Raw genomic sequence first — 138,523 nt, 5'->3', positions numbered from 1 at the left:
ATGCCAGAGCAGCAGGTGGCCACGTTCAGGGCATCAGGCTCCGATGGGCTCAGGTCTCCCGGCCTGGAAGAATCTGATGTCGCTGCTACCCACGTGGCCAGCAGAGAGGCGGCGGGGAAGAGGAGTGTCCCCGAAGCCTGCTCCTCTGGGGTCAGAACGAGACAAAGGCAGATCCTACACACACACAGGCAGACCAGGACCTCGTACCTTCACGTGGGAGCCTCTGGATCCATCATTTAACAGTGGATGGACCTCCCGTGACTTGGGGGAGCGGAAGCCCCCTCCTGCGTTCAGGCAAGTCGCCACAAGCGAAGGGGTGGTGAGGGGCTGCCCCTGTCTCCCACCGTCTATGCTGACAGGTCCAGATGCCGCCTCTCACCCCCGCTGCACGGGACCCAGCTCTGGCCACCCAGACACTCCTATGCCCGGCTTGGACGCAGAGCAGAAGTTGTGCTCATAGCCGCCGTGGGCAGGAAAGGGTTAACTCAGAAGGTCCCGCTTGTCCACACTCTGCAAGCTCCCAAGGTCCTTAGGACTGGCCCTCGCCAGCTTCAGGGAGGTGACCTCTGAGCCCTGGGGAGGTCCTGCCTGATAAGAGTGTCTGTTTACCTGGGGCCTCGAGCCACACCAGACTGTCTCTGCTGCCATGTGATTTACGGTCTGGCCTTTGTCCACACAGCGTCAGCTCGACTTCCAGAGGGGTGGGAGGCTAAGAGCAACCACACGGGCAGGCAGCCATGTCTATGTGACCAAACCCAGTGAGAACCCTGGACCCCAAGTCCCAGTGACCCTCCCTGGTCGGCGGCACTGCGTGTGTTGTCACTCATCACAGCTGGGAGACTCCAGCGTTGCCCACGCGACTCCCCGGAGAGGGCAGGACCGGGACCCCACGCCTGGTTTCTCTGGGACTTGGGCCTGTGTGTTCCTTCCCTTTGCACATTCTAACCTGTACCATTTGCTGTAATAAACTGTAGCCCTGAGCATTGCAGCTTTTCTGAGCCCTGTGAGACTTAGCAAATCATTGAAACTGAGGGTGGTCTTAGGGACCACCAGACTTGCAGTGGGTGTCAGAAGTGACGTTGTCTTGAGGACCCCACACAAGCAGGAAATGTGCAGGTGTTTCCAGGCGTGCAGAGCGCCCAGAGCCAGCAGGGGAACAGCCGAGGGCTCTGCCTTCAAAGGCAGCCTCAGTCACCCCTCACCAGCCTGAGCCCCGGCACAGGGAGCCTGTCATGCTCTGGCCTCTGACCTCCCTGTGTGTCTTCTGCACCTGTGTTAAACTCGCTTCCTGCGTGGATCACCGAGTCGATTTCTCCAGATCCAGAATGCTGACTCATCCAAAGGATGCGGTCTCGCCGGGACCTGAGACGGGACCACTGAGAAAGGTTGTCATGCCAACGGCCATTCCACCTGGAGACCAGGAAGGAGCAGGTGTGCAGCCCTGAGTGGGAACAGGTGCGCCACGTCAGCAATCAGCCGCAGGTGAGACGGCTGGGCATGCTCCTTGAGGCAGAAGGAGGGACAGACATGAAATCCAGAATGGGGTTTCTCACTGAGACACCGGGAGCCTTCCAGGCCCACGACGGAGTCAGGGACATGCTGGGATGAGGGACACGCTGGGGTGAGGGACACGCTGGGGTGAGGGACGTGCTGGGATGAGGGACACGCTGGGGTGAGGGACACGCTGGGATGAGGGACACGCTGGGGTGAGGGACGCTCTGGGGTGAGGGACACGCTGGGATGAGGGACACGCTGGGGTGAGGGACACGCTGGGATGAGGGACACGCTGGGGTGAGGGACGCACTGGGGTGAGGGACACGCTGGGATGAGGGACACGCTGGGGTGAGGGACACGCTGGGATGAGGGACACGCTGGGATGAGGGACGCGCTGGGGTGAGGGACACGCTGGGGTGAGGGACACGCTGGGATGAGGGACACGCTGGGGTGAGGGACACGCTGGGGTGAGGGACGCGCTGGGGTGAGGGACGCGCTGGGGTGAGGGACACGCTGGGGTGAGGGACACGCTGGGATGAGGTGGGGTGAGGGACATGCTGGGATGAGGGACACGCTGGGGTGAGGGACACGCTGGGATGAGGGACGCGCTGGGGTGAGGGACGCGCTGGGGTGAGGGACGCGCTGGGGTGAGGGACGCGCTGGGATGAGGGACGCGCTGGGGTGAGGGACACGCTGGGATGAGGGACACGCTGGGGTGAGGGACGCACTGGGGTGAGGGACACGCTGGGATGAGGGACGCGCTGGGGTGAGGGACACGCTGGGATGAGGGACGCGCTGGGGTGAGGGACGCACTGGGGTGAGGGACGCGCTGGGGTGAGGGACACGCTGGGATGAGGGACACGCTGGGGTGAGGGACACGCTGGGGTGAGGGACACGCTGGGGTGAGGGACGCACTGGGGTGAGGGACACGCTGGGGTGAGGGACGCACTGGGATGAGGGACGCGCTGGGGTGAGGGACACGCTGGGGTGAGGGACGTGCTGGGGTGAGGGACACGCTGGGATGAGGGACACGCTGGGGTGAGGGACACGCTGGGGTGAGGGACACGCTGGGATGAGGGACGCGCTGGGGTGAGGGCTCAGGTGCAGCTTCATTCAAGGGCGGCTCAGCTATTGTATCGAATGCCTTCCTTGTCACCTGCAGTTTGCGGGTCCCCGAGGCCACCCTCGCCCTAGTCCCGCTTCTCTCCAGCAGTCATGCATAATGTGCATTTGTTTACTTATGGTCCATCTCCTGCACAGGGGCAGCCACTGAGGGTGGAGGTGTCCCTGGTTTACGCACTGCTGGGTCCTGAGTGCCTGGCGAGGACTCGGGGAAGGCGGGGTGGGATCGCCGAGTTCCCGGGGCTCAAGACCACCCCCGCTCCAGCCTGGTAGGGAGGACTCACCAGGGGTGACAGGCCCAGGCCACGGCCAGAGAAAAGGCCTGGAAGGTGCCCTCCATCACCGGGAACTCGCTGAAGGCCCTCCTGAGCGGCAGGTGTGGGGCAGGACTGGGTCTGCTTTGCCAACACATGGTCATCGGCAAATGCTCCCGCCCAGCATCCCCACGCCCGGGAGGAGGATGCCCCAGGTTCCGCCGTCGGCCGTGTTGTCTGAGTGGGGCACCTCGGGCACTAACCCAGGCCTAAGGTGTTGGCTCATGGCTCTCCTTGGCCGCGTGACCAGTTCTGGGATGGGCACTGTCGGAGCCAGTGTGCCGAGTGAACCACAGGACCTGGGAGGCTGCTGGGACGAGGGCTTCCTCTTTCAGGACCCTCCACGCTGGCAGGGCCAAGGCCCTCTGCCCCTCCCCCATGCAGCTGCCAGTCACCAGGGCACCTCTCCCTCCCCACTGCTGCCCTTGGCCCTGCCAGCCCTCTGCTGGCTGCCCCCGCATCCCACTCCTCTGTTTGCACCCCGCAGAGGCTCCTGACTGACAGATTGCAGCCACAGCTCCCACGAGGGGTCCCGATGCCTGCCCTGAGTCCAAGGTCACAGCACCTCCCTCTCTGTGCTGTTGGCACCCTTCCACCCACCCCCAGGGCCACTCGCTCGGGTCCTGGGAACACAGCCCATAAGTGCTCTGCAGAGGATCGCTCAGTCCTAAGCCCCCGGGAGAAGTGCTACCCCACCAGCTCTGCGAAGAGAATCCAGTGTTAACCCACTGGCCGCTGCTCAGAGCACCTGCCGGAAGCCGTGGCCCCCATCTGCCAGGCGAGCGTTCCAGCTGCATCCCGGCGCCCGCTGCTCACGCCGTAGCCCCGGGGCCGCGGGGGACTGAGAGGCCAGAGGAACCTCAGGCGGAGGCCACAGGTGCTGAGTGCGGCCGAGCTGGGCCAGGGGTCCTGTGCAGAGTCAACCTCCCAGTAAATTCTCCAAAGTTCAAGTGTAACATGCTTCCACTCAGCTTGGACTGGCGACCAGAGATCTCCAGGAGGTGACAAGTGACTCCCTCTGAGCTCACCACCCAGGAACTGGATCTCCCAGCAGGGCCCTTGAACGGGAGGCTTGTCCCGGGGACCCCTGGGCTGACATAAGGGGTGTAGATATCTGGGTCTTGGGGGTCAGACTCCCCCCGCCCCGCCTCTCCTGTCGGGGAGGGCGCTCAAGGCAGGCACGGCAAGTACAATCACAGACACCCGAGCGGCCCCCATGGGAGGGCCCCCAGGAGCCCCCAGGAGCCAAGGGCCAGGCCTGATTGCCCCTGGGAGACGCCCCCGGCCTGTGAGAAGAAGCCACGCAGAACCCAGCAGAGAGGAGGCCAGGCCTGCTGGGCAGTCCTCGCCCAATGGAATAAAGGGTCCCCAGGAGGCCAGGCAGGGCTGAGCAGTCCCCGCTCAAGAGGCCAAAGGGAGGAGGGTGAGCCCAACCAGCTCGGGAAGGCAGCAGGCAGTGAGGGCCACCCGGCACCGCCCAGGAGTCTCCAGGGCCCGCCTGCACCGCCCCCATGCCAGGATCACATCCTCTCTGGTGCCTCCTGCCACGGGTCAGAAGTGTCTGAATAAGGAGTTCCCAGGGCTCACTCTCTGGGGCATTCGCTGAGGATTTCACTGGTTTTCCTTCTGCAGCGTCAGGACGAGCTGAACGCTCTCTTAAACAGGAGAGACTGGGCAGGGGAGGCGGGGAGGGGCGCTTGGGGGGCACACCCATCCCTCCTTCCACCGGATGTGCAGCGGCCCAGCGGACAGCCAGGCAGGCTCGTGTCGCGGCTCTGAGGACACAGGCCCCCCAAGGGCAGGCTCAGAGGCCAGGCCAGGGTCCCCACAGGCTGAAGTGCACGGAGGCCGGATGGATGACGGCCCCAGAGGTCAGGCCCACGAGTCACAGGGCAGGACGTCCACCGCTGGCGAGGGGCGGCCAGGCCTGGAAGAGGGGATTGCAGCACCCACAGAGGGGCTGTGCTCTCCTGCCGGCCCCTCCTTGCAGCCCTCAGGTCCCTGGGAAGGACATCCAGGGCTGCAGGGCCGTCAGGGGCAGGTGTGGAGGGGGGTGGGGGGCAGGGCCAGGCCCAGCCTCACCCCAAGCAGCTCCCACCACGGGGGGCACATGCAGGTGTATGAGGGGTTGTGTGAGGGTGTGACGGGCCCCATCCCCGGCCGCCTTCCCCCAGGCTGACCCCAGAGCCCCGGTCAGGTTGCTGTCAGGGCAGCTTAGCTCCTACGCCCTCTCTGTCAGGGCTGCCGGCTCCCCCTTCTCAGCCCAGAGCCCATGTAGGTTCTCCCTTTTCCAGAAAGTTCTAGAATATGGACACATATACCCACAAGGAAGTAGTTATGGCTATTTCATGAAGATAATTTCTGAAAGTGAAACCACTAGGTCAGAAGGGTCTGAACCACTATGAAATTGCTCTCGAGAAGGGCCGGGTCCATGTAATTTGCCTGCTGACCTCCATACTGAGCCCCTGTACTAAGAGACAGAAACCCAAAGTGACCGCCCGTCAGAGTACCCATATCTCTCCCAATCAGGGAGCCCTATTGTCCCTCCACGGCCGCACCCGGTACTTGCTTGTGTATTTTTTTTTAATAACTTTACTTATTTATTAACTTATTTTTGGCTGCGTTGGGTCTTCGTTGCTGCGTGTGGGCTTTCTCTAGTTGCCGCGAGTGGGGACTTCTCTTTGTTGCGGAGCGTGGGCTCTAGGATGAGTGGGCTTCAGTAATTATGGCACACGGGCTCAGTAGTTGTGGCACATGGGCTCAGTAGTTGTGGCTCATGGGCTCTAGAGCACAGGCTCAGCAGTTGTGGTGCACGGGCTTAGCTGCTCCGCAGCCTGTGGGATCTTCCCGGACCAGGGCTCGAACCCGTGTCCCCCGCATTGGCAGGCGGATTCTTAACCACTGCGCCATCAGGGAAGCCCTATTCGTATGTCTATATGCATGTTTATTCACACTTCTGCCTCTTCCAGCGTCCCGCGGCTCCTGCAATCTCTGCTCCATCTTCAGGGGTCCTTCTCCTCTCTGTGTCTCCGTCTCTGTCTCTCCTCTTATAAAGACCCAGTCTTTGGATTCAGGGCCCACCCTAATCCCATATAACCTCACCTTAACTTAGTTGCATCTGCAAAGACCCCATTTCCAAATAAGGCCACATTCTGAGGCCCTGGTGGACATGAATTTGGGGGACACTCTCCCACGCAGCACACTATGAAACCACAGTCCATATAAACGGCTTTGGAGGCATGCTCCCTCAGCCACCGGCTCCCTACGCTGTGCTCCGGCCACGCGTCCCCGCAGGGTGTGGCCAGCATTCCGGCTTCGTGTCCGAGGGCCTTTGCATGGGCCGCTCCCTCTGCCCCCACATTCCCGGGGCTCGTTCCTCACTGAATTCTATTATCACCTTCCTGGTCATCCAAAGCAAACCAGCCGTCCTGGGCATACTGAGCCCCACTGTGAGGCACTGGCCTCCGTGCGGCACACAATGTGGCTTCGTGAGGCCACATGTGCCTCTAGCCGGATGACGCCCCCAGGGCAGGGCTCTGTCTCTGCTCACAGCGGCACCCCACCGCCTGAGCAGCGCCGGGCGCGTGGCCTGTGTGGAGGGGCTGAGGGTCCCAGGCAGAGCCGGCAGCTGGCAGGGCCCCAGAGCAGGCGTCTCAGCACGCCCAGCAGCAGGAGGATGGCTGATTTAATTGAAGCCCAGAGTCCCTGCAATAAGCTAGGAAATGTATACCTGCAATTTGTGGGCCGAGCTGAGCAGGCAGACGCCTCAGGCCTGGTTACGCCTCCCACGGGAGGATTTACTGGGGCCAAAGGCGCTGCAGTCTGGATTGGCTCCAGCCCGCCAGCTCGCTCTGGGTGGCTGGGCGGCAGGTTTAGGGGCGCCCGCCCAGCCCTGCCCAGCAGGCCTTGGGGGTCAGGACGAGCTCCCAGCCAGTCTGGGCGTTCTCTCCGGTCTGCTCCCCGGCCTGCGTGAGAAGGGGTTAAGGGAACATCTGTCCAGCTACTCAGTTGTGCCAGTGTCATCCAAGGGATCAAGCAGGGGACACACCTGCAGCTGACAGGGCAGGGCCGGACAAGGGCTCAGTCCGCAGAGTAACCGGCGTCCCCAGATGGACACGTCGGAGCCCCATGTGAGGCCACAAGGCAGCTGCGAGGCCAGCGCCCAGCGTTCGGAAGGCTCTGTCCCCGTTCCTAGGCCCGGGGGGACCAGATACTCAGCCTTCTGCCACCCAGGGAAGAGTGCCAGCAGAGAGAGCTGTCAGCACAGAAGCCTGAGGAGGCCACCTGGCCAGGGCACAGGAAGATGGGGGGCGAGGAGGCCGAGAGAGCAGGGTCCCCTAGGCCATTTATAAAGACTGGCTTTTATTCAAGTGGGGGGACTGCTCAGAGAAGAAGGAGGGCGCTGAGCAGTGCAGGGTCTCGCCGGTCCAGGGCAGAGGGCAGGGATGTGCCTGGGGGTCAGCCAGGGGGCGCCAGGAGGAACCTGAAGGGCTTGCTGCCCCCGGCCCTGCACCGGCGCTCCGACAGGCGACGCGGGGGAGGGGAGCCATTAATTTGGAATAAATAGGGGTGTGTGTGGTTTTACGGGTTACGGCTTGATAAATAAGACTCTGGGTCGTATGTGAGCATGTGCGAACGTGTGTGCATGTGTGCGGGAGTGTGTGGGCATGTGTGTGAGTGAGTGTGTGAGCGTTGAATGGTCGGTGTAGCATGTGAATGTGCTGCCTGACTGGGGTGCCTAAGGTGGCGTGCGTGTGTGACACACCCTTCCTGAAGTTCAGAACAAGAACAATCGAACGCCCCACCGGGCTGTGGGGCGAGGCCGCCTGTGTGCCGGCAGCCGGTGACGAAGACGGCCAGGGCGCCGCGGACCCCTGCACCCACGCCCCGTGACTTGTGACAGCCTTCCCATCGAGGTGGTGGGGGGAGGTATACTCCCCCTCCCCCGGAATCAGGGCTGGCCTGTGTCCCACCCAGATGGTCAGACCAGGGAGTGTCATCGCTCGAGCCCCGGACCCAGGCCTCAGGAGGCCCCCGCTTCCGGAGAGCCCCAGGGGAGGCTTCCGGGGAAGACAGAAGACCCGGGCCAGCCAGCCGAGGCGAGAGGCCACTGCTCCACACCCCCCACGCCCCAGCAGAGCCCCGACAGACCTGGAGCAGCACGTGGAAAGGGCTTCCTTCCCAGCACAGCCGAGCAGCTGAGGCCGGGCCCTCTGCAGGCCGAGGGGGTGTGCGGGAAGCCCCGTGAGGATAAGAAGGCCGCCCCCAAGCCTCCCGCTGCACGACCTTGCGGCCAGCGTAGCACAGCACTGGCGGGCGTCAGCACTCATCTAAGGCCTTGTTACGGGTCGAGAGGTTGAATGGCCTTCCAAGAGTGTGTGCCCAGCACCTGTGAGTGCGACCTCATTTGGAAAAAATCTTTCCAATGTGATCAAGTTAAAATGAGGTCTTACTGCTGCACTGAATCCCTGGAAGCAGACACGGCAGGGGATGAAGGTTGCTAATCTGCTGACCTCAGAATAAGATGATACTGGTGATCAGGCGGGCCCAGCGCCACCACCGCGCCCGTAAGTGGGAAGGGAGGAAGGGAGGGGCTGTACGTAGAGTGGGTGTCACTCCTGCCTCGGTGCGTAAGTCGGAAATGTCTCTAGACATGCCCCGGGGGCAACGTCACCCCAGTGAGATCCCTGCCCCGCCTGACATGCCGGCTGGGGTCCCCACGACCCACACACCCTGAGCCACGTGGGGCTCAGCTGCGGGAGGTGAGGGCCAGGCGCCCTGCGCCCACGCCTGCGCCCCATGCACTTACTGAGCACCTTCCCACCGAGCCCAGTGCTTCACGCGGGCCCTCAGTTCTCTGTCGCCACCTGACAAGTCGCCCAGACTCCGTGGCTCAACCCAACTGCACTCAGTTCTTTTGCTCATGCACCTGCCAGGTGGGCAGGGCTCAGTGACCATACTTGCCTCTGCTCCACACCTGGGCAGCTCAGCTGGGTGGGAGGACCCACTAGGCTGGGGGCCAAGGGCCTTGGTTCCTCCCCACGTGGCCCCCTCCCCACGTGGCCCCCCCACGTGGCCCTCCCCCACGTGGCCCCTCCCCACGTGGCCCCTCCCCCACGTGAGCTGCTGGGGTTTTCCCCACAGCATGGCGGCTGGTTCCAAGTGCAAACATCAGTGTCACACAGCCCAGCACATGGCCCGACGTTCACTGTGCTGTGTCAGTCAAGGTAATCACGAAGGCCAGCCCGGTTCCAGGGCAGGGAGCAGCCCCACCAGGACCAGCGGAGGGCACGCAAGTGGGAGATGCTATGCCGGCATCTTTAGAGACTCGCCTGCTACACGTGAATCAAATCACTGTAATCCTCACACCCCCATCTGAGGCAGACGTGTGTTCCTGGTGAGCAACCGGGGGAGCAGCGCAGTCAGTAAGTTGCCCAAGGCCACGCGCAAAGACAGCGGAGCTGGGATTGACACCCAGACCTCCATCCCCAGGGGGTGGGCATTCCCTTGTCGCAGCTGAGTGGAATCTTTTGGACAATCCGTGGATTCCAGCCACGAGGTTGAGGAGTGTCCCCTAAGGGTCCTCACCCACCTCCAGGACCGGCGAAGGGGCGGCCCGGCCGGCACAGCCCGTCCGTCAGCAGGCGGCGACCCGCGGCCCAGCGGTCACTGTCTCCTTCAGCATCCAGCCTTGTTTGCTGTTCGCCACAGAACAGGTTGGAAGTCTGGCCAAATGCTAAGATTCACACACGTTTCCCCAGCCGCCTTATTCCTTGCTGGTCTAGTACAGGGGTGGGGGGAAGAGTCCCAGCCCCCAGAGACGCCAGGTCTCAATCGTGGGACCTGTGAATAGTTACCTTATGAGGCCAAAGGGCCTTGGTCCTCAAATGGGGAGATTGTCCTGGGTGATGGGGGTGGGCCCAGTGTCGTCACAAGGGTCCTTATAAGGGGAGGTGGGGGGTCAGTCAGAGAAGGGGACGTGACGGCAGAAGGAGAGGTTGGGAGGATTGGCTCTGAAGTTGCAGAGGGGTGGGAGGCAAGGATGAGGACAGCTTCTAGAAACTGGAAAAGCAAGGAAAGGGCTCTCGCCGGAACCTCCGAAAGGAACCACCTGCCCAGACCTGACCCCCCAGACGGGGATTCGTGGGGAGAAGAGGGCCGGGTGGCTTTGAGCCGTGAGCTCCTGTGATTGTCAGGCAGCAGGGGAGCCTGCCACCCGGTGACTGTTCCCTCTCCCAGGGCCTCCAGTGTCCTCTCGAGGTCTGCCCCGGAATTGTGCCCAAGGCCACATCCATCTCAGAGGTCCGAGGGCTTGGCCCCCATCCTCTCCACCCTTTTGGAAACTGAAATCTCACTTTGTTTGGTCCCCAGCCTCCTCTCCTGGCTGCGAGGTCTCTCCCTGAGCTGCTGACTGGGGCGCAGTCAACACCGCCAGCCCAGAGGTGCCCCCGGGGAGGGCTTCGTGGAGGGGTCGGGTGTCTCTGGCCATCAAACCGCGTCAGTCCGATGTTTGCTGAGAGGGCTGGAGGGCCGGGCTTGCATCCCATGGTCTGATGGTCACAGGAATCAGGAGGCAGAGGCAGGGAGGCAGCCCTCCTCGGGGCCCCAATGCGGCAAGCCTGGGACCCCCATAAAAAGGACTTCCTCTCCCGTGCCGCCAGCTCTCCCAGGCCAGCAGCCTCCGGCACCTGCAGCCAGGCCACCTGGCGGCACCCACCCGCCGGCCCCCAGCCCAGGACTGGCTTTGGGGGACATCGAGGTGCTGGTGTTTGCATCTGTCTCTCCTATTTGTATGTCACACTTCGAAGTTAAATTTTAATCTGCATTTAATTGCCGTCATTGTCTAGGTATTATATGCTCAGAAATGAAGTCTAAGATGGAGCAAGATGAAAGTCGGGGTCACCCTCCGCCACCCCCATCTCTCATCCCGTCCCCGAGAGGCCCTAACAGAGCTGGCTCTAGACTTACAGTTAAGGCAGCCTCCGCCTGGCGCCGCCCGTGTCACGCCTGCATCTACGAATTCGTTTATTCCTGGGCTCCTGTTCTCCTGAGTTCCAGCTCTCTCACTTACCATTCGGTGGCCCCCAGAGACCATCAGATGAGAAAGGGAGGGCACACAGAGAGCTGGAGGTGACGTGATGACGCAGGCAGAGACGGGGCGACGCAGCCACCAGCCCAGGACAAGGATGCTGGCAACTCCAGGAGCCGGAGGAGGCCCGGCCAGATTCGCCTTGGAACCCGCAGGAGGGAGGGCCCAGCCCTGCAACCCCTGATCCCAGAGCTCTGGTCTCCCGGCTGTGACAGGATAAAGTCTGTTGGATGCGGCCCCCAGTTTGTGGTTACTTGTTGCAGCTGCCCAAGGCGACCGGCCAGCTGGATGGCAGGTGAGAGCTGCGTGGAGAGCAGGCACAGCAAATGGTGCAGCCGCGGCTGGACGATGGGCTGTGGGTCTGCACTGGAACGTTCTTTCGGCTTCCCCGTGTGTTTGAAAATTTTTCATGACAAGTGTTGGGGAAGAAATGAAATGTTAGCAAAATAGAAACCTGTCTCTCCCCACCACCGCTTAACAAAATCTGAACAGATGTTTAAAGACCAGCAGTGTGAAGGGCAGCTGAACTCTGGCCAGCGGGTCCAGGCCACCCGGATGTCCCCGTGCTACCTGCACAGAGGCCTTCCCCTCCCCGCTCCACCTCAGCCTGGCCTCCCACTCCTGCACCCCAGCCTGCCTGACCTCCATCGGGTCACCCGTCCCGGTGAGGCCTTAGCAGGAGGACCCTATTTCTCGCCAACGTGTGAGGCTGGACATTCTAGGGACGGAGGGCAGGGCCACGTCCTGCTCTGCCCATGGCGGCCACCCCGAGAGCCCTGGAGCAGGACAACCCCATGGGAGCAGAGCCTCTCTGTGCCTGGCTCTGCCTGCCGCCAGTGCCCAGAACAGGGCCCGACCCACAGGCCACAGTCAGCACTCGCCCATTCAAGTGACGAGTGAACGAGAGCATTAGCCAGCATCCCGCAGTTGCCTCTGTCCTGGGGACGCCGTGGTGGACACGAGGGCGCTCACAGCCGTTTAGGTGAGTCCCTGTCTCGGGCAGAGGAAATAGCTCTTAGCTCTTTTCATGTCATAGCCGTTGTTATTCAAGCAGAATAAATATGACCAGCCACCAGGGGGAGGCTGGCCTCCTGCCTGCCGCCCCAAGGAGCCGGTGGGCCTCCCCCAAGAGCGGCTCTGGTCCTGTCCCCTCCCCTTTGCGATCCGGCCTAGAAGCAGGACACAAGCCTCTGTTTGGACCTCAGCACCACAACCTCTTGCTGAGAATCTCAGGCAAGTCGCTTTGCCTCTCCGGCCCCCATGTTCGTCGTGAAATGGGTACAGCGCCAGCAGCCTCGGAGGCGGCCTGAGAGCCAGGGCCGCAGTGCAGGTGAAGCACCGTAGACAGCCTGCAGCTGAGCAGTGTTGCTGTTGCAGGTGCTTGGATGGCCACCTGGCGTTAGACGTTTTCTCCTGGAACAAAGTCCATGTTGGGGTGAAGGAGGGGAAATCCCTGTCGAGAGACAGGCCACGCCCACACAGACAGATCCAGGTCCTATTCCCGGGCCCTGGGTAAGTAAGCAAGATGCCTGGGAGGGGCCTGCATCCCGGAGAGGAAAAGGGCGGGAGGAGGGTTGGGCAGAGGAAGTCCAGCTGGGTGCAGGTCAGAGACGGGAGTGATGCGGCCACAAGCCCAGGGACACCTGGGGCCCCCAGAAGCTGGAAGAGGCAGGAAGACCCTCCCCTGAGCCTCTGGAAGGAGCGTGGCCCTGCACACACCTCGACTTCAGGCTTCGGGCTTCCAGAACGGTAAGAGAACGCATTCCTGTTGTTTCTGGCTTGTGGTGCTTCGTTGCAGCAGCCCCAGGAAGCAAGCACGACACCCCAAGCCTGCCCCTCACACAGCGTCCCCCCGTTGAGAGACGACTGCTCCTTCCTGGTTTCCTAGGTCGATAGGAGGACCTTGGCGCCTTCCCAATTCCTGTCCTCCCGGCCACGTCCAGCGCGTTGGCGCGTGCTGGCGCGTCACCGGCAGCTGGGTGCCGGCACGCACAGTGGGCCAGGGACATGGGCTCGGAGCAAGTGCATCCGACCAGGACGAGAAGGACTCGTATCCAGACGCACGTCCCCAGCCCCGCCTCTGCTGCCTAGGTTTGCAGTGGCTTTAGCCGGCCTCCTGCTTGTATCCATTCATTCATTCATTCTAGGAACGGGCTCACGTGATTATGGAGGCTGGGAAGTCCCACAACCTGCCGCCTGCAAGCCGGCGGCTCAGGACAGCCGGTGGGGTAGATCGGCCCGCGTTCTAAGGCCTGAGAACCAGAGGAGCCGACGGGGTGAAGCCCGGTCCGAGGGCAGGAGGAGGTGAGACGAGGTGTCCCTGATCGCCAGGGAGGCGGGAAGAAGGGGGGCGTCCTCCTGCCTGCACCTTGGGCGCTACTCAGGCCCTTCCGGACTGGAGAGGCCCGACACCGGCGAGGCCTCTGCGGCAGGGGCCCGCGGCCAGGTGAGCTGACACACGAGGCGCTGTCTCCGCCTCTCCTACCTCCCGGGTCTCACGCCCTCCCCGGCGCCCGTTTGGCTCAGAGGCCGCGTCACAGCAGCGATAGGTGACGGGCCTGCGCACACGCCCCACTGCTCCCCGCCGGGCAGCCTGCTCGCCCCCGCTGACCTTCCCCGGGCATCACGTGGCTCACTCCCTCACCTCCTCCAGATAAGGCACCTGCTCAGCCGGCCTTGCTCTGCCCTTTGAGTACCCTCGTTCCCTACCGTCTTCCTAATGCATTTTTCCGTGTGACACTGGACAGGACACACAGCAGCCCGGCTGCGTCCCAAGCCCGGAACACCAGCACACAGTGGGCACCCAAGCCGTGCCACCCGAGGGAGTGGCAGCTGGAGCCCGAGGCACAGTGCTGGGGCAGCGCGGAAGCCCCACACCGTGTGGCCACTCAGTGTGCCCCCTGCCCCCGCCCTGGCCCAGGGCACAGTGACGGGACCCAGATGGCACTGTTGGCAGTTGTAGCCGTGAGGCTCTGCCTCATGGAAGGACCTTGTGTGGCAGGTAGCACGTTCTGACCCTGCCTCGGGGATTCTCAGTCTGCTGCAGCCAGAGACACTTTGCAGCGGGTGTAGAGCTAACCCGCCCCCCCCAAGTTGAGGGCTGGCCTTTGTCCGGCTCCAGGAGGGACCCGAGGCCCCGGGCGTCCTGATGGGAGCGCCGTCTGCGGGGCCGCGGCCCGTCAGAGTCCCCGATGGGGGTCACGGCGGGGCTTTGGGCTGAGTGGCATCCGCTCCCCCTCCGGAGGGGCTGGACACTGGGGGCAGCCACGTGGGTCCCACAGCCCCGGTAAAATCGGAACGCCGAGGCGGGGAGCCCCCGGCTGGCAGCACCCTGTGCGTGTGCTGTCACACGTCAGGGCCCACGGGGAAGACACCGGACGCTCGTGGTCGGGGATCTCCGGGGTCTGTCCTGCGCCCTTCCCTTGGCCGGGGTACTTCACGCCCCCTCGCTGCAGTGAACCAGGACCGTGAGCACAGAGCCCTGAGGGGGCTCGGGTAGTCCTCCCAGGGGGTTGTCCAACCCGAGGGGATCTCAGGGGCCTTGGACTCGTAGTCGGTGTCAGAAGCAGGGCTCTTGTGTGCACTAGGCTCCCCCTAACTTTGAGGGTGGCTAACGCTCACACGATGGCCAGCAGAACTGCTTCCAAAACTCACACGGGGCACCTTCTGTGCTCTGTCTCGCTGCGTCCCAGTAACGAGAAGAGAGCCTGACACAGAGCGGGAGCTTAATCAATACCGGCTGGAATCAGTCAATTGCCCGGTTGGATGTGAGGGTCGGGGAGAAGCAGGGGTGCCTTCCAGATTCCAGGAGCGCTGTCTGGGCCTGAGGACCCAGGCACTGGGTCACCGTGACAGAGAGAAAGGCCAGGGGGCGGGTTGACCCCTCTGCTAGCACCTGACCCCTTGCTGCTTCCCAGGGAAAGCGTTGGCCCCGTGAGAGTCGGAGATGACCTTCCGTCGCATCTATGTGGACGGCGGGTCCTCCCAGGCTGCAGGGGCTTCCTGCTCCGAGGGCTCCGTCCCGGCCCTGGGAGCGCCAGGTGGCCTCTGGTGAGCCGAGGGTCCCTCAGTGCACGGTCTGACCTTGACCCAGGCCGCAGTTCACTCCCAGGTCACATAGGCTGAGGTCACTGGGAGCTGGGCCGTCGTCCACTCGTACTCACAGCCTCTGCCCCTCACCCAGTGGTGGCCGCGTGTTCACGCGCTCTCCCCACTGCCACAGCAGGGTCCGCTCTCAGGCCTTCACCCAGGCCTCTATTTGACGCCCCCCCCCCCGCCCCGGCCTCCTTTTTAACTGTGACCTAAGCCCCCTGGGCCCTGTCTTTGCCAGCCTTCACCACCCATCTGACTCACTTATTGTGTCTCACTGGGGTGAGGATTGGGGCCTGACTGCAAGCAGCGCTCAAGAGCAGGGCCAGCCGGCTGCCTGGGGTGCCTGCCGACTCCTCGACCCCTTGGCCCCCATGAGACCCGCATCGGGCTCCTGGCCTCCAGACCGAGGGATTGCCTCTGGCGTGGCCCTCCCTCCGGCAGCCGGGAAACCGCACGCCCGGTGACAGTTGTGAGAGCACATTCATCCCACGGGCTTTGCCAAAATCAATCTGTTTGAACAACAACCCTCTGACAGAGCCCTGGGGTGGGGGGACAGACGGAAGCAGCTGTCACCAACAGCTGGTGGGTGCCAGGAGCCTCCCGCAGGGCCTCCCTGCAGGCCCAGAATGGCCCTGGGCTGTCCCCACCCTCTGGCTACATCCCTGCTTCTACTCGCTGCTTGTGGTCGCCTGGAGGCTGTGGGGTGGAGAAGGATTGCATGTGTTAGATGAGTAACGTGGCTGATTAAATTTGCTGGGCAGGCTCATGGCACACCACGCCGTCTCTCCCTGGGGGGCAGAGCATCTGTTTGAGGTCGTTGAAAAGACGGTGACTGAGACATCCTGAGGACTAGATCCCGCCATGAGCACACAGCCCCCAAGGACAAAATCCTGGCCCCATCACTCAGGCTCCAGACCCCCGAGGGGGGCGGGGAAATAAAGCCCAGGCCCAAGGACAAAATCCTGGCCCCTTCACTCAGGCTCCAGACCCCCCGAGGGGGGCGGGGAAGTAAAGCCCAGGAACACAAACAGGCGTCTAGCAGCTCCCGGGTACTGAGAACGGGGGCGGGTCACCATCTGTGCCTTTCCTGGAATTTCCCTGCCCCACACTTCCCCATCCTGCTGTGGACCCGGACAGGGCAAGTCAGGGGCTCCCTGCCCTCTGGCCACCACTGAGTCCAGCCCAGGGAGCGTCCACAGGAGAGCAGGGCCAGGGGCAAGAGAGGGAGGCCCCCTGGATGCCGCCCTTGACCTATCTGGACCACAGCCCCTGCGGGCACCCTGCCCACGTAGGGTCCCCTCCTCTCTCCCTCCCCGTGTGTCTGTCTCACTCCCTCGGTTCCCATGTCTGTCCCCTCCCCTCCGCCCTTCAGCCCCAGGTGGGACAGCTCCTCCTGTGCCAGCCCCACCTGTGGATGCCCACGCCCCAAACACACCTGTGTCCCTTTGCAACACGGCAACTGTACTTCCTGTGAAAAAAAAAAAATGTTTGGTAGTTGCCCTAGAGTCTGCGATGTACATTCACAACCAATCCAAGTCCACTTGCAATAACACTGCCGGGCTCCACAGGCATGTCCACACCTTCCTGGAACACTGCTCTGTTCACATCCCCATAAGCTATAACCCCCCGATACATTGTGCTGGGATCATTCTGAAGAAACTGTTACGTGTTAGGACAACTAGAATAAGAAAAAGCGAAGATTTTATTGTGCCTTCATTTATTCCTTCTCCAGCTCTCTTCTCTTCTGCAGACCTGAGCTCTGGCCTAAATCATTCTCCGTCTGCCTGAAGGCCGTCGTCCACCATTTCTTTCGAGGCAGGTTCCTGGCGCCTGTTTCTTTTCTATACCTTCCTCAGAGGGCCCAGGTGGAGGGTGCCTGACTCATTCCATTTCATTTAAACCTACGATTTTCAACAACCCTACGACATGGGCATGATTTTGCGTGTCCTACAGGTGAGGAAACTGAGGTCTAGATTGCTGTGTGCACAGCGTTGGAGGTCATTCACCCACGCAATGACTTCAGAGCCAGGCTCCGAACCACTGCACCTGCACCCAGGAGACTCTGCGGGATGGGTGAGAGATGAGCTTCAGTTGGCCCAGCCCTGCCTGGCCCTCCTGGGAGCCCCCGGCCTCCTTCCACCTCCTGCCAGCCGTGTCGCTAACGCCGCTGTGGGCCACACCCTCAAGCCTGGCTTCTTCCCTCATCAGGACGCAGGACGCGGCCTCACGTCCTCTGAGAGGCTCGTGAAGCGCCTGCCCAGCTGCCAGCTGGCCCAGTTGTTGCCATGGAAAAGCCCAGAGCGTGTGGGCCGCCTGGCAGCCCGACACCCGCTCCCCTGGGACCCCCCGGCCAGGCTGCTGGCCCAGTGCCCAGAGCACACATGTGGCTGGGGACCTGCTCCCAGCGGGCCTCACTGAGGACAGCCAGAGGCCTTCCCTGGGAGGGACAGGCGATGCTGGGCCCCTCTGCATCCGTCAGGGCCAGGGGAGCCCCACTGCGGGCGACAGGGCTCTCTCTGCCTGCCCACCTCCCTCCCCCTTTTTGCTAATGGCACCCCAGCCTGCTTTGAGGAGCAGCCTCCTCCTGTGAGTACAGACTCAGGGGCCCCACCCTCACCTTGGTCAAACCCAGGTCTGGCCAGTCAGCAGGTGTCACTCCCCTACCTCTGTCTGTGTCACACAGGTTGGTCCAGGTCTGGGCAGGTAACCTTAGTCAAACCAGTGATACTCCTGGATACGTGCAAACGCCTAGCAAAGGCAAATGGCTGAGCACAGAGCCAGGGAGACTCAGATGTGTCGGCCTGGGTTGACCTCTGGTTCAAGCCATACCTGAAACCAGCATCCCTGGCATCTCCCATTGCCTGAGGTAACACAGCTCCATTTTTATTCATGCCTGATTGGGTTGGGTTTTTGTCTCTTTGGGGAGAGCCCTCACTAACACTCTTTGGGTCCTAAGAAGATCCCTCCAGGTAGGCTGTGTCCTGTGTGCCTTTAAACTAACCACCCCCGGGAGCTTTGGTCTCTGTGTCGTGGGGACTGGGTGCTACAATGGCCTCTCACTGTGAGAGCATCCTGCACTGTGTCATCAGGAGGACGTCAAAAGAATCTCCTTGTGACGTCAGCCTTTCCCATCTTCAGAAAAATGTCAGGGCGCCCAGGGAAGCAAGAAGGGCCGAGCGTTGTCTCTTTAACAGAGGTTTGAGCTGCCTGCCTCACTGCAGCAAGAAGAGACTTGTCTGTGCACAGCCAGCCAGGAGGTTCTTTCTTGTTTCCACCCTTGTGTTCCAACTTGTGCCCAGCTCTTTGCCCTGGGACTCATTCCTTGCCCATTCCTGACCCGGCAGGTGGAGCCTCCCAGGCTGGATTCTGCCTGGGCTCAGCCAGAAGGAGCCTTCGGTGGGAGACTGTGTGTCCATCACCCTGGATAGGAGCCCGTGGCCCTCAGTACTTCCTGCAAGACCTGGTGTGGGTGTTCCAAGTGGGGCTTGAGGGACTGGGAAGGAGTCACTCCACATCCAACTCTGCCTTCTTGGAGGAAAATTCCACAACTTACCCCAGCTGTGAGCAAGTCCCCATGTCTCCCCAGCACATCACATCTATGAGTAGTGACACTGCAAAGAGTGAGACTGAAGCCAATATATTGGTCCTTCAGCAAAGCCGTGATATTTCCAACGTGCCCCCCTGACTCTCCCCATGCAGGCAAAGCACTGTTGCCTGACATCTGGGCTGGAGACCCCAGTGCCAGAGAAGTCTTCCCTGCGTCCCTCACCACTACCACCACCTCCGCCTCCACTTTCACTCTCAGGATGTTGATGATGGGGGTGGAGACAATGAGGAGGAGGAAGATGGTGAAACAGTTGATGAAGAAAGTGATGGTCGTAATGATGGAGGTGAGGGTGGTGATGATGGAGGTGAGGGTAGTGATGAAGAAGGTGATGGTGGTGATGATGGAGGTGATGGTGGTGATGATGGAGGTGAGGGTGGTGATGATGGAGGTGATGGTGGTGAAGATGGAGGTGAGGGTGGTGATGATGGAGGTGATGGTGGTGATGATGGAGGTGAGGGTGGTGATGATGGAGGTGAGGGTGGTGATGATGGAGGTGATGGTGGTGATGATGGAGGTGAGGGTGGTGATGATGGAGGTGAGGGTGGTGATGATGGAGGTGAGGGTGGTGATGATGGAGGTGAGGGTGGTGATGATGGAGGTGATGGTGGTGAAGATGGAGGTGAGGGTGGTGATGATGGAGGTGATGGTGGTGATGATGGAGGTGAGGGTGGTGATGATGGAGGTGAGGGTGGTGATGATGGAGGTGAGGGTGGTGATGATGGAGGTGAGGGTGGTGATGATGGAGGTGATGGTGGTGATGATGGAGGTGAGGGTGGTGATGATGGAGGTGAGGGTGGTGATGATGGAGGTGAGGGTGGTGATGATGGAGGTGATGGTGGTGAAGATGGAGGTGAGGGTGGTGATGATGGAGGTGATGGTGGTGATGATGGAGGTGAGGGTGGTGATGATGGAGGTGAGGGTGGTGATGATGGAGGTGATGGTGGTGATGATGGAGGTGAGGGTGGTGATGATGGAGGTGAGGGTGGTGATGATGGAGGTGAGGGTGGTGATGATGGAGGTGAGGGTGGTGATGATGGAGGTGATGGTGGTGAAGATGGAGGTGAGGGTGGTGATGATGGAGGTGAGGGTGGTGATGATGGAGGTGAGGGTGGTGATGATGGAGGTGATGGTGGTGAAGATGGAGGTGAGGGTGGTGATGATGGAGGTGATGGTGGTGATGATGGAGGTGAGGGTGGTGATGATGGAGGTGAGGGTGGTGATGATGGAGGTGATGGTGGTGATGATGGAGGTGAGGGTGGTGATGATGGAGGTGAGGGTGGTGATGATGGAGGTGAGGGTGGTGAAGATGGAGGTGAGGGTGGTGATGATGGAGGTGAGGGTGGTAATTTGGGACCCATCACCCCCGGATCATGACTAAAAGCTATGTGACTTCTAGGTCAAGTTGTTCAACCTCTGTGTGCTTCAGTGTCCTCAGTGATAAGATGAGGATAACAAGGAATTGATCTCATTGGGTTGCTATGACAATTAAACGTCTAGGTAACTAGATGGCACTCTGGTCATTGATGACACTCAATAACTGCTAACTATTAGTGTCACTGTCATCATCCCCCTAGTCACAGTGTTTGATCAAGGATCCCCACGAGAGTCCAATCAGAGTGAACCCCGGGATTTCACTAGGACCATCTCACTGGGGTCACTGCCCTGGCAGAGTGCGATCGGGCAGCTGCAGTTCCGGGCCATTTTGCCCCAACCTGCACTCAGGGTGTGAGCCTGGCCAAGAACAGGGCCGACACAGGGGACACCGGAGCTGGTGGAGGGAGGCAGGGTCTTGGCAGGTTATCTGAAACCCTAGGTCAAGCTGGGTCTGCCCTTTTCAGCAACATGAATAAAGTCCTTTCATTCTACGTCCGCCAGTTGTGTTGGGTTTAGGTTCTTCACGATGGAAGGGGCCCCAGTGGGTCCATGTGAGGCTCTGCTGAGCCCTGAGGGCAGGTGATAAGTGGAGGATGAGCCATGCAGGGTCTGAAGGGTGAGGGAAGGAGGGAGAAGAGGCTGTGGCCATGGGCAGCAGCTTGAGCTTCCTCACACCATGGTGGCCAGGTTCCAGAACTGGCCCGTCTCTCATTCCCTTCCAGTCAAGGGTCGCCGTGTACACCCACACGGGTTGTGCACTGCACAACTCCAGGAGATGCCAACCTTCAGCACTTAGGCCTTCCAGCCTGTATTTGGAGTGACAATTTTCAGCCCAAATCTCTAAAGGTCAGCTCAGGTCAGGTTAATCATCAATTCTCTGGAACCACCTGAAACAAGGCTTAAAGAGTAACCTGGACAAGCAGATAAGGAAATCCAGGGGCAACAGATATCTGCGGAGACAGGCAGGAACCAGATGAGCAAAGCACATGGTGGCAGGGAATAGGGAGTGGTGAGGGTGGTGGCAGGGAAGCACGGGCTCTGCCTAAAGGTGTTCAAATGCCTTGACCTTCCACCTGCCAAAAAAGTGAGCCCACAGCAGAATTCAGGTCAAGTTCAGAATCTTTGAAATAGAGACACTGTGCCTTAAGCAAGGATGGAGTCTTATGTGTCCCACAGAGAGCCCAGCAGAGCAGGTGCTCGGTAATAACACTGACCTGGGTTAACCTGAGACTCGAGACCTCATGTAATCTCTGAAGGACTAGAAAATAGGGCTTCTGCGTACGAGTCCAGATAGTTACAAGCGCAACGGCTGGTGTGTATCGAGTCCTGTCCACACTCCAGGACGCGTAAGCGCTGTTGGAGAGACACCTACTGCTTACAAATACCTGCGAGCTCCTCTCACTTCCCAGCCCTCTCCTGTTTTGGGGACCCATGTGGCTGCTCTGCCCTGTGTCACTTCAGGGCCACCGCAGGACGGGTTGGGGCCTTCCCTCCCAGCTCCCTCTTACACGGCTCGGGCAACTGATACCGTTCCAGACAGTAGACCCTCCACCGGCCTGGGTTCCTGAATGACCACGTGGACAGGAATGGAATGAGCCTGTGAGAAGCGCTGCGCTTCCAGCTCCACTCGCACCGTGAGCTCGCCTGTCGTGGCTAAGGCCTGGGTGCTCACACACAGTTCAAGGCAGTGGAGAGGGAAACAGCTCCAAGAGCAGCCGCCGCCCCTCGGAGCCCGCGTGGACGTGCACCTGAACCCCATTCCGGTGGCTCCTGAGCGCCCCCACCCCGCCCTCCAGAGCTCATTTGCTCAACCTCCCTCCCGTGCGCTCGATAGGCTCCTCTGGCCCGAGTCAGCGGAACCTGAACTTGGGTGTCTGCCGTTTGCAAGAACAGCCAAAGAAAACCTGACAGATCCAACGTTGTCCTGCTCTCCTCTGGGTTCTCCATAACCGAAGGGAAGTTCCGGGGTTCCAAGGAGCTCAGGAAGTGTTTGCTGGATAAACAAAGAAACCAAGCGTGGCACGGGTGCCTGAGAGCTGCCGGGGCCGGACGCCTCAGGGGCCACTCCCTGCCTGAGGAGGTGGTGGGTGGCATCAGCCCTGACTGAGGGGCAGCCAGGACCCTGGGAGGGAGTATCAGGCTTCAAGGCACAGGGAACCAGAGAACCCGGGCCCCATCCCCTTTGCTGTGGCTTTCGTGGGCTTTTGACAGGTAACGGGGTCGTTTCAGATGCACTCTTTCAGTAAGATGTGCTTGTGGCGGAAGACGCAAACTGGATTAAGCAAAAAGGGAATACATTGAATCACGTGTATGTGAAGTCCATGCATAGAACTGGCTTCAGGTACAGCTGGATCCGAAGTTAAAAATGTCGTTAGATCTCAGTCCCCTCAGTCTCCTTGCTCAGTTGTCCTCCATGTGGGATCCAGTCTCTGGCAGGCACTCCCCTTGTGATGGCAAGACCCCAACTGACACCTGCCTGCCCCCACGACCTGAGAAAAGAGGGAACCTCCCTTCCATGGTCACCACCAAGGCCCTGGGTCATGTGCCCACCCCTGGACCAATCACTGCGCACATAAACGGGATGTTGCAACTGGCATGGCTTGAGTGACACACTCACACCTGGAGCCAGAGATGAAGTTAACACCTCTTTAACTTCATGGACTGAGTACAGGAGAGGAGGGATTCCCCAGAGGAAAATCAGGATGCCAGCAGCAAAGACGTGCTGCACGATGGACGATGGACGATGGACGATGCCCGCTGTCCACCAAATAGCCGTCCATGCCCCCCTTCCTGGCTCACAGAGCCCCATTTTGTTCCTTCAGAGGCAGAAACCCCAGGACCACAGGAAAGTCTGACCCCCAACCCCAGCCTTATGACAAATCATATTTGGTGGAAGACAGTCATTAGTAAGCCCACCCCCCCTTTGCCAGTTTTTCACTTTCCCAGCTTCCTTTACAACAATTAATGGCCATGAGACACACTATTCTGGTGATGAGAACTCCTGGGATTTGGCATCACTGTTGCTTTCCTCTCCTCATGGGGTGCTGGAGTGAGGCCATGATGGCTGGAACTGCAGCAATCATGTCGTATCAATAAAACATCGAGTAAGATAAATAAAAGCCAATGCTGTAAGTAACGTTCTATTTCTTGATTGTTACATGGGTAACACGGAACACGTAACATTTTATGAGAATGCGTTGAGCCTTGCACTTTTCTAGCTGGAGACAATTAAGAATTGCAACTGGGCTTCCCTGGTGGCACAGTGGTTGGGAGTCCACCTGCCGATGCAGGGGACGCGGGTTCGTGCCCCGGTCCGGGAAGATCCCACATGCCATGGAGCGGCTGGGCCCGTGAGCCATGGCTGCTGAGCCTGCGCATCCGGAGCCTGTGCTCCGCAACGGGAGAGGCCACACCAGTGAGAGGCCCGCGTACCGCAAAACAAAACAAAACAAAACAAACAAAAAAAAGGACGGTAACCTGTAATAAGAACACCTACAAAGAGTCTTGTGTTAGCTCAACTAAGAGATTAAATGAGTTAATGCAGGAAGAGGATTTGGAACCACATCTGACAGATAAACTCTCAAAAAGCAATGGCTGTTAGTGCCCTTGTCACCATCACCACTGCTGCGCCACCACATGGTGCCCCCTCCGTGGCAAGCTTCTCCCGGCCCTACCTTTCTCTCCAGGTACCGTCCCACACCATGTTCCCCTTCACTGTCACACTCATTGAAAGAGGTGCCTGTGCTTCCTAACGTCACACCCACAGCCAACCAGCCGTGGCAGAACCTGGTAACTTCGAGTGTAATGACTTGCTAACTACCCACCTCCAGTACTGACTGCAGGCCCCCGAGGGCCAAGTCTGTGCCCCTCGAGGTCACCACTGCCTCTGCTGCACACACAGATGTCCTGAAAGTCACTGCAGAACCAACAACTGGTTCCCACAGGCTGGCAGAGCAGAAACGTTTCAGTCCCTGACCGCTGGGCTTATCACAGTCCATGCCTGAGGCACCCAGCTGTAGCTGAGGAGCTCTGTGAGGTCTTCTCTGAGCCTGGCTGCACGTCCCCTCTACCCTCCTCATCCCCATCTGCATCAGTCAGCTAGTCCACAACATGCTGAGTAACAAACAGCCCCAAGATCCCAGCTTCTTTGGACAATAAGTGTTTATGGTTCATGTGTTTGGACATTGGCTGGACTGCTCATTTCAGCTGGACTCACTCTAGGATGGGCGTGCCCAGCACTGTAGCCAGGGCACTCAGTCCTCGGTGTGTCTCACCCTCCCTATCCTCCTGGGTCCAGTGGGCTAGCCTGGGCACGGCCTTCTCACGGCCCTGGCAGAGGCATGAGAGAGCAAGTGGAAACACACAGGGTCTCCTGAGTCTAGGCTCAGAATGGGCACATGGCCACTTCCATCCCTTCCATGGACCAAGGCGAGGTTGTAGGGGCCTCTAGGAGGGGGTGCTGGTAGGGGAAGCAACGCACCCCCCTCAGGGTAGCAGCCTGTAGTCATTTCTTGTGGCCACAAAATGGGCAGCTTAAAGCAACAGAAACTCACTCTCTCCGAGTTCTGGGGGCCAGAGGTCTTAGATCAAGGTGCCAGCAGGCCTGTGCTCCCTCTGAAGGCTCTGAAAAGACTGCCTCTTTACTGCTGACCTGAACTTAGCAGGATGAGACTGCTGCAACCCTCACCTCCCAGGTGAAGCCAGTCTGAGTCCAGCCCGACCTGAGGCCCAGGTGCACATCTGAAGCTCCACAGCAGAGGAAGCCAGGCTGGGTTTGGGTTTCTGTCCACTTCAAGTGGAAAAGCCCCAGGGGTCCCTGCGGCCCTGTCCTCCCTCCCACAGGCTGCCACCCCCAACCTGCTGTGCATACTGCTCAGGGCCATGTTGGGGACACAGGGACAGGTCAGACAGGATCTCCCTGCCTTGCAAACACCCCTTTCTTTCTTTTTTTATAAATTTATTTATTTATTTATTTTTAGCTGTGTTGGGTCTTCGTTGCTGCATGCGGGCTTTCTCTAGCTGTGGCGAGCAGGGGCTACTCTTCGTTGCGGTGCGCGGGCTTCTCATTGCAGTAGCTTGTCTTGTTGTGGAGCAGGGGCTCTAGGCGCGTGGGCTCAGTAGTTGTGGCTCGTGGGCTCCAGAGTGCAGGCTCAGTAGCTGTGGCGCACGGGCTTAGTTGCTCTGCAGCATGTGGGATCTTCCCGGATCAGGGCTTGAACCTGTGTCCCCTGCATTGGCGGGCGGATTCTTAACCACTGCGCCACCAGGGAAGTCCCCAAACACCCCTTTCTTGCATGAGCCTTCCACTCCTCCAAGGCTGGACCTGCTGGAAGACACCCTCCAAGGAGAATCAGGAAGCCGGGACTCCTGGGGCGCCCCAGACAAAGGATACTCAGGGCCCCCAGTGTGTGCGGCACGGAGTCAGGCCCACAGCTGCTCTTCTGGAGCTGACGCACTCACGAAGGAGAGGGTACCAAGATGGCAGGAGGGAGCCTGTGCCTGGAGAGGCCTTGGGCCCAGGGAGGTGCACTGCCTGTGGGACTGGGCCCCAAAGCCTGGCCTTCTGCGATGGGCGGATAGGGGTGGCGGGACAGCACTACGGGGTGTTGCCTGTGTGTCTCTAGCATGGCCAGGAGGCCGGGCAGCAGCTGTTAAGATAGAGCCTGGACAAACCCACGCTCCAGAGGGACCTCTCACAGCCGTCCCGGCGAGCCAAGCCCTTCCTCGGGGCTCCAGGAGGGGCAGGAGATGGAGGAAGCCCCCGGGGCTGCAGCCCAGAGCTGCCTGAGCCTCTCGGGGACGGGGGCTGGTGGGTCCTGACCCCGTGGGTGACGCTGGCAAGCCGGGCGCCTTGCAGGGCCCCCGGAGGTGAACTGACGGCTCTCGCTCTCACTTCCGCCTGCCAGAGCGCACGGACTTCTCACGTGGGCATCCCTGACCGGCCACTCGGCGAGGGGAATTCTGAGAAATGTTCCCACTCAGCTGGGTGAACCCAGCACGAAGCGCCCAACTGCACTTCGGGGAGGAGTGACATCTGAGTTAGGGCTGATGAAGAGGGAGGTTGTGGACAGGGTGGGGCAGTAGGGGGTCAGGACAGCTGGGCAGCCCCCGAGCAGCAGTGGCTCAGAGCCCAAGCACAGAGCAGGTCCTGAGCAGCAGGAATGAGTTGGGGGGGCACACTTGGGATGAGCACACCCAAATTCCAATCCCCTGGATACCCTGCTCAAAACAGATTCTAGGGAATCCCCTGGCGGTCCAGTGGTTAGGACTCTGCGCTTCCACTGCAAGGGGCGCAGGTTCCATCGCTGGTGGGGTAACTAGGATCCCACAAGCCTTGCAGCGTGGCCAAAAAAAAGGACAGAGTCTAATTTCAGTCAGAGGCCATTGGATTGGCGTAGCCTGGGCCCCTGTTGTGACAAATGGGAATATGGTCCCCAAATCTCTACTTCCTTCCTGTAGCAGGGACACACACACACACACACACACACACACACACACGCACACACGAGAATACAGCACCACCCTCCCCTCCCCACACTGGAGCGGTGGCCTCAACTTCCTGCCCCATGGGTGGCAGTCTTGGCTGAAAGACTTGCTTTGGACAGGACGTGAGCAGACATGATGAGGCTTAAACATAGACTTTCAAAGTGCCTGTGCAGTGTGGCTTGGCCCCATGAGTTTTGCAAAGAAAATGCCTCAGGTAGCTCACGTCTTGCAGCCTGGGTCCCAGAGAGAGACCCTTGAAACAGACCTGAACTTGACCCACAGTCTGAAGCTGAGCCCCTCCAGGAACCTGCAGCCCCACCGGCAAGAAAGAAAGAGTTATGTTCCAAGTCGCAGAGATTCCAGGGGCTGTTTGTCACACAGCATTAATATGGCAGGAACTAGGACACCTGCCCATTCCTGGGCCAGGAGAGGGGGGAGCGTGCAGTGGGCTGTCCACCCCTCCCAGACTGCACCCATGGAAGGAGGCTATGGAGGCACGCTTGCCAGAAGGAGGTGGGATGGATACTGGGAAGGTGGAAACCAACATCATCTCTCACCGTGCTGGAGCAAACAGCTGTTCACAGACGGGGCAGCAGGGGCTGGCCTGTTAGCAGGAACTCATTTTCTGGCTGTCACCCTACAAGCGAAAAGTATGTTTGAACCCCAAAGGAGCAGCTGACTCTGATGATTTATAGGGCCTGAAGCGGCCCTGTGAGGGCAAACTGAATTCTGAATACAATTCCACACCAATTACCTCTGCTCAGAGCCTGACAGAACAGCAGCGACTCTAAGACAAACCCAAACAGCGGAGACTGATGGGGCTGACAGGCCACCTGGAAGCAAATAACTTTCAGCGGTGCCTCTCAGAGCTCTGCTGGGGAGGGCGCTCTGCTGTGTGTGGTGACCGGGCGAGGGCCTGGCTCTGGGGATGGGCCCAGGGGAAGGCTGGGCTTCTGGCCTCACGGCAATGGGCTAGCAGGCTGGGGGTGGGATGGGGGGCTTCTCTCTGGCAGCGTCCTGCCCTTGGGGAGGGTCCCCTTTCCCCTGTTGGACTGGGAGGGATGAGTCCTCAGGGATTGGATGAGGCAGGAGAGACCTGGCCTGGCTGCAGACCAGAAAGCTGAGCCCCAGGGGCGTGGAGGGAGCTTGTGGGAAGGCAGAGAAGAGGGAGGAAATCAAGGTCATCAAGAGCCAGGTCCCGAGGGGCGCATCTCTCGGGGGAGGCGGAGCAAGAGGCAAAGAAGCCCTTTCTCATGTGAGCAAGAGGGGCGCACAACCTGTGGTCCCCAGCCCCGCAGCCCCGCTTGCTGGAAAGGCAGATCTCCAGGACCAGCTGAGTCCCTGGTACAGTAACAAGCCTCCTGCCTGTGTCACTCCAGGTGGAGTTCAGACCACCCACCACAGGGAGCGTCGTCATCACGCCCCACCCAGGGTTTACGGAAGGGACAGCTGATGCAGAGAAGTGAGACCATCTGCCCACAGTCCGATGACAGAAGCTGAGGTTGGAGCCCAGGTCCTAGATCTGCCCTGCCCAGCAGAGTAGCCACCAGCCGCAAGGGGCTGTTTCATTTCAGATTAAAGGTAATAAATAAAATGTACAGTTCAGTTCTTCAGCTGCATGAGCCACATCTCAAGGGCTCAAGAGCCTTGTATGGCTGGTGGCTACTGGACTGGACAGCATAGATCTAGAAAGTTCCCATCACTAGCATGGTGTAGAAGCTACCCCTTAGCCACTGTTGGTGTCCGCACTCCAAAGCCACCCCCCCATGTCTCTCCAGCAAGAAGAGAGCAAACGGGTGTGCAAGCAAACAGGTCAAAACGAGAGACACAGGGGCCCCGCCACCCCTTACACCAGCAGGGAGCGGAGGCTCCTGCAAACCCTGCGGAGCAGGTTCAGAGCCCTGGGAAGCGTACCCAGTCATTCTGTCACCATGTGCACAGCTGGGGGGAAAATGAGCACAAGGCAGGCAAGTAGGCTTCGGCCTCAGATCGCCCCACCCTGCCCCTCTCCAGAGGGGAGGTTCCCTGGGCCCAGAATCCTGAGGAGATGGCGGCAGCTGGTCCCTAAGGCGCTGGCCAGCCACCTGGAAATGAATCGAGGGAGGGAAACACCTGGGGGGGAGGGGGTGCTCCCCAGGAGAGCTAAGAAACTCAGAGAGGAGTTCCCACGGGGCATCTACAGAGACCCCATCCTTCACCCTGAACACACATCCAAGCGTCTTCAAGAACAGATGAGCAGACACAGTCATTTCTACACTTGAAAATTTCAACACTAGAAGCTGGACCTTCCCAAGCGTTGCTCTAGGAGGGTGGGGAAGGGGTGACAAGGAAGGGCCCATAGGAAGCCCCTACAGTCCCCAAGGTCAGTTCAGCAGCCCAGGCTGCAGGTCTCTGAGGCCTCCGGAGCAGGTATGGGGCCTGGAGACCCCTCTGGGGATGGGCAGGCAGGCCCAAGGGCCTAGATCCAAATGAAACCCGAAAGATTTCCCCTGGGACCACCCCCCAACACAGATTTTCTGGCCTTCTGTCCTCAGAGGGGAATTAGGGGAGGACGAATGCAGAGAAAGTTCTCTGCGTTCCTAACAAGGCTCTGAAAAATCAAAAGGGATATGCTGCTGGGGGAAGTCAGAGAGGCTAGGAGAGGCTGGGGGGAGGGCCCAGAGCAGAGGGAGCCTGGCAGGATGGGCCTGGGAGGACTGGAGGTTGGTCTGGAGGTCTGAGCTCCCCACCACCCCCGTATCCAGAAGTTTGCAGAGCAGCCTTCCCAGCCACCCCCAGGGACAACCCTGCCAACAGCCTGTGACAACCCAGACCACACAGCTCCCTGCCCTGCGCACGCTGGGGCCCTGGGCTGGCTGCTGGCTGGCCCCCTCTCATCTGGTGGGTCTCAGCTCGAACTGCCACTCCTCAGAGGCCTTCCGGGACCACCCCATGCGCACTTCCTGTGACACTTCCCTGTCAGTTTTCTTCAAGTTGCCCTTCCATATTACGTTATTTGGCTGCGTTCATGCTCTCTCACTTCTAAAAGGGCCATCTGTCTCATCGACTACTGCATCACAAACAGCGCTGGGATGGAGGGCATTTGGTAAATGTGTGCTAAATGAATTGATGACCTTAAGATTTGAGGAAGACAGCTGGCCCCTCCCGACCTGCAGTCAGTCCTCACCAGTCTCCATGCGTGAAAGAGGAAGGTCCTCCTGGACCTAGCTTTCAACTCTCAGGCTGCCCTTTCTCATCCGTTCCTGCCCTGGTGCAGCCCTGGATGGGGAGCAGCCCCTGCACCCCAAATTGCTGTCTCTGTGCCAACCAGGCACGCCCGGGGCCTCCCACCCAGAGGGGTGAGGTGGGGAACTTGACCCAGGAGAAGGGAGAGGGGCTGCACTTCGTGTAGAACTCCCCCTTCCCAGACTAGAACCCAGAGGTTGGGGTGCCTGGGCAGGGGCCGGTGGAGAGCACGGGGAAGCCGTGGAGGGGCAAGACCAGCCTGCAGGAAGCTCCCGGGGGAACAGGGGCAGGAGACACGTGAAGAAGTCCTGGACTGGGGCGCAGGGTAGTGAGGGGCCGAGAAACTGTCACCCGACTTTCACACGCCCCCACTCGGGGCGGAGGTGGTCTGTGCCCCTCCACAAGCAGAGTAAGACCCTTACCCTCCACTGTATCAGGAGTGGCGGCGAGGACGCCCCACCCTCGGCCCTCGCATCAGGGCTGGGACGAGGACGCCTCATCCATGCTCACCCTGCGGGGGCGGGGGCGGAAGGGGGTGACGGTGAGCGTGGAGAGGCCCCCACTTTTCTGCTCATGCGCTCCCATTTAAAGATTCTTCGGAACGAGGCTGCGCCTGGGGAGGCGCAAAGACGCCCCCCCCACCCCGCAACTGAAACAGCGGGCAGCGATCCAACTCCCCACACCTCTCACTTTCAGGGACGCCTGCCCAGGTGCGAGCGGAGGGGCGGGAAGCGGGTCGGCCTCCCAACTGCCTTCCCCGAGGGGCGGGATGACGGCGGGGCGGAGCGCGGCTCGGGCGGGGCGGGGCCGGAGGCGGGGCGGTGGGGCAAGGCCGAGGGGCAGAACGCGGCCTGGGCGGGGCCAGGAGGGGCGGGGCCAGGACGGGGCCAGGGCGGGGCGGGGCTCGTGTCGGCCCTGCTGAAGCGCCCACTTCCTCTGGCGCCGGCTGCCTGGCGGAAGTACGTCAGTTGTTATCCGCTCGGGGCGCCGCTGCCACCGCCGCCTCACGAGCCCAGGCGCCTCAGCCCCGGTCCGCGCCCCGCCCGCCCACCGGGCCTCCGCCCAGCCTTCGCCCGCCGCCAGCCGCCCGCCGCCAGTCGCGCATGGGGCGTGCCCCCGGGTCCGCGGCCGACGGCCGCTGAGCGCCGGCCGCCCCGCCGATGCGCGCGGCCTCCCGCGCCGAGGCGCCCAGGCCGCGCCGGGCCCGGGGCTGAGGCCACCCGCGCGGCATGTCTGGCCCGGCCCGCTGCCCGCCGCCGCCCACGGCCGGAGTCGGCGCGGTCCGCACCGAGCCCGGCGGTGCCGCGTAGCGCAGCGGCAGCGGAGCGGGAGCCCGACGGCGCGGCCGCAAGGTCACCGCGCGCCATGGAGGCCAAGGTCCGCCAGAGCCGGCGCTCGCGCGCGCAACGGGACCGCGGCCGGCGCCGGGAGGCGGCCCGCGACGCCCGCGACCAGAGCGCGTCGTCGGGGGACGAACCCGAGCCCGGGCCCGGCAAGGAGAACACGGGCCTGCCCCGCGCGCCCCCGCCCCGCGCCGCCGCCGCGCGCCCCCCGCGCCGCCGCCGCCGCGAGTCCAGCTCGCAGGAGGAAGAGGTCATCGATGGCTTCGCCATCGCCAGCTTCAGCACGCTGGAGGCCTTGGAGGTAGGTGGTCCCCCCGCGAGCATGCTGCCGCGGGGTCGCGAGCGGGAAGCCCCTGGGGCATGGGCACACCCACCCCTTAGGGCTCCCCGGGCTGCGTGGGCCCCGCGCGCCCGGCAGGTTGCTCCTGGAGGACCCGGCAACGTGCATTGGGTGCAGGTGTGTTTGTGTCTTGAGGTGCTGGGGGGAAAAATCTCTAAATTACACTGTCCGAACTGGGGGCTGTCTGGCTACTCAGCCGGTCTTTTTAAAATTGTGTTTCTGTTGCCAAAATGTCACTTGATTCGGTTCAGGATGTGCTAGGGAGGTGGACACTGCTGGACTTGGTGGAGGCCGTGATGAAATGGATACATGGGGAATTCCTCCTGTTCCTCTCCTCCTCCTTGAGGTTTCTGTTTAGACGGGGAGAGGGAGGGTCATGTTTTATCCCCCTCTCTGCGACCGCTGTTTGCTGCGTGGTTAATAGGATGGCAAAAAAAAAGTTGTTTGTCTGGTTGAGGTATCATGGACAGTATTTGTTGAGCAAATGCTTCCCTTCTCGCCTGGAACCAAGAGAGTGGAGAAGGAAATGGATGCTGTCAGAGTTGGCAAGTGGACCGATTGGGCCTGGGTAGGAATGCCGCCTGGCTGCGGAGTCCCGTGAGCCCCAGCCAGCCCGCCCCTGCACCCTCCAGGGGCCCCAGGAAGCACTTATTTTGGGGGACCAGCACCCGCTGGGTTTGGGGCCCCAGGGACCGCTCAGTTAACAGCTCCCCTTTTCCTGGGGGTTGGGGGCCAGTGGCCTAGGACTCACCAGTCACAGAGGCTGAGCTTTGGGGGAAGGGAAGTCCCCACAGTGCAGGTCTCTGCAGTGAGCCCCCTCCCAGGGGTGCCCCGGGTCCGTAGAGAGCCTCAGGGTCAGGTGCTGGCAGCCAGGGAGAGGTGGCCCAGGGACAGGTTTGCCCCTTCTTGTCTGGGCACATGGATGCACAGAGGTGGGGCACCTGTGTCAGGATCGTCTGTTGTGCACATCTGGGAGGCCTGAGATGCCTCCTGGGCCTAGGGGTCCTCAGCGAACGCGCTTTGGTGGGGTGTGGTGGCACGTGCCTTGGCTCCGTACTGGGCAGGGGAGGTCCCAGGGCTGAGTTTTCTGCCTTTGTACAAGCCAGGTCCTGCCCTGCGGCCTCTGAGGGGATACACCACCCACCTTCCAGAAGTGTACCCGCTCTGCCCCGTGGGGAAAAGACAAAACCCCTGCTGCGGCCTCCGAAGCCCTGCGTCCCATCAGCTGGCCTCTGCCACCTGCCATCCTCTCACACCGGCATATCAGCCCCTTTCGGGTTTTGCCTCAGGGCCTCCGTACTTGCAGTTCCCTCTGCCTGGGTTGTTTGGCGCCTTCTTGTCTCAGACGCAAATGTCACTCTGAGAGGCCCTCTCCGGGCATGGCCTGAAGCAGCGTGCCTTTCCCCCCAGCTGTCCATCTCCCCGTCTTATTTCACAAACTTTCTCTGCTGTCAGTTAGCACTCTTTCCGAAGCTGTCTGCTCTGTTGTGATGCTCTCCCCGCCAGAACTTGTAGCTGAAAGAGAGCAGGCCCCATGTCTGTGTGTGTGTGTATGTGTGTGTGTGTGTGTCCCCTGCGGGGTCCTAGTGCCCCATACGTGTTTGTGGAATGAACCAGTGAGAGGAGAAGCTGAGGTTCAGGAAAGCTGCGCCCAGGGTCACTCGGCGCACCTGTCGGGTCCACACGCCGCCCGCAGTGGCTCTGGCTGCGCCCCTTCTGCATCAGGGGCCGGAAGGTGCAGCCTCGGCTTTAGGGGACTTCTGCAGGCTCAGACCAGCCCGGCCGGGTCATAGTGAGACTGAGCTTGCGTTCTGCTTGGCGTTCACACAGCCGCACCACCCCAGGGCCACTCCGTGCCCCTTTCTCTGCCCTTCTGAGCCAGGGAGGAGCCTGCCTGCCTTGGAAAGTACGGGGCTTCTGGACGAGTCATAACTTCTCGACCAGCCCCGCTTGTTTGGCCTCATTTCTTGCTAAAGTGTAGTGGTTTTCCCCCAGAGTTCAGATAGTTGATAATGAGGCTGATAGTGACAGCTAGCACTCAGCAGATGAGTGTGCTCTACCAGGTGCTGTTCTGAGGCCTGCATGTCCCCACGGCACAGATGGGGACATTGAGGCCGGCACCGTGAGCGTTGAGGCCTCAGCCTGCCTGGCCTCAGAGCTCTGCCAAGCCCTTGGGGGTCCGTCTTGGCCTCCATGCGGACACAGGCTGCCACCCCTGGAGCATAACCTAATGTTGGATGTGGCCCTGCTCAGGAGGTGGGACCTGTGCGCGGTGCCAGTGTCCCTCAAGTTCTCCTTGCCTTTGTCCTGAGGATGCAGGCCCCAGTCTGGGCAGGGGGTCTCACACCTGAGCCCTGGTCCCCATCGGCTTTCTGAGTCTGCATCTATCTGTGTGGGGGCAGTGAGCAGGTAGCAGTGGGACAGCGGTCTTGTGGTTTGGGCAGGACTGGGGCTCTTTCTTCTGTTCTCACTGACCAGGGACATTTGGGACAGACTGATGGACAGCCCTTGCTGTCCCTCTGATTCCTGTGATGTCTCCACCTCCCAGTGTGTTGACCAGAGGTGATGGGAAGGCCCTTGGGGGCAGGCCAGAGCTGCACTGTGGTTCTCTCCCCAGGTCCTCTCAACCTTTCTTCCTTATGGCAGATCTGCCCTCCGACCGCAGGGCAGGTTGTGCGGGCCCCGAGGTCTCCCGGGAGTCGCCTCGCAGGCAGTCAGGACGTGCCCAGCAGACCTACTGTGCGCCTCCTGGGGCTTTCCCTCAGGGCCGCCAGCCCTTGCCCTCAGCTCCGTCTCTGCAGGTCTGGAGAGAAAGCATTTGCCGCTAGAACCACTCTTCTGGTTGGGCATCCATGTGATTCTTTGTTAACTTGCTTTTCGAACAGCAAAACACTTTTACGTGCTTCAAAAGTCAAGGTTTATGACAAGGTGTATTTTGAAAAAAGTCAGGTCCAAACTCAGCCTCCTTCAGTGACCACTCTCGCCAGCCCGAGGCCTTTCCAGAGCATGTTGTGCAGCTGTAACCACGCTTTCAGTCTTGTGTCTCCTTTTGTGCAGCAGGAAAAGGTTATTTACCACATCTGTACACATGTCTGGGAGGTGTGTACCCGGGAATAGAGATGGAAAGGAAAAGACCCCACATTTTAGCTGTGGTCGCAGGTGACTGCCTTCCTCTAATTCTGTTTCCTACGCGCTGACCAACACGTGTTACTCTTATGAGCACAGAGCACACCCCGAGGCTGCACGTGAGCTGCTGCACGCGGAGTCGTGCCTGGGGAGCCCTGCCCCTGCCGCACTCCACGCGGGGGGCTGCCCAGGGGCTTGCTGTGCATTTCCCCTAAAAATAATGGCGCTCTTCCAGCTTGCGAGGCAAGCCTCACGCCCGCTGAGCGGTGGGATCAGGTCTGGACCTGGCCCTGTGGGGGGGGTCGGGCAGTCGGTGAGGGGTGCCGAGACGCCCCCTACCCCCGGCTACATCAGGAGGCTCAATGGTGGTGGTCTGTCTGCGCGCCGGGTTCAGCGGCCCACAGGGGCGGAGAGCACGTGGTCTGTGCTGGCTCTGGGTGCTCAGGGAGCTGGGGTGTAGTCCCCACGGCCCATGGATGGAAGCCCATGCTGTTGGTTTGCCTGCGGGGCCACGTGTCCAGCCCAGCCCTCTGACGGGGAAGCAGGGCTGAGACCACGCAGATGATTGGGCTCTGTGAGGAGAGCCAGCAGCCGGAGAAGCCTTCAGCTTGCAGAGCGTCTGAGCCTCCAGGCCAGAGCACCTCCTCCAGGCTGCCTTCTAGTCTTCAGATGGGGAAACTGAGGCTGGGCGGGGGGACAAGTCCTCGCCCAGGATCTGCCCACCACAGTCCCAGTCCGCAGATGGGAAGAGACAGAGGGTGGTCCTGCGTGACATCGAAGGGGCAGCCTTTTCCTGCACTGCAGGAGCAACGTTGTGGCCCGGGCCGGCTGTCCCACCTCTAGGGAAGGGCTGTCCCTTCTGAGCACCGCGGGGATCGACGCCAGACTGCAGAGCCCGAGGCTGCACCAGGCTGGGAGGGCTCAGCTGCGTCCCCCGCGTCACCACGTATCCATCGCGGGCAGTAGGATCACAGAGCGAACACTCAGAGGTGACACCCAGCGTGGAGGCAGCCACAGTCCTGACGGACGTTCAGCTCGTTACCCTCGCCTGCCCCTGAGCACAGGTGAGGGTCTTGAGCCCCATGCAGGGGGCCAGGGCCATCTCCTGCGCTCCGGCACGCTGGCCCACTCCCCTGCTCCCATGGCTGGGGCTTGCACACACAGCACTTGTGGCCCCTGGGCCTTGGTTTCCCTGTGTGTCCCACCCACGCTGTGAAGGCCGGCGGGGGGCTGACGACAGGAAAGGTGGTGGACGTCCGTCTCCCCACCGCCACCCTCTCCTGGGCCTTGGTTTCCCTGTGTGTCCCACCCACGCTGTGAAGGCTGGCGGGGGACTGACGACAGGAAAGGTGGTGGACGTCCGTCTCCCCACTGCCACCCTCTCCTGGGCGCCTGGAGGCTGTGCTGCGCCTGGGGCAGAGCGTCGTGGGCCCCCGCGGCCTGCAGCCTCCCCTTCCCACAAGCTGAGTTTGCCCCGGTGGTGCGGCCCGGGGGCAGCTGCACCCCGCTTTCCCTTTGCCCCACCCTGGCTTCTGGGCAGTGTGCGCATGTCTGCGCTGCGGAGGGCTGGGGGCCCGGGTATGCGTGTCAGGCGGGCAGAGTCGGCCTTCTGTAGGAGGGATGCTGGCGCTTGGAAACCACCCCTACCGTGGGCGTGGGGTCACTGTTAGCTGGGGGCCGCCAGAGTGACAGCAGTGGCACGCAGTGAGACACCCGCTGGGGGACACCACCGTCCTGGCCTTGACCCGTCTGGTTCACGTGCTCTGCGCAGAGCCCTGGGAGCGGGGAGCCATGGTCACGGGGGCCCTGTGCAGATGGGGAGAGTGAAGCATTGGCCTGGCCTCTGCCACTCACCTGGGGCAGGGCCCAGGTGCCTGCTGTGGTCTTGCTGCCCAGGCCGTGCTGCCCGCCTGCCTGCCGGCCCGCACTCCTCTGCCGAGAGCCCCTTTCTGCCTCCTTGGTGACTGGCGTACCTGCTGGCCCTGGTGCCCCTCCCCAGGTGCAGCCTCGTGAGGCCCCTGGGCAGCCGGCCCGCCTCCCAGTCAGAGGCTTTCAGCACCGTGGGTTGCGTAGCTGAGCCGTGGCCCCCCTCATCCAGCCCTGGCAGCCTCCCTCTCCTGGACGGCTGCTCGGGACGGTCTCTCGTCGCTCTCGCTCCTTGCGACCCAGGCAGCGGTGGCCCCAAGGTAGGCGAAGGCAGGCCCGCATGAGGCTGCCGGGCCTCTGGCAGCAACCGCTGGCCACCAGGGAGGGCTCTGACCCGTCCTTCTCTCCTGACTCACTAAGCATCGATAAGCAGTGGCCGTGCCCGTGCTGGCTGCGGGCTTGGCTCCAGGCAGATAGGTGATTAGACTCGCCGGAGGCTGGGGGGAGGTCACGGGCTGTCATGACAGCGTCCGCCGTGCAGGCCAGGCGGCTGCTGGGCAGGAGCCGGCACGGGTGGGGCTCTCAGGTGGAGACGCCTGGGGAAGGTGGGTGAGGCGCTAGTCGGCTGGGGTGAGGGTGGGGATGTGGGTGGTCACTGGGGTCACCTGAGGCGCTTTCTCCCTCGGGAGCCGGAATCTGAAACCCGCATGGAGTCAAGTGCTTTGGGGACTTGGGGCAGACGTATTTGGCTCCAGTTGGGTGTGGAGAACCTTCCAGTGCCCTGGTTTCCCACAGTAGTCCTGGAAGGAAAACGCACTGCGCTACTCCCTTCATTCAGCTCACCAGGACTCTGTGTGAGTGTGGCGGGCGAGCTGATGGGATCCTGGTGCGCGCGGAATGTATGTGAGGGCAGGGACTGCCGGGTCACAGCCTGGCCTGGGGAAGCGTCTCAGTGGCCCCGGCTCTGCTCCTTCCTTGGAGCAGCCACCTGGGGCGGTCGCTGCCCTCTGGACGCCGCACGGAGCAGCACACGCTGACCGGCCGCAGGTGCCTGCAGGTCCCAGACAAGGGAGGGTTCTCTGGTGAGAGCTTAGCGTCAGCCGGTGACTGTGGTGAGCAGAGCCGCCATCTGCGCGAGGCACACGTGTGGCCCTGGCAGGGGGCCGCCACTCACACACCACTGCCAGGAAGGAGTGGGAGGCCCGAGTCCGGCCCGTCTGTGGTGATGCCGAGAGCCACGGAAACAGGAGCGACGGCCTCCGGGGCCTCGGCTCACTTCATCCTCCTAGCAGCCCTTGCAGTGGGTGCTTGCTGTTCCATTGTGTAGACGAGAAAACTGAGGCATGGGGGTTAAGTCACTTTTTGAGTCTACAGGGCTGGCAAGTGGCAGCGCGGGATGGGAGCCAGGCACAGGGCGTGGGTCTGTGCTGCTCCTTGGGGGCTGGGGGTGGAGGCCATGTGACCAGAGAGCGGCAGGGCTCCCACCTGTCCAGCCTGGGCTTCACCTTTCTGGCCTAGGGCTGCGTGTCTGGCCACCCTGCCTTTCCCGTCCTTGGGAGGGAGGGGCCTCGCAGTTTCACGCTGAGTCAAGAGTTGACCCTGTGAGGATCAGGTTCCTGGTGGGTCCTCCAGACCAGCTTCCATGGGAGCTCCAGCCCTGCGTGGCCATCAGCCACGTCCTGAATCCTCTCCCCTGGCCCTGTCCCACTGGTCGCCCCCAGTCTGACATATTGTGCCACCTCGGGTGCCTGGCAGCTGCCACCGTCCCTGCAAATACTCTGCAGCCTTGGGTGGGGTGTTCTTGTGGCCCCAGGGCTCCCGTCTCTGTACGAGCCAATCCCCACAGGGACCGTGGGTCTGCCATGACCCCATCACTCAGCTGACCTCACACACCACAGCTGTCCCTTCTGCCCCCCAGCCCTGGACCCACATGCTGGTCCTCAGACCCTGGCAGGCCCCTAGCCGATGCTTTTCCCACGTGCTGCCTGGCCTGCCCTCAGCCCTGGCTCCGCCTGCGGCCCAGTGAGGATTTGTCAGACAGGAATGCTCATAGACTCGTCTGGATACAGCCAGGGGCCCCTGGCTCCAGAGATCACATCTCTGCCTGGCCCAGATCCCCTAGGGGTCCCTGTCTGTCATCTGCGGAATGAACCCACGTTCCCCTCGAGGCCTGGCCCTACCCATCTCCTCACCTCGGTCCCTGCACCCAGGAACGTCTGCCTTGGGGCCTTTGCCCAGCTCTCGCCGTCACCCAGGAGCAAGTTGAGGATGCTTCTTCCGAGGCCCTCCCAGCCAGCTGAGGTGGCCAGTGAAGCTAGTGAGTGTCTCCCTCTCCTCACGTGTGGCCCCTGCCAGCCCTGTGCCTGCTCCGGGTCTCAGTTTCCTCGTCTAGGGAGTGACAAGGTGGAAGTACCTGCCGCGTGGTCCTGCGCCCTCCCCGTCTCCTCTTCGAGGCCCTTCTCTGAGCTTGTTTTTCTCTTTGTGCCCCACCCGAACGGAAGGCAGGCACGAGATGCTTCAGCAGCAGCGGCCCCGGCCCCCACAGCTTCCCCTGCCGGGCCAAGACAGTGTGGGATGCGCTGTCTTGGCGTGGAGGAGCTGGCGGTCATGCCGAGAGGGGCCTGGACAGACTGACCTCGCAATGTCACTGTCAGGACAGTGGCTGTGACCGTAAATCCCAGTCGAGTGCGGGGCAGAGGGTGGCCCAGGCCGTCGGCCAGGGTCGCGGTGGGGGACCCACACGTGGACGTGGTCTTGGGTGGCGGTTCAAGCGGACCCACAGGGCGCAGACCTGGGCAGGCGGCCGCCTTCTTCCGCCAGGCATCGTCTGGCTTGTCTTCAGCAATGGGGTGGGTCTGTGTTTTGTTTCCAGGTGACTTCTCTGTCCTGGCACACTGCGGGGGCTCACTGGATATGTGAAGGGGTGGGTACAGGGCCTGGGAGGGGCCTCCCTCCCGGAGGGGCTCCCCACTCACGTGCAGGGGGCTGGCGCTCGGAAAGCACTCCAGATGCCGTGGTCGTCCTGCTGGAGGCCCGGCTCCCTGACCACCTGCCATCCAGCCATGCCGGCCTCACCAGGTGTTCAGCGGGCCAGCGGGAAACGGACCCAGAGGGACCAGGATGCAACGAGGCAGGTTCTGGAAGCTTCCGGAGCAGCTGAGATGTCAGTGAGGCCTTCAGGAAATGGTCCTCAAGGGCCAGGTGACTCAGGCAACATGACTTGCCTGGAGGGTTGGCACACTGGGCGTGGGGTTGAGGAGAAGACGGGCAGCGGTGCCTGTGTGGTGTGAATGTGACTTAGGCGGTGGACGGGTCAGGGAGGACAGTTCTGTCCCAGCAGCATAGCTGGAGGTGGTGACTGGACCTGGTCCCCACACCAGGGTTGGGACAGCCGGGACAGCTCCCAGTTCAGCATTCAAGCCCTGAGAGAGGTCAGCGGCAGGTGCTGGAGGTGTCCCCGGCCTTCCTGCACCTGGAGCAGGGCCCGGGGTGGGGGTCAGGCCAGGCAAAGGGACCTTCTCACCCCTCCATCCTGGCCCCGAGCCCACTGTGTGGGCAGGGAGGGGCTCTGGTGAAGGCTGTCTAAATGAAGGAAGATGCTGTCGTCATGGTTCACGGGGCCTCCTCAGTGTCTCTAGGACTTCCCTGATTTTGGCACTGGAGTCCCACGTCGTCACCAGAGCCTCCTTAGTCCCAGGCAGGCGTGGAGAGTTGGTCACTTGGGGGTGTCAGGCACCAGTTGCTGGTGGGTGGTGCAGAAGCTGCCTCCTATCTGGCCAGGGGGAAGGGGAGGGGGTTCCCGCTTGGGGAGAGACCCTGCGCTAAGCCACCTGCTCCCCCGACCACAGGAAAGGAGCACCTGCAGTTGAGTCTCTGAGGAGTGGGGAAGGCGGGGCGGGGCCTGGGGGCTGCGGTTTTACCCTGTGTTGGGTAGGGGGAGTTGGAGGCAAAACTTGCGGGTGAGAGGGAGTGAGCCACGTGGGTGCCAGGGCAGAGGGAGCAGCTGCGCCAAGGCCCTGGGGCAGACGCGCTCTGAAGGGCATCCAGGTCGGGGGATGACAGCCTGCCCGGTGAGCCATGGCTGAGGCTCTGAAGGTAGAGTGGGTGGGGCCGCACTCAGACTGGACGTGGGTGGGATGTGGCGTGAGCTCCTGGAACCATGGAGAGCAGGTGCCTGAACCACGAGTCGGGAGGGCTGCTGGGGCCCTCAGGTCCAGAGGTTCTGGGAGAAGGCAACCTCCGCCACCCGCAGCCTCCTGGCCCCTTACGGGGATGGGTCTCCAGGCCTGGCCCTGTCCTAGGGTGACATGGACATCCCACAAAGCCTTCCTCTGGGAAGTGGAGGGACAGGTGGGGTGGGGGGCAGTGGTGAGGGCCCAGGTGGGCCATCTGCCTTCTCACCCCCGGCGGCGAGAGTTGCCCAAGTTTGGTGACGAGGGGTGAGTTCTATGGGCTGGGGCCCAGGTACTGGGGAGCAGACCCCAGCGTGGTTCACAGAGTAGAGGGGCCCCCGCCTGGCCAGAGGGGTGTGGCCGCGCCTTTGCCTGCAGGGTCTGGGGGCCTGAAAGGGCCTGATCCAGGTGGGAGCAGGCAGCCTCAGCCCCCCGGTGAGGGGAATCATTCCAAGTCTGTGTTTACTAGTTGTAATTGCTTTTATCTCTCCGCGGTCGGTTTACAGAAGCGAGTTAGAAATTGTATCGGTGCTGCATAGTCATCCTGTTTAGGGGGGTTAACAGGTGGTCACGTAAAATCGCTGCAGGAAGATCTAGTCTGATTTCACAGCAACGTGCCCACCCCCGCCCCCGTGGTCCGGGAGGGTCAGAGGGCCTGGCTACTGCGGGGGGCTTCGCTGCAGGGCCACTGCCTCAAGTCAGTGGGGGCCCGCAGTGTGGCTCAGAAGCGTGGCTGTGTGTGAAACCCCCGCACGCCTCAGCCTCGCTCCTCCCTGCAGGCCTGGGCACAGCTGCCGCGCCAGACTACAGATGAGGAAACTGAGGCCAGTGAGGGCAGAACTCTGGCACTGCGTGTGCCCAAGCATGGCTGAGCCTTCAAAACGGGCCCAGATACACCCCCGTGGGGCTGGTGTCACAGGCCCTCGAGGGCAGCCCCAGCCTCGGGCACCAAGCTCAGGCCTGGCTCGCGCTCACTAGCAGTGCGGTACAGAACAGAAGCCCAGGGAGCTCTGCGGTCGTTCTCATGGCAGTGGCTTGGGGTAGGGGCAGCTGCATCTGGACGCTGGTAAGCCCTGCTCCAGAGAAATCCTGCTGAGGTGGCGATTTTCCTTCCAGGAGAGGAAACTGGCAGGGCCCTTGGCTTAGAGTTCATGCTCTCGAACCTTCAAGCGGGAAACACTATGGGCCTCGCTTGGAGCCGGGACGTGTGCAGCACGAGGCCTCCTGCCTGCGGCAGCCAGGAGAGAGCCGGTGGTCCTGCCGTCCCCTCCGTCTGCACAAGGCCCACGCCTGGTGCACCTCAGCCCGGCCAAGGCAGGTGGCTTTCCTGCTCCCCCCATTCTTCCAGATGCAGGAGGTCCCGCCCTGGTCCCCACCTGCCACTGTGGGCTGTGGCCAGGATGGAGCTGGACTGAGTCCAGGCCAGGGGAGAGGCACTGGTGTTTCAAAGATTCTGACAATCTAGTTGTTTTTAATGAAAAACAACAGAATGCCAAAAACAGGTTTACAGAAGATGTGACGAGTTAGAACAGTCTGTGGTTGACAGACGCATCCTTTTTACCACATGAACGATGCGGTGGCCAGATGTGTCTGGAGAGATGACCTAGAATTTTCCTGAGGCCCTTCCAGAACCTGTGGAGGGGCCGAGGTGGGTCCCGGAGCGCGGCAGGGGCGGGTCTGTCTGAGGTGCTCACCACGTGAGTCAGCACCACGCTTGCTTCGCTGCACGTCTGCCCTTCCCTGTCCTTCTTTGTTCACAAATGCTTGTTAGAAAGACAGGTCCCAGGTGTCCCCCTGGGGCAGGCTGCCCCTGTAGATTCATGGGTAGTAGTGGACTCGTTCTCTGTGTTTGCTCGGACGCGCCACAGGCAGCCCTGTTCTGTTGCAGGGCTCAGACATGAGAGCTCAGAGGTCATCCCCCGGGCTAGAAGCAGTCTTTGTGACTTCAGCCAAGTAGGTCAGAAGTGTCCTCGAGTGGCCCTAGAAAGACCCTGAGGCGGGTCCTTGCTCCCTTCCTGCCCTGTAAAGGCGAGGCTCACCCCGCAGTGATGCGGGACGTGCGCATCCCAGGACCAGGTCGCACGGGGACAGGATGGTTAGTTACTCTTTCCGGAAGGAGGTGGCCCATGGGGAGGTCGGGGGAGATAACTTGCCACTTTCTGTGGCGATGAGAAGGTCAAGGTGGCCCACGGTGGGGGGGCTCCGAGGTGTGGGAGTCGAGAGGCCCGTTGTCAGGGCAGGCTTGGGCCCGGGGCCTGACCAGAACGGCTGCAGCCCAGAGACTCGCGTCCTGCCCGGGGCCCCAGGGTCTCCAGGGTCCCGGGTGTGCAGGGCGGGGTTGCCTCAAAGCCCCACCTCCCCACGCCCGCGGGGCCCCTCAGGTGGCGCCTGCCCGTGCCAGCCTGGCCCCAGACGGGAGGCTGTGTGGATGGGGCTGCATTTCCACCGCAGACTGAGTGCGGCAGGCGTCCCCTGCATGCGGGCGGGCCTCGTCCTGTCTGCTGAAGGCCTGTGTGGAACCAGGAGGCCCGCCCTGCTCCGAGGAAGAGGGGGCTCCTCCTGTCTGACGGGGGCCTTTCCTCCACCTTCAGACTGGAACTACTCCCGCGGCCCCCTGGGGTCACGAGGCCGCCCGCAGCGGGTCGCCTGCACGGTCGTGCCGCCGCCTCCTTCTAATCGAGCTTCGCCTGCGCACGCACGCTGTGGGTCTGTTTCTCTGGAGGGCCCTGACTCATGCACCCCTTACAGCGTGGTGCCTGGGGACTTGCCCTGTGTCTCCCTGGGGCCTCTGACCGCAGCCTGCTGGGCCCACCCTCTGCACCACGATGGGGCTGGGTGGAGGTGGGCACCCACGGGTGGGCAGTGAGGCTCTAAGGTAACGGCCCTGCAGACTGGCGCCCCGTGGTCAGGAGGTGACATCCAGGGTGGACAGGTAGGGACTCTGGGGGCCTCGCTGCTCTCCGGGGCCTGTGTGGGAGCAGCCTGTTAGCAGTGAGACCCTTGTGGGCTGGGTGACCAGGAATATCTCTGGACCTCTCTGGGCCTTGGCCTCTGTCTATAAGGGGGCTGACATTCATGCGTCACGGGCACACCAGGAGTCAATACGTATTAAGTACTTTGCGTGTGGAAAGCGAGCCACCTTCACCAGTGCTTCCTCGTCACCGGAGGGACAGCCTCAGCGTTCTTCGCCAGGGAAGCCTGTGGCCATATCCTGGGCCAGCTGCTGACCAGTAGAACCTCCCTCCTGGCATCACCGTCCTGAGGAGACGGGCACCAGAGGGGGAGCATGGAACTCCTCATCACTTCAGGGACTTTGCCCTGGCTGCTCCCTGAGGGAGGCTCCCTGGGCTCTGACCAGGGGTCGTCCCCAAGCATCCTGAAGTGGCTCCTTCCTTTCCGCTTCCCTGCCTGTGTTACCCTCCTGCCTTTTTGGGTGTCGTGACAACTCGCCTGTTGGGCCAGCTCCCTCCTGATCTGGTCCCAGGTGCCTGGAGCCAAACTAGCCTAGAGTCGGCGCTCACTGCCAGTTTAATGAGTTGGCCTATGAGCAGGGCCGGTGCTGGGAAGTCCTGGGGTCAGCAGGGGCTCTGTCGGCAGGGCATGAGGGAGAGTGACCCCCTCGGGCTAAGATGAGCTGGTGCCCTTGGGGTTCTGGCAGTGGCCACGGAAGTGCAGATGACCTGTGGGTGTCCCTGGGGTCTGATAGCCCAGAGTGTGAGCATGGGGAAGGGTCAATCCTGCATCCAGGACGTTGGGGTCCCACCTGCTGCTCAGGCAGAAGCCTGTGGAACTTTGGGCAGATCCATGTGTGGTGGGAGTGCTTCTGCGTGGAAGGGTGTCTGACCTCACAGATGCACCAGGACGAGCGTCCTGCCTGCGGCCTCACGGTTCAGCTGACCTTTAGGAGCCCCCAACCCCACTGGCACGCCATCCCTCTCTCTCTTCCTGGTTGACGCTGAGTCAGCCCCTGAGTTGACACTGGGGACAGGGCAGGGATGCAGGGCGTGCAGGAAGGTGAGTACGCCAGCCCTTGGTGTGGGGTCAGAGGTCAAGGGGTGCCACATGCCCCCTCTTGAGAGGCTGTGGATGGCCCTTCCCTCCCCAGATCCTGCTTGAGCCGCAGGTCTGTGTGCCCATGCATTTGGGCCTGGGAGAGGAGGGGGATCTGCTGCCGCCGCCTTGTGCAGACACGACTGTGTGCAGCCGCCGAGGGGGGTGGTCAGTCAGCCTGCGATTGGACATGACTGCTCCCAGGCCAGGCCACGGTCCACACCAGGCGGGGCAGCTGGGGGGCTTCCGTGCCTGGAGGGACAGCTCCAGTCTGGCTGACCTCCTCTCGAATTCTGGGAATTGTGGCCCCCCTTCACTGGACGGGAGGAGGGACGTGGGGAGTCGTCTTGAGGTAGCTGCTGGCTCCAGGTCAGAGGAGCCCACGTGGCAAGCACAGCACATCCCTTTCCCTGCCGCCAGTCCAGGGGACCACAGCAGGCTGGGACATTGGTCCTTCCTGCCACCTGCTTAAGTGGCTTAGGGACGTTTCCTGGGGGGCCGTGAGGGTGTCACCTGGGATAAGTCACCATTGCCCTCATTCAGGCTTTCCTCTTCCCCTCCTTCGTGGGCAGATACTTTCGGAACCTTCTGGGTCCCTTGTTGGCATTTCCTTAGCTCTCTCTTTAGCAGCCCAGTGGCGCTGGCGCTGCCCCTGGTTCCCCCATGGACCCAAGCAAGAGGCCGGTGGGTGCACCTTCCCTCTTCACCACCAGTGAATGCCAGGCATCTCTGGGCACATTGGCAGAGCTGCGGGTGGTGGTGGGTCCAGGCCCCCTTTGCACAGTAGGAGCTGTGCAGGCAGTGCAGAGGCCCAGCCGCCCGTGGGGATGGGAGACCATGCTGCCGTTGTCGGCATCGTTTTAGCACGTGCTTATTAGACACCCACTGTGTGTCAGGCCCGGCTCCAGGCACTGGGCACAGCTGTGAACAAGGCAGGCCCAGCTCCCTGCTCCAGGGGTGACGTCTGGGGTCGCTGCAGCTCTGCACACCTGGCTGACGTGGAGACTGCTTTCCCAAGACGGGCTCCCATTGGGTCAGGATGCCAGTTGGGCATCCTCGAGTTGGGCTGATAAACCCACGGGTGGCTCAGGACCAGGGGACGGGGCAGCTGGAGTTGCAGCATCTCTGCCTGCAGCCAGCTACTGCGGTGATGGCCCTCAGCCCAGGGCTCGCCCCGGTCTCAGACCAGGAATCCAGAGGGTGCCAGGATGGGCCATGCCTCCTGAAGGCCAGCCCAGCCACCAGTCTCAGCAGCTGCTTCCTGCTGAGCTTGGGTGAGGCCTCACACTGGGCCAAGGATCAGGGCCCCACGTTACTGGCTGGGCTCCTCGGGAAACTCACCCCAGTCACCCTCCCCAAACCCCCAGTCCTGACAGGCCCACCCACGCTCATCAGACCCGTCTGCCGCCTACCCATTCACCCATCTCCCTTCATTCCCCTTCATGTGGCCCTCCCAGGATGGGAGGCTCCTTCCCGAGGTGTGGCAGCCTGACAGCCCACTGCAGGGGGGTGGCGGGGAGTGGCACCTCCAGGTAGGTGCTGTCACATGCCCAGGGCCCCACCTTCGGCACAACGTGGTCTCTCATGGTGTCACTGGTGGGATAACAGTTGGAATCGTGTCACTGCCGATTAACTGGCTTTGTCCTTCCTCACCCCACAGAAGGACATGGCCCTGAAGCCACACGAGCGGAAGGAGAAGTGGGAACGTCGCCTTGTCAAGAAGCCCCGTGAATCAGAAAACTGCCCGACTGCAGAGCCTGGTGAGAACGGGCGGCCCCTGGAGGCAGGCAGCTCCGAGCAGGACCTGGAGCCCACCTGCGACCGAGGGGAAAAGAAGGCCCCGCTGCAGCCCACCAAGCAGGTGAGCGCTGGGCCCTCCCACTCCGAATCAAGGGCTCCCGGGCGGCCGGGGGGCCACGGCAGCACCTGGACACCACCCGTCGGCATCTGGGCCTGCCTGGCAACGCGCTCCATTGTTGTCGGAGGTGGGGTTAGGGGCATACGTGGATTGGGGCCGGGGGCAGCCGCCTGCCGGAAGTCTGAGGGTGCTGAGTGGAGGCAGGGGACACCCCGGGTGGGGGGTGGGGGTCACAGCCAGAGAAAGGCAAACCAGGCCAGGAACCCAGGAACTGGGGGCAGGGGGTGCTTGGCTCAGGCGGAACTGTAGGGTGCACCCGCTGATAGGCTGGCCCCGTTTCCCCATTGCGTCTGTCAGGCTCCGCCGACTATGGGGTGTCCAGCGTGTCTGTAACGCGTGGGGACCAGGCTCATTGCTGGGTGCTCTCCATGTGCTAAACTTACGCGAAACGCAGTGGGTCTGCGAGACAGGGAGGGAGTCACATCAGTTGTGGTTGGTGGACCAGGTGCAAGGAGCAGCCCTGCTGGGAGGGGCCATCCTTGCTGTCACCCAGAGCCCAGCTGGCATGGGGCAGGGAGACTGGGGCCAGGGGCTTTCTCCCAGGGTACAGGGTTCTGTCCTAGGTGTCGGCTCAGCACTACAGCTGTTTTCCTCTCCAGGGACTCACTGGTTTGCGCCTTCTTTTCAGAGAGGGGTTCTTCTTGGTGTTTCACACTCCACTTTCAACTCCCTTGGGGATTGGAATGCTGGTGAGGGGGCAGCATGTCTCAGGGGCCTGGGCTGGATGGGGGGTCTACAGGCACACCTGCCCAGGTGGACACGTGCTCTTTCTTCCATGCAGGTGTGCTCCCCAGAAGGGGGGCCGCTCCCAGCCAACCACTGGGACCAGAACGGCCCGGCCCAGCGCCAGCAGCAGCTCCAGCCCAGCCAGCCCCAGGGGTCACTCCCAGCCCCGTGTCAGCGCTGCCAGCCCCGTCGGGCTCTCCCGGACCCTGGGCAGCCCTTCCAGCCCCAGCGGCCACTCCCGGGTCAGCGCAGCTGGCCCCAGCGGTCACTTCTGGGCCCAAGACAGCCCAGCCAGCCCCGGCGGTCACTTCTGGGTCCAGGTCAGCCCTGCCGGCCCCAGCAGCTGCTTCCAGCCCCAGATCAGCCCTGCCGGCCCCAGCGGTCACTCCCGGCTCAGCCCCGCCAGCCGCGTTGGGCACTCCTAGCCCCCAGGCAGCGCTGCCGGCGCCTGCGCTCCCTCCTGGCCCCGTGGCAGCGCTGCCGGCCCCTGCGGTCCCTCCTGGCCCCGTGTCACCTCTGTCGACCCCTGCGGTCCATCCTGGCCCCGTGGCACCGCTGCCGGCCCCTGCGGTCTGTCCTGGCCCCGTGCCACCTCTGTCGGTCCCTGCTGGCCCTCTGGCACCGCTGCTGGCCCACACGGTCGTGGATGGGCCCGTGTCTCCGTGGCCAGCCCAGCAGGGCATCCTCAGGACAGCGGTGCCGGCCCCCACAGTCACTCCTCGTGCTGCGCCCACGTCGCCGGCCCGCCAGCTCACTCTCGGGCCAGTGCTGCTGCCCCCGGCGGCTGTCCCTAGCCCCATGCCAGCCCCGAAGGTCCCTCCTGGGCCAGCCCAGCCGCCCCCGGCGGTCCCTCCTGGGCCTCAGTCAGCCCCAGCAATTAGTCGAAACCCCAGAGCAGCCTGGCCCCCCCAAGCCTTCACTGCTGGGCCCTGGACAGCCATGCCAACAAAAGCGGCCACTCATGGACCCAGAACAGCCTCACCCGCCCAAGCGGCCACTCTTGGGCCCAGAACAGCCGTGCCGACGAAAGCGGCCACTTCTGGGCCCGAAACAGCCCTGCCAGCCCCTGCGGTCACTTCTGGGTCCGAGCCAGCCCTGCCAGCCCCAGCCGTTACTCCCTATACCTGAGCGCCCGTCACTCCTGGGCCGGCCAACCCCGCCCCGCCGGCCTCTCCTGGGGCCCCCGAGCCAGCCACGGCAGTCCCTGCTGGACCTGGTCCGGGCCCATCAGCCCCAGCTCTCCCTCCTGGCCCCAGGCCAACCCTGCCGGCCCCTGAGGTCACGACGGACTCGATCCTGCACCCCTGCAGTGGCCCGCCAGGCCCCATCTGTGAGCCCTGGAGCCTGACGCCCGTTTTCCCAGACCACCCCAGGTGTGGCTGTGCTGGGCCGGGCCAAGGCCCCCTCAGCCTGTGGCCCGAGATGTGTTGTCAGACTGGCCGGAGGCCTTCTCCGGACAGGCCGGGCCGTTTGCGGCTGGAGGCTGAGGCTCAACAGAGACGGGAGCCCCTGCAGGGCCACCGAGCCGAGGCCCCCCACGCCGGGAAGAGAGGAGAGGACCACAGCGCCTTCCCACCTCCCGCCAGGCTGGCCCCCGCCGTGCCCGCTGCTCTGTGACGTGCACGCGCCCGGGAGAGGGCACACAGCCACCCCCAAGGCTCAGGCTTGTGGGCTGGGGGGTCCTTTAGCCTCTCTCTGTGCCTCTAAAGTGCCCACCTGTCCTTGGATGTTGGACTTCCACGCCCGGGTGTGCTGCCCAGCCAGTGTGTGAGTTTGTGTGCGCATATACACGGCGTGTGCTCTGCAAGTGTCTGCCTGTGCGTGGAGCGTGTGCGTGTGTGATTTTGGGGGGCGTGCCAGCTGTAGGCCTTGCCCTCCTTGGGCCCCACCCCATCTGGCCAGTGTGCATTCCCGTCCCCCACCAGGCAGAATGTGGGCACAACCAGAGCCAGGCCTGAGGTCCTGCTGCTTCCCTCTGCAAAGGGTGATGTTTGCCCAGCTCTAGAGTCCTGTGACTGTGGAGAGGGGACGCGAGGGATGCTCAGGGCTGTCTGTGGTTGAGTAGCAGTTACTGGTGAGACAAGAGGCTCCCCCTCAGGACTCTTCTTCCACCCCAGTGACTGAGCACTGAAGCCGGGGGCAGTCTCCTGTCCACCCCCCCAGCTTTGGACCAAGAAAGCCTGCAGGGCCTGAGGCCATTCCCAGAATGTCCCCTCCCAGCATCCCACTCGTCCCCTACAGCTTTCCGGCTCCGGGCCCCCTAGGACGTCCCCGGTCAGGACAGACCTCACACTACAAACCTTTCTCTGCTTCCCCCCACTCCCACCCGACCCGCACCTGCGCTCAAGGGCCACCACCCCTTGCCCTTGACCTCTGGCTCAGGGCAGCCCCGCACTAGTGCTCCTGGAGTCCTGGGCACAAGGTGGGAGAGCAGCGTCGGCCACCAGGGGTGCCCTGGCCAGGCTCCCACGCAGTGCTCTGTGCGCCCAGTCTCACCCGGCTGTGACAGCCACCTCTAATACCGACCCGGTTCATGGAGGCCACGGAGGTGCCCCCCGGTTTCCAGACCCGAGCCTTCCTCCCTGCTTGGTCATGAGGACCCTGGCCCTCGGGGGGTCCTGACACCCAGAGCAGAGCCTACAGATACCTGGTCTCCCTCCCAGAAACATGGGGCTTATTTTTCTGATTAAAGAAAATAAAAAGTGCTGTGCCATTATTTTTATAACAGCATCAGTGTTTGTAATTTAACAGAGTATGTGTCGTACTGGAAGTGCTTTACTCTGACAAGTGGTTTTCTGCACATCTGGACTTGCCTGTCGTTCATTCCGTTCCGGCTGAGCTGCAGGAGAGCAGCCAGGGGAGGGGGTGCCTGGCCTGGACCTGGCTCACTGCGTCACATGGTGTGGGCTTGGGGGGACTCAGCTCGCCATAATCACCCTCCAGGCCTCCCTGGCAGCCTCCTTGATGGATCAGCTCCACCTGTCCTGTTTCGGAGCCCCGGCTCTGGAAGGGGTCTTTTTCTAGATGCCACTGAAGGCGCTTCTGAGGTCTTGTTGTTGACCCTTCACGTTCATTCCCACTGTTCCCTGTCGTCATGCAGTGAGGGTGGCAAGGCTTCAGGCCACCCCCTCCCTCCCAGTGCCCTGAACTCCCAACCCAAGGGGCAGCGTGAGCATCTCTGCACCGCCCACGCCCCCGGCCCCGTGCTCTTGTCTGGGCGTGGCACAGGCAGGCCAGGACTGGACGGGTGCAGCTGCTGCCTTTATAGGCCTTTCTGCTCTGGGCATGTTGGCTGCAGTGCTTGGGTGCCACTTAGTGGGGGAGTCAGGACTGTCGGGGCACCATCTCTGATGGCAGAAGGGGGGTGGGGAAGAGGGCTGAGCCCACAGGGACACCACGGCTGGGGCCGCCCTCCTTCTTCCCCTCCGGAAGGGCCCCGACTGTGGGGGAGCTCCGAGGTGACTGGGGTGGGGCTGTTCCCTGTGTGATCGCTGCTGAGGAAGGGGCTTGGCTTCTGCCTGAACCTGCAGGGGCCCTCTAACCCCTACGGGGCTCCGCATGGCTGCAGCTGGCCTCAGGTTCAAAGTGCTGGGACCTTGAGGGACGTGCACTTTGGCGAGGCACCCGCTGGCCACGGAGGGGACTGGGCTGCGTGTGTCGTGTCCCGGGGGACCCGTGTTGCCATGAGAAAATATAGGTCCAGTGTGGCCAGATCTTTGTTTCCGCGAACAACTGGAAACCTGGGTTTTTCTGTGGATTCAGTGAGTTTTGAAACTTTGGTGGCTAATTCTAATTTGATGACTCACCTTGTTGGCCAAAGGACACAGCTGTGTGGGCTCTGCGTGGCCTGGTGGCAGAGGTTGGGGCCCTGGCAACTGACCTGGCCCCGAGGCCAGGGGTGTGGGGTGTGGCCCACCCCGTCATAGGGAGAGTAGGGCAGCCCAGCCTGGTGGGTGGGGCTGGAGTGAGTCTTTGGGGGTGTCGTGGGGCTTTGGGGGAGGCCCCATGCTGCCCCAGGGAGCCCTCGGACGGAGACCAGAGCCTGGGCACAGTGCTCTACTGGGACCTCTCCTCCGGCCCTGCAGCCCACCTCCCCTTCTGCAGACTGGGCCGTGGGGAGGGGACAGGCACCTTCTGGGCAGGAGCCCCTGACTTGGGGCCTGGTCCCTGTTAAACCTGTGATGGGCAAGGGCAGTGGTGGTTGTGATTTGCTGCCAGGTTGAAGAGGGAGGGGTGACCAGGTGGTCCGTCCAAAAGCGGCCAGAGATGGAGCGTACTGTGCAGGTGCTTACTAAGGAGACCCCTTGGGATCCAGCCAGTGGGTGGCAGGGCAGCCCCGGGAGGTGAGCGTGGGCGACCCCTGATGAGTCCCTGGCCCTCAAAGAGGACCACACGCCACTTCCAGCGTCCACCTGGGACGCCCGGTCCCGGCTGGCAGTTTCCTGGGGAGGATTGCTTGTCTGCTGCCGTGCGCAGGCCTTCCCCATGTGCGTGTGCACGCACCTCTTCTGAGCACAGAGGTGCTCCACACGTGAACGCCTGGTCACTCCCAACAAGATCTACTCCATCACGTGGGAGACACTCTGGGGAGGACAGGCCCCTGGACCGGCCGCTCCCCGCACGAGGACGTCGTCAGCACCTAAGGCGCCGACACTGAGGATGCGTCCCGACTGAAGCAGATCACCTGCGCCCCGTGAAGCCTCTGTCCCTGCAGACACGGAATGTGACTCAGTCCCCCAGTATGTTAGGAGAGGCAAGCGTGTGTCTGGTGTGCACAGACGTCTGGCTGGCCCGCCTCCCCCCAGCCAGGGGCTGCATTGACCGCAAGACACCCCTAGCAACTTGTCAGAGCGGGGGTGGTGGTGTCTAAGGAAGATGGTGTCCATGTCCAGCCACCTGCCCTTGCCTGGGGGGCTTGGCAAGAAACCTATCCCAGGGGTGGGACTGGGGAGGTTGAGACTGAGGGGTGCACCGCCCAAACCCCTGGGGGGGTCCCAGGGGCCTTGTCAAAGGCAGGTCCTGACCCTGCAGGTGACGCTTGGAACAGCACACTCTTTGATAGGACTGTAATAGGAGCCACATTACAAGTATGAAGAGAAGAGACAGAATTAATCCTAATATATTTGAGATCCATGTCCCGTCGGCTCTGTGTATCCGCGGACGCAGGGGGCTGACTGGGCTACATCATTTCATATGAGGGACCTGGGCAACCGTGGATTTTGGTATCTGCAGGGGGCTCCTGGAACCAGTCCCCCACGGGCACCGAGGGACGGCTGTATTCTAAGCAGTATCGTTTCAGCATGCAGTCACTATGAAAACCATCAATGGGATATTCCAGTATTTTTGTACCCAGTCTTGGAAAGGCAGCGTGTATCTTACTCTGCCCTTATGCAGCCCTTCCCAGTAGAGACTGGCCTCAGACTGGTCCAGTGTGTCTCAGAACCGGCAGGGTGGGGAGGTGAGCTTCCCAAGTTCACTTTCTCCCCACACTTGCTCCTCTTGTTGGTTTCCTCATTCTCTCGCTCAGCCAGCCTTGGTTTGACCCCTCACCACTGGACCGCAAAGCCGGGCGCGTGTCAGCCTAGAACCTCCCCTTGAGCACCAGGCCTGTGTATCCAGGGCCAAGACCCTCCACTCAGATGCCACAGCCCCGCACTGAGTGAGAACAAGCCAGAACACAGCTCTTCTAAAGCTTCCCCGCACTTCAGTGGGGAGCCTTGCGTCTGCCCCAGTGATTGGGCCAGAAACGGGGAGCCACCTTCCACTGCTCACTCCCCTACCCAGGCCAGTCCTTTGCTTCTGCCTCCTACCTGTCCTTATGAGCAGGGTTTCAATAGAAAATTCAAATGGAAACAAAAATTCACCATATAGAATGTGTGGGGTGCAGCTAAAGCAGTGTTCGGGGTGAGACCTCCAGCTTCAGTGCTCGTGTTACAAAAGAAGACGGGTTCAAGATCAGTGACCTGAAGAAGCTAGAAAGAGAAGAGGAAGGAATCCTAAAGAAGAAAGAGGCGAATGCAAATGAGCGTAATTAGTGAACTAGGAAGCAAACGATAGAGTAAATAAAGCCAAAACTTGTTTCTTGGAGAACATCAGCAAAATTGAGAACTCCCTAGTTAAGACTGATCAAGCAAAAAAGAACGCAGATTACCAGTGTTAGGAACGGAAAAGGTAGTAGCACTGCAGGTGCTACAGACATGGAAGGGATGGCGCAGAAACGATTTTATTCCAGTAATTGAACAACCTAGGTGAAATGAACAAATGTTTTGAAAAATACAACTTGCCAAAACCGACATAAGATGAAATAGGTGATCTGAATAGTCCTGCACCTGTTAAAGAAACTGACTTTGTCACCGGGTGCCGTGCCGACCCGTCACGGCCAGCCCACCACCATCTCACCAGCAAAGAGAAGCTGACCTCACAGTCGGCCCAGGGACTGTTCAGCGACCACGCCTGTGAGGCAGCGTGTTGCTAGTGCCATTTTCAGACGAGGGCACTGAAGCAAAAAACAAGCAGCAACAGCAATAACAACACGAGGAAGCATCTCTGTAACTTGCCCAAGACAAGCAGGAAAAGTGGCTGAGCCAGAATTCAAACCAGGTGGCTCGGCTCCAGAGTCTCTGCCCTTGACCCTGACCTTTCCGTGGAAGACAACAGCAGCAGCTGGCCGGCCCCCGTCTCCCTGCCTGTCTGCGGGCAGCGAGGTTCCTCTCAGGAGCTCATTTGAGCATGCCCTTCCCTTGCTGAAAGCGTTCTGGAAGGTCCCCTCCACCCTCGGGAAGTCCTGGCTCCTGGATATGGCCTGAGCTCCCCCTGCTCCCCCCCGCTCAGCCTGCCTCCCAGTTCACTCACCCTGTGGCTCAGCTCCCGCGCCGCCCACCCCTCCGCATACGCCCTCCCTCCCCTGTGCCCGTGCCCCTCACCCCCGCTTTTTTTTTTTTTTTTTTTTTAATTTTTATTTTGACTGTGCTGGGCCTTCGTTGCAGCACGTGGGCTTCTCTAGTTGCAGCGCGCGGGCTTAGTTGCCCCGCGGCATGTGGTGTCTTAGTTCCCCGAATGGGGACCCAGGCTGCGTCCCCCGCATTGGAAGGCGGATTCTTAACCGCTGGACCACCAGGGAAGTCCCCCGTGCCCCTCTCTTTCAGCTCACCCTTCTGCGGTGTGGTGATGACCCGTTTCTCATCTGCACCCCTCCACCAGGCCTGGTAACCCCGAGGCTGGCAGAGGGCTGGGCCCCTGAAGCCTCGGTAAACGCCGAGAGTGAGACAGAGAGTTGCAGAGTCCTGGGCGCACCCCACGTTGGCCCGTCCGTCCTCCTCACCATCACACCTGTCGGCCGGGCCCACATTTGTTTGCCAGTTTGTTTAGGGGTGTTTCTGATCACTTACAAGACAGTTTCCAGACTGGGCCAGGTAGAGTCCTTCCAGAAGATTCACACCTGGCCTCTGGCAGATGAGCATTGTGGTGGGGAATAAGCTCTGACACCTACTAGCGGTGTGGCCTTGGGCAGGTGACTACCCCTTGGTGCCTCAGTTTTCTCATCTGTACAGTGGGGTAATGACACCCCTCCCTAAGGGTTTTCGGTGAGTCAATTTAAAGTCAGAACCATTCTGGGTCCTGGCTAGCTGCTGTAAGTGCCTGGCTCCTTTAATGTGCGTGGTTTCTCCCACCTCCACCTGTTCTGAGGCCCGGGCTGCAGCTTGTGGGGACGGGCAGCCGCGGGGGGCTTTCCTGGGTCGTTCTTCATCCTCTCCCCCTCCCCCCCCATCATGCCGTCATCGTCATCGTGGGCTCTGCGCCAGCCTGGCTGGGACCACACACGCGGAGGTGCAGTTCCAGGGTTAGGCGCCCGGGCTCTGCAGTGGCCCCAGGCAGGGCTCCTCCTTTCAGATGGCCTGTTTCCTCGTGTGTAAAGTGGGGCTGTCAATACTGCATGTGCCTCAGGTTGCTGAGATGAAAAGCTGAGTTGGCGTGCACGGTCCGTGCTAGACCCGCTCGTTTGCTGCGCTTACCGTGGTTGCTGCTTTATCGTTATTCCCTGTAGAAGGGTTCCTCCTGCCTCCTGGGTGAGGCCTGGCCGGGCGAGGCTCAGCTTTGGCCTCCTTGGCAGGCTCACCTGGCCCCATCCTGCAGGGGGAATCCGGCGGCCTGGCAGGGCCTAAGGGCAGAGTGCTTGGCCTTTCCGCGGCTTTGGCGCCTGTGCCCAGGGCCTGCAACATGGGCCCCCACCGCAGACAGGACCCTCACGCGGATGGAGCATGGGGGACTTGCTGAGGGGCGCTGTTGAGAGGAGGGCGGAAGGGAGTGGACGCCTGGGCGCGGCCGGCACCCACCCCACGCCCCCGGCCCGCCGTGCTGTCACAGCCCGTTCGTCGCGTACTTCTTTGGGCTCTGTTGTCAGTCCCTGTCTGGGCCCGGGAATGCCTCGGTGACTACGACACCCGTTGGAGTTCCAGACAGGCATGACAGGAGTGGGGAGATTTGGGGGTGACAACAGGCCTGCCTGGAAACGGAAGGGGGCTGCTTTAGACCAGGGGATCGGGGTGGCCTCACCCAGGAGGTGACCCGAGCTGAGGCCCGAGTGACAGAGCCAGCTGGCCAGTACCCTGGGATGGGGGTGGCGCAGGGCCTGGGCAAGTGTGAATGCCACTTGCCCACAGAGGGGCCACTTGGGGGTTTTATGCTGCGCAGTGACGTGAGCTGAGTTATGTTTTTCAAAATTCACACTGGAGGAGGGCTGGGCGGCTGCGGGGAGGTGCTTGCAGCCTGACTTAGCAGACAGATGGGGCCAGCAGTGGAGCAGGCTGAGTGGAGGTGAGATGGAGCCCAGAGGACCCTGCTCTGGTGGCACACACACCCAGAGTCCACTGGCACGACTGGGGGCAGGACACGGCACACCACCCCTGTCCCCCAGCAAGAGGGACCACACTCAGGGCGTCGCGGACACTCACATGCACTTGCTTACACAGAGCTCCCAGAGCCTGCTGGCTCCTCGGGGTGTAGCCTCAACTCAGCCAGCATCCCGTACACAGTCTGTTGCACGTCTCCATCCCCCATCTGTCCATCCATCCATCAGTCACCCATCTGTCCATCTGTCCACCCAGCCGAGTCCTGGGGAAGGACGTGGAGCAGCGGGAGGGGTGGCCAGCCTCCGAGGGCAGCAGCTCGCTCGCTGACCCTGTGCTGGCCGTGGGACCCTCCCCACTGTGCCGGGCCCCATGCCAGGTAGTGGGGACTTAGGACAGCCCCTGCCTATTGGGCACTCGCGGTCCAGCGACCCTGCTTCGCTCTCAGAGGGACACCTGGTGACGCAGGAGTAGAGGGAGCGTCGGGAAGGATCCTGGGAGAAGCAGGGCCCACGCCCAGAGCCGGGGCTCCTTAGGGCTGACTCCACGGTTCTGGAGCCTCCACCCCTTCGCAGCCCGGAGAACCGGCCCCCTCCCTCCCGCTTCCCCGGGTCACCCGGCGGCTGCAATACCACACTTCACCAGCAGGCGCTGCTGTCAGTCGCGGACGCCAGCCTGCAATGCTGCACTTGGGGTGACCGTCCTCCACGCGGAGCTGGGGGCGGGGGTGCTGTGCGCATGCGGAGGAGAGGCCGTGCAGGCCGCCTTGTCGGGTGGGGCGGGGGCCCTGACCTTCCTCGCCCACCCCAGCGTCGGACTCGCCCACCAGCCCCCTCGTGGGTGTGTTTGCACGGTCTGTGAGAAGGGCCCCTCCCCGGGCCAGCCTTGCCCTATGGCCCTGCCCAAAGCCCAGGCTTCCCAGAGTGGGAGGTAGAGCACAGACGTGGAGCTCGGAGGGCGGGGGCGGGGGCTGAACAGAGTAAAGTATGTGATGTCCTCACTGCTGTCACGTGCCAGGCCGGAGGGGGTGCAGGTTCAGTGGGGTCAGGTGGCCCCCTGAGCGACAGGGAACGGGGTACAGAGCAAGTAGTCTGGGCGGCAAGGGGCTTCCTGGGCAGAACTTGGGGTTTACAGCCCTGGGGCACTGATGTAGCGGGGGTGACAGAGGGGCTGGGGGCGGGGCACCATGGGGAGGGGGGCTGCATCCCCGGCACAGCCTGGGCCTTGGACCCGGCTGCAGTCCAGGCTTCAGGTGGACCGGACAGGCTGTCACCCCCCACTTAGCTGTGCCGGGCACCTGCTCCGAGGGATCATGGAAGGCTTCGGAGCCCACAGAGCGCACTGGACACTGGGGATCGGCTGGAACGAGCAGGGGCCGCGAGTAGGGGCGAGAAGGCAGATGGGTTCTCACGGATGAGCGCAGCTCGGCCTCCCAGTCCAGCCCGCGGGGGCCAGTCAGGGCCATGGGCTTGACCTATGGCTGCCCAGACGTCCTTGAGGTGCCCAGGGGAGTCACCTGGGGGGCCCAGGAGCGCTTAGTTTGCACAGGGGTTGGTCCCTGAGAGGAAATCGGGGTGCTGGGAGGAGTGGGGAGTGAAGGAGGAGGGGCCTCCGCTGCAGGCCTGGGTTGCCATGTGGCCCCGGCACGGAGAGGCCGGGAGTGTGCACGTGCGTGTTTGTGCGTGTTCGCTGAGTGGACACGGGATGGGGTGCCTGGGCTGTCGTGAGCCTGTTTCTGCAGGGGTGTAGTGGAGTTGGCCATGGCGGCACTGTTCCTGACTCCCTTCTCGCTGGGATGTGCCTGACCCTTGCCCCACCCCCCCAGAGCCTGTCCCCCGACTGGTTTGAAGGAGACTGGGTGGCCTCAGCCGCAGCCCCCTTCTCAGGGTTCCCCAGGGTCTGCACTAGGCCATCCTCCACCCCTTCCCCTCCCAGGCCCGCAGGTGTGGAGGCCAAGTGGGTCTCTCCTTATCCTGGAGGCCAGTGCAGACCAGCCGTGGGTCAGAGGGCACCTCCCACCCCTGGGGGGCAGGGGGGAGAGGCATGGGGCAGAGCCCAGAGCCCCTGAGAATGTGTGTGTGCTCGTGTGCACTCCTGCGAGCTCCACGGGCTGGCGCTCGTCTGCGGGCAGAACCGTCTGGTGGGGCGTGAGCTCCTGCAGGGGCTGTCGCGTGTGGCTGTCCGGGTTGTGCACTGCACAGCTCCAGGGCCGCCACCCCACTGTCGCCAGAGGTGGCGCGTGCATCTGCGTGCGCACGGCAGTCGGGTGTGCGGAGGGAGGGCGCCTCTGCTCCGTCTGCGCGGCAGGGCTCCATGGGTCGCAGGGGCCCTGTGTGCGCCCTGCTTCAGCCGAGGGTCTTGGCAGGGTGGTGTGCGTGCGGGGCGCCGGGCAGGTGTCAGGAGCAGGTGGGCGATGGTCGGGATGTGGGCAGGAGAGGCCGGGGTGGGTTCACGCGGGGCCGTCCAGGGGCTCTCAGTCGCCCTCGTATCTGTGTGCTCTGGTGGGCGCTGGTCTGTGAAGGGTCTGGAGTCCTCGTGAGCCTGCTCACTGCTGGAGAGAGGGGTGCCGGGTGCCCCCAGCCAGCCCCAGGGCATCCCAGGCCCAGGGCGTTTCCTCCCCCCACCAGGGGGGAAGCCACCTGGTGTGCAGCTTGAGGGGCAGCCTGGGGACACCGCTGGGTCCCACCTCTTGAGCCCCTTCTCAGCCGCACCCCCTGGACTGGCCGCCCACTCCCCACACTCTGGGGGTCTGATCACCAAGTGGAACCACATGCTGCCTCCCTGTGGCCAAGTGCGCTTGGCGGCCGGCCCGGGAGACAGACGCTTCCTCCTGGGATGTGCCACAGACCCCAGGGCGGGTCTCCCCAGGGGAGCCCTGCTGGCCGGAAAGCCCAGGACCCCAGGTGCTCCTGGGGTGCCTCAGTCTGAGGGTGGTGTCCTCTCCCCACCCTTCTGAGGGCTGTGACCTGACCCTGCCAGCTGGAGAGCAATGCCCTGCTTCCACATATCCACCCGTCTAAAGGGGAGTGCTGGCCCCGCCAGCCTGAGGACACGTTCTGGTGGTGTGCCACCTTGCACGAGCCGATTGTTGTGTGTTCAGGAATTTTGCACACCTCGAGGAAAGCCTCGTTGCTCCCAGCAGTGCCGTCCCCTACCCTTCCCGATAGCCTCGTGACCCACCTCCTCACCTTTCAGAGTGTCACCTTCTCAGTGAGGCCCTCCCTGGCGACCCTTCTTTGCTCTTCTTTGCCGTAGTCCTTTCAAAGCACCTGTGGCCATTGCCTACCGTGTGCTGGCCTCTTTGTGGGCTTCAGGGGGGCGGGGCTTGTGTCTGTTTGTGTTCATTGCCCAGAACAGAGCCAGCTCATAGGCACTTGGTAAGCCTTGGGTGGGTGGATGGATGGATGGGTGGACGACGGGTGGGTGAATGGATAGATGGATAGATAGGTGAATGGATGGTGGATGGATGGGTGGGCAGATGGATGAATGAGTGGACAGGTAGATGGGTGGATAGATGGATGGATGGATGCGTGGGTGAGTAGATGGGTGGATAGGTAGAAGGGTGAATGGATGGATGGATGGATGAGTGGGTAGCTAGATGGGTGGATAGGTGGAAGGGAGGATGGATGAATAAAGGATGGATGGATGGGCAGATGGATAGACCACAAGGCCCAGGGGTGGGCACAGGCACAGGGCCTCCCAGCTGCCCTCCCAGGACAATCAGTGCCCAGGGAATCTGATGTTATCTCTCCAGCTCCAGCTAGAAATGGAGGCATGGCATCCCTGGCCTTCTGGCGTAGCTGGCTAGCAGCATTTCTGAGCCGCTAGGAAGCAGACAGGGCTACAGGACAGCCAGACCCGAGCTTGGGCTGTTCGGGGTCCTAGCCTAGGAAGAGAAGGTGACCAGCCGTCCCAGTCCACGGTTGGGGTGGTTCCCAGGGCACAGGACTCAGTCTTACAGGATTTTCTGGGAAATGGGGCTTTCAGAGCTAAAACCAACTGCCTGAGGAAGGATGACAGACCCCAGCCTGCCCCCCTCTGCAGGGCACCACCGAGGAGTCAGGATAAGGCATCCTCTCTGAGGCCCAGCTTAGAGAGGAGACCACTTGTGTGAATGTAGGATGTGGAATGTGGCCTCCTCCCTCCTCACATTTCAGCGGTGTGGGGGTTGTTCTTCAGCCTCTGCTTCCCCTCCCGCTTCGTTGGGTGTCCTTGTGCAGTGAGCAACCTGCACAACTGTGCACAGCGGCCCTGTGCCAGGCCTTTCCCGTCCTTGCAGTGTCCCTGGGTCCAGCCTTCTTCTTCTTGGGCAGGGACCCTGCTCCGAGCCCAACCCAAAATACTGTCCCCCAGCAGTGAATGTGGGGCTCATGGGGGTGATTACTAATGATCAGAGCTGTGAGTCCCAACTGGAGCCGCAGCAGAATCCCCCCGAGGCCTGATGGCGCAGCGGGTCTGCGGTGGGGCCTGAAAGTGCGCACTTGCACTAACGAGCTCCTGGGTCCCGCCGCTGCAGGTCCAGGGACCCCACTTTGAAAACCACTGGACTAGGGCGTTTGTTTTCTTGCAGAGGTTCCCCACCAGCAAGGCAGTGAGGAAGGTCCCCCAGGCTCCCATATTCCCTCCTTTTGGTGAGACCTGTCACGGGGTCCACAGGCAAGAAAGGCCCATCCCTGCGGGGCAGTTAGAGCCCACTGGGGGCAGCAGGGACACCTGGTGGCTTCTCGGTGCTGGAGAAGGGTTCCGGCTCACAAGCAGAGCCTCTTACCCCCATAGTGCCTGTGCAGCTCTGTCGGCACCCCCATTTCACAGATGAGGAGACAAGCTCAAGCACAGTCAGAAGAGGCAGCGCTGGCCCAGGGGCTGCGCGTTCACCGCTTGGCTGGGCACGATGGAGCTAGTGAGGCGGGGGTGCTCCTGCCTGGGCGAGGACTGGAACCCCACCCTGGGCCTGCCGTGGGGAGCGAGGGTGGTGTTGAGGCGTGGGCTCCCCCGGCTGTGGCTGTTCCAGCTCCCCAAGAGGGGCTGCCCTCCCCTGGGTCCTTGCACCCAGGGCCCGGGCTGTGGGTGGTCACTGGTTCTGTGTTTGTCATTACACTCTGCTGGCCGCACAACGTAGGGGCCTGTGGCTTTGGGGAGTTGTGCCCCATCTCAGGGCTTCGGTCGGCCCTGGGGAGCAGGGGCTCTGAGGGGCTGCCTCGAGAGAAGCTTCTGGCTGAGCCCACCCTGGGCTCTGCAGGAAGAAGGGCGCAGGCCATAAGGGGTTTCCTGGGGACTCGAGAATATTCCAGAGCATAGCTGGTGCACCCTGCTGACCCGTCCTGACCTTCCGCCCTGCCTGGGGTCTCCGGGGCTGAAGGATGCTTATGACAAAACGGCTGGGTGTGGAGGACTGGGCCTGCCTGACCCCATCGTGGTGCAGGTTCTGAGCACTCCTGAGCTCCGCGAGCTTGTGCACTGGGCTGGGAGGCCTGGGGGTGGATAGGAGGGCAGGACGTTCGCACGCCCTGCACGGCCCCCAAGCTGCCCCACAGGGACAGGGGCCGCCCCTGGAGCAGGGGTCATCGGGCGCTAGGCAGCGTGCAGGCCGAAAACCACGGCCTCGGTGTGCTGCTAGGAGACGTCAGACACGCAGACGAAGGTTTGGGCTGTCGGTGTGTGTCCAGACGAAGCTGTGGGAATGTTCCAACACAGGGAGGCTGGAGAGACCGGGAGGTGGTGGGATGGCCGAGCTCAGTGGGTCCTGCCAGGAGGGCACCAGGAGCTGGCAAGACATGGGTGGAGGCTGGCCTGGTTCAGGGGTGGTGACTTCCTGGGCCAGGGAGGGTGGAGGTCTGGGGCTGTGATGTGCATCCCTGCCCCACAGTTTTGTGAGGTTTGAAACTACTTCCGAGTAAAAAGAAAGATGCAAGCAGGATTCTGGGTCCACTTTCCACACTGTCACTTAACCTCTCTAGGCCTTGGTTTCCTCGTCTGTAAAGTGGGCACAGAGCATCTAATAGGGCTTTTGTGTGAGGAGCAAAGAGCTGAGGGCCCGCCAGGTCTACGGAAATTCTGGCAGTTATATGACATGGCAGCACCTGTCCTAGTGAGTACTGCTTGCTTCGTTCTGCAGATGACAGAACTGAGGCACAGAGAGGTTGAGTAATGGCCCTAGGACACAGAGCGGGGAGTGGCTGTGCAGACCTTGCAGCCCTGACTGCCCACCTTGGGTTGTGGTGAGGACTGAAGAGGCCCGGGAGTGACGTGCATGCCGGGAGCGGGGGTGAATTGCCGCCGGCCTGTCTTGACGCCCCATGACCGGCCCTGGTGGAGTGGAAAAGGGCAGGGCAGCCCATTGGCCCGCTCGCCATCCGGGACTCTTTACAGCCGTCCACTGGGCCAGCGGGAGGAAAGGACAGACAGAGCTGGTAGCAGTTTATGCTGCTGAGTGCCCGCCCTTTGCTCTCTGAGGCATCTCTTTCCCACTCTGGGTAGGAATGGGCGGTAGTGGGTTGTAAATGTTTGGCTGTACCCCTGGCGCCCCCGCCCCAGGCTTCAGCCCAGAGGGACCGGGTCGCGGAGCGGGGAGGAGGCCGAGCCTGGCTGTGCCCCGGCCCCACCCTGCAGGGTGTTTGCTGAGCCCGTCTCTCCCGTTCCCCAGATGAAGGTCACAGTGTCCAGAGGGGGCGACCACAACAGTGACGGCGACAGCGTCCGAGAAGCCACCAGCTCCCGGAGGAGCAGTTCTCGGGACCAGCTCAGTGACGTGAGTAGCCCAGCCGCTCACCGGAGCATTTCTGGGTCCCTGGGGCGACTGCCAGACCAGCCCCCAACCTTCAGACGCTGCAAGCCGTTTGCTTAGGGGCCCAGAGTCTCAGCTGAGGGTTTTGTGCTCACAGTTAGCATCTGCCTTCATTAAAACATGATTTTTCACTAATTAGGGCTTCCCCGTTAGGAGGGATTTAAATGAGGAGCAACCATGAGGCACTGGCAGGGGCCCACGGAGGCGACCGTGCTGGGGTGCAGGTCCTGCATCCCGCTGTGGGCAGGCTCGGGGTTGGTGCCAGGCTGGCAGCCGGCAGGGATGTGGATGGGGAATGACTCCCACAGATGTGTTTATTAAGAAGGGCAGGGGGAGTGTCCCTGGCCCGGTGAGTCGGTCTGGAACTGCAGGGAACAAGCTGGAAGCACTCCCACCTGCCCAGGCGGACCAGCCTGTCAGCTCGGGCTGGCAGTGGCGTGGGTGTCCAGCAGACCAGCTCTCTGCTGAGGCAGCCACTGGGGGCCACGCGGAGGGGAGGGTGCGCCGCCGAGGCACAAGCTGGCCCGGGTCTGGGGACACCCTTCGGTGTCCTGCCTAAAAGACGGCTCCCTGAGCTCAGGTCCCGGGGTGGGTGTTCTTGGGGCCCAGTGTGCAGATGACCCGGGCAGGCAACACACAGGAGCTCCCGCTGGGATTTGGCCCACCACAGTGGGGGTGCTGGGTAGCCCTCCAGGGCCCCCAGGTCTCCCTGGACCATGGAGAAGGGGATGGGCAGGTGATGTAAGGGCTAGGGGTGGGGACAGAGGGGCCCCAGGGGGAGGGAGGACTCAGGCAGAAGGGGCCCCAGGAGGAGGCGCTGCTCCGGGAAGCGGCCTTTGTCTTCTTGACCCCCAGCTGCAGAAGTGGCGGCAGAGCAGAGCTGGGTTTTCTGCAGGGCTAAATGGAACGAGCCGTCTCTCATTATCATTTAAATGGGGGCTGGGGGAGGGCGGGCACGGGAGGCCGGGAGGAGGGCCTAATTGCCGGGCTCCGATCTTGTTGCCACAAGATGGGAAAATAGGCTGGTAATTGTCTGGGGCCGCGGGGGCTGCCCTAGTTCGAACTCCTCTAATTGCCAGCCGGGGTAAATGAACGGAGACCGATTCTGAGCACAGCGCCGGCGGCGTGAGGGCGCAAGCTTGGGGGCAATTGTGGCACCCTCCCCACCCCCATCCGCAGGGTCTGGGACTGGGCCAGCCCTGGTGGTGAGGGACCCCCACTGCGGTGAGCTCGGCCTGGCAGACCCCAGGGGCTGGCCCGGGCCGCCAGGGTCTGCCTGGGGAGGGGAGGGGTGGCCTGGCCTCAGCTGAGCAGAGCAGAGCGGTCCAGGCTGCAGTGGTCACCCCTCCCAGAAGAATCTTGGCATCTGGACCTCAGTGCGGGCTGGACCCTGGTCTGTGGGTCCCACAAACCTCAGACAAGCCCACCCTCGCTGACTGCGCCAATGTCCCCCGCACACACACCTGCCCGGTCACCATGTCCTGTCCTCCTGGACCTCAGGGCTCAGCCCTGGTGACCACCGCCAGCCCTGGGGAGCTGGTGAAATGCACTTGACTGGTCTCTCCCGTCAGATCCGAAATGCCCTTTTGAACCAGAGGGAGCGCCATCAAGCATCGCTGGGGTCGCCCTCACAGGACCTCTGGGGTGGCTGCCAGCCTCCAGGCCACAGCTAACCCCCACATCTTGACATCTGAGGCCCCAGCTCCTCCCCCAGGAAGGCTTCCCGCTGGACCCTGTGACCTGGGAGGCTCGTGGGTGGTGAGGGAAAGGTCGACCTGAGCACAGAGAGGGGGTCGACCCCTGGCCCAGAACCCCGTGTGGAAAGGTGGGGTTGGTCCTCTGGGAGGGGCTGAGATCTGGCCAAGGGCTGAGCCCATCCCCGAGGCACGTGGGGAGACCCCGCTGGGCTGGACCACATCTCCAGGTCTGAGGGTGGAAGGCTCCTGGTGTGGGTCTTCAAGCCAGGCCCCAGGCTGATCTGGGCTCCATGGTGCTCGGCGTGGCCCCAGGCCAGAGTTCCAGCAAAGACCCCGGAGGGGGCTGCCGGTCTCTGCCCGCTCAGGTCCTCGGAGGAGAGGGTGGCCATCAGGGGCTGCCCCCGGTTCCTGACTGTCCTTCTTCCTTCCCTGCAGAGCTCGGCGCAGGCGGTCTCAGGCAGAGGTTACTCCGTAAGTCTCCCGCCCTGCTTCTGCTGTCTGCTCCCCGCACCCCGGCCCTCAGGAGTCCCGACTGTGCCAGGCGCTGCCCCCAGGCTGGAGGGGGTTGGTGCAGGTTGGGGGTGGGGCCAGAGTGGGCAGAGGCGGCAAGGGAGCATCCCGCCTGGGGTCCTGGCCTGCGAGGAGTGTGGGTGGGCCGGACACTCTGCCTCTGGGTCCTGTGGGGCAGCGCTTGGTGTCAGGGGTCCCACCCGTGGAGCAGCTGCCCCCCAGCGCCCTGACACCATCTCCCGGACCATACTCGGCCGGGCCGGAGAGTCTGGACCGGGGCATGAGGCCCCAGCCCCTTGGCTGTCGTCTGGGGCCCAAGGGCAGGAGGGGGACGGCCTGCTGCCGCCTGATACTCCAGCCAAGGGGGGTCCCGTCCCTGTCCCCCAGCCCCCTCCTCACGACTTCATTTCATTTCCTCTTAAGTATCAGGAGGACTGTTAATGACACCATAAACCCAGAGCTCCGTAAAAGCCATTTCGGCGGATTTACAGCCGTTTTGGCTCGTTGGAGGGCAGGGGCCTGGGCTCCGCCCGCCTCATCCCCGCAGCCCCTGATTTACTGCGAGTTCCAGAGTTCCAGGGTTTGACAGGCAGCCTCTCTAAATCACGGGGGCTTTTTATAGGGTGTGTAATTAACCCATTAATTCCCCGGGTGGCAGGGACAGCCATGGATCCCTGGCCGTCCTCTCCCCCAGCTCCCCGACCCCCAGGGTCCGCTGGCCCAGGCAGCTCTGCCTTCTGCCTCTAAGCCCGGGCCAGGCCATAGCGTCTGCGAGCCTTTGACCTGGGGGGGCTGGACACTTCTGGGTGGTGGTCCCGGGTACCACCAAGGGGTGTCTCCCTGGGGAGGCCTCTGCCCTCCTTGGGCAGCCTTGGTGCTCTCATCTGTGGTCACAGTCATGGTTGGTGGCCCGTGCTGTCCCTTCCTCCCGTGGGCCTGGGCGGACCTGACACACCAGCATCCCCTGGAGCTGACTGTGTTGGCAGTGACATTCCAGCCAGGAGCTGGGCCAGGACCAGGGCTGTGGGAGATGGTGGGCAGTGTGGCGCAGGTCGGCATGGGGGCGAGCTGGCACGGTAATGGGAGCCAGAACACCCACCGGCCTGCATCGGCCCGAGGGTCCAGGAGTCCCGAGAGGCTGGGCCCAGGGACGCCTTGTGTGGAGCCTCCCGCTGGCTCTGAGATGCCCGGGGCAGCTGGGGTCTCCCTGCCCCAAGTCTCCTTGCCAGAGCTGCTGGGCGGCCCTTCTGCTTCCAAATCACCATGTGTCATTCGTGGTTTCTCCCCAGAACGCTGCTTTGAATGTTTCCTGGAGAAGAACCTGTAATTAACATGCCAGCTGCTTGCAGCTTAGCTCCGTACCGCCGCTGCACAGGAGTGACAGATGGTGGCGGGCAGGGGCCCAGCCTGCTGCTCAGCCGTGGGGTTCCTGAGCCATGTCTGCGGCAGCCTGCGTGTGCGCACCAGGCCCTGGCGTGAGCAGATGTGTCCGCAGGTCCCTGACGTGTGCCGGCCAGCACTGCAGGGCATGCGTGGTCAACCCGGCCCTGGTGGCACTCTTGCCCAGTTGGCGTGGTCGCAGGTGGGGCTGCCCCTGCAGCTGGAGGAATGGAAATGGGCCCGGAGGACCCTTGCCCAGCAGGCAGCGGCTCGGGGCTGGGGGCAGGCAGGCGGCTCTGCCAGGAGCCAGGGGGCTGGGGTTTGGAGGCCAGCTGGGCTGAGCTCAGGGCGGCTGCAGTCCTGCCTCTAGACCCAGATTTCACTGTGGAGGCCTCAGACACACCTGAGGGTGCCACTCAGGTTGGGGGCCGTGTCTGTGTGTGGCTCTCAGTGAAAGGGGAGTGTGTGTTGTGTACCCCTGTGTGTTGACATATGTCTGTCACATGCACGTGCCTTGAGGCGGTGTCTCTGTGTGGCCATGCGGCTGCACGCCTACGCGTAGAAGCGTTACGTGTTTCTCTCTGGCCGTCTGTATGTGTGTCTGGGTCTTGTCCTCTCGCATGTCTGTCTGGAGGTGCCCGGATGTGTCTGTGTTTGTAGCAGGTGGGTGTGTGCCACACGTGTGTGTCTGCATGTAAGTGTCCATCTGGGAGCCTGTGACTGGACGTGGCACGGGTGCATCTGTACATGTACAACTGTGATTCTGCAGGACGTGTGTGTGTGTGTGTCTGGCCACGTGGCATTGCGTGTAGGTGTGTACCTTGGCCTGTGTGTCCCTTGCCGTCTGTGCGTGTCTGCAGTTGGGGCCTCAGGCCCAGCAGAGGTCACGCTTGTCCTTGCCTCTCCCCGACAGCGTCCCCCCACCCCCATACTAGGTGACAGGGCAGCGGGGGGGGGGGGGCGTCTGTCACCTGACCTGGTTTATAGACCATACTTAAAAAAGTTTAATTTGCCGAGATTTATCCCCAGCAAATCCCCAATTATCGTTCATCCTCAACAGCGTCTGTCCTGAGAGCTCCGTGCAACCTCCCCTGCCCGCCATCAGAGGTTCATTAGTGCCGTAAAATTACTTAGAAAGTGATTTTCCTAATTTGACTGCTTGCAACCAAGGACACGAGGATTCGTCTCCCGCCGAAGCAGGGGACTTGGGGCTTTCCTGTATTAAAGAGAAATGAGTATCTAGACTCCCGCCGGGGCGGGAGGCCGGCCCTGCCCCCACCCCGAGTGTGCTGCCCGGGGACGGGAGTGGAGGACGCCAAGCGGCAGTGACGCCGTGCTGACCCGGGCAGGTGTCCCATGCCACCCTCGGGGTGAACGTTGTTATCCTGGCGATGGCTGCCCACCCTGTAGATGAGGGCGCTGAGGCACGGGGGCAGAGAACCCGCTGCAGCGCCCACTGTCAGGACGGGTCTCTGCTAAGGGACCCCTGGCCTTGGCCACACCTCGGCGTCCCTGCCGTCCCCTCCCGCCCAGCCCCGCCCGCCCCCGGCCCCTGCTTGTCACCGACGGGAGGAAGCCTGCCCGCCACCTCGCCCGCCTGAGCCCACGGCACAGCACCCAGCCGGTTGCCTTTGGCACCTCTCCCGCCCTCACTGGCCAGTCTCAGCCGAGCCGCCATCCTCCCGCCTCCCCTGGGCTTGGGTGCATTTGTTCCTTCCCTCCTCCCCTCAAGACACCTGGGTTGAGGTCTGCTCTGCACCAGTCACCGCCCTTCACGGCAGGCTGGGAGGGAATCAAACAGCCAACGCCCCTGCCCCGGGGATAAGTAGCGTCCCTGTGGAGGCGGTGAGCGCTGCGGAGGAGTTTGCTTGGCGTGGCGGGAAGGCCTCCCCACCTCACCCTGACACCGGAGCGGCCCTGACACACACGCACACACAAGGAGCGGCCCTTGCCGCGGGGCCCACGTGGGTCGTGTGTCGGGAACAGTGCGGGGGCGGTCAGTGAGCCTCTAACTCTGGTTCCCAGTAGAGTGGTGGAGGGCTGGGAGGAGGGGGCACCTGCCTGCACCCTGGCCTCCAGGATGCCCAGGCTTGCCTGGGTCGGGCGGGACCCCACCTGCCAAACCTGCCAGGGTGGCCCCCGTACACACACACACACACACACACACACACACACACACACACACGCACGCACGCACGAGGCACGGTTAGCTGATGGGCGTGACTGCCTCAAGGGGGTTTCTGGAAATGAACTCTGAGCTGTTGGCTGGGCTGCAGAGAGCCTGCCAGTCTCACATCACCTGCACTGCAGCGCCAGCCCCGGGTCTCAGGGACCTCCACACCTCGCGTTCCTGGCGCAAGTGAGTGAATAAGACATGTCAAGGCCCAGCTGGCGCCCTGCCCCAGGGCCACGGGGGGGGGGGGGCTGCTGCGGCCTGTGGCGCGCCCCTGGCTGGTCCCTTCCCCTCGGAGCCTGGGCAGTGGGGCAGAGTTAAAACTAGCAGCTGGCGTGGCCCAGACAGAGCCGACACGAGGGCTGGCAGGGCCCAGGCTGGCGCTGTGCCCAGCCAGCTGTTGCCGAGGACGTCTGTCTGGAGGGGCGGGGAGGGGGGCCGCCGGGGCTCATCGTCGAGGAAACACCTCGACATCTGGGGTCACGGGAGGCTCCTTTCCTCCCCGTTCTGGGGCTGGGTGCCAGCTCATGGCTGGTGGCCTCAGCTCCTCTGACGTGGGCCTCCCCGGCGGGCTGGTTGGGCTTCCTCCAGCGTGGTGGCTGGTTACCAGGGTCCCGAGAGCTTGGAGGAAGCAGTAGCGGTGGCGTGGCCTCAGCTCCGGGTGGCACGGCGTGGCTTCCTGAGGCTGTGTTGTCGTAAGCACCCCTTAGGCTCGTGGGGAGAGGCTGTGGGTGCCTCCCCTCTCTGGTCAGAGTGTCAGCACCTCATGAGAGGGGTGCAGGCACCTGGGCAGCCTGGGGAAGCGCAGGAGCCCCTCCCCACTCTGACGAGGCCTCTCACACTCGGGGGCGCAGCGGCTTCCGCTGGGGAAGTCAGCCGTGCACGCGCATGTGACACTGGCATCAGCCCACGCGCAACCCTGTGAGGTGCGGCGGTGGCCGAGGCCAGCTGCGCTCTAGCCACGACGGCAGGGCCGTGTCCCGTGCCCCATGTGTGCACGCGCCCACCACCCTGTGGCTCCTGCCGGCCCTCCTCCCGGACGTGCTCGTCGGGGCTCCCGGCTCCACACTCAGCTTTCTGCCCTGCCACCCTCTCTGGCAGGAGCGAGCGGCACAGCCCTGCCTTCTGGGAGCCCCGGTCTGGGGCTCAGGAGGGCAGAGCAGGTGGCCCCCGGGGACGGGGTACCTGGTTGGCCGCCTGCAGGTCACTTGCTAGCTTTGCCCGTAAGCCAGGGGCGATCGTGGCTGAGATGAGGTGCAGCACGTGGCGGGGGACTCGGCTCTCGTGAGCCTTCAGGGGCGGGACGGCTGGTGGACGCGAGCGGCAGAGTCCTGCTGGCTGGCAGAGGCACCCGGCGTGCCCCTGGGCCGTCCTGAAGCCTATCTGCCCCCGTGCCCACCGCGGGAGCGGCTCAGCGCCCTCAGCCCCTGCAGCGCCCACTGCACACTCTGGCGGCCCGGGCCTCCGCTAACCCGCCCCGCTGCCCCCTCGCAGCCCGCGGCAGGCTCCGTCTTTATGAGGCGGGTTTACAACATCCGTTACCCTGCTTCTCGGGCCACTTCCGAGCAGCCGTAATTTGTACAAAAGCAATAAAAGCCTGTCAGGCTTTCCCTGGAGCCGGGAACTGCATCCTCGTCCCACCTCCGAGCACAGGACAGTCCTCAGCCGCCCGCTGGGAAGGGGTCGCCAGGGACGGCGGGTGTGCGGTGGGCAGTGTCCTCACCTGTGATGCAACCCCAGCCCGTGCCCAGCCAGCCTTCTGTCAGGAGGCACCGTCTGCCCATACATCCATCCGTCTGTTCGTCCATTCTTCCATCGTCTGTCCTTCACTTGGCCCACCTCTCAGGGTCCTGGGGTGCAGCTGTGCCCCACATTCGACCAGGCAGAGGACACGGAAGTCCTTCCCTGTGGGTTGATGGAGAGCCTGTGTCCCGCTGCCCCTGTCATCCGGCACCTCTCCTGGCCTGGCTTGGGGCAGGGGGGTCAGCACCGCCTCCTCGGCCAGTTGTGAGGGGTTCTGAACGAGGCATGTGGGTACATCCGTGGTTGTTATTCCCAGGGAAGCAGACCGTGATGTGTTCGCCTTGGGAGCCAGGGCCAGGAGGGGAGAGCGCCCAGGACAGCCGGACCGTTCTTTGTCGCTGACCTGGGTCGGTGGGTGTGGCACCAGGAAGGGAATGGCCCTCAGGGCCTCTGCTCAGCTTCCTGGGAGCGGGCACTGGGTGGGGGGCCTCTCTAGGCCGGGGGCAGCAGGTTCTTCCTAAGAGCGGTCTAGGCCCCAGATAGAGCAGGGACAGAGTGATAAATAAGAGAAGCAGGTGACCTGCGCGGTGCTGTAGGCGTAGGTGGTGCAGGCACAGGGGTGCTGGAATGGGGGGTGGGTGCTAGCTTTACAGGGGGTGCTGGTGTAGACGGAGGAGCGGTCAAGGGCTCGGGATTTTCCCGGCACGAGCGGCCCCGAGTGGAGCCGTGCGCATCTGACAGGTCTGCCTGCCGGGGCTTCCCGTGGGCGCACTCTGGGCCCCTCTGTCTGTGGCCATCCTCTGCAGGCAGCCGGGTCCTTGGCCCCTGACTCTGCTGCCCCGCACAGAGGTCAGCCTGCCAGGGCGCGGGGTGTGCAGCAGGCAGGCCAGGGCAGCATGCCCTCCCCCTGAGGGCTCCAGCGTCTGGGCCCCTCCGGGGTCCTGGGGACCCGGCCTCCCGGCCAGGAAACCTCCTGCGGCCACCCTCTGTCCGGCCAGACGCTGGGGTGGGAGAAGGAGGCGTCCCGTGTTCCCCGGGGGTCCCTGGCCCAACCTCTTGGCCCTGAGCCCGCGTCGCTCCCTCCGCCCCACCGCTGTGTGCTGCTCGTCCTCTCAAGGAGCAGCGCCCCAGCGTGTGCTGCGGGGAGGCCGTCTGCGAGCCCCCACGGGTCACAGTCCGGTTGGGGTGGCACAGACCTGGGCGGCCACCTGCCTCTGGGAGCCCTTGGCCTCGGGGCGCGTGACCCGGCAGGACGGCTTGGCCCTCCGGTTGAATATTCTGGCTCCTGGCTCTGCTCTGTCAGGAACACGCTGGAGCCACCTCCGGGAAGGCCAAGTGTGGCCCCCAGGTGTCGATCAGGGATGGCAGAGCCAGAGGCCGCTAGCCCCTGCCCGCCTGGAGGCTGCACTGCCAGTCCGAGGTCCTGCGAAGCCTTAGGGGTTGAGCGGCCCGCTGGGCAGGGCCTAGCAGGGTCTCAGGTCGGGAGAGGAGGTGAAGCCGCCGGGCTGGGTGCCACCCGGTGCCCCAGTCTTCTCATCTGTAAGACAGTGAAGCCCCGGGACCCGCCCCACAGGGCTGCGGGGAGAACCCGCGAGCCTGCCAGGCGCCTGCTGTTACTCTCTGAGTGCGGCGGGTCGCTGTCACACTCCACGTGTCTGCCGAGGGCACCACTGAGCCTGTGGCCTCTGCGCCGCCCGCCCTGGGGGCACAGGATAGCGAGTCTTGGGGTCCCTTCCCTGGTGGGGAGATGGTGGGAGAAAGCAGGTACATCAGCGGCAGGTGCTTCCAGAGAGTGCTGGCTGCTGCGGAGGGCATCTGGGGGCAACTGTGCCAGCGGTTAGGGGCAGCGTCCCAGGAAGAGCCAGCAGGGAAGTCGGGCCAAGGGCACCCAAGCTGGGGTGCAGGTGCGCCAGGGGCCCGAAAGGAGGAAGGGAGGGGCCCGCCAGCCCATGGCTTCAGCAAGGCTCGTCCCAGCTGCCCAAACACATCAGGCGTTGGCACTCCTCTGGGTGGGTGGCTCCATGGGAGCTCTGGGGAGTGGTCAGCAAGCCGGACTGGAGGCTGGGAGGCCCTCTGCTCGCTGGGGGCCTGAAGCTTCAGGCTGGGTAGTCCGGGCCTCGGGTTTGACACGGGTGTGTCACCCTTGTGTATCTTGTGCTGTTATCTGAGCAAGGGTCGGATTTAGTGGCAAGAGAGCATTCATTCGTGAGAAAACCTCAAGTCTCCGTGGCATTTTGCAACCATCTTTAAAAGGCTCCCCCCCACCCCCCATTATTTTATTTCAAACCGCAGCAGACCCACGAAGAGGCATCAGCCCGCTGCAGAGGCAGGAGCTGAGACGCACGCACCAGCCCGCCCAGCGTTATGGAGCCGCTGACGGGAGAACACCCGCAGCTGGCCTTGCGGGGTCAGGCCTTCAGGGGGCCTTGGATCTGGGCCCCCCTTGGGCACTTAGCAGGCACTGCCAGGAGAAGCTACCCCGGACACCGTACCAGCCCCTGCCCTGCAGGCACCTCCATCCCGATGCCGAGCCCCTGGCCTCCGTACGGGGTCCCTCCCCTCCCCTGCTCTCCATGTGGAAGGCTCTGGGACATTCTAGAAACCACTGGCCCCCAGAGCTGTCTCGTCGTATCCCACTGCTTTGTGCACTCAGCTCTGGGCGTTCTGCCCCCATAGCTGGGCGGCAGGCTGCAGGTGGCCTCACCCACACTCCTGGCTCCTGGGTGGGCGCAGACCCACCCTCTCCATGGCAGCTCGAGGCCCTCCACGGGGCTCTCCCTGTGGGATAGTGGGGCGGCTCGGGGCTCTCAGGGGGCCAAGGCAGCCCTGGGGCTGGCCTGGTGGCACGTGTGCCACTTTCCGTTGGTCGGCTCAGCCACGCCAGCCCAGGTCCGAGGGGAGGGGATGGGCCTCTGCCCTCGATGGGAGGGCGACCGAGAACATGGCCTGCTGCGGTGTGGCCCTGCCGCCTCAGGACGCCCCTCGCCAGGCCAGCGAGCTGCTTCTCACTCGTGTGTTTGTCATAGTTGCTAAGTAACCAGTTGCCCTGACTTAGTTGCTTAGGGCAGCAGCGCTCACCATGAGCGTTTCTGAGGGCGGGCATTCAGGGGCGCTTGGCTGCGGACCTCTCCAGAGCACAGCCTTCGGTGGGGGGGCGGGGGGGCGGTGAGGCCCAGCTCTGGGCAGCGTGGTCACTCTGCAGTGGGCTCTGGGAGGGCTCGTGGGGGCCACCACAGCCCCCTCCCCAGGTTCCTCCCCCGCCCCTCTGGACAGGCGGCAGCTTCTACCCCCGGCCCCACCCGTCCCGCCCCCTCGGCCTGCGGGGCGGCTGCAGAGGCGAGATGCGGCGGGCGCCCGCCCCTCCTGGCCCAGCCTGGGGTGCCAGCAGACCCTGAGCAATTCAGGCCCCTGGAGGCCCCGCCCCCCTCGCACGAGCCAAGGACTCTCGTCCAGTCTGGTCCTGTCCCTAGAGCCTGGACGCCGATGCTCTAGGGAACCCCTCAAGGCCACGGCCACATGTGCCAGGAACCACGGCTGGAGGGACGGTCATTCTGGGGAGTGGGTGGGTGACAGGCAGGCCGCTGGGAGTGAAATTCAATTATGTGGAAGAGGCGGGGCTGCCAGGACCCAGAAGGTTAGGAATTAATGTTAACACCGTTCTGGTTAAGACTTTTTGTGTTGATAAATAATTCATAAGGCAGTTAGCGCTTTGCGTCTGACAACAGGAGAATATATTAATACAGTCGACTCCAAAAAGGTCAGCGGCGGGCGGCAGGGGCCATCTTTTATTCATTCCTGACATGGGATCGTTCATTATTCCAGCCCAGTGAGGGCTGCGGGGAGAGCCGCTGATGAGAAAGGGAGAGCACGTTTGGTGTGACCCAGCGTCCTAGGCGTGGAGGAAGGATGGACCCAGCAGGCCCCAGCGAGGCCCCTGAGGCGAGCCGAAGGCTGCAGCGAGGCCCCGCCTGCTCCCCCGCAGCTCGGGCGGGAAGTGGGTCCTAAAGCGGTGACTGCTGGCCGTCCCCAAGTATTTGTGGCGCCCTCGCTGTGGGCCAGGTACCACTCCAGGCCCCAAGGTCAGAGGATTGAAGAGAACCCAGAAATCCCCGCTCTCGTGGAGGCCATGGAGGGGGGGGCAGATGGGAAAGAGGGGAAGCAAGTCAGAGGAGTGTCGTGTCAGCAGAATTGCACGGAGCGGATGAAGCAGGAAGGGGAGAGGATGTGGAGGGTGCCCTGAGGCTCGGGGTGCAAGGGTGCCATCCGAGGAGAGGCTCGGAGGAGGGGCCCGGCCTCTCCGGGTACCTGTGGCATTGGCGCTCCTAAGGGGAACGGAGTGCGTGGGACCCTAGCCATCACGTGAGCATTTGTGTGTCAGTGTGTGTGTGCTTGGGCATGTGTGCAAGTACGTGTACAGGTGTGTGCGTGTACACAACAACGTGAGTACACGTGTGTACGTGCAGGTATAATTGCAGTCGCAGTGTGGCCGGCCAGTGGCGGGGGGATGTCAGGGGAGCTGGTGGCCCGGGAGGCCTGTGGAGGTTTGGGGACGTCACGTTTGCCCCGGGAATGAGGCGGATGTCACTCTTGGCTCTCAGCGGTGATGCGGCTGCTGCTGTGTTGCCAGGAGCTGCTGGTGGGGACAGATGAGGCATAGAGCGGAGGATGGGGGCTGCAGGGATAGACACGTCTGGCCCGTCTGGGGACAGCAGATTCGCTAATCGGCTGGCGGAGCCTGCGCGGAGGGCTCAGGGAGGGCTCCCCGGAAGGACGGGGCTGCCCTCCGCGCCCCCTGTCCCCGCATCCTGCGTCGCCCCTCACGGTGGGACCACATAACCCCAGCACAGGATTAGAAAGCAGAGAGTTCGGCCCTTGGTGAAACTGATGGGAAGAGAAGTTGCTGGGGGAAAATGACTCGTTCGTGATGTGAGTGCCAGGCCTGAGCCCTGGCGCGGATGCGCAGAGCAGAGGCCATGGGGCGCTTGCAGTGCGTCCTCATCGCTCTTGGAAAAGTTACCCACAAGGAGATGCCCCAGTTCTCCTTGGTATCTGTGGGAGCTGCACCGGGAGAAAATGAAAAGTAACTTTGTGTTTTTCGTAACAGGGTCAAGGCTCTGGTGATACTGAGCAGGCTGTCAGCTTTGTGAACATTCCAGAATTATGTGAGGTGCTAGGCAATGCTGTGGGTACGGCCCCCAGCACAGGCAGAGCCCCACTCTGTGTGACACCCAAAGCGCCCTCTGGATACCGACCCTCGAGACCCGTGAGGGGAGGAGGAGGGTGGGAGCGGCCTGTTGTCAGGGCCTAAGTCATCCAAATGCTCATTCGTTCATTCCCTGCCCGTGCTGTCTGGGGTCTGTGTGTACCCCCCGAGTCATTCATTGGTTCACTCCCTGCCCGTGCTGTCTGGGGTCTGTGTGTACCCCCCGAGTCATTCATTCGTTCGTTCCCTGCCCGTGCTGTCTGGGGTCTGTGTGTACCCCCCGAGTCATTCATTCATTCCCTCCCTACCCCCTGCTGTCCGGGGTCTGTGTGTACCCCACGAGTCATTCATTGGTTCACTCCCTGCCCTTGCTGTCTGGGGTCTGTGTGTACCCCACAAGTCATTCATTCATTCACTCCCTACCCCCTGCTGTCCGGGGTCTGTGTGTACCCCACGAGTCATTCATTCATTCGTTCCCTGCCCCCTGCTGTCCGGGGTCTGTGTGTACCCCACGAGTCATTCATTCATTCGTTCCCTGCCCCTGCTGTCCGGGGTCTGTGTGTACCCCCCGAGTCATTCAGTCAGTCACTCATTCCCTGCCCGCGCTAGACTGCAGGAATGAGATCTTTGTACTTTTTTTTTTTTTTTGGCCTTGCCGCGTGGCATGTGAGATCTTATTTCCCGACCAGGGATTGAACCCGTACCCCCTGCATTGGGAGCGGGGTGTCTTAACTACTGGACCACCAAGGAAGTCCCAGAATGAGATCTTTGTTCTCAGGGAACTTGGGTTTCACTGGAAGGAGGCTGATGATAAACAAATGAGCAACTAACTGAAGATGGCTGCAGGGCGAGGTCAGGACTGCACAGGCAGCTGTGGAGAACTGCACCCAAGCCCAGCTCAGGAAAGGGTGGGGAAGGCCAGCCTGGCAGGGGAATGGGGGGCGGGGCAGCAGGCCAGTTGCACAGGCCAGGCGTGGGAAGGCCTGGAATTCTGTTCCAGGTCCTCCTGAGGTTGGCGGGTTGGGAGGGGCGGCTTTTGCTGTGCCCGCCTCCCCTCTCACTGGGCACCGGCTCCACCCCAGACTCTCCCCACTGAAGACAGACCACACGCTGGCCGCTCGGAAGCCGCGGCGTCCACAGCGACAGCTCAGACTTGGGGCCTGGGATGAAGCCGGGCTGCCAGCAAGACCCGCACCGTGTCCCCGGAGGCTTCCCTCAGAGGCAGCCCTCAGCCGCGTCTGAAAGTGCAGGAGGGGCCCCAGCCCCCCACCCCGCTGGCTCTCAGGCCCCGCGAAGCCCTCGGCCAGGCTGCAGGGCCATCTCTTCTCAGCCAGGCTTGGCGGCGCTGTGGCCCCCAGAGCTCCACCCACTGCCACCTCTGGCTCCGGCTCCCGGCCGGCGAGGCACAGGCGCTCAGGCAGAAGCGGGGAAAGGGGAACGGGCTGCGGGGCTCAGTCCTCCTGGCCCGGAGGGGCCTGGGGCAGGCAGGTGGGCCGTGTGGGCTGAGCACCTGGCCCAGGCGGACTCGGGCCCCTCTGTCCCCTCTGCACCCCATGACGGATGGCGTCCCCACAGCGCATCCCTGCTCGGTGGTCTCCCCACCTTCTCTCTGCTCACAGAGGCAGTCCAGGCTCAGGCTGTTAGGATGCAGTAACTTAATTGCTCGTTAATTGAGTAATTAGTGCTTTGTTTTGCTTTAAAGCCTAAACACTCAGAAAAAGTGACTTAGCTGAGTAAACAAGAATGGAATTTTCAGGATCCACCATCCAGGCATCATGCCTAGTTAATCAGGGCCGACTGTGACTTCCTGGGCCGAGGGGGCCAGGGGCTCTTTGAGGGACCTCAGTCCAGTCTTGGCCACCACGAGGGAGTCGCTGGCGTGGGGCCCTGACGATATGGGCCAGGTTAAGACTGTGGGTTCCGGAGCCCTGCTCACCCACCCTCCAGCCATGCCCTAGGAGGACTCCCAACCGCTCTGCCTCAGTTTCCCCGTCCATAAGCAGGTAGATCTGTGGCGGGGCCTAGTGAAGTGTGTGGAAGCAAGCCCAGTGAGCAAACACAGCATCAGCCCCGTGCCCTGTGGTTTTCTGGGCCTCTGCCTCTCTTCTGCCCCCACTCCTGCCAGCCCTGCGGTCCCAGGGCTTGCCTGGGGTTCTAGGGCAGGTGGACAATGGCACAGGGCCATTTGGGGCCCGGACCCAGCTCACAGCCCCTGCTCAGTGGCCATGTGGCCGCAAATAAATCCCTTTAACCTTTGAGCCTCTGCTTTCTCATCTGTGAAGTGGGCTTATGCCACGGTGAGCACTGGTGGCTGCGGCCGCCCTTGAAAGGAGGGTGGTACCAGCCTTCCCCAGCCATGAGCCCAACTCCCGGCACCGCAGAGCCGGCCACCCGACAACCCCATGGGCACCCCATTCCGCAGATGAGACAGCAGAGGCCCCAGCACTGCCCTCCTGGCACCCCCGCCCCCGAGGGCCCCCAGGGTCTACTTCTGACAGAGAGGGGGTGCCTGGCTGAAACCCTCAGCCGCAGTGCTCCTTTACATGTTGGAGGTGCGCATACAAGGATGAGAAGTGGCCTTCCCACTGCAGAGCGTAACCGAACAGCGCCGCCTCTTCCCAGGCTGCCCGCGGCCCAGCGGGGCTCACAGCGCCTCGCCTGGCTCTGTATTTTCGCTGAGTCGCTCAACTGGCATGTGTTCTACATCCCCATAGGGCGTTTGCAGCAGAAGCGAAGGTGACGCTTCCGCCCGGGCTGGGGTCCCTCTGCTCCCCAGACAGTGACGCCCCTCTCTTCTCCCCCAGTTCTTCCAAAGCGGCTCCAAAAAGCAGAGTGTTTAATAAGCTGGAGCTGATGTGGGGCCAAGGGCGGGCGCCCCGAGCGCAGGCACGGACCGTCCACACAGCCACCGCTCCCGGGCCCGCGTGGCCCCACGGCAGGTCGCCTGACTGTTCAGGTGCCACACCCTAGTGGGACATCTGGCGGGACACGCTAGGGTAGAGCAGCCCTGGACAGGGTGCCAGGTGCTCACGTGTGAGATGCCTTAGAGCACGACTCCCGTGTCCTGGCGCTCAGGCGTGCAAAAGGCACACATGAGCCACGAGAACATGCCCAGCGAGCGCTGCCCACGCCGAGGACTGTGCCACCGGGGCTTCCCCGGGCGTCCCCTGGCACACCTCCGGCCACGTGGCTACGACCCAGGGCAGGGCTCAGCACCGGCTGCCCAGCAGCTCAGACCTTCCTCGCTGCCACGCTCAGGTGGCCTGAACAGAACGTCCTGTCACCTTCCACTCACGCACAGACCGCGGATCCTGCGTACTTTTTCAGTTTGCAGCTGCTCTGGCCTTTGCAGGTGACGGTGCCCACTGGGAGCCCGGCCCAGGCCAGGGGGAGGGGCCGGCCCTCCTTGGCCCCCAGCAGCTCTGCAGTCAGGGCCTGCTGCTGGGCAGGGGCCGGCCCACCCCCACCTCCAAGCGCCAGGCCACACTGACCCTGAGCCTGCTGGACCCCTGGATGGAGGGGGGGCCGCCTGAGTGAGAAGAAGGGCTGGGGCGGTTTCACACCCTCCTTCCAGCAGCCCCCCGGCCGCCCCTCGACCTGTGTCTCCGTTGCACAGTGGAGACTCCGCAGCGATCAGGAGGGACACCCCCGCCCCCATGGGTGACTGGCCCAGCCCTGGGTGCTGGAACGTCTGCTGGGGGCACAGGCTCAGCAGCAGGGCTCCCTGCCCAGGAATTTTTCATGCCTTTGTTTGGGGAGTGGGAGAGGCAGCCTTCCTCAGCGCTGCTGTGACGCAGCGGTAATTAACGTTCGCTCTGAGAGCAGAACAAGGCCCGTCTCTGCGGCTGCTGAACAGCCGTGTCAATTTGTGGAGGCCCGTGAGCCGCCCTCGCCCCAAGCCAGTAGCTGCCCAGGTTTCTGGAAGGGTCTCGGTCACGGAGGCCAAGCTCTCCAGACCTGCTGTGCAGGTGCCCCCAGGGAAGCAGGCACTGTCCGGCGACAGTGTCTGTGCCCAGGCCCGTGGATGGCTCAGGTGCCTCCAAGGGCTGGTCGGGTGACATGGAGGAAGGGGCCGGGGCACATCACGGTGACGGCAAAGGTGACAGTGCTGATGATGAAGATGACGGTGACGATGGGGGTGACACTGAGGAAGGTGGAGATGACGACGACAGCGGCTCACACTTATGAAGCCCAGACTGCCAACCAGCTGCTGCTCTGAGCTCTCCACCCACACTGACTAATTTAACCCCAAGCCACCGCAGCACGGAGGCCCCCCGTCTCGGCAGACGAAGAACTGAGGCTCAGAGAGGTGAAACGAGCAGCCACCATCACCGAGAGTGAAGGCAGGGGAGCCCCGGGCTCCAGGACCCACCGGGGGGCTCTGTCCCCAGCATGCGATGAGGGCCAGCACTCAGGCCCTGGACGCCAGGAGAGGCGGGGCGGGGGCCCAGCGGAGCCCTGCCTGGCACTGGGCGGGGCTGTGTGTGGGCACGTGGCTCCGCATTCCCAGTAAGACGCAGGGTCTCATGAGAAATCTCCAGATTTTTAAATATTGGCAGCGAATTTTTTTTTCTTTTTTTTTTTTTTTTGGGGGGTACGCGGGCCTCTCACTGTTGTGGCCTCTCCCGTTGTGGAGCACAGGCTCCGGACGCGTAGGCTCAGCGGCCATGGCTCACGGGCCCAGCCGCTCCGCGGCATGTGGAATCTTCCCGGACCGGGGCACGAACCCGCGTCCCCTGCATCGGCAGGCGGACTCTCAACCACTGCGCCAACTGGGAAGCCGGCAGCGAATTTTTTTTTGAAAATTAGGCCAGTTAGGCCAAACAAAGCCTCATCCAGCTCATGGCTTCTCACGCTGTGTCTCAAGGCCATGTCCACCCATGGATGGGTCCCTCGTCACATCACGTCCGTGAACGTGGGCGACACGCAGTTAAGCCTTGGGCATCCCCACGTCACATCTATTAGCGTGAGTGACACGGTGGCCTGGGACGTGGAAGAGCTGAGCTTTGGGGCTTTGGGATGCGGGACCCTGAGCTCACATCTGCCTCTGACCTACACGGGGTGGTCTTGAGCTCCCAGCGGGGTGCCTCTCCCCAGCCACTCATTAGAGTCACCTGGCCCAGGCTTCAGGCTGACGGGGTCTGAGGTCCCTTGGGTGAGCTGAGGCGCACTCAGGACTGTAACCCTCTGGGCTGACTGAAGGAGGGGCAGAGGGGCTGGTCCTGGATGAGTAGTCCTACTGGTTCATTGTTTGCTGGCTCGACCAGGCTGGGAGGAACTGGTAGGCAAGTAGAGGGGCGTGCTGCCTCCGGAGCGGGATTGGAGCTGGGGGCGAGCAGGGAAGGGTACAGTTGATACTGGGCTCGCATCTGGGCCAAGCAGTGCTGCCTTTCTGGTCAGCAGCCGTCAGGGTCAGGCAAGAGCTGGTACTTCCAGGGCCCAGAGACGCCTCCCTGAAACGCTCAGGTTTGGGCCTTCAGCCATTCCAAAGGGGAAACGCTCATTCTTGGCCTAGTTGGAAGACAATAATAATATTGAGTGATGGTGGTGGTGATGGTGGTGGTGACAGTGATGATGGTGGTGGTAGTGGCGGTGGTGGTGAAAATACAACCACACGGTGTATCATGATGAGTACACACCCAGCACTGTCCCAGTGCTTTGCATGTATTCACTCATAAGCTGTACAACAATCCTGTAGGTGGGCTGTTGGCTCTGTTTTACAGAAGCGTAACTGAGGCACAGAGAGGTCATGGTACTTGCCCAGGGCTGCACAGCGTAGGTGGCAGCACAGCGTCAGAGCAGGCGTCTGCTCCAGAGCCCATGTCTTGGGCTCCCACCATACCCAGCACATCCCTTGGGGCCTAGGGGCTGTCCCCTGCTCTGTGGACTCCCCGCCTGGACCCGCACCCACACCAGGATGACGCCCTCCAGGACCCGCCCAGCCCAGCGCAGCCCCGTGAAGGTCGCCCCACTCAGGCAGCTCCCACAAGACAGATGGGGCTCTTTTTCTCTCTTTGTCCTGATTAATTGCCTCATTCAATTCCGACTGTATTGCAGTTAAACGTTAATTCAGTGGGACTTAATAACGTGAATTCATTTGCAGTGCAGCCTGTGCTGCCTGAAAACGGTGAGCTCTTTGGTTAATTATAGGCTCCGACTCGCTGGAAAGCACCCTCACCCCCTCCTCGATGTCAGATCATTTAGCTGTCACCAGTGGCACCGTCCGAAAGCGCAGACAGGATGGAACCGGGCCTGGGGTGGAGCAGGGCCAGGCCTAGGGGTGCTTGCAGGCTGCCCAAGGGACAGGTGTGCTGCGCCCGAGGCCCGGCCCCCTGACGGTTTGATGGGATTGCAGTTTCCACCTCAAGGGCTAGTTAGGCATAAAGAGGCCTGGTTGGGGGTGTCTGGCAGCTCAGCTAATTCTGCTGCATCAGAGGGGTTCCTGCCCCCCACAGCCCCCCTCCAGGCCGCGCTCCCACAGGCCACGAGCCCCCAGTCCCCCCACCCCTCCCTGCTGGCACAGAGAGCGTCCGGAAGTGCCGGTCATGTGGCCGCACGACAAAGCTCAGTCCAAGCTCGCTGCGCAGTGAAGCTTTGCACGTTCTGGCCACTCGCCTTTCCAGCCTCATCTCCCACCTCCCCTTCTCGCCTTCCTGCTCTGTCTCTGGGTTTCAGCCACCCTGCTAGAGCCAGCCAGCCATGAGGGGTGGACCTGGCCTCTCACCGTGGTTGTACGGCCAGGAGACTGGGCCCGTGGTCCCTTCTGCCATTTGTGAAGGGACACCCGCCCTGGAGGTCTTGGGCCAGGCCCTGCAGGGTGCAGTGCGAGGTTGGGGGCCAGAGGGTCCATGGGGCTGCTGTCAGCCTCAGGAGGATCCCCCTGTCCCCAGGGTCACTCTCCACCTGCTAAAGCAGAGGCAGGCCGCCACAACTCGGCGAACTCTGTCATTGGACCCACCCGGCCCTCGCCCCAGGGCGCGGAGGGCGTGTGCAGGGCCCCGTCGCAGAACGGGTCTGGTGGAGGGCCCCACGGAAACAGCACGTGTCTGTGGAGCACGTCCTCATGTCTGCCTGGGGCCCATCACCCTCCTGTGCGGCCCGGGGAGATTTATTTTCAGCAGCGTAATTCACTTGACATAAACGTGTCACAATTACAGTTGCTGGGAAGAGATTCTTTATGGTTTATATTCTTTTAGGGGGAAAATTGCTGTGGTTTCTTTTTAAAGCTCTGCTCACTGAAAATGGAAAACAAGGATTTGTTTGCACGATTTTCACAATCTTCCCTTAACCAGCTGCGCTACAACGTGGAGCGGATTCTGCTGGGGCACCTGCAGGGAGGGCAGGGGGAGCAGGTGGCCCCCACCCCGCCAGGCAGCACCTGCAGCACAGGCTGTCCTGACTGCTCGTCTTCCACGGGTCCCAGCCCTCACTGCCCCCCGCCCGCCCTGCGGCCCCTTCAGGCCACCCGAGGCTGGGCCTCTCTGTCTCCCTGCCCAGGCGGTGCCCAGAGTCCCTCCCCTGAGCCCTGGTCCTTCGGCCTCGTAAGCAGCCAGGGGCCCCTCGCATCTCACCGCGGCACCCCCGCTGCCTGGAGAGCTCAGGACCTGGGAGGGAGCCTGAGGGGGCGGGGGGCTGCTCCACGTGTTTCCTGGGGTTACCGGGTAGCTCGGGCCTGCTGCGGCGTGCCGGTGCTGGCCTGCATCTGCCCGGTCACATGCACTCCTTGTCTCACCTCTGCCTCGCCTACCCCACAACCAGCCCCCTGCCCAGGTCCTCGATGGAGCCCCCACCCAGGGCTTGCCTAGGCCCCCAGATCCCTCCCGGCTCCTGGTGCCTGGGCCCCTGGTCCTGCTGGCTGGGGACACCCCCATCCCAGACCTGAGGCCCCGAGTCGGGGCGTGGGGCGGCCAGAGCAGCCTCCTCTGGCCCTCCCCCCCAGCCCAGGCCCCTCCCACACTCTCACCTTCTCAGCCCCTAGCACCTGACCCGCCTGTGGGGCGCTGACTCACCTCTCTCTCTCTCTTCCCCCCACTGCAGTGCGACAGCGAGAGCGACGGGGATGACAAGGTAAGCTTTCCACCCCCTCACCTGCCCCTCCTGCTGACCTGGACCCCAGCAGGCAGGGCCCTGGACACCAGGCAGAAAGGTCGTGGTTCTCCTGTGGGGTGTGCGGGTGACTGTCGCCTCCCTGACCTAGCTGAGGACCAGATGCGGTAGACATCCACGCTGGGACCTGGGACGCTGCCCGGGCCCCTTGGGACTGCAGGACCGGGCCTCAGCTCCTGGCCTGTCAGCAGCTGTCTCAGTCCAGGGTTCCCTGGGATGGGGGAGCCATGGGCAGAGCGGGGGCCACACTCTGTTGCGTTTCCATGCTGGGGGCCGTAAATATCACCCCAAAACAGAGACTTCCGCTAATAGCAACAGCGCCTGGCCCCTCGCAATTCCCTCCTACCCCTCGCTTTTCAGGAACAATGAAGTTTCTACTAACTCGGGATTTATGCAGTGAGAGAGTTAGCACAGGGACAGCCGAGGGGCCTCCCGGAGGTGCCGGCATCCTTCTGCGTTCCTTTCCGCAGCTCCTGCCTTGGCCCTTGGGGTGCAGGAGACCTTGGTCCTGGCCATCTGCAGGGCCCTGTGTGTCCTGGGGGAAGGGGAGGAGCTCTTGGCTCAGCAGTTACTTGCAGAGCACCTACTGTGTGCTGAGCTCTGTGTGGGCAGGGATGCAGCTGGGGGCGCCTCTCGGGACTGGCTCTCAGGGGCAGCGCCCAGCAGCAGCAGGCACAGGCGTGAGACCCAGCGGGTGCAGGCGCCTGGCACTCACCGCCCCAAAGCCCTGTGGGGCAGGGACTGTCGCCATCTGATGTAGAAGTGGAGACCGAGGCACAGAGAGGGTAAGGAACCTGCCTGAGGTCACACAGCTGGAACCCGGGCAGGCTGGGCACGCCGTCCTTGGTGAACGAGCTAGCAGCCCACCTGAAGGGCCTTCGGTGGTGAGACGGCAGAAGGTGGCCGCGCCGCCGTGGTGGAGCCCCTCGTCCTCGGGGTGGGGCCCCCCGCGGGTGGCGCTGGGCACCAAGGAGGACAAGTGTCCAGGCAGCGGGGCCAGTGTGCATGAGGGCTCTTCGTGTGAGGCGGATGGAAGGGCAGCTGAATACCGACTGGCGTCTAGGCAAGTTTCTGTGAACTGGAACGTGGTCCCGTCGGGGGGTCTGTGCGGTGTGAGAGCCTCAGTTGCTGCCTCTGTGGTGTGTCCTGACCTGCGTGGGCAGGAGCTGTGGACGGACAGACGGCCAGCCCCCCCCGTACAGGCTTCACGCTCAAGCACAGAGCAGCCTATGAGCACGTGAGCAAGTGTGGAAAGAACCCAGGCCGGCTAGCAGGGTGCTCAGGGTCAGGGCAGGCCTGCAGCGGATGCCTGGGGTCCGGATGCCCAGCCTCAGGAGGTAGGGCACGGGTCTGGGCTGGGCGAGCGTTCATCCCACGGGCCGGGAGGGGGCAGGAGTCGCGCGGCGAATGGAGGAGGAACAGGTGTGGGCGGCTGAGGCCGGGGGTGCGCCGCCCAAGGCGAGGGGCCCAGAAGCTCTGTGTGGAGTCCTTGCTGCGGTCTAGACCATCCGGGGAAGGTGGCCAGAGGGCAGGGCAGCTAGGAAGTGTCTGTGGTCCCGAGTGCTGCCCCTCAGCCGTCCTGTGAGTGGACAGGGTGTCGGGCCGCCGGTGGGCACTGGGACAGGTGCCGCGTTTCCGCAGGAGCTGTCGCTCCTGGTGTCTTTTTTTATATATAAACTCATGTGTTTATTTTGGCTGCGTTGGGTCTTCGTTGCGGTGCGCGGGCTTCTCATTGCAGTGGCTCCTCTTGTTGCGGAGCACGGGCTCTAGGTGCACGGGCTCAGCAGTTGTGGCTTGCGGGCTTCAGTAGTTGTGGCACGTGGACTCTAGAGCGCAGGCCTCAGTAGTTGTGGCTCGCGGGCCTAGTTGCTCCACGGCATGTGGGAATCTTCCCAGGCCAGGGCTCGAATCCGTGTCCCCTGCCTTGGCAGGCGGATTCTTAACCACTGCGCCACCAAGGAAGCCCCACTCCTGATGTCTTTAATGTATTAGATCGCAGCACCTGGGAAAGTGCTGCGCTGGGCCATCACCTTCAGCACCTCCTTTAATTGCAGATCTGCAGGAAACGCTCTCTGAGGCCACGGGCTGCTTTGAGGGGGTGTGGGGAGGGGCTTCTGAGACCTTGAGGCAGCTGACTGCTCTGTCCAGGGGCCCCTTGGTCAGCGCTGGGTCTGGCATGTTTCACCCTCCACCCCTCGGTCCACCCCTCCTGCCAGAGCGAGGACCCTGGAGTGGAGACCAGGCGCTGGAAGGGGCCGAGCCAGGGCACAGCCCCACATGGCAGCTCCGACCAGGCACGCCGAGAACTTCTGCCCAGGGCCGTCAACCCCGGGCACCGAGGCCAGCAGGCTGTGACCGAGGGCTAGCCGGAGGCCGTGGCTTTGGCCTCCTCTGCATTCACGCCCACCCGCGCCCTGGCCGTGGCCCCGAGCTCAGCCTGGCCGAGGGCTGATGGGCACAGCAGGCGCGGTCACCGGGGGTGGCCCGGGAGCTCGCTCTGGTCGGGTCTGGGGTGGGGTCTGGAACCAGCAGTTCCTCCTGGCGATTCCCCGTGCAGCATGAGGGAAGCGCCCCACTCGGAGGGTCTTTGGGAAGGCCAGGGCCCGAGTTCCGGAGGCCTCTGCTGGGAGAGGCTAGGTTCTGTGCCGGGGCTGACCCCGTGGCACTCTCACCGGGCCTCGGCGGCCGGGGCTCCCCAGGAGGAGGGGCAGAGCCCAGTCTTCCCCGTGGTGACTGGCGCCCGGCGTGGCCATGGCGGTGGGCCCCCAGTGGGCTGCACAGGCGAAATGGGCATGTGACTGCCCCTGGCTCCGTCGCGGGCAGGCCTTAGTGGGGCCCAGGCAGGGGGAGGGAGAGAGAAGCCTCCCACTGTCGCCACCTGCTCCGTGAGTGATGGGGTGCCTCTGCTGGGCTATGGTGAGCTCTGAGCTAGCACCGGGTGACTGGGCCTGCCACTTGTGGGGCGATGGGCCCGCTGAAGTGGGCGGAGCCGGGCCGTGCTGCAGAGAGCCTCTCGGTTGATGAGCCAGGGAAAGGTACAGGATTCCTCCCCGGTCACCCGAGTCTGCCTTCTCCATGAGCACATGGGGCTTCTGGGACACTAGGGTGTGTTCCAGACAGCTGGAGATGCAGGCCAGAGGCCAGGCCGAGATTCCATGCAGCGGACCATGGTGCCGCTCGGAGAAGGGGGCCTGGACGGAGCCCAAGAGCTGCCTGGTGGTGGGGAGGTCTTGGGGCTTCCCAGAGCTGCCCCCTGGGATAGGAGCCCCCGCTAGGGCCCCAGGGCTGTTCACCAGCCAGCATGGACAAATCTTGGTATTTCTGCCGCCGGGACGGGGATGTGTGTGATCAGCACTGGCTGGGCTGTTGTGACTCGCCAGGCCCTGCGTGGCTGCCTGGGCTGTAGGTCTGGAGGCTGCAGCTGCCCTCACCCTGCCCTCACCAGCTCTCCTCTGGGCGTGGCAGTTTCCTTGCTCGCCAGCTCACATCTCTGCCCTTACAGAAGGATGCAGAGACCTCTGTTGCCTACGCGATAAACTCCCTACCTCTGTCCTGGCTTTCAAGGTGCACACACCAACTGTCTACCACATGGCCCCGTGTCAGGGAGGAAGCTGTAATGGAACTGGACTAGAGAAGGAGTTTGCATTTCTCACCTAAAGGCCCGGATGTGGACCCTCCCGGCTGGCATGGCCTGTCTGTGGTCATCAGGCTTCTCTGTCTTTCTGCTTGGCCACTCTTGGCATATGGCTTCCTTCCTCATAGCCACCTCTTAATCCACAGAAGCAGCTGTAGCACCAGCCATCTTATCTGCATTCCCCTTTCCCACATCATTGATCTTACAACCTGACTGATCGCCTCCTGCGTGGTGAGGCAGGGATGACGTTGATGTAAAATGTCCAGTGGGGCCGAAGCAGAAGGAGGGAGGGAGGGAGGGAGTGGCTGAGCTCAGAGAGGCCACATTGTAAAAAGTCATGGCAAGAAATTCAGCTTTTGATCCAAGTGTGGTGGGGAGCCACCTTCCTGGGAGGTCCCTGACACACAGCCTCGCCCTGGCGGTGCTCCCCAGGGACACGAATTACGCACCAAGGGTATCACCTGCGGTCCAGACCTCTCTGTTTCCTCCATGGCAGTGACACCTGGTTACTCGAGGCTGTTTGGGTCTGAGTTGGGGTGGTGGGTTTGGAGAGACCTTTGGAGTTCCTTCTGTCCTTTACCCGAGCTGGGTTTCTGGGCAATGAGTAACTTCCTCTGGGCCCGTCCAAAAGTAGGCGCAGGTCAGAGGGCCAGGGTGGACACTTGCCTGGGACCTCGGCCAAAGTTACCATCCCCCGCCTTCCCCACCCCCTAGGGCGGGGAGAGCAGAGAGAGGCGTCCGCCCTCTGCCGCACTCCGGGGCAGAGCCCTGCCTTTCCGAGGCCGCGAGAGCACAGGTGGCAAGGAAAACACCGTCCGCTGACAGCAGTGCCCTGGCCTCCCCTGGAGCCTGGCCGCGAACAGGCTGAACGAAGCTGGGACAAGCTTGACTTGTCACACTTCTTGGTGCACAGCAGACTGGAAGCAGCGGTCAGAAGCCCCCCGGGCTGCGGAGACGCAGCTGGGTGTGCAGGTGGGGCGGGAGAGTGAGGGCGGAGCCCCGTGCGCGGGGTCTGTGGGCGCTGACTCCACACCCGTGCTGGGCGCTGGGGATGGCGTGCCAGGCAGGCAGCCCCAAGGAGGCCTCCTCCTGGGCAGGGCGGCGGGAAGACCAGGGCTCCGTGTCTCCTGGCTGGTTTGCGCCCCCACGCCCGCCAGCGTCTGAGGTCAGGGTCTGAGAGCAGCTGCACCTCCAGGGCCTATGGCTGCCCCTCCTGCCCTGCTTGCCTCCCCGGCCCTGGGCTCCTGCCGGCCCACCCGCCCCTTGCCCACCGGCCTCGGGCTCTGCCTCTTGGCTCGAGGTGCGGACATGCTGAGGACAGTATGCCTCCCAGACACGGACAGTCGGAAACCCACGAGGCCTCTCCAACCAGCCCAGCCCCGGAGGCTGACGCGCAGACTTAGGGACAGACAGACAGATGGAAAACCTCTCCGCCGCCTCCCCTTCTGCGGGACCAGGCCCTGCCCCGGGGGCAGCCCACGCCCGGGATGCAGGCCCCCCACCCCCTGAGACACTCCCCTCACCACAGAACCCCTACATGCTTCCCCACGCCCCACCCCGGCCCTGCTCTGGGCGCTCAGTGCTGGCGGGGAAGGCGGCCTGAGCTGCCAGGAGGCTCTGGAGCCGGGCAGCCAGATGGCTGCGGTTGGTGTCTAACTGTTGTTTTATTGGAAAAATACGGGGTGAAAAATTGTGTGGGGCTGGTCAGGCACTCTGCTGGTCCAGGCCGGCTGCCGTCTGCCTGAGCGGCCCGGCCAGCACCCAGCCCTCTCTTGAGGGGTGTCTGTCTGGCCTGCCCGCCAGGCTCGCCCCTCCAGCCCTCCAAGACGTGCTCCCGGCACTGGGCTGCGGGAACGGGCAGGGCCGGGGATGGGGCCGTTAGGTGGCTGGCCGGAGGGCCGGGTGTCCTCCGAGGGCAGCCCTGCAGCCCCGAGCCTCGCTCTTCTCTAGTTAAGCGTTGCGAACGGGGGTTGTGGGGGTGCCTGTGGCCCGGGGGGGAGGCTGGGGCTTGGGGGGTCAGCGATTGCTCCTGAGATGGCCAGGCAGGCGTCCACCCCCCAGGCCCCGGGTCCGCCTCGCTGCTTGGGGCCCTCAGTCTGCAGTGAGCACGGACGCTGGTCCAGGCGCTGACGCCTGATGCCTGACGGGGGCCTCCTCTGAGTCCCCGCCTCTCGCCTCTGACACGAGGCTCGCTGGACCCACCCCTTAGGTCCCTGTGGCAGCCAGGAAAGGGCACGACAGCCCGACAGCGGCTCCGCGCAGCGCCCCGCGTGCGTCCCTGCCGCCCGTCTCGGGGCAGCTCCCCTCTGCATCCCGGGCCCCGCTGGTACTTGCCTCCCACGCCACCGCTGCCCCCAGTTCCCGCAGGATGCCCCTGCTTGCCCTCGGAGCGTCCCTGCTCACAGAGGTTTCCTCCGTGTGCCGGCCCGGCCCCGCTCCCGAGAACACCTTCCCGTAGTCTGTAGGAGGTGCACCCGCCTTCCTCTCTCCCAGCTGCAGGCCCCCCTCCAAGGCCGGGTGCTGGGGGGACAGAGGTGCAGGGAGCTGGTGCTCCCCGGTGCAGGGGGTCCTACACCGGTGACCTCACCAGGGTGTCCTCACAGGGGCTCCGGGCTGTGCACCGTGACCTAGGGCTGCTCCAACCAGAGCGTGTCTTCCCACGGGGCTGCCCGAGGAAGAGGAAGGGCCTTTGGTGGTTTGCTCACTGAGGGTCCCAGGCAGGCACGGGGGCGGCACATAGGTCCCAGCAAGGACCACGATCCGATGACTGAAATGTAGCCCGCGCCTCCTGGGCCCTGCACGCGTCAGCTCATTCCGCCCCAGATAACCCTCTGACGCGGCATCTGTCCTGCAGCCCCACCTCAGCGAGGAACCCGAGGTACAGAGTGAGGATCTGCCAGGACCGGAGGCCTTGGGGGAGTCAGGCACCGTCAGGCTACTGCAAGGGTCCCAGCAGGCGCGGGCGGAGGCCTGGGCTGTGGATGCAGGGGTGGGAGAGGCGCTTGTGTCCTACAGCTGCTGTAACAAATTACCATAGACTGCGTGGCCTAAAACAGCTCAGGTTTATAGTTGAGGAGGTCAGAAGCCCAAAATGGGTCTCCCTAAGCCAAAACCAAGGCGTCAGCAGGGCTGCTTCCTTCCAGAGGCTCCAGGGAGAACGTGGTTCCTTGCCTGGCCGGCTTCTGGAGGCTGCCGTGTTCCTGGGCTCGTAGCCTCCTCCCCTCGTCACTCTGACCTCTGCTTCTGAGGTCACGTCTTCTTCTCTGACTCTCCTGCCTCCCTCTTATGAGGCCCCTTGTGATCACATTGGATCCATCCAGGCCCACTAGGGCCTGTGGGCTGGGACGCTAGAACCCGCTGATGCCTTCGGGAACCCACTGCTCCCCTGGGACGGCCCTGGGCACGTGGGGGGCCGCAGGACGCCACGGGATAGAGGTAGGGGAGGGTCTCAGTCTGGGAGGTGCTGGGTCTGAGGAGCCTGAGGGGCGTCCCAGCATAGGTGAGACAGGTGTGATGGCCGCCAGGGACAGAGAATGGGGGGTGGGCACCGACCCCAGGGGCCCCGTCCATGAGCGCCGTGTAGCGTGAGGCCCGGCACAGCAGCGAAGGTGGGAGTGCCCGCGGGGCTCAGCAGAAAGCTGGGTGCGGAGAGTTTAACTTCCTGCTGGGGTCACACAGACCTGAGTGCCGGGCGGGACTTGCACCTGCACCTTCCAGCTGAATGGGAACGCTGAGGCCGAGGAGGAGCCGGCAGGCTGGAGGAGAAGGCAGGAAGCCTCCACGGTGGGGGCCAGCTGCCCCTGCTGCCTCCCCTGCCCTGGCCTTTCCAGAACTAGCTGAGCAGGACCCCGGGCAGCTCCCGCATCCACCTCCAGGTCTCCCCGGGCTCCCGCAGGGATGCACCGGGCTGCCTGGGCGCTTACAGGGAGGTTGTCCTCTGGCCCTGGGGTGTTCATACCCCTCTGTGCCTGGAGGGGTCGTAGCACCTTCAGACGACATCTGCCCTGCTAGCCTCGGAGGGGGCCTCACTGGGCGGGGGCGCCAGGGGCCTGGTGCAGGCTTGCGAGGTGGATGGTCCTTACCTGGGGGAACCACGGATTGGTCAGGGCACAGGCAGAGGCCAAGCATGTAGAACAAGCAGATGCTTTCAGAAATGGTCAGAGCTTGAGGACCAGTCGGGTGGCTGGGGCAGGGGTTAGAGGGCGGCCGAGACTCCCCACCCCGTCCCTGCACGCCCCGGCCCTGCCACGGCGCAGAGCTGGATCAGCGCCACAACGGCGCTGTGCCCCCGGGTCCCCAGCAGGACCGGAGGCGCCGCCTCGAGAGGAAGGGCTTTGCCGTTGCTCTGGCTGAAGAGAGCCAGGCCTCCGTGGCCTTCGTGCAGACGCAGACGCGGCTGGGGACAGGCAGCCGCCACACGTCCCTGCCCTGCGTCGCGCACGCGCGTGCTCCCACACACGCACACGCACGCCTTCACACCCGCACACGTGCGCGTGTTCGCCCACGGAGTGTCGCACACACGTGCACTCAGCGGGCACTCGCGTGTGCACATACACGGGTGCGCTCAGTGCCCACACGCCCCTCCTGATACCTGGAGCTCATGGCTTCTGCATTAGACACCGGCTGAGAACCCACTCCCCTCAGGGATGGGCTGGTCAGGGTGCCCACCGCACACTCAGTGGACCCCAGTACCACACACTGGGCAGCTTAAACCACAGGAAGTTGTTCTCCTACGTCCCGGAGACCGGGAGCCTGGCATCAAGGTGTGGGCAGGGCCGCGCTCCCCTGGAGGAGGCTTCCTGCCCCTGGTGGCCTCAGGCTTCCCTAGCTCGTGGAATCGCTCCCATCTCCGCCTCCGTGGTCACGTGGCCTCCCTCCCGCACCCCCGTGTCTGTGTCTCCTCTGTGCAGAAGGATGCAGTCATAGGACTTGGGCCCCCAGTCCAGGGTGCACTCACCCCAAGATCCTGAATCACAGCTGCAAAGACCCTAATTCCAAACACGGTCACATCCTGAGGTTCTGGGTGTGCATGTCTTTGGGGGCCACACTCAGCCGCCGCAGCAGGCTGCCCTGGCCTGCTCGCAGCGGCCTCACGGGCAGCACAAACCGCAGAGGGTTGTCGTGGCCGCAGCGCTGAGGGCTGCAGAGGGCCCGGGGCCTCCTGCGCCCTAGAAGCCCCGCTCAGCCTCACGCAGCATCCACGCGGCCGTTCTCCCAAGCCCATCAGATCCTCCCTCCTGCAAGGCTTTCCAGAGGGTCTTCGCAATTGCACGCACCCTCACATCTTCGGCACAGTCTGCAGTTACCCCTCTGCCGTTGTGCACTGAACTTGCATTTTCTGGTCAGTAAGGAGGGCGAGCCAGCGTTGAGCGGGGTCTGAGTTCACCCTTGGTCGGCCCATTAGTGAGCATTTGTAGATTTTTCTGGCCTTTGCTTCTTTCCCAACACTGGACACCAATGATGGACATGCCCAGCTAGCGAGGACCCTCTGGACCCCGCCCCGCCTCCCACGCCCTCCCCTCCGCTGAGCCCGCCAGCCTGGCCCAGAGCGTCTGCGCTCCGGTCCACAGCCACGGGGTCGCTCTGTGTGAGGCCACAGTCGCAGCTCGGCAAGGATGAACTGAGGCTGGGGAGCCCAGCCCAGGAAGCCTGGCCCCCATCCCCCCAGTGACCCCCCCCAGCCACACTGGCCTTCTCACACGCATGGGACCCTGTCTCGGCAGGTGTCCTTGTCACACGGCCCACAGGCCTTCGCCTGCAGCCCCTGCATCCACTTGCCCCCCAGAGATGCAGCCACGAGGGAGCGGGCCAGCTGTCAGCACCTTAGCCCAGCCGAGCGGAGCCCAGCGACTGACGTGGCTGATTGGCAGTGGGGTGGGCACTCCCAGTGCCCCCCGGCTGTGGGTGGAGCCCCTCCATGGCCCCTGTGACGACACCTCCCCCTTGCTCTGTGCAACGATGACAGATGTGGTTCTAAGATTGGTTGTCGGCCCTGCCCACCACGCGCGGGCCCTGAGTGGGTTACCTCTGTTTGGCCTGGAAGTCGCACAGGGATGTCCCTCCTGGTAATCTAGTCCCGCCCCGTTTCCTTCTAGATTTCTAACCTCATTAAATCTTTCACATCACAGCCACTTTCCTTTCTAAACAGAATTAGAGCCAGTCCTGCCCAAAGTCTGACTTTACTCCCAAACCAGAGGGCGGTGCCCTGGCTCAGAGGTAGCCTGGCAAGGACTGCGGCCTTTTCAAGGACCATGAGAGCCCAAGGTGGTCTTAAGAATGATGTTTGAAGCGAAGCCGCGTCATTACGGGAAGACAGGCTCCTCCAAGGTCAGGCTGTGGTGGGAGAGGAGCCGGGGGGCACACTGAGACCTTGACCATGACCTGATGGTCAGAGCCAGGGGCTTGGTCTGGACCGGGAGACGAGGCCGGGCTGCGGCTGGAGAAGCTCCGAGCTGCTCCCGCTGGTTCCCGGCGCTGGCCCAGCCCTCAGTTGCCACCCGCTCTCCCCACCGCCACGGGCTCCAGGAAACTTTTACTGCCAGGGGTGGGGTCTCCAGGTAGCTGGGAGAGACTGGGTGCAGCCCGGCTGCTCATCTGGAGGAGACATGATGATGCAGTGTACCTTTGGGGCCCCGAGGATTCAGCTGCTCAACTGGGGGAGGTGGCCTGAGCTGGCGCACCAGGGTCACCGCCCCCAGAGCTCCAAGCTCCGTAACCACTGCCAGCTGACATCTCCAGTGGGAGAGCCCCTGTCCCCACCTCTGGAGGGGCCCCACCACCTGCCCCCTGTCATCCCCATGCCTGCTTGTCACTGCAGCTCCTAGCCCAGCTCCCTGCGCCCCACCCAGCCCTGTGGCGGATCCTACAGAGGGGTCTTTTTAAAGACCTCATCATCCGTCTCCTCCTCAGATCCCACACACATCTCTTCCTGTTGCTCAACACAAATGCCCAAGCTCTCTCATGGCCCTCAAGGCCCTGTGCCCCACCCCACCTCCCTGGCTGGCCCTGCCAGGTTGTTCCTGCCTCAAGGCCTTTGCACTGGCTGTGGCCGCCCCAGAAGGCTCTTCCCTGAGCTCCCCTCAGCGTAGCCTGGTCCTTCTCATGTTTCAGGCCTCAGCTCAGACGGGCCTCATGGGAAGGCTCCCCCAGCTGCCATCAGATCAGTGCCCGTCACTGCCTTTCACATTGCCCTTTACTGTCTGTCCACCCCATCTGCACTCGTATCACCTGTCTCCCTGTGTGTGGCCCTTCTCTCCCACTAGGCTGTGAGCTTGACTCAGGCCTGCCGATGGGGCGGCTTGTTCTGCATTCCGTCCCCTAGTCGGGGTCCTGGCTGTGAGTGTAGCTGAGTGTGGCTGCGGTGACAGGTTGTCACCAACTCGGCAGCCAAGTACTACACTATTATCTCTCAGTCTGGAGGCCAGAAGTCCCACAGGAGTGTCCCCGCGGGAGTCAAGCTGTGGGCTGGGCCGGCCCCTCTGCGGCTCCAGGGAGAATCCCTTCCCGGCCTTTCTGAGCTTGTAGAGGCGCCCACATGCCTGGGCTCCCGGCCCCTTCCTCCATCTTCACAGCCAGAGGGCAGCGTCTTCCCGTCTCTCCTCCCACTAGTAAGGACCCTGAGATTAAGCTGTGCCCATGGCATCGTCTCCCCATCTCCGGGTCAACTGACCAACCTTGATTCCACTTTGCTGTGTAAGGTTCACAGACTTCTGGGCTTAGGGCCCTTTTGCTGCTGACCCCAGAGGGGTAGATCAGGACACCCCACTGCATGAACACCTTTCCCCTTCGCTGCCAGAGGCCTTGGAGCTGGGCCAAGTGCAAGAGCTCACACCCTGCTGGGGCATGGTGCAGTGGGCACGGGGGCACATGGGCCCGCAGACACCCACCCCTGAGGTACAGCCACCCCCCAGCCTGGGAGTCAGGGTTCTCCCGCCAGAATCCCACGTCCCAGGACCGGTCTCTACTGCTCTCCTAGAGGAAGAGCACGTCTTGGCTAAACCCACGGACCCCAGGGTCAGACTGCCGGGTTTCCAATCCCAGCCCTGCCACATACCAGCTCCGTGGCCTCCAGCATGTCACCTCACTTCTCTGTCTCAGTTTCCTCATCAACAAAACGGAGATGACAATAGTATGTCCTCAAAGGATAGGCGTGAGGGCCCAGTGATTTCATGGTTAGAAGCCATTCAGCACGGTGCCACATATGTGCTGTTTTTATGGCAGGAAACAGGGTTTCGTGGTATGATGTTTATGGGGGCGGGGTAAGGGGAATATATGTAATTGGTAAATAATTCAAACAGAACAAAAGGACTTAAAAGCCCCACCTAGAGGCTGGCACCGTTGGCCATTTCTTTTTTACGGTTGGAGATTAACTGTGGGCTGTGTGAGTGCATGTGTCTGCCTGTGTTTTGCCGCCTTTTGAAAAGGGAGCGCTGGCCCAGTGCCCGAGGCTCTGGAGCTGTGTCCCAGGGTCCCGTTTGAATGGCTGCGCGCTTCCCCGCTGAATGGACCCGCCTCTGATCACCCAGCTTAGGGCAGGCGTCTGCAGGCCCTGAACCTGGGCTCTAAGCTGTGGGTCCCAGGATGCCTCGCCAGAGCTGACCTCCTGGTGGCCTTAGCCCCACAGCAGCTTAGAGGTGGGCTCTCAAACTCCTTCCAGGAGCCCCTCGGCCCCCTTACCCTCCGTGGATTGTTTTACAGCAAGTTTCATGATTGGGAGTTGTGCTGCTGGCGTCCTGGTGTTGCACCTGCGCGCTCTGGAATGTTAGGTGCCACCCCGTGGGCCTGGATCCATGTGGGGCAGATACTCGGCCTTCTCAAGGGGCGGTTGTTCCCCCTGGATCTGAACTCGGTTTGAGCCCACGGAGCGGCCAGGTGGCTCCGGAGTAGTGGTCAGGGTTGGCGTGTACTCGCAATTACAGTAACTAGTTGGACCCCTTCTCCCACTTTGCATCCCCATTTCGCAGATGGTGAAACTGAGGGCGGAGCTTACATCGGACAGATGTGGGGGCTCTGTTGTCCTTCCTTCAAGTCCCAGCTCCTCGACCTCGCCGCTCCGTGACTCAGTTTTCCCCCCTGTAAACTGGGCGTAGGAGCCATCCATACTCGTTGCTGTGAGCGTCGGAGGAGCCGGCCCATACAGCGTTCGGTACAGCTGGCACCGCGCGCTCTGACCTGGTGACGGGGATGGGACGGCGAACGCTCGAACCCAAGTCCGCGGCCCCGTGCGGGCAGATCTGCGTCTCGGGGCTGGATTAATCGGGCCTGCCCGCGCCCCGCCCCCGCCCCGCCCCGCCCCGCCGCGCTCCTTGGCCGCCGCCTGCGCGCCAGCCAGCAGTGAGCTTGCCGCCTCCGTCCCCGCCGCCGGTGGGCCCTGCCCCGCGCCCGACGGCGTCCGGGAGCCCAGTGCGCACCGAGAGCCGCCCGGAGCGCGCCGAGTCGGCGCGGCGGACATGCGTGCCTCGCGCGCCCCCGGCCTGGGTTCCGGCTAGGCAGGGCGCCACGGGAGAGGGGCCACCTCGACGGGCCGAGGCTGGCGGTGGCCCGCGTCCATGCCGCCCAGCTTCGACTCCGGCTCCGGTACGAGGACTAGCGGCGGTCGCCTGCAGAGCGCGCCGGACCCGGGGCGCCCGCGCGGTGAGTGAGCGCTGGTGGCTGCGGGGAGGAACTCGGGACTTTGGGGGCCGGGGTTGAGAGAGCAGCCGCCCCTTCTATAGGAACGGGGAGCGGGAGAGGCCCCCGGCGCTCTGCTCACTCCGTCTCTCACGGGAGCCGGGCGCGCGGAGACCCCACGTACCTCCGCCTGCGCCCCTGGGGCGCACGTGGCGGCAGACCCGCAGAGAGTCCTGGGCCTCGGCCAGGGCGCTGGGGGGCCCGCGGCGGAGGCGGGGCAGGGCGCTGGGGGACGCGCGCCTTTGTCTGCGCCCTGGCGCGGGCTCGGCCGCCCGGGTTCCCGACCGCCGCCGCGCTCACCTGCCCGGAGTTGGAGCTCTTTGTCTGGGGCCGGGCGCGGCCGGCGGAGTCTGTGCCGCGTGTCTGGGCCGAGGCTGCCCCGTAGGTTGGGTCCTCGCAAACAAAGCGCGCCTTGACCTCCGCCCGCGGCCGGGATTGCGTATCTCCGGGGAAAGAGTGCTGACCCTGACATTCTCCGTACGGAGCGGGCCTCTTCCACGGGGACCCTGAACTTGCAGCCCGGGGACCTCCAACCTGCACTTTGGCCTGAAGTGACCCTTTCCTTTCACACCCACACCGGCTCAGTGCCAGGATTGGAGGGTGCCGGCGCTGCCTGGGTCAAGTCCCAGTGGATAATCCTCGGGAAGTTATTAGCACAGATCTGGTGGTTGCGCTAGGGCTGCCCACCCGCCTTGGGTCAGCTGGCCGGCTCCGGACCCCTTGTCCTGGAAGGGAAAGAACCGAGGGACCTCGACCTGGGCCAAGTCCCAGCAGGGGTGGCTTTGTGCCTGTGCTGGGAAGGGCTGGAACCTGAGCCACGGCCTCAGAGGTCCTGGGAGCTAAGGGTGCCTGTGGGTGTTTGTTGAGAGACTTCTCCAGTGGGCCTGGCTGTGCCTGGCCCGGTATCCCGGCCCTTGCCGTGCGGTGGAAGCCTGCCAGGTCCCTGCCCACGACCCCTGTGGGGACTTGGATCCCTCAGCTTCCCTGAGCAAACTTTAACTTGGGCAGTGTGGCTGTGAGGACCGGACGGACAGGGGACAGTGGCCTTGTCACCTGCCTCCCTCCTTTGCCCGGGTGGCATCCCAGGGCTTGGCAGGGCCAGGGAAGACGCTCCCCGTCGCCGCTCCTCGCCCCCCTCCACTCCCTCCTGTGCTCCCCTTTCACTTTCCCAGTGTCTGGGGCGCCACCTCCTGGCTCTGGGGCCTTGAAGTGAACCAGAACTGGCCTAGCTGGGCCTCCCGGGCAGGGCAGCCGCGGCGCCTGCAGCCTTAACTGGACTTGCCGCTCTTTCCTCCACCCCCAGTCTCAGACCGAGGGCAGTCCTGCCCCGCAGGAGCAAACGCACTTTCTCACAGTGACGCCTCTACCACGTTCCTTTGCGACCCCAGCCTTGGTGGGTCGGGGTGCCCTGCTGTATCAGGTGAGGGCTGGCACACACGCCGACCTGCCGTGGAGTAGCCCCTCCCCCTCCCAGTGGCCCAGCGACCACAGCCCTGGGAGCTAATGACAGCTTGCAGGCTGAGCTCATTCATTGCACCTGCTGATAGCGCCCGATAAGGCACTGGGGTGGGCTGCTTGCACGGTCAGCACCACCCCCAGACCCGGAGGGGCTGTCGGTGCCTCAGGTGATGGAGACCTTGAGGGGGCGGCCTCCGGAGAGCAGAGTGGCTGCCCCTGCTCTGGCCCATCTCATTTGGGCGGCGCCAGCCCTGCCCACTCATGCCCTTCTCCCGCTGGTGCAGGGCAGCAGGCGAAGAGAATTTAAACGTGCGCCAGTGGGGGCGGGGCACCCTCAGACTGATGGGGTCTGGGAAGGCCTGTGGGGACTTGGCCGAAGCCACTGGGTCAAGGGCCCAGACAGGCCGGCCGGCCACACCCTTTTCGGGGCTGGGGGAGAAGCTCACACTGTAGTTTGGGGCAGTGGGAAGGCACTGGAGTGTTTTCAGTCCAGGGTGACTTGTTCTGGTTTGGTTTTTAAAGATACTCTCGGCTGCTGTGTGGAGAATTAATTTGTGAGAGTGTTAACGAGACCAGCTAGTAATTAGGCAGCTGTCACTCGGGCTGTGTGGCCTCAAGTGGGAGTGTCAACAGGACCCCCTCCTGGGGTCATGGCGAGGGTCCAGTCCTGTTAGGCCTGGGGTTCTTTGGGTGGGAGGAACGGTGACTCATGGGCCTCTGCGGGAGGATACAGGGCTCTGGGGGCCCCTGGCCGTAGCTCCCAGCAGAGCTGGGGCCATGCCTAGTGCAGAGTGAGCCGGCGTGAGGTGTCCCCATCCTGGCCCTGAGCGGTAGGAGGGCCGGCGCTGCTGACTCTGCCCTCCTGACCCCGCGGACCCCCAGCTCAGGTGGACCCCTCACCCAACCCATCCCCGCCCACCCCCCGGGGGTCTCCTCGGGCAAGGCCACGATCCAGGCTGCTCACCACGCAGGATGCCTCGGGAACACCCTTAGGAAGAGGTAAAGCCACAGCCTCCCTGCAGAGGGCCCGCCGGTCCTCAGCTCCCCGCTCCCCCGGGCGGGGGATCCTCCGCTGGGGACTCCCCTCTGGTGCGGGTCCGAGTCCAGCCCGAGGAGCGTGGGCCTGTGTTTTCGGGCTGCGTTTGCCACCTGTTTTCTTCCCAGTGCGGGGTTTCGGGGCGTGGTTAGGCAGGAGGCCCCAGCCCAGCACGAGTGTAAGGGGCGCAGCGGTCTGTTCACGGTTCGCTCTGCACGTTGCCGTCAGCAGGCCTGGAGTGACACGGGCCTGGGGAGCCTCAGTCCGAGCAGCTCCTGCCCTTTCCCACAGACCCGGGCCCTGCCTGTGCTGGGCCTCCTGTGTGCGTCACTGTCTGGGACTCCTGTTTCTGTTCTGTTCACCTGTCAGTCTGTTCTCACCTCAGTCCCCGTCTCATGATTGACTTTCTTGCACCACAATTTACGTGCAAACAAAACGCGCCTGTTCTGAGTGTACAGTTTGGTGTTTCGACAAATACATCCCACTACATACCCCCCACCAGAGTCCGACAGAGGATGTTTTCATCACCCCCAGAGAGCTCTTTCACGCTTTTTTCTTTAAGGTTTTTATTTATCATGGTGAGATACACATAACAAAATTACCATCTTAACCATTTTAGGTGTACAGCTCGGGGCATTAAATACATTCATATCGCTGTGCAACCATCCAGCTCCAGAATTGCTTCATCTTGCCAGACTGAAACTCTGTCCCCGTCAAACACTAATGCCCCGCCCCTCCCCCGGCACCCGCCAGCCTGCTCCCTGTCTCCGTGGACTTGCTGCTCTGGGGGCCTCATATCGTGGAAGCACACGGGACTTGTCCTTTTGCGACTGGCTTGCTTCACTGAGCATCACGTCCTCAAGGTCATCCATGTTGCTGCCAAGTCAAAGTTTCCTCCCTTTTCAAGGCTGACTAATATTTCATTGTGTGTATACACCACATTTTGTTTCTCCAGCCATCTGTTTATGGACACTTGGGTTGCTTCCACGTTTGTTGTTTTTTTTGGTTTTGGGGGTTTTTAAGTATTTATTTATTTGGCCCGCACCGGGTCTTAGTGGCGGCACTCGGGATCTTCGTTGCCACATGTGGGATCTTTTTAGTTGCAGCAGGCGGGCTCTTAGTTGCTGGCATGTGGAATCTAGTTCCCTGACCAGGGGTCGAACCCAGGCCCTCTGCATTGGGAGCGCAGAGTCTTAGCCACTAGACCACCAGGGAAGTCCCTGCTTCCACGTTTTGGCTCTTGTGAATAATGCTGCTGTGATCGTGGGTGGACAGATACATGTTGGAGCTTCTGCTTTCAGTGCTCTGGACATATGCTCACGAGTGGGATTGCCGCATCATACGGTAGTTCTGTGATTGATTTTTTGAGGAACCTCCATACCGTTTTCCACAGCGGCTGCACCGTTCAACATTCCCACCAGCAACGCACAAGGGTTCCAGTTTCCCCACGTTTTTCTCGCCAGCCCCGGCTGTTTTCTGTCTTTCTTGATAGTGGACGTCCTGGGAGGAGGCCTCATGCCCTTTGGTACTCAGTCACCCCACGCCAACAGCAACCACTGTCTGCTTTCTCCCCGAGGACGTCCACGATGGGGGCATCGGGAGACACTGGAAGCAGAGTAGTGGTGCCCGGGGCGGCGGGAGATGCGAGGATTGGGGTGACTGATAGCTGAAGGGCATGTGGTTTCTTTTTGGGGCTGAAAATGTTCTAAAACAGGTTGAGGTGATGGTTGCTCACAGCTGTGTGCCTCCAGTGGGCGTGTTACATGGTATGTGAATCATATCTCAGCGAAACTGTTTGAAAACAACACCAGCTAGGAAGAAAAGGTCTGCTCAGAACAGCCTACGGGCTTGCGGCCGCGAGCCAGCGGGTGGGCCACACCCTCATCCTCCCTGTCCTTCCCAAGGCCCTGCACACACAGGGGCGTCTCCCCAGGAGAGGAGAGGCCGAGCGGCCCAGGGGCCCGTCAGAAACTGCCACGTTCCCTCCTGAAGTGGGCTGGCCCCACTCCACGTGGATACTCAGTGCATCAGTGGTGGCCGGGGTCCCCAGACCTGGGACGCAGCATGTCTGGGGCGTGGCAGGTGATGTCCTGCAGCCTGGGGCTGGGGGGCGGGGGCATCCCAGCTCTGCTGCCCCCACCCTGCCACCTCCAGTGCCAGGCCCAGCGGAGCCCCGATCCCCAAGTCCTAGCTCCCCACCCAGCAGGGCCCCGCTGAGCCCCCGCATCCCTGCCGAGTGGGGCGTCCTGGGTTCTCTGATCACAGGCCAATGACCTGTGTCCGAGTACTTGCAGCTGGGCCTGGGCGTGGTCACAGAAGGATGTGTTCTGCCAGGCTGGGCGGCCCTTGTGTGCGCAGAACCTGCCCAGACCTGTTTCCTGGGTGCCGGGGGCAGGGGGTGAGGGCCAGGTTCACCCCAGCGCTGTAGGTCTCTCTGGCCTCTGACCCTCCTCTCTTTCTTCCAGGCGTCTGTGGGCTCCGAGAAGCTCTTTGCCCCGGCAGCCGATAAAGGTACGTGTGTCCCTGGGCTCCTGGCCTCTAGGAAGGGACAGGACACATTCCTGAAGTCCGTGGCGGCCCCCAAGTTAGGCTGTCTTGGGTTTCAGGTGCAGAGCCTCAGGCAGGAGTTGGGTGCTGTCGTTTACTGAGGGATGCAGCCCGCCCCCCCGCCAACCCCCGGGGAAAACCCCAAGGAAACAAGGGAAGCTGAGAACGGGGCCAGTGTCTCGGCCAGAGCTGGGCAGTGCTGGAGCGGCGTTCCCAAAGCGGGGTCCCTGCACCGCTCGGGACCGTGAGGAACGCACTTCCCTGGGCTCAGGGGCTCCGGGGTGGCCAGCAGCTCCCGGCTCGGGATGCGGCCCCGCCAGCACACCCAGGCCCTGGCCAGTGAGCCCCGAGTGGCATGGCGCAGGTACCCAGCATCTCACTGTCCCACAAAGCTCTTCTGGCAGGCACTGTTCTGGAGGGTGGATGTCTGGCCACGGTCCCATCAAGGCCAGGATAGGCCTTCGTGACCCAGCCTGTCGGCTGTGGGCTGTGGCTGGGAAGGGGGTTTCACTGGACCCAGCGCAGAGAAGGGACCCTTTTGCTTGGAGGGCTCCCTCAGGATGTGACCACACAGGACAGGCCTTGGGGCACCCGCAGCCCTGTGGTCCTGCTGGCCTGGTAGCCGGGCATGGCCTCTACGTGCCTTGAACTCAAGAAGCCCCTTCCTCGAGTCAGAGCATCGCAGCCGAGCAGACGCCTGCTGGGGAGCCTGGTTAAGGCGGCCCACCAGAGGCTCCGAGGAGCCAGGCACGCTGAGCTGGCATTTCACACGGAATTAACGTAGGGCGTATCCGCTTCAACAAATGACCACAAACCGCGCAGCTTGAAACAACAGGCGTTCACCTGCTCGTGGTTCTGGAGATCAGAAATCTGGAGTCCAGTGTGTGCGGGGCTGCGCTCCCTCCAGAGGCTCCGGGGGAGGGGTCCCTCCTGCCTCTTCCAGCTCCTGGTATCGCCGGCAAACCTGGGCGTCCCTGGCTTCTGGCTGCATCCTTCCCGTCTCTGCCTCCGTCTTCACGAGGCCTCTTCCTCTTCTGTCCCTTACAAGGACACTGTCACTGGATTTAGGGCCCACCCGATTCCAAACTGATCTCATCTTGAGATTCTTAGCTTGATTACGGCTGCAAAGACCGTTTTTCCAAATAAGGTCACAGCCACAGGTTTGGAGGTTACGATTCAGCAGAGTTCAGGGAACTCTGGGCTTTGAGGTGCCTAGTGGCGGAGGGCGGGGGGGTGATGAGTAGCAGTGCTCATGCTTTTCCAGTGGCAGGAGGCTCGTAGAAGGTTCCAGGCGTCTCCAGAAGGTCTGGGGCACTCGTGGTGCACGTGGGGTCGCGTCCAGGTCTGCATGGCCCATGCCTGCCTCTTCCCATTCTGATGGCTGCTCTTACTTTGTGAGGGCCTCGTGTGGAGATGTGCGAGAGACAGGAGGGGACAAGGGGCTAGCGTCCCTGGGCAGCTGTGAGCAGCAAGTGGGCTGAAGCCAGCGGTCTTCTGTTCCTGTCCTTGTTGCAGGAGTGGTGGCAATGGCCTCCTCTGTACGTGCGTCCCTAAGCAAACAGACCCAAGGCAGAGGGAGGTGTTGCCCTAGGGAAGGAGACTTCCCAGAGGCTCCAGACCTCTCACCTCTTTGCCAGCCTGGGTCACACTGTCCTGCAGCTGCAGGGGAGGCTGTGGCCAGCTCTTCACTCAGCGTGACAGCCGCGGGGTCAGCCCACAGCCCAGCGACCTGAATTTCCACTCCTCCTGGGGACCGGGATGCTGCCCCGTGCAGGCAAAGCTGCTCACGTGGGTGGTGCTGCCCTCCGCCTGGCCGCTGGGGCTGTGACCTGAGGCCTCCCTTGTAGCAGTTTCAAAAGGAGGGTCTGAAGTGAGCAGGCGTCTGGCTCCGGCTGGCTGGAGCTCACGGCCCAAGGGCAGACCCGCAGCCCGGAGGGGAGCAGAGGCTCTGGGCGGTGAGGAGGGGGGCAGTGTTGGCCCGCAGCAGCTTCCTTCCGACAGACCAGGCAAGGCGTGTCATCCGGAAGTCTCCCCCAGGGCAAGGGCCCAGAGGGCTTAGGCCAGGGGTCACCGGGTGGGTCCCGAAGGAGCAGCCGCTAGCACAAGTGAAGCTCCTGCCAGAGGAAGGAAGGGCGACAGAATGAGCTGGGAGCCCAGCGCCCTGCCTGGCCCGGCTCCCTCGTGCACCTCCGTCTCCCTCTGTAAAATGGGGCCGGGACAGCCCCTGCGCTGGGATCTCCGTGGGCAGGAGGTGCAGGACACTCCCTGCGGGTCGGCCCTCGGGGCAGGTGGCCTGGGGGGCGGGGGTACCGAGGTGTTGTGGGCGGGAGCTCCGCGCCGCGCGTCGCCCCGTGGGAAACAGTCCTGGAGGGCATTCAGTGAGCCAGGACCCGGGCTCACTCCGGCCCCTCTCCCCGCAGGACCCACGCTGGGCGAGAAGTCCGAGGCCAAGGCCGGGGCGGAGCCCAAAGTCTCGGGCCTGGAGCGCAGCCGCGAGCTGAGCACCGAGCCGCCCTTCCTGCCCCCTGTGCGCAGCCCCGCGCCGGTCCTGCCCTCCGCCGGCCCCGCGCCCGGCGCCCCGTCCAGCCCACCCGTCAAGAAGGAAGCCCCGGGCCTGCCCCGCCTCACGCCGCAGCCGCCGCCCGCGCCCTTGCAGACCCGGGCCTCCCTCCCGACGCACGTGCCTCTCCCCCCGGGCGCCTTCCCGGGCCCCGGCGCGGCAGCGCACAACGGCCTGCACAGCCTCAGGTGGGCGCGGGGCGGGGCCCGCGCAGCCGCAGGTGGGCGCGGGGCGGGGCCCGCGCAGCCGCAGGTGGGCGCGGGGCGCGCCGCCGGCCGGGCACTGAGCGCCCCTCCCTGCAGCAGGAGCAGCAGCGCCAGCAGCGGCGCCAGCCTGGGGCTCGCGAAGCACGCGTCCCTGTCGCCTCACGGGCCGGGCCCCCACCTCTCTACCTCACACTTGGCGCTCCGCTCGCAGGCCCAGCACCAGCACCACGCGGCGGCCATGTTCGCCGCGCCCCCGACACTGCCCCCGCCCCCGGCGCTGCCGGCCAACAGCCTGGTCATCCCAGGACACCCCGCCGGTAGGTCCGGGCGCCGCTGGTGGGGCAGTAGGGTCACTGTTTCCCTCCACTGTGGGATCCTAATCCCCGGGGGGAGGGAAGCGGCTCCTGGGGAGGGGCCAGCCCCCACCCAGCTGGATGGCAGCCCCCCAGCAGCCCATAGCGCTAGCAGGCCACCTTGCCCAGGGCAGAGGAAGCTTCCTGCCAGGGCCTCCGATGTGTGTGTGCGCGCACGCGCACACACACACGCACACACACACAGATACAGGTGCTCACACGCGCGTACACGGACACAGACATCCCTTGCTCCATTCTGAGCCCTTGCCAGGCCTGGTCGGGCAGTCTGAGGCAGGGGATTGGTGCAACCTGGAGCTGCTCCGTGGTCATGGCAGTGAGGGCTCCCAGGGCCTGCCGTGGCTCTTCCCATCCACCGTCCCTGGGCTGCTGGGCGGGTGGGGGAGGGGAGGAGGGTTGAATGGTGGAGGAGAGGGGCCCCAGGTGAACAGCAGCTGGCCTGGCCCAGCCTGGCCTCTCCCTCCCTGCCTGATTCCAGCAGGGGCTTCCTCACGGCCAAATCTTAGGTCACTAAGGATTTCTCTGTGGGTCTCCAATTTTTTTCTAAAGTCTTGTCGGCCTAGCTTGGGTTGGGGCAGCTCAGTGCCCCAGGATGGGACCAGGACACTGGTCCGGGGGTGCTGGGACGGGCAGGGCTCCCCTTCAGGGCTGTCTCCGGGGGCTCCCAGGGTGGCTCACGGTGTTCTCTCTTGCCTTTAGATGCCAGCCTGTTGATCTCATTCAGCCAGCCAATCATGTATTGCCAGCCTCATTCGGGGATTCTGATTGGTACTTGGTCACAGGCACCTCTCTTACCTCCACCCTGGGGCCCGCACGTAGCGAGCGGCCACCACGGCTTGGCCTGCCGAAACCGGGAGTGCCAGCAGGTGACTATCCGCCTCGCCCCGCCGGGAGCCCGCGGCCGACGTGCCTCTCTGTCTCTCTCTTTTTCTCTTGTAGATCACGAGCTGCTCAGGCAAGAGCTGAACGCGCGTTTTCTGGTCCAGAGCGCCCCCCTGGGCCCGGGAGCTCTGCTGCGGGCGGAGTTCCACCAGCACCAACACACACACCAGCACACACACCAGCACCAACACACATTCGCCCCCTTCCCTGCCGGGCCGCCCCCGACGCCGCTCCTGCCGCCTGCCGCACCCCCGCCGGTGCGTAGGCTGCGTGCCGGCGGGCGGGCGGGCGGGCGGGGGCGGCCCGGGCGCAGGACACGCAGCAGGCACACGCAGACGCTCTCTGCACGCATGCAGGCTGACACCATCCCCTTCCGTCCGGCCATCCGTCCAGCTCCTTCTCTCGTCCCCCCCCGCCCCACCGCCCGCCCCAGGTCATGCCTTGAGGTTCCCCATCCTGAGCCGTTCTTTCGGGCTTGGGGAGCACCGCGTGTCCACACGGCCGTGGGGCCAGTTGCACCCACGTGGGGTCCTCAGTGTCTCCATTGGTAGCAGGGCGGCAGGTCCAGAGGCCCGACAAGACTGAGGGGCCACGGGAGCCAGGACTCTTCCCATGTTCCTTGTCCTCGAGGTCTCATGCCCTGAGCCAACTGCTGTGGGGCAGGGTCCCCTCTTCTCCCACCCAGCTTTGTTTGGTCACTCACTAGTCTGCCAGTGGCCTCGGTGTGTCCTGCAGCCTAACCACCAGCCTTGGGCTCCATGCCCTCGCCCCCGCCCCAGTCATGGCCACAGACACCAGATGGGCGAGTCTGCGCCTCCCGTGCTGGGACCACTAGAACAGGGAAGGCCAAGGGGCAGCACGCTCGGGGAGCCTAGGGGACAGCTGGCTGAAGGCCACCAGCCTTGCTCTGGCCACTGCCTGGCTGGAGGGCGTGGGTGGGTGCTTGACCAGCGGAGGGCGTCAGCGTGGCCGGAGGCCTCACTCTCTGCCTCCTTCCCTTCCAGTTTGACAAGTACACGCCCAAGCTGGACAGTCCCTACTTCCGACATTCCAACGTGAGTGTCCCTGTGCGCTCTGAGCTCTCCAGGCAGGGTGAGGGGTGTGGAGGGCGGCGGGGCTGTGCCGTGTCCGTGTAACCTCCCACCCAGTGCAGGGGTGACGGGGTGGGGACCAGAAGGCTGGGCCCGGCGTCCCTGCCCTGGGCGTCCAAGCGTCCAGCGAGGCCCCTGGAATGCCCCTCCCACCTTCTCTTGCAGTTTTTCCCGCCCTTCCCTCCAGCCGTCCCAGGACTGCCCGCCCTGCTCCCACACCCAGGTCCCTTTGGATCCCTGCAGGGTGCTTTTCAGCCCAAGGTACCAGCTGCTTCCAGGAGGGGGGTGGGCACTGTGGGTGGGCTCTGCAGGACCGCCCCGCCCCCAGCCAGCCCTTGCCGTCCCGGGGCAGCTCCAGCCGCCTCGCACGTAGTTGTGTGTGTCATGACCCTGGGTGGCCCCCAAGGGGTCTTCACCTCAGTGCAGAACATCCTGACCCTTGGTGGGGCCCTCTGTGCCCCATGGGGCCGGGAGAGCCTGGCTTCGCTCGTTCTCACCTCCTGGCAGCGCTCGGGGTTGGGGTCTGGATGGCGGCAGCACAGGGGCATCCTCGCTGCAGGAGGCCCAGGCAGGAAGCACCCCCTACGCCCCAGGACCAGGGACTGGGCTTGCTCTGCTCACCTTGCCTGAAGCGGGGCTGCCTTGGCCCTTGGGGAAGCCCCTGGCCCAGGCACGTCGATCAAGAGCCTTTTCAGAAACCTCTGGACAGGATATGGTGGGACGCCAGGCCGCCCCTGGGTGGCGCCTGGGGGCTCTCATGCCGCCTGGGCATGGGGCCTGCAAAGTCATCTCGTGCCCTGTCCGTCTCTCCCCTCAGACTTCAAACCCACTCGAGCTAACAGGCCAGGCCAGTGCTGTTAACATCCTCCTACAGAAAGCCCCCGGGGTAGGTGGCAGCAGTGCCCGTGCCTCCTTCCTTCTCTGGTGGGCATTCCCGCCGGCGTGGCTCCTCGGGGAGGCCCACATAGTCCTCTCCCCCCGACCCCCCGGGGCTGGGCTGCTTGCAGAGCCTGGGTCTGATGCTTCTTCCTCTGTCGCTGGCAGGTGTCAGACCCATACCGGACAGCAGTCAGGGTGAGTGTGTGTGCCTGCTTGCCTCACCTTGGGAGGAAGGGGCCTGGCGGGACCTCAGGGAAGGTCCAAGGCCAGGGAGGACCCTGGGTGCCTCTTGAGTGGCCACAGGGGTGCACTGTGACAGCAGGAATCGGGGGGGGGGAGCGAGGAGGTCCTGGCCTCAAAGCTGAGCCCGTCGCCCGCCCTGTCGCAGAAGCCCGGGAAGTGGTGTGCTGTGCACGTGCAGATCGCCTGGCAGATCTACCACCATCAGCAGAAGATAAAGGTGAGCCTGACAGCTTGCGCTGCCGGCCAGGCCTGTGCTTCAGAGGCTGCCCCTGCCCAGGCGCTGTGCTGGGCTGGGAGGGGTTGGAGGTGGGGAGGGGACAGGACAGCAGTGTGTGGGGAACTCAAGGCCACTTCCCACCTGGCCACCCAGGGTGACGCAGGCAGGGGTTTGGGAGGAGCTGACTCTGCGGGCCTCCCCACCATCAGTTGAGTCCTCCCAGTGGGCCGTCGGCCCTGTCCCCTTCTTCCCCCCAGGTGTCTATTAGCACTTGGGCCTGCTGTGTGCCTGGGTTTTTAGCCAGGGGCAAAGATGACCAAAAGCGCTCGCGGAGCCTTCGTGCTCCTGGGGGTGGGGGGGGTGACAGGTGGTGAACGGGAACCCAGCTCGAGGCTGTCGCCCTCCCGGCAGGTGGTACCAGGTGCCCTGGCCGAGCGACACAGGGAAGTGGGAGACCTGGGGACCCACAGCTGGGGCAACGGGCCGGGGCGCTGCCCTCGTACCGCAGAAGGGTCTCCATGCTCTCGTCTGCCGTCTCAGATAACGCGTTACCCCACGCACAATACTTTTAACTCATCACGTCCTAAATGTGCTACAAAGGACCAGTCACAGAAAGGGATTTATGACAGATTATTGTGCAATTCAACATGCAGATGCTTAGAGCCACCTAGAAGGCACAGTGAAGGAGGTGGGGCAGGGTCCCCAGCTAGGGCCCAAACACCCGCTCTGTCGCTGCCGTCTCGGCAGATAGAACTCACCTAGCCCCGTGCCTCCTGCGGCCCTTGTGACCCAGGGACGGGCTTCGTAGTTCTGTTTAACTTCAATGAATTTGAATCTTAACACTGAAGGGAAATTTAGTCATCGGGAAACTGGAACGACTTGGGTGTGGGATGTACGTTTCCAGCTCAATTTTGCAAAATCTAAACCAAGTATTTCCAGTGAAAATGTCGCATCCAAATTGAGATGTGTTTTAAGTGTAAAACACACCAGCTTTCAAGAAGCGCATGAAAAGGAGTGGAACACCCCAGTCAGGACCTTCCTGTGTCAGTCACACGTGGCGTTCGGTTATCCTGCATCTGCTGAAACGTCGTCAGGATAAATCTTACCTGTCTGTCCGCTCACTGGGCAAGGCCAGGAGCAGGTGGCGTCCCACCTTGCTGGCAGCTCACTGGCAGCCCCTGTGTACACTCTGTCCCGCAGATGCAGCTGGGCCCTCACAAACTGGACACGGGCGCCAAGCTGGACTTGTTCAGCAGACCCCCTGCCCCGGGTGTGTTCGCCGGATTCCACTACCCGCAGGACCTGGCCCGGCCCCTCCTCTCCAGCTCAGGTAAGGCGGCCTGGCTCGTGGGCGCTGGGGGCTCGGCCACCGTGCAGGCCGGGGGACGGCCGGGCGGAGGCGTTCTCACCTTTTCCCTCCGGCTGCTCGGGCAGCGTTCTTGTTTCTCCGGCCGTAGCTCGTGGGATCTGGCAGCCTTGCCCTCCTCGAGCTTCTCCCCCTGCGGAGACTCCCCCCCACCCCCAGCCGACCTGAGCCCCGCGTGGACTCTGGCCAGGATGCCCTCCTCTCTGGGGCGTCCTTCCCGCTGTCCCTCCCAGGAAGGGTCTGGCTTTTCTCTCGGAACCCGTGTGCTCGCCCCCGCCCCGCCCCCCAGCAGCCGCGCCACAGCCTTGCGGCGTCAGGGTCCCTGGGACTACCCCAGGCTCGCAGTGCTCCCAGGACTCGGCACACATCACACTCCAGCCCCGGCTGTATGCGTTGCAGCCTCGGCCAGGAAGAGGGGGAGGGTGGGAATGGGTGGGTGTCTCCCGAGCACTGCCCCAGGGGCCCCAGGACGCACTTCATTCCCCAGCGAGGAGCCATGACAGCAGGGCGAGGCGCTGTCTCCCAGAGGAGCTCGTGGAGACCCACTGCCCAGGGTTCTTACTGGGGGCCGTTCACGTAGGCAGCTCTGCCTGCATGGACCAAAACCCGGAATCCCAGAAGGAAAGCAGGTGCTCACACAGACCACCTTGTTTGCACAAGCAACTGAGCTTCCGTGCGGCCTTCCTATCAGAGGGAAGCGAGAAACCTGCTGGAACCCGAGTTCCCAGGCGCCAAGGGCAGTCGAGCAGCAGGCCTTTCCGAGGTCAGCGGCCTTGAGCCCTCGCTCCGGGGCTGCTGCTGCTTCCTCCCCAGCTGTCAGGCCCTCAAAGGACGTCACCTCCTCAGAGAGCCCTCCCTGACTGCTCCTCGGACACCTCCCCCCGCCCTCCTCCAAGCTCATGTACGCTCACCCCCACCCGCTGCCCCTTGCACATGGACACGTGGTCCATGCGGGCAGCCTGTCGGCGCACTGGCACGACGGGTGTCACGCTGGCCGTCTTGGTGAGCGTGGCACCTCTTCCCAGCCCTGGCTCCACCACCCTGATGGCCTCCAGACCCCAGCCAGGCGTCAGGGCCCCTCAGAAAGCAGAGGGCCTCCCATCTGGGCCAGAGCCCACAGGCTGTGGCCTGGGCCCCTCTGTGCTCCTCACCCACCCACGGCCCTGTCGATACACCACCCTCTTTAGCCCTGGGGCCAGCTGGCTTCCGAACTTTGACTTAAGGTCGCTTGGAGGTGAGGTCAAGTTTCTAGCTGGGAGCTCTCTGGGGACTCGAACCTGCGTGTGTGTGGGTGGAGGAGCCCACCTGTGACGCACACAGCGCACCACTGTTGGGGTCCCCACAGGTGGAGGGAGCTGGAGGGACACGAGGGGGCGCCGTCACTGGTCTCACCAGGCACTCACTTCTAGGCTACAGGATGGGGCACCCTAAGCAGCAGAGTCGGCCCCTGACTCAACAGGCCCCGTCCCCAGACTGGGCCTACCGGCTGCCCTCCAGGTTCGGTCCTGAGGGGCGTCGGGGGAGCCGGGGCTGTTGCCATCGTGACGCTTGTGGACTGTGGCCTGCAGCCAGGGGACACCACAGGACGAGCTGCGGCCTCTGGCAGCCGTGACTCGGGCCAGTGTCCGTCAGCACCCAGGCCGCACCCACTGTTACGTGACCGGAACCGTAGCTCTGGTCGGAAACTCCAGGGCCGCTGGCTTCGGGAGAGCCCCCTGAAGGCTCGATCGCAGGCCGTGTCTCTGCCCTTTTTCCTCTGGGGGCTCCACTGCTGTCAGCACCTGCCTCTCTGCTCCACCCCCTTGGGGTCCCTCAGGCTCCGGGGAGATGAAAGCCCACCTCCTACCTGGTCACATGCCTGCAGTGGGAGGAACAGCTGCCCAGGGCGCACCCACCCTTGGAAGGAGCCGCAGTCGAGGCCCCGGGTGCACTCCGGCTTCCATCAACCTGTCCCCCTCTCAGGTGCTGCCCATCCCACCACCAACCTGTTCGGACCCTCAGCGCATCCTGGCAGCTTCCTGCCCACTGGTCACTTGACGGGTAGGTGCCCCTTGAGGTCCGTGCGGTCTGGCTGGCCTGTGCTGACCTCAGGGCTGGGGGGATGCAGGTGGGTGGGGAGATGACCCCAAGAACCGGGTACCCCTCCGATTGCGGAGGTAGCACCTGCCAGCTTCGGGAGCCACGGGGTGGGGGGAGGGTCCGGTGCACACGTGGAGACCCCTGAGCCCTCGTTACCCCCACAGACCCTTTCAGCAGATCAAGCACCTTCGGGGGCCTGGGGAGCCTGGGCAGCAACGCCTTCGGAGGCTTGGGCAGCCACGCGCTGAGTGAGTGACTGCGTCCCCCCCCCCGCCCGCGCATGCGCCGTCACTTCGCGCACGGGCACGCGCATGTGCTTTCTGCGCGCACGCCTGCGTGGGGTGGGGCCGCCCTGACGCCGGGCGCACGGACCCCTTTTGCCGGCTCCTTGGGGCACGTGCGGGTCTGAGGTCGGGAATCTCCGTGTGTGTGCGCCTTCCTAGCAACGCTGCCTCACGCTCCCACCGCCACCCACCCCCCAGCTCCCGGTGGCAGCCTCTTTGCCCCCAAGGAGGGCCCCACGCTGCACGGCCTGCCCAGCCCCCGCGAGGCCTGGAACCGGCTGCACCGGGCGCCGCCCCCGTTTCCCACGCCACCCCCGTGGCCTAAGCCTGTAGACGCCGAGCAGGTCTCAGCCCTGACCAACCACGACCGAGAGCTGGACAAGAGCAGGGAGGAGCGGTGAGTGGGGACCCTCCGCTCTCCCATCCTGCCGGCTTCCCGCCCCCGCAGCCCTTAGGCAGCTCAGCGGAGCCGCGCGTACCTGCCCGCGGGGCGCACTGAGCTCTGCCCTCAGTTTCCTTGGTTGGGAGGCTGTGAAGTTTGCATCCTCAGGGCCCGGGAAGACTAGGGGAAGGGAACCCCACACCCAAGCACTCTCCATTCTGTCTGCACAGAGGACCCTTGCTGGTGCAGGGTCTGGGCAGGCACCATCCAGGGCGGGGCTTCACTCCCTCCGAGGCCTTGGCAGGGACCGTGGGCTTGTGGACCACAGCGGGGCCTCGAGGGAGCTCAGATCAGCAGGGCAGAGAATGCCGTTGCACGCTGCAGGGGGCCGCTGAGCCACCAGGGGGCCCGAGTCTGGGAGGTACACCTGTGGGCAGGTGGATGGGGGCTGAGCTTGTGCGTGCTTCCCTACCCCCAGCCCCATGCGTTGCAGAGCTAGGCCAGGGCAGGGGAGGTGGTAGCCACGTTCTCAGGTCAACGGCAGAGGCTGGGGCTTGAGTGTTCTTGAGTCGTGGCCCGCCACGTGGACTGGAGCAGAGGGCTCCCTGTCCGGCCCTTCCACCCAGGTCCTGTCCCCCCAATCCTGAATGTGGAGCATTTCACTCATGGGTAGTGCTGCGTGCCAGGCACTGGGTGCACAGGGTGGAGCTTGAGGCAGAGCAAGGAGAGAGAGGAGACGACCTAGAATCAGCCTGGAAGACGGTGGGGATGTGTCGCAGAACCCAGGAAGGGTGCCAGGGAGCAACCCAGGGCCTGCCCACCTCCTACAGCCACAGCACTGTCGCCACAGCGGGTCAGGAGCCCGGGGAGTTGCAGGTCCCCCATGGGGATCTCAGAGTCAAGCGGGTGGGGCTCGAGTAGAGTGATGGTGGCCAGGTGCAGCACAGGGTTGGTCAGGGGGCCGGGGGACCTGGGGACTCCCAAGGGGAAAAGGAGCCTCGGATCTGACCCAGTCAAGCCCAGCTGCCCTCCCAGCCTTTCATCAAGGTGGGGGCCGTGCCCATCGTGCTCCCAGCTCAGGGGCAAAAGACTAATAAAAAGTACAGGGTGAAAAAAAACACAACAGGGTGGCACCTCGGCAGGCTGGGTGAGAAGCAGCCTGCAGTGGGGTGGATGGAACTATGGTGACCGCAGCCAGGCCACACGCTCCACATGAGGAAGGATTTGCAGGACCCTGTCCCTGCAGCAGGTCTGGGGCATGGGTGGAACTGCCCTAAGTTTCTCAGCGAAGGACTTGTCCGGGCTCAGGGGCTCCCCGTGGAGTGCTCTGCGGTTCCGCTGCAAAGTCGGTGTCCGTGGTGCTTGTGGAGGGGAAACAGGCGTGGGGTAACTCTCGTGGGGACGTGGGTTGTGGTCACCACGTGTTGACGGAGTCTCACTAGCAATGATTCCACGGGAGGCGGGGGTGCTAAGCGGACCCCACACGCACGCACGCAAGGACCCTGAGGTCACTACGGCGGGCAGTGGCCTCGTCGCGTTGAGGTGGGAGATTGGTGTCGGGGGAGCTCGCTGCAGGGTGTCCCGCCAGGCTGAGGGGGGCTGTCTTGTCGCTCCCAGGGACCTCCTGGAGAAGACGCGCCTGCTGAGCCGGACCTCGCCCGTGGCCGCCGTGGGCCACCTGGGCAGTGGCCTCCTGCTCCGCGGCCAGGGCGAGCCGGGCCGGACCGGGGAGCCTGCGGAGCGCGAGGCCGAGCCCCGCGTCAAGGAGAGCCGCTCCCCGCCCCGGGAGGACAGCGCCAAGCCCAGCAAGGCGGCCCTGGGGGACGGCCTGCGCCTGGCGGGCCTCCTGGGCCGTGAGCCGGCGAAGCCGCTCGAGGCGGCGGCCGAGCGGCCCCAGAGCGACGTGAAGGTCAAGGAGGAGCGCGGGGAGGACGGCGACGCGCCCCCGCAGCCCGGCCCGGGCCTCGCGGGCCGCGAGCGCCCAGCTTTCGCCTGGGAGCCACCGCGGGAGGCCTACCGCGGCCCCGAGCCGCCCCGCCGCGCCCCGCTCGCCCCGGGCCCCGCCGCCCTCCTCGAGCCGCCCGAGCGCCCCTACCGCGACCGCGAGCCGCACGACTACAGCCCCGAGCGCTTGAGGGAAGCGCGCCGCGACGAGCTGGAGCGCGCCCGGGCCGCGCACCTGGACGGCGCCGCGCTGCTGCCCGCGCTGGGCGCCCTGCACTACCCGCGCCTCGCGCCGGCCGCCGCCGCGCTGCACAACGGGCTCCTGGCGCGGACCCCGCCGGCCGCCGCCGCCTCGCTCGGCGCGCCGCCCCCGCTGGTGGCCGCGGCCGGGACCCCCACGCCCCCGGGGCCGCCGCGGAGCAGGACTACGCCGCTCGGGGCCCGCGCGCCCGGCGAGGCCCGCGACTACTCCCCGTCGCGCAACCCCCAGGAGGTAGAGGCGCGGTAGTGGCCGCGGGGCCGCGCTTGCCGCGCCTGCGAAGGTTCCTCCACGAACGAACGCACTGCTGTCGACTAACCTAAACGTCTGTTTCTAGAACTTAAGCACAGTTCCATCGGTCCTGGGGCGATGCTCGCTCTTCCACTCGCAGCCTGCGGAGTTGGGGGTGTCATACACAGCTCTTCTGGGGGTGGTCTTTTGTTTTCCGAGCTTGTGATGAGGCTACTGGAAAAAAAATTCAAGTTTGTACCTTTTTTCCCACAGGTGAGAAGCGTTTTTAATAGATTTGTATTTTTTTCAACTTTGTGCTCTTTAGACATTTAAATGAAACAAAAAAGACTTTTGCTTTTTAACTTTTAGTTTGCTTTTGCGATTTAATGGCCTCAGAGCCCCAGGGGGTTTTTTTGTCTTATTTATGGAGAAGAAAACGGTCATTTTGTCCAGCGCACTGTGAGGTCCCCACTCAGGCCCGGCCCTGGCCCTCCCTTGGTACTTGGAACCGAAGTTACAGATATATATTAAGATAATTAATAATGTACAAAACTTTATTTGCCTTATTATGCAGAAGTGTAGAAGGGTTTCTTTTTCGGTTTGTTTTTTTAAAAAAAACACAAACAGTGTAAATAGTCTGTTAATATAAATATATGATGTTATTAAATTCTTAATTTAGGTAGACTTTATAAAAACGGTTTCTAGAAACTCCTCTGGTTATCTGTTTAACGTGGTCACAAAAACCCACCCGCTGTCAGTTGGAAATGCCCTCAGACGTTTAACTGCAGCACCGTCCTTCAACTATGCAAGCGCTCAGGGCGGCCGGGCCGCCGGGGGGACCACGGAGCGGCCCTGGGACGTGTGTGCACCTTGTGCTGACTGTGCAGTGTCCTCGGGATCCACCCCAGACAAGTAGGGTTTGGGAGGTGAAAAGGCTAAAGGCACAAAAGAAATAACTTCTCTTCTCACGGAGGACATCAGCAGACGTTTGTCTCATGTTTTCCCACCGGCCAAGGCCTTGGCATGATTTCCTTTTGGTTTCAGTCTTACTTTCATAACCCCGTGAATGTCACCATGCCCTGTCGTCAGCGTACCTTGTTTCCTGGCATCCACACCTGTGTCCTCGGCGTTTGAGCCTTGGTTCGGCCATCTGTAGCTGTTTGCTTTCTTCGGTTCTGTATCTTCAACCCTGTGTTTCCACTGTAGACTCCGGTTATTTTAAACATTCTGTTCTCACATCAACCAATGAAGGTAAATACAGCCTTGATTTTGGATGGACAGGTGGTTGAGTGTTTTGTGGGGCTTTGTGACAGCTGGGGGTCGCGCACCCACCCTCAGTTCCTTCCCGCACCCTGGCTGCTGCCACCACCAGGGCTGCCCAGTGGAGCGCCGGCCTCGAAGTCGCCAACCTCGCCTCGCCCCGCTCCCCCAGGCCGTTCAGGCTCATCTCTCTGACCTTTGCATCTCCAGCTGGGCCTTCAACTCCGCTTTGGTCACGTGGTCCCCACCCTGTCGTCTGCCACATCACCCCCATATGGAACTTGTCCGCTGGGTTGGTCTTCTCTGTGCACCGGCTGTTGGGGTGCACGTCCAGGGCGGGGCGGGCCTTGCCCCCCGCTGCCCCAGCAGAGCAGGTGGTGGCTGTTGGAGAGGGGAGAGCTCAGGAGGGAGGGGAGCAGGGGCACAGCTGGCTGCCTCCACCCGCTGGAGGAGAAGGGCGAGGGGGCTCCTGCCCTGGCCGTGGTTTAGAAATGGGGCCCTGGCACTGTACCCCAAGTGGACTGGCCTCCTTGGGTGAGCAGCCAGGGCCTAAGCAGGGCCTCTGAGCCCATGACGGTCCCCATGGAGGGTTGGGGGTGCCCTTCATCCCCAGGGACAAGCTCCTGGTCACCGTTGCACCCTGGAGCACCAGCCAGGGGCTTCTCCAAAGGGGTTTGGTTCCCGGGGACCAGCGCCACCGGGCCGCAGTGCCTTACTCTTGCACATCTTGGTTTTCCCTGGTCTCAGTTGTAGCCTACACAGCAGAGCTTCAGGGGCACCCCGTCACCGAGTTCTCCTGTGATGGACTGGGGAGGCTCATGGCCACGCCCACCCTGGGCTGCCCCCCACCCCGCTGCAGGGTCCCTGCAGAGCAGGCAGTGAGAAGCAGAGGCCCAGCCGGCTGGCGCCCAGGGCTCTGGGACCCCACCCATAGGTGTAGTTGCAGGGTGGGTGCAATTCAGGGTCTGCCCTTGACCAAGATCACTTGGGAGTCCAGGGATATCAACGTGAAGGAATAAAATACTTGAGTTAAAGCCAAAGGACACAGTCTGCACTGAACCATAGGGACCAGGGGAGTAGGCCTATGCTGCTTGCCTTTTCCCAGACAAGGGCCCCTAGCAGCATGTCACCTGCAGGGTAGTGCTGGTATCTGCCCTGGGGCAGGCCATCCCTAAGGGACGTCCTTTTCAAGGGATCCTGTTCTCTAATGGAGTGTCATCCAGAAGGGTATGATTTTTGATGGAGCAAAATCAATAACGGAATTTGCCCACTGGGGGCGCCCTCCGTGCTGGCTCATCACCCAACAACGGCCGTAGTCTACGAAAGTGGCCCATAGGGACCGTTGTCTGTAAGGCAGCACCAACCTCCAGGGACCCACAGTCCACGCTGGAGTGCCACCCCCTAGGAAGCGTCTGTGAAGTTAAATGATTGTCAAAATTTTTCAATAAAAGGATTAAAAGATAGAATTTATAGTTTATAAAATCCCCTAGAAGGTAAAACAAAAAGTGAGTTGAAAATGTGAGAAAAGGTGAACGACTTAGATGGCCTTTCCAGGATGTCCCTCATCCAACTAATAGAATTTGGGCGGCGGGGAGAAAGCTAAGTGCAGTGGGACATTTTAAAGGAGCGATTTTAAAACATCCTGGCCAAATACCAGTCAAGAAAAAGACGTATCAGACACGCAAGGATTCAGACATACATTCATTCCCTGCGTCTCTTCTTTGCAAGCCACTGGAAGAAATATTCCGGTAAAATAAGGGTGTAAACCACGTGAAAGAGAAAGAGAGGGGCCCAGGAGGTCGCCCTCCTGGCCCAGGAAGCAGGTGGGAAGCCTTGGGGGAGGCTGTGAGCACAGACTTTGCTGCTGTGCTTGCAGACAGTTTCTCTATGTGAACTTTAGGGTTAGCTTGTCAAATTTTGTTAGTTTTTTCCTGTCACTTTTATATTGGGATAGCATTGGATTTATAGACAGGTTTGGGAGGAATTGACACTTTTACAATGTTGATCCTTCCTGATCCACCACAGGACTCTCACTGATGTATGTAAGTTTCCTTTCCGGTCTCTTGGTGAAGGTCTCAATTCTCTTCCGCTGTCTCGCAGCTTCTCGCGTGTACTCCTCGGTGCTGCCGCTTGCGGTAAAGCTGCGTGTCGCGCTGCTCATTACGACAGTGCGGAGTAGCTCCTGGTTCGCGTGTCTGCCGTGGGTCTCTCTCCCTTCCTGTGGCATCGGTGCTGCTCGCCGAGCACCCCGCAGCCTCCAAGTGCACAGGAGGGCTGTACCACTGGCCCCCGTGTGTGGGCGGAGCTGTGGGACTCGCCCTGGTCTTCGTCAGCCGCGGAAGGGCATAAGCTGCTTCTGAGCAGGGACGCTCGATCGCTGGTGTGGCGTCCCCCGGGGCCTCGGCAACCAGGACTGTTCCCAAGCGGGCTGCACTGTGGGGCTCGTGGTGGGAAAGCACAGAGCAGAGCCCTGAGACGTGGGGCTGTCCATCATGGCAACACAACCGGACCTCTCCTGACCAAGGTACTGACCAAACCTCCTACCAGTTCCAACGGCCTTTCTGTTGGTTCTCTTACTTTCCAGGTAGACTGGGAGGTCGTCTTCAGGCAGGAGCAGTCTGGCTGTCCTCCAGCATCTTCTCGCTGTCCCCTCGTGCTGTCCCCTCGTGCTGTCCGTATATAGTGGGTAGTTTGATGTTAAGTCACCAGGTTTTCTTCGTTAGCTCACTTTTTAAAAATTTTAAATCAGACACAGGTGTTCAATATCTGTTAGCTGGCCGTGTGGGTTTTCTCTTTGAGTCGGATAACGTCACACATGGCACAAACAGCTGTCCTGACGCTGAACCGCCTTTGTGCTTACACACTCAAGTTCTTGCGAAATGGCCAAGTCTGACCAAGCAAACCCGTGCTCTTCCGCTTGACCCTCGCTGCCTTGAGCCAGGCACTCAATTTTAAAATGGTTTTGTAAGTTGCACACTTGACCACTTTAACCCAACAGGTGTGGTGTTTTTGTTTGTGTTTTTTTTTTGGCTGCATTGGGTCTTTGTTGCGGTGCGCGGGCTTCTCATTGCGGTGGCTTCTCTTGTTGCGGAGCATGGGCTCTAGGCGCCCGGGCTTCAGTAGTTGTGGCGTGGGGGCTCAGTAGTTGTGGCTCGTGGGATCAGTAGTTGTGGCGCACGGGCTTAGTTGCACTGCGGCATGTGGGATCTTCCCGGACAAGGGCTCAAACCCGTGTCCCCTGCGTTGGCAGGCGGATTCTTAACCGCTGCGCCACCAGGGAAGTCCCTCAACAGCTCTTTGGTGACCAAATTTTATTCTGCTTCTCCGAGTCCTGAGGAGGAAGTTGAGACTTAGTTTCCTGTGCCTCCGTGGCCGTTTAACGCGTTGCCTGGCAACCTTGCCGCCATCTTTCTGAGGATGTCGCGTTCATCTGTGACCACATCTGTCCCCCAAAGAGGTCCCGGCGAGCCTGCCCCCGGCCAGGCAGGGGCACTGACCTTTTCTGATTTTAGGGGGTAACCCGTCTCTTCAGCATTACTACCTGGTTTCAGAGACAGTTTGGGCAGTTTTTATCTTCCTGGGAATGGGTCTGCTCTCTGAGGAATGTGGGCGCATCAAGCGAATGGGTCCACACAGCACGCTTCTTCCAGTTTTTACAACTGTCTTTCCTCTGAGACTGTTGTCTTTCACGTTCCTCGGGCTCACCGGTGTCTCCTCTTTCGTCAGTCAGACTCTCAGAGGTTTGTCTCTTCTATTATATTTTGCAAAAGCCAAACTTTGGGTCTTCCCTCCCTCCCGTGCCCCTCACGCCCGCAGGACGCAGCGCCCCCGCCCTCCTTCTCCCCAGCAAACCTCCCAGTGCTCGGGGCTCCCTGCCCGCGGGTCCTGCAGGGCCCACGCCGCCCCCGAGGCTCCAGCCGCCGGCGCTCGCCGCATCGGTACCACAAAGCGCCCGCTTTCTCTCCAGCCACGTTACCGTAGCCACAAAGCGCTTCCAGGGGCATGCTTGCGCTCAGCCCGCAGCACCTCGGGGATCAGCCACCTAGAGACTTAATCCGAAACCCTACCCAGGGAGCCGACACCTCTTGTCACTTCTCATCAGAGTTTTGGGGGAGACCACGCGGAGTGTCTCCAGTGACGGCCACTTGTCCCGAGCGCGAAGCTCCCATCCCCTGACCGTCTCCCCATCGTGGCCCCGCGTCCCGGGGAATTATCGATAGTTTAGTGACCCACTGGGCTTTAAGCCAGAGCTTCGTAGCGCAGGAAGTGGCCGCGCTGAGCAGTGACCGCCAGGCAGAGCCTGCAGCAGGGAGGCGGCTTCACCCCTCCCCACGCAGATAGAGGGACGGCACCGACCGTTCACAGGCGGGGCGGCCGCGGGCCACGGGCTCGGCCTTGCTCGGCGCTGGACGCCTGCCAAAGTGTCAGGGGTCTGAGGGGGCAGTTTCCGTCTGGGGAGATGAGAATTTGTGGAGATGGTGGTGGACGGTCGCTCAGTGCGAATGTACTGAATGCCCCTGGGCTGTGCGCTTAAAATGGCTGAGAGAGAAATTCTTATGTCGTGTGTGTTTTACCACAGTTTTTCAAAAATTGCATTCTGTGACTACAGAATAAGAAGTTTGGGGGAAGAAAAAAAGTCAGGAAAACTGTAGACCCACTTCCTGCCCACTGCGGACAGGCGTCCGCAGCATTTTGCGTGTGAACTTGGGGGCGAGGAGGCCTGGGGGCACCCGTGGAGACCGCTTTCTCGTCTGCAGAGGAGGTCGTCCCGTCCTTCCCGTGACGTGGGAGACGTTGTGCGACTTGCTCTGGACGAAGAATCACCCAAGTCTCTTCCGCAGGGTGGTGCCCGGGACCGTGGCCCCGGGCCCCCAGCACCGCGGCAAAGTCCCCGCGGCCGCCCAGCCACCAGGCCTCAGAGGTGGGGCCACCACCATCGAGTGACCCCCGTGAGCCCCTGTGGAAAGTGGCCCTCAGATCACCTGTCGCCAGCTCCCTTGCAGACCCCCTCCTCCTGCTCTGCCTGGCCCTGGACCCGAGGTGGATCCCGGGGTCCCTCCTCCGAGGAGCCCTCGGTCTGCCATCAAATCAGGGCCGCCCAGGATGGCAGGAGGCCAGCGGGGGGGGGGGACCCGGAGGACCTTCAAGGGGACAGATGAGAACCCCACCCGGGGCCCCTCCGTGAACCGCCGCTTCCTCTCCCTCCCTTCCCAGGGCCTGGGGCCCGGCAGCTCTTCCCACCCATCTACGGTGTTTCTAGAACGACTTGGAGGGTGTCACGGGCTGAACTGTGTCCCCAAGATTCACAGGTGGAAGCCCTGACCCCGGGACGTCAGGATGTGACTCTGCGTGGAGACGGGGCCTTTAAATGTGTGACTGAGGGAGAACGAGGTCATTAGGGTAGGGCCGAATCCCACAGGACGGGCGTCCTGAGAACAGACACAGGGAGCACCACGTGGGGACACGGGGAAGACGCGGCGCCCACGCCGCCCCGAGGCTCTGTCAGCCGTGCGCGCGGGGGCAGCTCGCCCCGGACACCACGTTCTCCGAGGAGTGCCCGGCCTCGAGGGGAGCAGGCTCTCCTGGAGGGGGAGGAGCGCGGGCTCCGGCCGATCCCCGCGAGAGGGACCCCCCCCCCGCGCCAGGAATCCCCTCGCGTGCGGCGCTCACCCGGGCTAACCTGCGCGAGGCCTGCAGCCAGTGGGCAAACTGCTGTTTTCCTGCTGCAAAGGGGAAACGTCGGGGTCTGTCCGCATCCCGGGAGGAGCGAGCCGCTGGGGCGCCCCGGGGCCTGGCCGGCTGCCGACCCCCAGCGCCACCTGGCGGCCGCGGGCGGAACTTCCCTTGTGCCCGTGGGGTGCCGGCGGGTGGGGTCGCTGTGGGTGCATCGAAGAACAGAACCGGCAAGACGCCCGCGCGGCGGGCCCAGCGCCCCAGGAGCTGAAGCACCATGAAGCAGGCGGAGCGTCCGCAGCATCGGAAGGCCCCGCACCTGAGGACACACGGAGGGGCCGGCACTAGGGTGGCCGGGGTCCCGCTGAGAACCAGGCATCTGAGTACGGACTCGGCTAAGGGCGCCCCGTGGCTCTGCGGCGCGAGACCGGCTCCCGGAGAGGGAGGGGTCGGTGGGCAGAACCTCAGGGAACGAGGCGGGGACAAGGTCGGACACTGCTGGCCGTGCGGGGGACCCTGCGCCACAGCGAAGGTCCCGCCGCTACCCCAGAGTCTCCAGAATATTTTGAGCTAAGGAGAGCGATCCTTCTGGTTTTGCTGGGTTTATTTTATTTATTTATTTTTGGCCTTGCTGGGAGCGGCGCCGGGCGGGCATGTGGGATCTTAGTTCCCCAACCGGGGATTGAGCCCGTGCCCCCGCCAGGGGAAGTCCCGGTTTTGTTGTTGTTGTTATTTATTTATTTATTGGCTGCGTTGGGTCTTCATTGCTGCACGTGGACTTTCTCTAGTTGCAGTGAGCGGGGGCTACTCTTCGTTGCGGTGCGCGGGCTTCTCATTGCGGTGGCTTCTCTTGTTGCGGAGCACGGGCTCTAGCCGCGCGGGCTTCAGTAGTTGTGGCTCGTGGGCTCTAGAGCGCAGGCTCAGTAGTTGTGGCGCACGGGCTTAGTTGTAGTTGCTCTGCGGCATCTGGGATCTTCCCGGACCAGGGCTTGAACCCGTGTCCCCTGCAGGTGGATTCTTAAGCACTGCGCCACCAGGGAAGTCCTGTTTTGTTGTTTTTAAAGAACGAGCTGCAGTCACTCTGGGATCCACTTCCCGCCCACTGGGATAGGACCAAGAAGACAGACCATAAGCAGCGTCGTGCAGGGTGTGGGCAAAGCGCCTGTGGGAGTGTGATAGGGCGCGGGTGCTGTGGAGAGCAATCTGGCATTTCCTAAGAGGTGAGACGTGGAGTAACTGTATGAGCCAGAGTCCCACTCCTGGTACAGGCCCAGAGAATTAAAAACCTGTGTCCACAGAGGACGTGTATAGGAGTGTGCACAGCAACTTTACTCAGAAGAGTCAGAAATGGAAAGAACCCGCGTGTCCCTCCACGGATGCCGGTAGACAGCATGTAGTTGCAGCCACGCGGTGGAATGTTACTCAGCCACAAAAAGGAGCAAAGTTCTGCCTCACTTGACAGCGTGGATGAGCCTTGAGAGCATCGTGATCCGTGAAGGAAGCCACAGCGGCCCCGGATCGTGTGAGTCCGTCTCCACGGAGCGTCCTGAGCAGGCAAAGCCGCAGAGACGGAAGGTGGACGAGTGGTGGCCTGCGGGGGAGAGGGCGGCCTGGCGGACGCTGGACGGAGCCCCGAGGCCTGCCCGGCCTCCTGCAGACTCGCCCGCCCAGAGGACCCTGGGGGGAGGGGGGCGCCCTGCGGTGAACCTCGACCCACGACCCACGGGCGGCCCCGACCCCAGGGCTGGTCCAAGCGTCCTCTCCTTGCCCATCTCCCCAAGAGCCCTGCATGCCAAGCGGCCAGCCGCGGGGGTCCTCAGCTTGTGGCGGCTGCCTGTTTCCTCACGTCCGTCCTGCTTCCCTGCCTCACAAGCTCAAACACACCAGCGTCCCCAGGGCTCCACCAGATTCGTTTCACGTGGGGCTCACGAGCGACAGTAAAGTCTCCCCAAGTCGGGTGAGCCGTGAGGAAAGCCACAGACTGACGCACCCCTCACAACCGGGGCCTGGCCTCTCGTCGCCCCCGGAAGCCCTGCTGCGGCCAGTCGTGCCGCCCCCAGCCTGCAGCCTCTTCTGGAGAATCGCGTGGATGGGGCCTCGCGGGCGTGGCCTCTGAGGCCGCTCCTCCTCGGGCGGCGGGGCCTCCCGTCCGGGGATGCACCACGTTTGTCCACTCACGCAGCAGCGTCAGGAGCAAGAATGAAGAGCTTGAGCGGGTCAGGGTGCGACACAGGTGTTCAGCGCACCTGGTGAGTGTGTGCGCGGCCGCCCCCCGCTGCTCGCGAGGCCGCCGACGTCCCGTCCGCCGCGGGTGCCCCAGGCTCTGCAGCCTGGCGGCCCTTGGTCCGTCTAATCACAGGCTGGACGTCAGCCTGCTCTGCGTTTCCCTCGGGGCTAACGATGGTGGACCAGCTTTCTCGTGCGTCTGAGCTGTCTGTATATTGTCTTGGTGAAATGTCCGTTCAAATTTTTTGTCTTGTTTTTAATTGGGTTTTTTTTTTTAATTTATTTATTTTTGGCTGCGTTGGGTCTTCATTGCTGCCTGCAGGCTTTCTCTAGTTGCAGCGAGCAGGGGCTTCTCTTGTTGCGGAGCACAGGCTCTAGGCACACAGGCTCAGTAGTTGTGGCACGTGGACTCTAGAGCGCAGGCTCAGTAGTTGTGGCTCACGGGCCTAGTTGCTCCGTGGCATGTGGGATCTTCCCGGACCAGGGCTTGAACCTGTGTCCCCTGAATTGGCAGGCGGATTCTTAGCCACTGCGCCACCAGGAATGTCCCTTAATTGAGTTGTTTTCACTTAACTTTTGAGAGTTTTTTGTATAGTCTGGATCCGAGTCCTTTGTCAGATGTGTCATTTCTTCTCGTCTGTGGCTTGTCTTTTCATTCTCTTAACTGTGTCTATCACAGAACAAAAGTTTTTAATTTTTATGAAATCCAATTTATCTAATTTTTCTGTTATGTGTGGTGTTTGGTCATGACTAAGACCTCTGTCTAATCCAAGATCATGAAACTATTCTCCTCTTTTTCTTCTAAATGCTTTACAGTTTTATGTTTTACGTTTAAATCTATTCTTTTTTTAAAAAAAACAACTATAATTTGTGGCTTACCTGGCTTGTTCTCACTATTAGGGTGGGAGCGACGGCTTCTCATGACTTACTCTGCAAGTACTGTCATAGTCATCTCCAGCCCAGGAGGAGCAGGCAGAAGCGGGGAGGCACAGGGTGGAGAATTGTTTTAGCAGAGCCCAGAAAAGCAGCCTGGTGTCTGCGGGGTGGGTGCTGGGCACAGAGGAAGGTGACAGTGACATTTCTGGCACTCTGGGTGCAGAGGAGCGGCTCTGGTGTTTGCCCCGAGAAGCCACCAGAGGGAACAGTTTCTAGATCAGCCAGCACTTCTGCTCCAGGGGAAGGTGGGACCAGTGGGAGCCCCCTCCAGGGGTCTTTAGCGGGCTCCAGTGTCCTCACTGCGCCATCCGCAAGGTCAGGGGAGCCTTTCCAGTTGGAACGGCCAACTGATGACTTACCTGCAGTGACCAGTCATCTGTGTGCGCCTGCGGGGGGGGGACGTGTCTGCACCTGCCCTTTCCTCTGGGGAGACTCGGTCTCTGGTGAAGGGGGCTCCTTAGGACGGTGCTGAGCTGAGACCCGGTGTCTCCACGTCCACAGAAACACTCACTCAGTCGGGAGGTTTGCTGATGCTAAGTTATCACCTCGAGGTTCCAGTAGGGGCCACCCGGATGCGGGCGGTCTCAGGAGTTCACAGCTAGACGTCTGATACCTGCAGGTTTTCACCATCCCGGGAAGAGCAGCCTGAACACGTGCGGGGCTCAGGGTCCAGGCAGGTCTCCAGGGCACAGACCGGGTCCAAGTCACTAGAAGACACAGCAAAATTAGGAAACGCACGGGGAGACGCAGCCTTCGGGCAGCTGGATTGTAAGGGCCACACTGTCCTCGGGACCGACAGTCCGCGCCTCTGGGCGAGGCTGCCGGCGGAGCGGCCTGGTTGTCTCCGACACCCTCGGGACACCCGTGGACTCACTGTCGTGGCACCTCTGCACCCACCGCCGCTCTGGGTGCTGACGGGCCAGGTGGGCGTGCTCAGGAAGCTCTGGCTCTCACCCTCGGGGCCCCGACACACCTTTTCCGTCAGACTGCAGTCACGGGTCCCGGAGTCTGAGCTCGGGCACCAGAGTGTTGTCTCCCAGCCGCTCGCCGTGCCCCTCCGGTCACCGTGCCCCACCTCCCTCTGCGGCCCCTCTACCCCGTCCTCCGTGGTGTCTTCAGGTCCTGCGTCCTGGGGGGCCGCCTCACTGAGCTCCTTCTTCTGGGGAAGGTGATGGGGGGGAGGCCCCCGAGACAGTCCTTCCCTTCGTCCAGCCCCACAGGAGTGAGTCCCGGTGCTGCCCCGTCCCATGGGTCCGCCCCCCGCCGCTGTGCTGGCCCTTCCCCGGGCATCCAGCGCTGTGTCCTGCTGCGACCCTGGTGGACCTGAGAACCCACCCCCCGTGACCCGTGCCCTTTTCTGACGCCTCATCCGGGCTCTGCTTCAGGAAACGGGAACAGAGGCCGATCTGCAGAGGCAGTTGGCGGCCTCTCCTGGGAGGGGACACACCACTTCCAGGTCACTGCCCGCCCGCCCGCCCGCCCTCAGGCCAGTCGCTGGAGTTAGCCCCACAGGCGGGCTGGACCCGGTTCCAGGACTCACCCAGGGCAGGCGCTGGACCAGGACGCCGCTCCGGGGGACGCAGCGGTGTGGGTCGACCTCGTTCGGCTGGACGCAGCACTTGCTGCGGCACTCGCCGTGGTCCGTGCAGTAGTCCCCGTTGGGCTGGGGGCAGCGGTCAGAGCCAGCAGGCGCCCCCCTCCGGCCCCGCGGCCCTTGGCCTCAGCTTGCACCACGGCACGCACTGCAGGAAGATGGTCTTGGCCGTGCAGTACGTCTGCAGCCCGTAGCTGCTGGTGACGCAGCAGCCGCTCCAGCACTCCGTGTGGTCCAGGCAGGTGTGCCCGTTCGGCTACGGGAAAAGGAGACCTGGTCCCTTCTGCCAGGCCCCCAGCCCTCCTTCCCAGGGTCCGCCCTCCCTGGCCTCTCGCCCCTCGCCGGCCCGGGCAGGGCACACCTTCTGCCAGGACAGGCACTGCTGGAAGACGGCCTGGGGGCTGCAGAACTTCTGGGAACTCAGGCTGTTGATGACGCAGCCGCCGCTCTGGCACTCTGAGTACTCCTCGCAGGCCTCCCCGATGGCTCCCCCCCCGTGCCCGCCGCAGCCCCGTGTTCTCCCCCACCCTGCAAACTTGGCTCGCCCGCCTGACACTGTGCTGGAACATCCGCAGACCACGGGGGTCCAGAAGACGGAGAGCCGGGGGAGGGAGGCAGAGGGTAAACTGAGGCACAGAGGACAGAAGAGGCGGCTGTGCGGCCGAGCAGCAGGCAGGGAGGGGTGCCACGAATGAAGCTTCCAGCCCCTCCCCACGCTCTCACGTTTTACAGGTGAGACGCTGCGGCTCAGAGAGGGTAGGTGACCTGCCCGGGATCACAGAGCCAACAAGGAGTTGGACTGAAGCCCAGGCCTGCCGCCCGCCCACCACCTGTGAGGGGCCCTCCACTCGGCTCTCAGAAATCTCCTTCACAAGCTCAAAACTACTGAGGGTCCCAAAGAGCCGCTGTTCCGCGTTTACTGTTCTGGGTAAGTCACTTCAGCTCTCAAGGGCTGAGAATAAAGGCGTCTGGGCTCAGGGTCGGGGCGGCCCAGCGGGTGAGACCCGAGGACAGAGGAGGAGCCGCCCAGAGACCAAGCAGACAGGAGGGCCCCGGGGAGGGGGCCGTGCGGCACGGAGTCCTCCCTGCTGCTCCTGTGCAGGGGCCACCGCGGACGAGGCAGGACGAGGGGATCAGGGCGGTGACACACAGCCCCCAGGACAGCCAGGTCGCGTTGTCTCCGCTGGCACACCACGATGCACACGAGCTGATCACTGTCGCCCCGGCACCCGCTGCCCCCTCCCCCCCGCTCCCCTGGGCCCGCCCCCTGCCATTCCACGCCGCGCCGGGTCCCTGGAGCAGCTTCTGTCCCAGGTCGCAGGGGCCACTGGACTGGGTACTTGGCGCCAGGCCTGGGTGTGAGTCAGGAGTCAGCTGTCCCGGGGGCCTGAGAGCCTTGGGAGGCGGGCGCGCTCACAGGCTGGGCGTGGGAGGGGGGACAGAAGAGGGAGCACAGAGCCGGGGCAGGAAAGCGGGCTGGGAGCCAGGGGCCCCGCGGGCCTGGGTGCGGGCAGCCCTGCACTGTGCAGCGACAGGGGGCAGGGACGTGTAGCTCACCTTGTGGGACCGTGGCAGGTGCGTCCCCCGCGTCGTCACCAGGGTCGCGGGCCGCAACCAGAGCAGCAGCAGACGCCCAGTGCTGGCCGTGGCGCGTGGCCTGTTGGCCCCCGAGAGGCCCCGCCCGCAGGGCTCCTGCCCCTCCCCTTCCCAGGCTTTCTCCATCCAGATGGATTTTTAAACATGAATAGTCATTGTTTTCTTAGAGGGGTTTTGTTTACAAGATTGGGCAGGAAGTGCAGAGAGTTCCCGTACATGCCCCTGCCCCGCCTCCGTTTCCATTATCAGTATCTTAGCCGGTGTCATACATTTGCTGCAATCCATCCAGCGATTTTGATAATTATTATAAACCAAAGCCCACCGTTGCATGAGGGTTCGGTCTTGGTGTTGTACATGCGATGGGCTTGGACACACGTATGAAGTGTACCTACGCTTGAGAATCATATGGGGTCGTTTCACTGCCCAGAAACTCCTCTGTGCTCTGCCTGTTCCTACCCCAGCCCTGGCACCGCCCACCCCGACCCTGATCCCTTCACGTCCCCATGGCTGTGCCTTTTCCAGACCGTCCCAGGGTTGCAGCTGTGCAGTGTGTCACCTTTCAGGTGGCTTTTCCCACTTCCTAATATGCACCTGAGGGTCCTCTGTGTCACTTTAGGGCTCGGTAGCAAATTTCTCTTTATCACTGAGTGGAAAATGTATTTTCAACAGCCTTTCTCTGGGGAGCGATCGAGCCCTTTATTGGTTTAGACAAGAGCGTCTCTGAGGTTAGCGCGCCCAGAATCTCTCCTCGCTTCTCTTTTGGGCCCATCTTGGCAGCGGTCCCCTCTGGTCTCCAGCTCTGGACCCTGCGATGTGACAGGACGAGTGTCCTCAGGGCCCGCGGCCCTCACCCTCAGACTGTCCCAGGTCACTTTATTTGTTGCGGGGCATCTGGGGAGACCACCGGGCCTTTCTGGGCCCTAGTTCCCCTCCCTGTGAAATGAGGGGTGGGCCCCCTTTGAACCGTCGGTTTTCAGATGATTCCGTGAAGCACGGGGTCATCTGCCTGGCGAAGCACCGCGGAAATCTGCGTTTTAAACTCCTGCACCTGTTCTGGAGCAGGCCCAGCCCTCAGAGCCTTCCGGAGAGCAGAGCCGGGTGGAGCACAGACGGGGGGTGGGGGGTGGCCTGGTGCCCCCCCAGCCCGCCCGATTGGGGCAGATCCTCAGACCAGGAAGGTCGTCGTGGGCGGGGGCCTGGCGGGGCAGCGGTGCTGGGCGCCTGGGGATGGGCGGGCAGGGGTCTGGTTTGTCTCCACATTGCACCTCACGCAGAGCACACTGTCCAGACAACCAGGCTGGTATTTGCTCCAGAACCATGCCTGTCTGTCAGCGCAGACTCTTTTGGCCCCATGCAAATATCCAGAAATTACCCTGTGCCTTCAGTCAGGACAGAATTGAGCAACACAGAACATCTCAGAGTGGCTTCGTTTACACTTTTGTTCATGAAAATGGCAAGTCACAGGACTCATCACTTCTCTGAGTTTTGGTTTTCTGTAATTTTAGAGTTAAATTTGTCTCCAGTAAGCCATAGCTCAGGAGCCAGAAAAGCAGTGCTAAAGCATTTCATTCTGAAGTTTTGCTCTTTCAAAAGAGACACAATAGCATGAACTCAGAGCCCTATTTGGATCTGCGGATGCCGAAAAGGGATGAAGATGCAGAGAAAAGAGAGCAGAGGATGCAGGTCTTAGTGACAACAATACCATTTCTCTTTTAAATTTTACCTTTGAAAAAGCACCTCAAAGTCTATTTCAACGTGTGTTCGACAACAGTGTTTTAAACTTTTCCCCTCAAAAAAAAAAGCACCTGCAAAGCTGGGACGCACCTTTCCCACACGTGCGTCCTACGTGCCGGCAGAGGTCCAAGTGTGTCTGCAGGTCTCCCTGCAACCCCATCGCAGGTCGGCAGATGTGAGTGGGCCGTTCTGAGTCCTGGGGCCTCACCGGGCGCTGCCGCCCGCACTTCCCAGGCCCCGGCCCCGCCCAGGATCCTGTCCCTCCACTCAGAATCGGCCCTTGGGAGGAGGACAAGTGTTTCCACGGTGGAACCCAAGACACACTCTCTGGTCCTGGGAGACTGAACCTACAGACAGACCCACAGCCTGGAGCAGCCACCCTGGGGAGCTGGCCAAAACTCTCAGTGACCCCAGATGCGAGCCCCAGGTCAGTGCCCCCAGCTTCCCTGGCTTTGCCCCTCCTCCAACTCAGGACCAGCCTGAGAAGCCAAATGTGCCCCCTGACCCATCACACGGGATGCCCGTATCAGTCTGCCAGGCTGCATAACAACCCCACAGACGAGGACGGCCTTGTATCCTGGAGCCTGGCAGGCCAGGTGTGGGCAAGGCTGGTTCCCTCTGAGGCCTGTCTCTTTGGCCGTCTCCTCCCCTGCGTGGTGGACCAGCCCCCATGCTGGGCAAGCTCTGGACAAGCGCCCTTGTGCTGACCACGGCGCTCTGCCTTGCTGCTGACCTGTGAGGGCCACCGGACACAGGCTCCAGGGACGGCGCGGGAACTCACTTGTTTTCCTTCATAGCAGGTCAGAGGTCTCGGATGCCTCAAATCACACGACTCAAGGAAAATGACACCAGACAGTTGAGTCGTACAAGCAGTTTCCAAGATAAATGGCAACCCCACAGCCATTGTAGGAACTTTGTAAACCCTGTTCCCACATCATATCAAACCTATCAAATATAATCATTATGTCACAACTACGTAAGAGCTAAATTTCAATCACAACTTGAACACCTTTAACTTTCAAACCTGCAGTGTTCTTTTTGTACTTTAAACCAGGAAAAAAATATTTTCTGGTCTCAAACCTTTTCTTAGGCCCTTGAAAAGTTCGCAGACCCAGTTTACGCAATTGGTTACGATGTGCCTGATCAATCAGACAGCCCACACGGCGCGGGAACGCCGTACCCCTTGGAGAAAGTCCAGTTCATGGAAGGTCACAGCCCACAGTGCTCACAGCCCATCACTCACAACAGCCGAGGGGGGAGCAGCCCGAGGGTCCATCGATGGATGGACACATAATACGTTTGTCCACATAATAGAACATTATTGTCCACATAATAGAACATTATTGTCCTTAAAAAAGAAGGACACTCCGGCACCTGCTACAACACAGAAGAACCTGGAGGACGTGATGCTCAGTGAGATAAGCCAGGCGCCAAAGGACAGATTCTGTGTGGTTGCTTCCCACTATGTGATCCTTCCTGGAGGAGTGAAATCCACAGAGACGGGAAGCAGGAGGCTGGCTTCCAGGGTCTGGGGGTGGGGGGTGTTATTTTATGGGGACAGAGTTTCCGTTTGGGAAGATGAAAGAGTCCTGGAGATGAGGGTGGTGAAGGTTGCACAACAGTGAAAAGGCGCTTAATGCCCCTGAGCTGTACACCTAAAAAATGGTTAAGGTGGTGAATTCTGTACTGTACACATTTTACCAGAATTAAACTCAGGGCCCTGGAGGCATAGCTGGTCCTGAGCTTGAAGAACCATGCATTCGCAGCCCCTGCTTGTTCTGAAATATCCTCTATGGATAGAATCTCGTTTCTCGGACATGCGTTTATAAGTCTCTCGGCTCAGGCATCCTTCCACGGTTTTGCCTTCCGACATCAACGTCAGGTGTGATGCCACAGCGTCTCAATCTGACAAAAGCCCGATGCCAAATCTTGCCCAAAACGTTACACATCCTGATAAATTAGATTATACAACCACAGGTACCATATTTAGAGCATAAACCCCTCGTGTGGGTCCCATACCCACCCGGCCTCACTTATTCTCCGAGCGGGGAGGCGGCTGAGCCTCTGGTGCCCACGAGGAGAGGTGACCCACAGGTACAGCCCTGACGAGCGCTCGCGTGCAGGCCGCCCAGCGCTCACACGCAGAAGAATGAGACGTGCCAGCAAACGTGTGAGAGTGGACATTCCCTGCAGAGAAACGCCCTCTGGGAGCTGATAACGGCTTAAATCCTCAGCGGCCCTACCTTTGAATCTTGGGTCCCACCGGCTCCTCTGTGTAGAAGTGAGGCTGGCCAGGCTGTGGCTTCCGGAAAAGACTCCCAGCCCCCAAACAGAGATTCACACAGGAGCCAGGCTCCAGGGAGCCTGGGGCAAAGCTGCCGCAGAATCGCGGGAGCAGCTCCCAGCCCCGCCTCTGTTCCCGCCTTCACCCTCTCGAGAAGTCTCCTCCCTCCTCAGGAGAAACCGGACACACAGTGGCCGGTGGCCGGGCCACACAGGAAGGCAGGACGCTGGCCCACGTGGGAACCCCAGGAACCAGCCGCAGCCTCTGCAGCCGTGGGCCCAGACGGCCGGCCCCAGGCCAGCGACCGCAGCTCCCCCGGGTCTGCCCGCCCCGACTCAGGACCAGCCCCTGCCCCATCCCGTGGGACGTCCCACTGCCGGTCAGCCGCCCTGCCTCCCCACGAGCACCCCTCAGGGTCCCTGGAGCCCACCTCTTGCACTCTCAGGGTCCCCACCCGCCTGCCTGGGGGGCTCCTGATTCGCAGCCCTGTTTGTTCTCACGGGGTGGTCTGAACACAGTGTTCATTCAGTTACATTTCCTGACTTATTTATTATTGACGACAAGCCAGGCTCTGCGGAAGAAGACTGAGTGTCCGCAGCCACCTGATCGCCTCGGAGGGGGTTCTTGGCCTCGTGTGGGAAATGGACCTGTCGACAGATTACATAACGTGTGGAAGATGCCTCTAAGGGAGCGGTGGGGATGCTGGGAGGGAGGACCGGATTTCCCCAAGTGGGGATCCCCAGGTGGTGGGATGCAGGACAGAGGTCCAGGCAGAGGAGGGGGTGGGCCTGGGAGTTGGGGACGGATGGGAGGGTCGGGCCTGGAGAGCTGGCACAAGAACCTTCACAGGACCAGAGGGTGTCTCAGAAAGTTCTGGGCACCACGCAGGACAGGACGAGAGGCTGGCACTGCTGGACCACTGCAGGGGGTGCTGCCTGGGTGTGTGGGGCGAGGGCACCAGGGACCCAGGCCCACTCTGGGCTCTGGGGACGGGGGTGTGAAGGGCTCAGTTCCACACAGTGTTTCAGGGGTCCACCACTGCCTAGCGGCCCCCAAAACTCAGCGGCCCAAAGGGCAATTGGTGACTGCCTCTCGGGTCCTGTGGGCTGACTGGACTCAGCAGGGTGGTTCTCGCTTGGACTCATGCGGCAAAGGGCAGTCAGATGGCACCGGGCTGGCGAAGTGACCTGAAGCCGCGACTTCTCCACCCGCTTGTCCATGGTGGCTGAATGGCAGGGGCGCCTCCCCAACGTGGCTGCCTCACAGCACTGAGTCCCGGGGGACCAGCCCAGGAGCCAGCATCACTCCAGAGACGCCCAGGTCAGTGTGGGAGGAGGAGTGACCAGAGCCAGGGCTGAACCCAGGAGTGGGCACGACCCCCAGGAGCGGACACGAACCCCCGGGAGTGGACACGACCCCCAGGAGCGGACACAGCCCCCAGGAGTGGACACGACCCCCCAGGAGCGGACATGAACCCCAGGAGCGGACACGAACCCCCCAGGAGCGGACATGAACCCCCCAGGAGCGGACACGAACCCCCCAGGAGTGGGCACGACCCCCAGGAGCGGACACGAACCCCCCAGGAGTGGACACAAACCCCCCAGGAGCGGACACGACCCCCAGGACTAGACACGAACCCCCCAGGGGCGGACATGAACCCCCCCAGGGGCGGACATGAACCCCCCAGGAGTGGACACGAACCCCCCAGGAGCGGACACGAACCCCCAGGAGCGGACACGAACCCCCCAGGAGCGGACACGAACCCCCAGGAGCGGACACGAACCCCCAGGAGTGGACACGAACCCCCGAGGAGCGGACACGACCCCCCAGGAGCGGACACGAACCCCCCAGGAGCGGACACGAACCCCCCAGGAGTGGACACAGCCCCCAGGAGTGGACACGAACCACCCAGGAGCAGACACGACCCCCAGGAGCGGACATGAACCCCCCAGGAGCGGACACGACCCCCAGGAGTGGACACAGCCCCCAGGAGCGGACACGAACCCCCGAGGAGCGGACACGAACCCCCCAGGGGCGGACACGAACCCCCAGGAGCGGACACGAACCCCCCAGGAGTGGACACGAACCCCCCAGGAGCGGACACAGCCCCCAGGAGTGGACACGACCCCCCGGGAGATGGCAGAAGGTGAGGAGGGGCAGCTGGTGACAGGATATGGTTTCTTACAGGGGTGATGTCTGCGCGACTCTGTAAATATACTAAAACAATGAAATATACACTCTAAATGGGTGAATTGTATAGCATGTGAATTTTATCTCAATAAAGCTATTTAGAAAAGGAAATCTATTTGAACTTTTACTTATAACTTCATTGTTTTTACATTGTTATTTATACGTTTTTAAAATTCTATCCTTGTCAGAGAGTAACATTTCCTTTTAACCAAAGAATTAGAATTCAATTGAATAACTTGCGTTTTTCACTTGTAAAATGCCTTTTTAAGTAAAAAAAGAAAAAAATCAGTCCTCCTAAAACTAATTTCTTTAACTTATTTTTTTTAACCATTTTTTAAATTGAAGTATAGTTGATTTACAATGTTGTGTTTGTTTCTGGTGTACAGCAGTGATTCAATTTTATATATATATGAACTTCCCTGGCAGTCCAGTGTTTAAGATTCCACGCTGCCACTGCAGGGGGCACGGGTTCAATCGTGGTCAGAGAACTAAGATCCCACATGCTGTGCCCCGTGGCCAAAAAAATTATATATATGTATATATTCTTTTTTAGATTATTTTCAATTATAGATTATTACAAGGTATTGAATATAGCTCCCTGTACTATACAGTAGGACCTTGTTGTTTACCTGTTTTATATATAGTAGTGTGTATCTGTTAATCCCAAACTCCTAACTTATCCCTCCCCCACTTTCCCCTTTGGTAACCATAAGTTTGTTCTCTATGTCTGTGAGTCTATTTCAGTTTTGTAAATAAGTTCATTTGTATCATTTTTTTAGATTCCACATATAAGTGATATCACATGATATTTGTCTTTCTCTGTCTGACTTACTTCACTTAGTATGATAATCTCTAGGTCCATCCATGTTGCTGCAAATGCATTAGTTTATTCTTTTTTATGGCTGAGTAATATTCCATTGTACATATGTACCACATCTTCTTTATCCATTCATCTGTTGATGGACACTTAGGTAGCTTCCATGTCTTGGCTATTGTAAATAGTGCTGCAATGAACATAATCTTTTCGAATTATGGTTTACTCTGGATACATGCCCAGGAGTGGGATTGCTGGATCATATGGTAGCTCTATTTTTAGTTTTTTAAGGAACCTCCATAGTGTCCTCCATAGTGGTTGTACCAATTTACATTCCCACCAACAGTGTAGGAGGGTTTTCTTTTCTCCACACCCTCTCCAGCATTTATTGTTTGTAGACTTTTTGATGATGGCCATTCTGACTGGTGTGAGGTGATATCCCACTGCAGTTTTGTTTTTTTTTTCCCACTGTAGTTTTGATTTGTATTTCTCTAATAATTAGTGGTGTTGAACATCTTTTCATGTGCCTGTTGGCCATCTGTATGTCTTCTTTGGAGAAATGTCTATTTATGTCTTCTGCCCATTTTTTGATTGGGTTATTTGTTTTGATATTGAGCTGTATGAGATGTTTGTATATTTTGGAGATTAAGCCCTTGTCAACTGCATCATTTGCAAATATTTTCTCCCATTCTGCAGGTTGTCTTTTCATTTTGTTTATGGTTTCCTTTGCTGTACAAAAGCTTTTAAGTTTAATTAGGTCCCGTTTGTTTATTTTTGTTTTTATTTCCATTACTCTAGGAGATGGATCCAAAAAGATCTTGCTGTGATTTATGTCAGAGTGACCCGCCTATGTCTTCCTCTAGGAGTTTTATAATATCCGGTCTTACATCTAAGTCTTTAATCCATTTTGAGTTTATTTTTGTGTATGGTGTTAGAGAATGTTCTAATTTCATTCTTTTACATGTAGCTGTCCAGTTTTCCCAGCACCACTATTGAAGAGAATGTCTTTTCTCCATTGTATATTTTTGCCTCCTTTGTCATAGATTAATTGGCCATAAGTGTGTAGGTTTGTTTCTGGGCTCTCTATTCTGTTCTGTTGATCTATGTGTCTGTTTTTGTGCCAGTACCATACTGTTTTGATTACTGTAGCTTTGTAGTATAGTCTGAAGTCAGGGAGCCTGATTTCTCCAGCTCTGTTCTTCTTTCTCTAGATTGCTTTGGCTATTTGGGGTCTTTCGTGTTTCCATACAAACTTTAAAATTTTTTGTTCTAGTTCTGTGAAAAATGCCATTGGTAATTTGATAGAGGTTGCATTGAATCTATAGATTGCCTTGGGTAGTATAGTCATTTTGACAATATTGATTCTTCCAATCCAAGAACATGGTATATCTTTCTATCTGTTTGTGTCATCTTTGATTTCTTTCATCAGCATCTTATAGTTTTTAGAGTGCAGGTCTGTGTCTCCTTAGATAGGTTTATTCCTAAGTGTCTTATTCTGTTTGATGCGATGGTAAATTGGGATTGCTTCCTTAATTTCCCTTTCTGATATTTCATTGTTCGTGTATAGAAATGCAACAGATTTGTGTGTATTAATTTTTTATCCTGCAACTTTACTGAATTCACTGATGAGCTCTAGTAGTTGTCTAGTAACATCTTTAGGATTTTCTATGTATAGTGTCATGTCATCTGCAGTGACAGTTTTACTTCTTCTTTTCCAGTTTGGAACCCTTTTATTTCTTTTTCTTCTCTTACTGCTATGTCTTGGACTTCCAAAACTGCATTGAATAAAACTGGTGAGAGTGGGCATCCTTGTCTTTTTTTCCTGATCTTAGAGGAAATGCTTTCAACTTTTCACCATTGATGTTAGCTATGGGCTTGTCATATATGGCTTTTATTATGTTGAAGTATATTCTCTCTGTGCCCACTTTCTGAAGAGTTTTTGTCATAAATGGATGTTGAATTTTATGATATTTATAGAGATTTCCATCTGAAAGCAGCAGAATACATGTTCATCTCAAGAGCACATGCAGGGCTTCCCTGGTGGTGCAGTGGTTGAGAGTCTGCCTGCCGATGCAGGGGACACAGGTTCGTGCCCCAGTGCAGGAATATCCCACATGCTGCGGAGCAACTAAGCCCGTGCGTGAGCCATGGCCACTGAGCCTGTGCATCCAGAGCCTGTGCTCCGCAACAGGAGAAGCCACAACAGTCTGTTGTGAGAGGCCCGCGTACCGCAAAAAAAAAAAAAAAAAAACACATGCAACATTCTCCAGCATAGATCACATGCTGGGCCACAAAGCAGGCCTTGGTAAATTTAAGAAAATTGAAATCATGTCAAGCATCTTTTCCAACCACAATGCTATGTGGCTAGAAATCAACTACAAGATAAAAAATTGCAAAAAACACAAACATGTGTCCAGGCTAAACAATATGCTACTAAACAACCAATGGCTCACTGAAGAAATCAAAGAGGAAATCAAAAATACCTAGACAAATGAAAATGAAAACACAATGATCCACAACCTATGGGATGCAGCAAAAGCAGTTCTAAGAGGGAAGTTTACAGCAATAAAAGCTTACCTCAGGAAACAAGAAAAATCTCAAATAAACAACCTAACCTTATGTCTAAAGCAACTAGAGAAAGAAGAAGAAACAAAACCCAAAGTTAGTAGAAGGAAAGAAATCATAAAGATCAGAGCAGAAATAAATGAAATAGAGACTAAAAAAAATAGAAAAGATCAATGAAACTAAAAGCTGGTTCTTTGAAAAGATAAACAAAACTGATAAATCTTGCAAATAGAGATTATCATACTAAGTGAAGTAAGTCAGAAAGAGAAAGACACATACCAGGTGATATCACTTATTTGTGGAATCTAAAATATGACAGAAATGAACTTATCTGTGAAACAAAAAACAGACTCATGGACATAGAGAACAGACTGGTGGTTGCCAAGGGGGAGGAGGGGGTGGGGGAGGGATGGAGTGGGAGGTTGGGGTTAGCAGATGTAAGCTTTTATATATAGAATGAATAAACAACAAGGTCCTACTGTATAGCACAGGGAACTATATTCAATATCCTATGATAAACCATACTG

The 138,523-nt window shown here is 61.9% G+C and overlaps 1 protein-coding gene across 2 annotated transcripts; it reads left to right on the top strand.

Annotated features, from left to right (window-relative positions):
• The first annotated feature begins 31,042 nt into the window (after positions 1-31,042).
• Positions 31,043-116,390, top strand: FBRSL1 (fibrosin like 1). Of its 2 annotated transcripts, XM_082667140.1 has the most exons (17): positions 31,043-31,447; positions 46,361-46,561; positions 62,834-62,938; positions 65,107-65,142; positions 83,718-83,747; positions 102,049-102,094; positions 104,551-104,878; positions 104,993-105,213; positions 106,207-106,406; positions 107,154-107,204; positions 108,058-108,126; positions 108,285-108,314; positions 109,780-109,909; positions 111,908-111,985; positions 112,189-112,272; positions 112,507-112,705; positions 114,308-116,390. In XM_082667140.1, exons 1-17 carry the CDS (start codon positions 31,169-31,171, stop codon positions 115,140-115,142), a joined length of 2,922 nt encoding a protein of 973 aa, XP_082523266.1. In that variant the 5' UTR covers positions 31,043-31,168; the 3' UTR covers positions 115,143-116,390. The 2 variants fall into 2 exon arrangements, with proteins under 2 accessions (XP_082523266.1, XP_082523267.1); XM_082667141.1 differs by lacking the exons at positions 62,834-62,938; positions 65,107-65,142; positions 83,718-83,747; ... (10 more) ...; positions 112,507-112,705; positions 114,308-116,390 and adding an exon at positions 47,400-50,048.
• The last annotated feature ends 22,133 nt before the right edge of the window (positions 116,391-138,523 follow it).

This window comes from Grampus griseus, assembly GCF_964374135.1.
Source record: "Grampus griseus genome assembly, chromosome: 12".
Classification (NCBI taxonomy): domain Eukaryota; kingdom Metazoa; phylum Chordata; class Mammalia; order Artiodactyla; family Delphinidae; genus Grampus; species Grampus griseus.
This window is presented reverse-complemented; position numbering and strand designations above follow the sequence as displayed.

Coding starts and splice junctions, on each gene's coding strand:
- FBRSL1 (XM_082667140.1), top strand. CDS start 31,169: ATGGAGGCCAAGGTCCGCCAGAGCCGGCGCTCGCGCGCGCAACGGGAC. Junction 46,562..62,833: donor CGCTGCAGCCCACCAAGCAG/GTGAGCGCTGGG, acceptor CCCGTTCCCCAG/ATGAAGGTCACAGTGTCCAG. Junction 105,214..106,206: donor CATCCCAGGACACCCCGCCG/GTAGGTCCGGGC, acceptor TTTCTCTTGTAG/ATCACGAGCTGCTCAGGCAA.